The sequence below is a fragment of the Saccostrea echinata genome, unplaced genomic scaffold (genome assembly GCF_033153115.1).
Source record: "Saccostrea echinata isolate AGI-Se365-2 ecotype Australia unplaced genomic scaffold, CSIRO_AGI_Sech_v1 ptg000025l, whole genome shotgun sequence".
Lineage (NCBI taxonomy): Eukaryota > Metazoa > Mollusca > Bivalvia > Ostreida > Ostreidae > Saccostrea > Saccostrea echinata.
The window spans coordinates 10,976,711-11,120,889 of record NW_026889774.1 but is presented as its reverse complement, the minus strand read 5'-3'; the positions used below and the strand labels follow the sequence as shown (position 1 = coordinate 11,120,889).

The window sequence follows — 144,179 nt, the reverse complement described above, 5'->3', positions numbered from 1 at the left end:
TAAAAGTTGCATCCTAAAAAGTGCATATACATGTACTATATTGCACAGCTCTATTGTACAACTGATCTTCAATTCTCAGATTGTAAGGTTTTTTTTCACACAGTTTTAAGGGATGATACAGCAATTTTAAGCTGTTTTCTTTTTTAAATTTTTCTTTGTGTGACACTCAATGAAAGTATCTTATGAAATGTTCAAAACTTTTCAGAATCAGTTACACCAAGTTCATTGTATACTTAAGATGAACCTCTGTCTAAGACTGTTGTTCCTCCAAAACAATAAAAGGGTTTCAAAAACAAAATAAATTCAAAACAAAATTTACAACACAACATATGATGTAGTCAATTTATCATTGTTTCGTTCTTCAAAACAGTAAAAAGTGACAGGAACTATCTGTCTGACACAAACACAAAATAATTCTAGCCATTTAAGGTCAAGATCTAGTAAATGAAAAGAGCCTACAGATTTCTCAAAGTTGAGAAATAAATTCCTTTTATGATGCTTTATAACTATAGCTCGGTCAAATAAGGTGTATCGGGGCATAATTTGCAAGAAAACAAGATGAAAAACCATCTTGTAAACTGTCATTTTCAATGAAAAATTAAGAAAGCCAGTCACGAATATGGGAGTTTTTTTCCATATCAGATGAAGGAAATGTATTCAGATTGCCTACAGTCTCTCAGAAAACGGTAATTTGTATGTTCTTAGTCTCTTCTTTGAAACAATGTAAAATTGAATATAGGTATCGGGATTACTTTTCACATGATTTCAAATTGAATGCCATGAAAATACTTTATTTTCTACATAATTCTATTTGAGCTGTAAAGTACGGGAAAAGGAAAGTTTAAATTGATTATGACGTCATAATGGATCTAGCACCGAAAAGACGGTCTAAAGTCATTTACTAGATCTTGACCTTAAAAACAATATGGTGCATTTATATATTGCAGTGGAAAGGGGGGGGGGGGGATCTGGTATGTTATTTAACGTATTCTGTGTGATCAGAACTGTATGCTATTGTAATGGCCAATCTGATATCAATGTATATTTTTACTCACATGTCAACCATTACTTATTGACCAGTGGCCATCCATTCACACTACAACACCCATAAAAGACTCTAATCAACCCCCCACCAATATACATGTAGTACTGTGTGAAAGCAATAAACTGTTATTAGTCCAATGTGTAACCTTGTATGTTCCTGTCATTGGACTCCTCAATGAAACACAGGGACATACTTTGTATTATGCAGACTTGATGGCTTTTACTTGTCAATGTACACAAAGGTTAGCCCCCTGTGATTTGGCACCCGGTGACACAACACATTGAAACACCAAATTTAGTACCTATCTTACAGCTCACTTGACACTGTGGATTGGAGTTGATTCTTTTCATTTTGCAATTTTCTCCCTTTTTTGTAATTTCACCAAAGAATATCATAAATGACATATTTAAATAGAGAAATTGCATTGAATTTCTTTCCATATTAAATCTGATAATTCGACCTAATCTACGACTTTTACTCTTTTTTTGTACAGCCTTTTAGGCTTTGAAGATATTGAACCAACCTGATATTTTAACCCTTCTACGTTTAGTGGAAGATGTACCCTTGTACTTATAAAAACCATCGTATCGGTCAGAATTTTGCCTGCCCTGGAACCTCTCCACAAAACTTCTTTGCTTTTTCCCACAATTGTACCCTTTTGTTCCACTACTGTTTGAAACATCAGCACTGAAGTAAAACATTTGGCTACTCTTCCTCTTATTGTTGTTTCTATCTGTCCTTGTCAACTTCATCCGCAGATAACTTATCCATTTAGTGAAAAGCACACCAAACCAATTAAATAAAAATCCAGGACAAGCCATTGCATCCTCCTCCCATTTGTGTACCCCCCAAAAAATATGGAGCAGTTGAACTTCACAATTCAAAGTGTACAAGCCACGACCTGAAAATCTCCTTACTGCCAATTAAAAGTCTTTAATATCTTATGTCTAATCATTTTCATTATGCAATGGAACAAGAGAGTCTCACAGACATTTCTTTTGTCCTCATTTTGTTTGACTACTGTCAAATTCATTAGGGGTAGCATTGAGCTCTTTCAATAATAGAGACTGCCTTAATCCATTCATCCTGAGTAAAGTTTACAGGGTGTCTAGCACCAGAGCCTTCAGGGGGTAAAAAACATCCTTCTTAATTGGAATTCTTAATTGGAAATGAATTGTTGTGTCAACAAAAGAAATTGCATGTATATAAACACTAGTACTTGGAATTTGTCACAGTTTCAGCTTTCAAGCTAAAAGCTTCTCTCCCTCTTTCTCTCTCTCTCCTCCCATATGTTAACCAAAGCCCACCTTTATAGAATTTTCTTATTCTGTCAAGCTATATTATAGCTGAATGTGAACTTCAAAATTGTCAATTTTATTTCAGCTTTCTAGCTCAATATGGACCCCCCCCCTCTCTCTCTCTCTATAAGCCCAATATTTCTGTAAACTACATATCTTCCATAACAAATGATTTCACATCCAATAACATCTTTCTTAAACCTTCCTTTTCAAGTTACTAGCATTAATGGGTGGGTGATTTTAAAATTAATCCAGTGCCTTTGAAGTTTCTTATCACCAGAACATAGGTGTTTATAGTTTGAACACTGATAGCTGTACCTATGTATGTCAACTTAGAGCCCTGTTATGTCAAATAGCATTCAGTTTTTATCCTAGATACACCGATTAACACATTTTGGACAACTTTATACTACATCAACAAATTGGAATGTTTGATATATATAGCCAGCAGCCATGGCTTCTGTGAACCTTCCAAATCTTTTATGGCCTTTATCTTGTCACTTTCCATTACGGAAGATCAAAGTTAGAAAAAAATTGCAAGATTTATAAAATTGATTAAAGATGTGTTATTTTTCTTCGTAGTTGATCAAACAAATTAAAGGGAAAGTGAGATTATAGGCTCAGAAGAAAGCCAGAAACCTGCTTCTTTTCAATCTAAATTTGCCTTGTTTTTAACAAGACAAATTAATGAAGTAGTTTTAATTAAGTGTCAGGCCGTGCATTGGGGTGTCCTTTTAAATTTTACTACCTTGAATATTTTCTTTCTGACATAGTATCAAAACTTTCCCAAGTATGTTTAATAAAACCACAGATAAACTATTAATACAGACCACATGAAAGAAGACCTGTGTAAACTATTAAAGCGTCCAAAAAGAAAGATTATGTAACTGAAGAGTTGACAAATTCTTTCCTTTTTAAATCTGTCTCTCATGGGGGATTATAGCATCTGACTTTCCTTAATCCATTAAATACCTGTAATGACTATATATAGGTACATAAACTTCTCTGAAACACACACCCCCTTCCCCTAAGCAGTGAAATGTTGATGTGGGCGGTTTACTATAGCAAATACTACTGTCATAATATGACAGGTATAAAGGTAAACAACACCCAAAAACAACAAGACAACAAGATTAAAAGATAAATTTCCCCCATCAGGTGTGGTGGTAACATGTTCGACTCACTGGTCGGCTAGGTTTGGGTCAGGACGGGAGTCAAGGCACATCAAGTGACAGGCCACATGAGAGTAAATGTCTCTCTCATCTTCTGTATAAATATATAATAATCACTTAAAATTGTCATAAGACCTGGTACATGCTTGACAGCTGGTTAAAAAAAAAAGAATTACAGCAATTTTTGACACAAATAATTTGCACAGAACTCACTGAGGAAAAAGGTCTGTATAGATGAATAGAAAATATTATCATTATTATAAATTTATAATGCAGTGTAAAATGTGCATTTCCATAAAATAAATAAATAAATAAATAACCCTACATAATTAGGAGTCCACCAATAGGTGGAAAATATTTTTCATGCAGTTCTTTGTTAATAAGTGTTAATTAGGTATCCCTCACATAAATTTCATTCTTACAACATTTCTAATGAAATTACCAGTTTGGAAGACAGTTAAAAAGTACCAGGTAATCAAATAACATTTGAATAAAAAAATCTGTATAGGTCTAAAGAGGAAAATCTTAACACAAAATTTCCTTTGTATGGCCTGAAGTACATGATGACGTCTTCATTCCTTCATATAAGCTTGTCAGACATAAAGGCTTTTTTCCCCCATCATGGTGTAAATCCAGTCCACTTTCTGGGGTGAATTATGACCTCCAGCCAACAGGTAATGAGATGAGTAATTAGCATCATTAATTAAGACAAAGAAATAATTACCACCATGCCTGTCTTCTGTGCCTAGAGCAATAAACATCACACTATCTTGTGCTTTTATTTCTCATGTTCGACAATGAATTTTACACATATTGCAAAGAAGGTATAAAGCTAGTAGCCTGCATGATCAAAGGTCTTTCTTATTGAGTTTACTCAAAAAAAAAAATCATTTTCATAATGAATGATTGGAGGGGGAAAAAAAATACATTTCATTATCTTAGCTCAAAAGTCTTGCATTATCAGGTGCAGATCCAGGAATTGAAGTGGGGGGGGGGGGGACAAAAAGTAGGCATGGGGTCTTGGGGCTGCCTTGAGCTCCTGGATTCTGGAGATTTTGTAGGGTAAGAAGTAGACATTTTCACATTTTCTTGACAAAACTTTGATTTATGCTTACTTTGAAAATTGGGGGGGGGGGGGGGGGGTGCCAGGTGCGCCCCCTCCCTTAAATCCGCCACTGATAATGATATTCTGCATATAATTTTTCCATTTAAACATATCACTCATCTACGAAAAATTCCAAAGATCTAAGACCTAGCTATCAAAAGTAATATATATATAAAAGTCGACTTGTAATATTACGTAGCTTCTTTACAAGTCATTAACCCTAGGTACACAGTGTACCTGAGAGTTAAAATCTCCCGAGTTCAATGTTAGATTCAGTCAGTGACTACTATTGATTCTTGGCTCTCAGTGTTCAGTGATTAAATCATAAAGCATACAGAAATTCTGTATGAAACTGATGAAAAGATATCTGATATTTGTTTTATATCTAGCTTTATAATCACATAAAAAAAGAAGTTTTATTACATGTGGTTCAAATCATAAAATGGTACTAAAAAAAAATTCCCCCTCTTTAATGCATCATAAGAAAATTTTCCATGGTTACTTGACATAAAACTAGGACTAATAGTTCATATGTAATAGGAAGGGAGAAATTGCAATGGACTGGCAGAATTCAAACCTTGGGGTCCTCTACACTTTTACTCAGATGCTCTACCCACTGAGCTCAAACAAACCTGTCTCCCTCCCACCTGAAATATCATCACCCCCCAAAGACACCATCCCAGGCTTATTCCTGGTAGGTCTTTCATTTTTCCAGCATAATGGTACAACAAATGTAATGAGAAGGGGGAAAATGTGATGTTCCAAACATTAGGATCCAAACACAGAATCCCCCTGAATTTTAATAGGTGTTCTACCAACCGTGATAAATGAACCCTGCCTTACTGCAGAAATGGCATGCTCTTGGTGAAAATGACAAATGCAGCGATTGTGATGATTGAAGATCATATCATTTCATCACTTTTTTTTTTACATCAAAAAACTTTACAGTGATTACTTCGAACCCAGTAAGACTGCACTTAAATCTACTTAAGACTTTTTCAAAAAATAAATGTGAGGATCGATGTGTAGGGCCATAAAACGATGTCTTAATTTTCACCATTTCCTGTTCTAGTATCAAGAATCACGCTCTTACAAAATAAATGCTGAAATTGAGAAATACAAATGGTAGTGACAACTGATATTTTAATCATTGTAAGAATCAAAAGGAGGAGGGTCGCGATTAGGCACCAACATGTTTCCTTCATTTCTTTGACACAATGATCAACATTTATGAGCATTTCAAATAACAAAGCATCAGGGATCATATGGACTTTTTTTTCAGTAGTTGATATAATTTCATTGGTGTGTAGATAAAGTCATTAATCTAGAACTTCTTACAATTTCAAAAAGGGACGACATATTTGTAAATCATTTGCTGAAGTCTGCAACTTTAATAAACCATTGACCTAGCGAGTGCATATACATTTAAAATTCTGATGTTTCATGATTAAGATTTACAAATAAGTTACTTTGCACTCCAATATTAAAGTCATATCCACAAGTCATCAAGAGCTATTATGAGAAGATTTAGGCTCCTCCGAAATCAATTCAATCATATCCGCCAAGCTAATAAAGAAACCATGACCAAAGTTTGTCCAAATATAGACAAATCTAATTACATTGCTCATATCAACATTTGAACATCCTTGACACATTATTTAGCGAGTGTATGTATTTAATCTATGCCATGCTAGGAATGTACGCAATGTCTTCCACCTCTTTTATGCTAAAAGGAAACTCAATAGTTGTAGCATTCAGAAGCATGTAAATATCAACAGAGAGCCGGAGATTTACGGTTTTACAAATTTGCCGTCTTTGGATAAACCCGAGATGAACTCTTGAACTGTCACATAAAAGACACAAGGAACGAAGTCACTACACTTCAGTACCTCTCAGTGATTCCAAACATTCAAATGATTCTTATCGGGAGAAAAAAATATACGGAACTGAAAATCTCGTATGTTTCAAACTTATCACCACTGCCTGATGAGTTCACGGTACCCTAATAAAGAAAACTATCAGTGCTTGTCTAATTTGATTGAAATCTTTGAAGATCAAATGTCTGGGTGTCTTCAATTTGGGAAGCATCCAAAAATTTCAAGAACCCAATTTATTTTCTGATTTGAAAATATCCAATGACAGCAATGAATTTTAGAGATAAAATTTTTTTCTTCAAAAGTATATGATGAGACAGGAACATCTGTTATTCCAGTAAAATGCATTGTCATACAGAAATCAAAACATATGAATTAAGTGAAATACACATTTTGGAAATATTTTCCACAGACATTTGATGTCTTTTTTTCTGATCACAAAAAATAACCCATCTATTATGTAGGGGGTTGGTTTTTTTTCTTCAAATTTTGATAATTAAGAAAAAAGTATGACATCAAAGGCCCAGATATGACATTTTCATACAATAAACTTAACAACAGTTTTATTCATATCATAATGTCAAAAATATTATTGTAGCTTTTTTACTAATTACAGGTGAATGAATGAATGTTTTTCTCTCCTCAGAACTCCAACAAACAATTAATCCAGGTATTTATGACCTCGTTTCATATGATAATTATGTCAACTTTTTTGGCAGCTGAAACACCTTTGAAATTCCTCTCCAAAGAGATTCCAATTTTTATGGTGTTTTGATGTCACCCTTTTCCTTTAATGAACCATAAAACACTCTGCATTTCATTTTGTACTTGAGCGACTAGAAAAGATTTTTCCTTATGATGCAGAAAACTTTCAATTTTGAATCTGATACTTTGATTTTACTAGAGACCAGATAAAAGCTGATATACAATATGGGGATACTGCTGTCGAGATGCGGTTGTTCTGTGGTACGTATCGCCGGTTTTTGCACCATGTGTTCTACCACTTTGACCAGACATGAACTTATATTTACATATAACCATTCATCATGAAAAAAAAAAACCACCAGCAAGAGAACTTGATCGCAATGTCACTGCACCATCTTGTTATGGTTTTGATCATAACTTGGTCTAATAAAAACTCTCTAGATCATTACATCTGTCTGACAGAATCACAGATCATCACTTAACTGTTACAGAAACGTGTTACATATACCAACATTAAGTGAAATATCAATCATCAGCTCTTTAACTTTAGATGCTCTGAGGCCAAGAATAACTATTTATGAAATTAAAAAATGTATGAAAATTTTATGAATATTGATATGAAATCTATCAATTTTGAACAAATTATGGATTTCACAAGATTTTTGTTTTTTGTTAATCAAAATAAAGCAGACTGACAAAGCTTCGGAAGTTGATATGAAATATATTCATTTTGATTACCTTCTTTGCTTTGAAAGATTTCATTCTCATTCTCAAAATATTTTTTTTTCAAAATTGAATTCAAATAGGAGTGACAAAACTGCAGCAGTTGGTGAGAGACACGTTACTGCATGTATGGAATTTTCTCTTTGGTATAATTTAAAATCTTTCAAAATTAAAACCCCTGTCAATCAAAGTTCAAAACAATCTGATATAAAAACAAGGTCGACTTAATGATCCATGTAGTTTACCAAGATGGAAGAGAATGTCAAATTGCTCCAGATTTAAAATCCAATGGAATTTTGTTTATGTTATTGTTTTTGGTACACACCTACTTTGTTTAAATCTTAATTTATTCATAACTATGGACCACCTGCCATTAAAATGTTTACTTTTTTCAAAAATTAAAGTTTCAAAAAATAATATCAGCTGTGACAAAAACAAACAGAGGCTTTAATTATGTATCCAAGCAGGGAAGGGGAATGAATAAGAAAATATGAAACAAAATTCTCATGGAGAAATTTATGTCCAGGTGTTTGTGAGATTTTCTTTGATGTTCCTCAATGAAATTGCTCCTGACTATATTGAATAAATTTCGGAAATGTTAGTCACGCGGGTGAATAATTAATGCTGTTTTATAGCTTATTTTGGAACATCTAACCCATATATTGCTTCAAAAAATTTGCATTGATCTATTTCCACCTAATAAAATGAGATATATAAGATTATATGTGTGTGGTAATCTGTTTTATTTCATCGTAATGTAACACTTTCAATAATTTTCTTATATGGTCATTTCCCAACATCCAATATTGATATAATATTTTAATATCAACTAATACAATCAACCTTGTAAAACGTAAAAATACCATAAAAATTTCAATATCGTTATCTTTTTTACAATATAAGGCATTTTGCTACCTTTTTTTCCCATGGATTATTTAGACCCAGTTATACAATGCAACTAACTTCGTACATTAAACTAAAATGCATTTATTTTGGGGACTTAATTTGGAGAACTAAACAGGTCACTGCCCAGACCAAGCAACTGACCCCACAAAACTGGTTTGTTAATTACTTATGGACAATAAATAAAGAAAACAGCATCAACTACTCTGGTCACATGTTTGAGAAAACTTCAAGGTTACCATAACAATACATTCCTCTCAAGCATGCATACAAGGACACTTATAGAACATTTTTTTGCACTCCAGCAAATCTATTCTTGTCTTGAGAAAACCCTACACATACTTTGCAGCTATTCTTTGATATGCATGATGAACTTTGCAGTAAGTAAAATCTGTGACTATATACCCTATAATACAATTTAAGGTATCATGTCCCAATGGTCAAAGCATGCATTTGCATACATTTCATAGCCAAACACCTAAAGAAAGTCTTTGCTAGGGGATCCCTTGTACAGTAAAGAAATTCTTCAATAGAGAGAATACAAATTTTGATGACCACTGTTTTTTATATCTCTTGTAATTTTCCTAAGAAGACACATGATATCAAAAGTACTAGTACATGTATTATGAAAACTTATCAACTCGATGACAGCCTTAAAAATTTTGAGCAGTTTCGAAAGTTCATAAATATTTACGAGCTTACATAACTATACACTTAAACAGTCCTAAGCAACATCTGATGTCCACAGCAATGAGGTAAGAATTGGTCCATAAATCTAAACTTGATGCAAATCTTTATTTTCCTTAGCACCAATTCACCACTTTATAACTCGCCACTGTCAAATAGTCCCTCATTGAAAATTCAGATTTTATGACAGTATATATATTTTTATAACCTCTCGTCTGACTTATCGTACATTATCACTGCATATCAGTGATAATATTAGTTTCTATGTGTTAATGCAACTGATTCACCTTTTTCAATGTGCACTACATTAAGGACTAGATATAAAGATGGGCCTTATTCAAGTATTAACCCAGGTCTATACCCAACTGTATTAGTTCAAAGCACAATTGTAGGAATTAGGTATTTGATATCCTGAGAACCTAGCCCAGCCATCTGTTACTTTTGTTTTGTTCGTGGGATCAAAAATCAATACCTGACTCATACGACAAAATGGGGGTTCAATGATTGTAAGAAAAAAATTCAAATCCTCGCTGTGCAAGTCAATTTGTAAGCAAAATGGCCCCAAACTTACGACTGCATTCTGTTCCATGTAATTGTTGGACCAATGTAATTGTTGGACCAATCTATTTGCACAAAAAATTATCCGTTAGATTTAAGCATTCACAACTCGACATAAAATCTTAAAAGGTGTGTTATTGGAAAGATTGGCCCAAATCAATATTGTTATAGTGTTAATTTCATCATGTCTGAAGTACTATAATTAATAGCTCCAGGGAAAATTTGTAATGATCAACAGTTAAAATATATTCTTTAAAAATGCATTAACCAAGTTCTTTCATTTTTTTTAATTCACACTAAATCAATCAATATGTTATTAAATATACTAATATAGACTGTTAAATGTGCATATGCAATTCCAGAAATTCACTAGGTAATATGTTCTTTCTTTTTTTTTTCTTATTTGTAGATCCTTCCATGTTATATATGCAAATTGCAGAAATGTGCATTAAGCAAGTCCTTTCATTTTTTTCTAAAATTTCACCATAAATTTCTCCATGTAATTAAATACTAATTTAAAATGTTATATGCAAATTCTGTTGTCTAATTATAAATGCCAAAAATGAAAAGGGGAAAGAAAATAACAAGTATCAGTTCCTGACAGTTGTAAAAGAAAGATCATGCAGAAAAAACATGAAAAAAAAAGAAAATATCTCATTTTGCTCACAAATGAAGACAAATGAAATATTTTTTCTCCCCTTTGCCTTACACAATCCATTCAGTGTCTCTCCAGATTTCTATTATATTCAAACACAATTGGAGTTTCAGGTGATTGTCCAAAGGACCATTAACCAATTGTAATAGAGTGAAAACCATATAATGTAGGGGCCAGATTATCTTCACATCCCCCTTAGTCAAGAGATTTAATTTCTCCAGGAACATGGAATGATGTGACAATTTTCTTTCTTTAAAAAGAAATTGTACATTTAACCAAATTGACAAGAATGAAATGAACCAGCAATAATTAGCTTAACTTCTCCTATGATAAAATTTCAACACTTTTTTCAAAACCCTTTCTGAAACTTTTTAAAATTATATGTTTTTCCTTTTTTTCCCCCTCTTGAAGTAATCTTTTTTTTTTCACGTTACTTAGAATCAATCTATAAGAAAATATCTTCAATCATTACAAAGTGATATAATTATTCCAATTTTATGGCATTAACTGTATCAATCTTACCATTATCTAGTCCAATGAACCAGGAGGCATAGCCTTGTCCCTCCCGTTTCCCTCGAATCATGGTACAATAAGCGGAGTGGGTCCTCCAAAAACCCCAGTCACTTCACAATGAATTTTTTAAATCTTCAAAAATGAAGTTATCCCATGCCGAGGATTAATTTCAGTTGCAATTATTAACAAAAACATTGATATGTTCTTTAGATAACACAGATCACCTGAATATGAGTTGACACTCTCCTTAAATTTAAATTCAAATAAAATTTCACTAACTTTTAAAAAAAAGTTTGAATGTCTTCAGAAGGAAAAAAAAATTAAAAACAGGTCTTGCTCTCCCACAGAATTAACAATTCAGTAATGATAATTCCATTCAAAAGAGAAAATAGAAATGTTCTGAAGATTTCACTCAAGTGGAATAAGTATGCTTAGCATCCTAGGTTAGACAATGAATGACAGATGTGCATAACTTTCTCCATATTCCACAAATTCCTCATTCTTCTGAAATTATTCAACCACGGTCTACTGTCGACAAACCATAAACTTTCTATTCAACTAATTATCCTCCACGTAATATCTCTCCCATCCTCTTGTTTCAATTTTTATTTCACCTGTGTTATCTATTGCCACTACTAGGTTTATTAATATCTCTAGTCATGATTCAATGGCAGCAGATTTTTACCTGGATGACATCACTAGGGTTAAAGGTCACAGGTATTTAACACACTCCTGGGGCCCCAATACAAATAGATACAAGAAAGCCCATTAGGCTGTAGGGTGGTAAGGAAATGCTAAGATTATGTAAAAATATACAAGTTTATCACATATTACTTTCTATACACCAGATTACTGTAAACTGCTTGAGAATTAGATATTATATATATTTCCTAGTGAATGTAATTTGTAAATAAGAAATTAAACCATCTGCATTTATAATGCTATACACATCCCAAAAATACAATAAGCTGACTGATTTGCTTAAAAACTTTACTTTTATAAAAGTGTGGAAAAAATTGTACTATCGTAAGTATTATGAAATCTGAGATTACTTACATAATTTAGTGGAAACACTTTTTGTACAAAATGTTCCTTCTATATATCCAAATATTATTAATAAATTATCATTTTTTATAAAATTACTAAGAAATGCTTTTTTTGATTTAAGAATGAATTCTTTAAAAATTCCCATATTTATACTGTTGGGAAAAACTTTTATCAAATCTTTTTATTAAAATTGATGAAGTTATGAAAAGAGTTAATTCTCTTTGATTTTTTCTTTCATTTTACAGTAAGAGTTATCTTTTCCTTAAGTTCTGTTTTTATGCAGTAAAACTTAACAGAAAAATTATGAAAATGGGTCTGAAAACGCCACTGCTGTAAGTGGGAGAAAAGGCAGAGTGACGCACCCCGAGTGGTAACAGATCATGTCACCAACTGAGACATACTACCCATAGGCCTCTGCATCTCAACTGTACATAATGGTAGTGAATTCTGGAGGAAGTTTGAAACTTAGGCAATAACAATTTTATATTTGAATTTACTGGTAGTATGTTTGATCTAGCACTAGGCTTATGCAGATTTATAATGCTATACATTTCCAACTTAAAATACCCAAGAAGATCACTTCTCATATTGATCAAGATGCAACATTTTGTGTAAATCAGACATTCCTGTATATTGTGCAAAGCTTTGAATTCACAAATGGTTAATCCTCAAATTTCCTAATATTTTTTTTTACTTTTGTTCTGTTAAAAATTCATCTAGGTTTTTCATAGGTATTCTTCTAAATATATCCAACAAACAACGATATAAAATGTATTTTTCTCCAATTATAATTAAACTACATTACAGCAATACCAAAAAAAAAAATCAATAATGCGCATAATTATTTTATTGGTGAAGTGGTGGTTAATTTCAGCTTGCTGAATAATTAAGAGAATTAAAGCAAAACTTTTCAAAGAATGAGACCTTTTCACAATCATGCTATAACTCTCATCCATTCCTCCTTAGGCCTGTGGATAAATTAATCCAAAACCATTCTTGCAAAAGAATTAAGTTACTTCAATTCTGTGAAAATTTTCAAAAACCAAAGTCTACAACCATGTTAATTATAAAGGAGCAGACATTTCTTGTTGAATTATTATGTTTTACACATGATGAAGCATATCTCTCTTTACCGAAAGAAGTGAAATCTTACACTATGATCTGTGTAGGGGAAAAAAATGAACTGTCACATGCTTGGCACAAGACCTATAAAGAATGTGGATTTTTCGCCTAAAAGTGAACAAATCAGCTGTGTGCCCCTTTCATAACGGACATGTGACTTAAAAAATTTGTCATCATTCTTATATTTTTCGAGATAATTTCAGCCTTTTTTAAAATTCTGAAGGATGAATCATAACAGTAAATTTTCCTTCTCGCAAGAGATTTATGATAAAAGAGCTTGAAACAGCGATTTCTTTTTTTTCTTTTTCTTTTAAAGGATAGCTGACCAGGGCAATGGACTGAATCTATTATGCATACAATTGACTGTCCATGTATAACAGTAATTCAAATCAATGATCTATGGTCAAGAGAAAAATATTTTTAATAAAGATCTTTTTTTAAAACAAATTGGACCATTGCTGACCACTGACCTTTTTCCCCATCACTGTTGAGATTCAAGCTCTCCTCCTCTTCTCTTCTCCCATCCTCAGGGTCAGAAATTTCTCCAACCCCCCTACCCCCAGCCCTCAGAGAAGCCAGAAAGCTGGGGTCGTATCCTGTGTCACTTTCATTGTCAGCTGAAAGGAAAATTCAATATAACAGTGAACATATGCACCAATCTCAATTCAATATTGGAAAAAAATTACATTTTAAAAAGATTAATCTGCTGTAATCCAAAGTAATGCTCAATTTTTGTGCTTAAATTATTTTGTTGTAAAATTATTTCTCATAAAAGTAAAGGTCTTTTCATTAATAATGAGAATTTCTCTAACTAACTGATGTAATATGATTCACAAAAATTAAGACTGGTGTCATGAATAAATATACAGTCAAACATCATTATTTCGAACTTGATCTCTATGGTATTCGAGATATCTGTGTTCGAGATACTAAGGTTCAACTATAATACTAGTAATCTTTTTTTCATCAAAAATAGATATGAGAAATATGATTTTTTTTACTCGTAAGTTCTCTATCAATGATTGTAGTATGATACACAAAAATAAAACCTGTGTCATGAATAAATACAATAAATTTATTTCATAAAAACATAAAAATAATATGATTTTGACATCAAAAATATGATTTTCAGCAACACAGATAGAACTATAGTGCAAATTTTTACTTATAAACCCTAAAATTCTAAAAAGATTTGCAAACAATAAAATATTATTCATTGTATAATATATATCAATTGACTTGTCCTTTTTCAAACTCAAATGCACATGGCACTGTGCATGCGGCACAGTTTGATATTTTTTTTTTTCACTGGTATTTCAAGATTTTAATCTAGAAATTAAAAATTTAATAATTTAATTATGTGCTGTAACTAAGTACTTGTAAACTGTTTTGAAACTTCAAATTTTTGGTCTTGACACTATTGCATATTGGAAAAAAAAAACAACCAAAAAACAAAAAGCAAAGAAACTAAATGTGACACACACTTCGATTTCAACACTTACATTGTCAAGTGAATTTGAATTTTTTCACATTTTTTGTGAGAAAAGTATGGCAAAAAAATCTATATTTCTAAAATCTCAGGTAGGAAGGGAACAAACAGCAACTGAGGTAAACATGAGAAATTTAATTTCAACAGTGGCCCATAAAAAGGTGATTCAAAGTTAAATGTGCCAAACATTGCCCGATATCATCACAAAGTATATTTACCAAAAAGTCGCTTCCACAGGTTATATTCTGTAAGAACATCACCTGACATCGCAGCAGGCAAACACGAGAAATTAATAACATTCCATGTCAATTTCACACACAAGAAATATATCACTCCATGTCAATTTCACACACAAGGTATAGATCTCTAGATGTCTACCCAAACAGCTGTTTTTACAGGTGTGTCCATTGGGGAAAAAAGGCCTTTAACCTTATAACCCACAAAAATCAAACAGTGAATGAATCCATTACTTATCAATATAAGTGTGCAGCGAATTATTCCAACTAAATTGCATATTTATACCACTGTTTACATGTGAATGATCTTGAATAAAAGAAATTTTTTCTGCCATTGATTTCAAGTGTTCCCATTTTTTTTTTTAAATCCCTTGTCAGGTGATCAGAAAAGTTAGAATTCTCCAAGACAATTCAAAGCGAATAGGAGGATCCGAAACATATACATTATCCTAATGACAGTGATTCTGAAATAATTTTCACTTCACGGTGTGTGTACATTGGAAACATGACAGGCATACATAGTCAACCAAGGTCATCTTAGTAAACATCACATGCCTTGACAGTTTACATGTGAATATTCAAGGCTTCTTTTCAATTTTGAAATTCTTTGAAAATCATTAAAACAACTTCCACTTTTCAAAAAAAAAAAAAAAAAAAAAAAAATTAAAATTTAAAAAAATAAAAAATGAAGGGGTGAATAACATTTCTAATACTTAAAAACTGATCCACGTGTATAACATACACAACATTTAAGGATAAAAGAATTTACTGAAGAAATAATACTGCATTATACATTATATACATGCCCTATGAATATGCATTATTATGTAAAAGAAAAGCACATAAACATGATGATCACCTTCGACATTTATTAACTGACCTACATTATCTTTTTATGATTACTGATATTTACCTTGTAGTCATTTAATATGTAAAAATGAACTGAATTTATTCCTGCCCTATATATGGAGAGAAAAGGGTTGTTTAAAGGACAACTGTATTATCCAAGTTCAACTATTTTATTAAATATCTAACCTATGATTTCAATCAGAAAATTCCATTTCGCAAGATCTTTTGACAGCTTTCTAAAGAATCTTTAAAGAATGAATTAATGAACCTTAACTTATACTAGGCATTTATTTTTATAAATTTATTTTTTTATTTATTTTTTTTTTTTTTTTTTTTTGACTAAAAGATGAATGACTTGCATCTTATTTATATAATCTGAGAGTTACCGGTACTTTGCTGCACAAAAGATGTGCACTGAAATCTCTCTGCAGATTAAAAATAAATGCTACATATAGATCGAGTTATCTCCCTTCTGAGTTCTCATATATTACCCAAAGGAGTTGCCCCCAACCCCCTTTTTCTCTCTATACTCACTATGATAAGCTCGGCCTCTTGCTCCCCTCTGTTTGTATAAAGACCGCACTACCTTGGCACTCCCAAATCTTTTGAATTTGCTGCTGACATTGTTGTAAAACCATTCAAAAGACTTCAGCTTCAACTCCCTGCAAGAAATTATTTTTTTATTTGATATAGAGAATTTTGCATTTTTATGATCAAGTACAAAAAAAAAGATTACCGCAGCTACTTTGCTCTTGATTCTAATGATTACTCATCAAAATTTACTGGTAAATATTCAAAATATGGTGTATAGGTAAAAGTGAGATTTTTCTTGTAAAAAGTGTATCCCCTCCCAAAAAAAAAAACAAAACAAAACAAAACAAAAGCAACAACGACAAGAAAACCAAAACTGTCAGTTACATTTCTTACATTTTTAGCATGAACATGAAAAATACATCTAATATTGACCATCTTCAAGTCCATGATATACATGTATAAGTATAAATATATTAATCTGAAGGCATTTTGACACCTTAATGTCTCCTTACCCTTAGACAATTCACAAATAGATTGATCATCTTGATTACAGTCATTCTGGGATATGATTACATATAATGGCAGTAGTATCAATTGGGGTGAATATATAATTCTAAATTGAATTTAAATACATCCATTACACCCTTTTTTCAACTTTCAATCAAGAGAATTGAAAACATATACATGTATACATTACATTTCATACAATTTTTAATCCTATAATATGACATAATATAAATGAACCTTACCCAAAGTCAAGGAACCATATATTCCGATTTTGTTAATAGATATGGCAAACATTTCAATAAACCCACTCTTTTTAGGAATTGTAGAATCCTTTCATCCCAAAACCAAAAGTCTTAGAAACTAGAAAATGGACAGACATACAGGTCCTGTAGTAATCTGGAACTTTTTGACCTTGATCATTGAGAAAGTGGCCTCGGAATCTAACAATATCTCCTAATTGTGTAATGAATAGAAGTCTGCATGTTGAAATATAAATTTGTTGGTACCATATAAAAGTGTGTAATCATGTGAAAATAAACCATTTAGATCTCGACCCCTGAATGAAATCAACAGGTTCATCCTCTTACTATTGTTTAGGTATAAAATATTTTTTTAAGTGTAAAAAAAATTATCCAATTAAATTATTGCTTCACAATGGTTATTTTAAGAGTCTTGACCTTTGACTAGCTGATTCTGAAAGCTTAAGGTGAGTTTTCCAAACCAATCTCATCTATACACTACATATGAAGTCTAAATGTTACAAAATGTCCAAGTAATTGCATAATGATGGTCATATCAATAATCCCAATCACTGACCTTGACCTTTGACTAAGTGACCTCAAAATTTTAAGTGTCTTCCTCTTACAATTCTCCTCCATATGTAAAGTAAGAAGTCCATAGGATGAAAAATAGATGATAGCATCACATAAATGTGTTATAATAATGGTATCTAATTTGAACTTTTGACCTTGACCTTTGATCAAATGACCCCAAAAAGATCTAGTTGTCTCCCTCTAAATATCTTCCATTTACGTAGTGAATATAAAGTCTGTAAATTGATAGGTACTCATGTTATACATCATGTAACAGTGTTGATGGATGGACAGACAGATAGATGGACCAAGTGATATCTTAAGGTTCATCAATACTCTAATAAGAGAGATAACTCTAGACATAAATGTCTATTATTCCTATATAAATTTGACAAGTTGAAGTGTTTTTTTTTTTTTGTCCAATTTTGCCTTGCAAGCTATACTATAATTGTTTGTATTTTACTATAAAATACATTTCTTTTGGAAAGTCATAACGGTTAAAGCAAACTTTTATATGAATGAGCAGAGGGTTTATGAACCTTAAAGCAGGACCATAATAATAATTAGTAATCAACTGTTAGACATGATAGCAAGAAAAATTTAAATACCAAATGATAGCATCACCTAACAATTTAAGAACATGATAGTAAGGTTAGAGAAGATAAGGGCTTATTCCCCCCATCCCAAAAGAAAGTAGGCAATCTGCCTACTACGACTTTACAGAATAACAAAGCACCTCAGGAGATGAGACAGAGCATACCAATCAACCAATAGCGGCTTCCATGAAATGTGTAAATGAAGCAATAGAAGCTGACTGCCATAAGTGTACAAGCCATTGATTACGGCAAGAGAGAATTTGATTTTAAAAGGATCCAGTCCAATCTTTCCCCATGCATGAGCGAAAACAGCCCCCAGTAATTTTCTGCACAGAAAAAGGAGTTAATCACATTAGCCAGGGAAACATATATCAAACCTCTCCTGTTCCTCTAGTTTGGCTCTAGACGTATACAAATGATTTACAATAAGTATGTTTGTGGAGAAGTTTTTTTTTTTGAAGAAATTATGACATATGATTCTGAGTTGGTTTTTTTCTCCCTTTATATACTACCTTAGAAATTATGTGGGATTTTACGCTGAAATATGCTTTTCATAACTCACAGCCCAAAATTGGTATCATTATATTTTTTAATTTTTTATACTTAGTCTAATAATTTGCACTAAATGCATGCATTTCTGTACTTTTTTGGATTTCTTTTTGTTTCTTTGTTTCTTGATTTTTATAGAGATTAAAAAAATTTTACTTACAATTTTTTGTAATTAATCCACTAAATTATCAATCAAACAAAATATCAAAAGCTCCCCCCACCATCACCTACCCCTTTTTACTGTATGTTGTTCATATTCATCATTTCCAAAATTATTTTAAAAATATAAATCAATTTTAAAACAATTTTTACTGTACGTTCTTTTCATAATAATACAATTGAAAACTCAATTTCTGTATATGACTAAAATTTCTAATCAATAACAACCGATACCACTACAATATTGCAGTTATCAGATCTATTCACACATTCTAATCATTAATGTAGACAATGCAATCTAATAATACCTTTTATTACTGAAAAATAAAATTAATAATAGCATGCTTGAAAGTAGGACACAATAGTTGGAATGACAAGTAATGATAATAAAAAAAGAGAATTTTTACAAGTGATATTGGATATTGTGGTATGAAAAATAGATTTTTTTTTTTTTTAATATCAGTCCGTTTATTGAATTTCCTAGGGGAAATAATTGAAGTGATAACTTTCATAACACTTACATAGATCAACTAAAACCATCAGCTTATACTTTCAACACATTAACTTCCAAAATTAATCCCTCTTTTTTTCTAATTAAAAATAGTTAACAAACCAACAGAAAAAGCTTCTAAATATAGATAAAACCAGCGGTTTTGCACTTTTGCATTTCATGTAACACATGCCTGTAGTTTATATGAAACATTATCATGATTTATATGTTTTAATTCACAAGAAGTTAATTATCTAGAGCAGTTAAAAAATAAAAAAAAATCACCTTTCTTTGATGCAGGCATGGCAGGTGTAGCCCTTTTCATTGTCATTGTAGACGGCACAACGTTTGCAGACATAGTGTTTACAGGTAAGACACAGCTGCTTCCGATTGAAGATGATTCCAAACTTCTGACAGCATCGGACACAGACCTCCTCGTTTAGTTTGGTTTTGACTGCTATCACCTCAGTTTTTTCCTCTTCCTCTTTTAAACTTTCCTCAATTTTACTGAAATTGCAATAAAGTCTGAAATTACCAATTTCTCTACTGATGCCACATTGTCACATGGATAAAACAAAGCATTAAGTTGTTAATGTTAAAACTTTTATTCAAAGAAATAGTTTTATGCTTGTGAAATCCAAGATCAAACGGCATATTGTTTCTTGGTCAATCACTTTTACCTATCCACAACTTTAATCTTGTTCATAACTTTTAAAGTAAACAACTTGCAGGCTCCATTTTTTGGTCAAGTGGTACTAAGCTTAAGAGCAACAGTTTGTGTTGTAACCTTGAAGCAAGGCCATTTGAAAAAAGTCCTAGTCAAAGATGCTGGAAATGTACATTCTTGTTCCATCCATTACTTTGTACTGAGGAACATCAGAGGCTCATATTTGGCACTTAAGTAAAGTTAAGACTCTGCCATCAAGACAAAGTCAAGGTAAAGAAAGTGTCCAATATGAATTGAGATTACACTATTTTAGATATTTCCATAGAACAACATGTCACCCTAATGTCTTAACAATTGATTTTGGTCTATGACCTATCTGAACAAAATCTTCGGCTTCCCCAACATAAATGAGGGTGTTGGGTTGGGGAAAGGGGGGGGTATTGATCATATTAAACTGCTTCTTGTTAATTCCTCGTAAATATCATGATCAGTAGATTAAAAAAGTAAAAATTTGTGCAAAAAGAGGTCAAATTAAATTGTTCGCAACACAAATGCTTACTGCAGTCGTTCTCTCTCCTTGTCGCGAAGCTCGAAATCTTTCTGTAACACACGCAGGATCTTCTCGCATTCTTCATCGCTGAGATGCTCCAGGTTCATGTGTTTACTCAGAGCGGCTCGACTCATATTTCCCGAGTCTGTATGCATCCTTTACATCTACAATATAATTTCAGAGATCATACAGCCTGTCCCTATCTAAAAAAAAACCCTTTGTTATAGACAACTAATATCACATTTCATTTTTCAATTGTTTTGAAACCTGACTGATCAGTTATAATACCGGTTAATTAAAAGTTCACTTGCTCCCAAAGTTAAGCAAATATTCAATTATTCAAGAGGGCAGTATAAATGATTTAGTAAATAAAAAGATGTAAAAACTTACTATTACAAAGCTACCAAGCCAAGCCAGATCACATATATACACAGGTTAAAAAAGAGCTATTGATTTTTTACAGAGTTATGTGACCTGAATTGGTGTGATTTGTTGCCTTAGGCATACACTGCCAATTAAGTAATTAATGAACAATTGTCTGAGCAACAATTATAACTCAAGTAAGTTTACTTAGCTATAATTAACAAATGTTTCCATTAAAAAAAAATGTCCTTTGTCAAGTTGGCTGATAATTTTTTTTTAATGTAATTTTTATTTGAATCTTTTTAAGGACATACGCAACGTACCTTACCTACTGATAATTTTCAAGATAATCTTAATTTAAGATTATAGTGCCATCAAATGTTCGTAGACAAAAAGTCAGCATGCATTACCAGGGGTTTTGAAAAGATATCAATTGATGAAAATTCTTGTATAATTCAAAGAAAATTACACAAAAATTACTAAGCATATATTCTAGATATTTTGTTTATCTAAACTTGTTTTAGAAGAAGTATAGACATTAAAATGTAGCACACAATTCCTTTAAGTATTGGAACTCTTCAACTCCAGGGAAAAAGACAATAAAGTTCAAACTACGTTGTGTATGTCCTTAAGTATCTAATTTTCAAGATTGACTGCAATTAAAAATTTTAATCCCTCTCTTGAAAACTACACCAATGTCTATTTTTTGACATAAATTATGAATACATTTAGTTGATTTTGAACATCTTTATCCCACTTATTATTGACAGTACAATCTACAGAAATATTCAATAATTTGTGTAACTTTTAGCTGACATCATTACAGACACCTTCATAAGTCTAATTGTTCAGGCTCATGTTCTAATGCATAATTCTTCAAGTTACCATTTTGAATTTTCAATGACAATCAGAAAAATCAATGGACCTTGAATTTAAGAAATATTGTAGACACCACGAGAAAAGCATGGAGACTAAAAAATCCCATCATTTGGTAAAACACAGAGAATTTCTGGATTCTGAGCAGCAAGGCAAATATTGCACAGACGGCAATTATTGACAGAATATGAAATATTATTTGCTGTTGAAACTGATGCAGATCTCAATCTTTCCTGATCAAATACACAACCACATAACATAATTAAAAATTTGCTCATGATTAATATTTAGGAAGTAAGAATGTAATAATGGTACAAAAATAAATTTTCGGTCCCATTCTGAAAATGATGTCGATGCATGCAACTCAAATATCGAGTATATTTTTATCATTTGGTTCACAGAACTTTGGTATACATGAATAATTTTGTTGTTATTCTGACTTAATTATTTTAAGTTTCATATTAAAATAGTAATGAAGTTGAAATTACAGAAATAAAAATAGACCATTTAATAATATTCAGAATTTTACCAAAAGATATACTAGCTGTAGGCTTGTACAAGCATTATATTTTTTTAATCAAAAAAGGACATAAAAGATTTATATATAGATAGATACTTTTTTCCTGGAATGTTTTGTACAATATTATATTCTCTTTTTTTCCCTCCCCCATCTGTAACTGCTATGGACAAAAAATACTAACCTTTAATAGATTTTCCAAGCAGGCAGATTTCCAGAGCATAATTTCTGCATCAAAAATCTCCTCCAAATCTGCATCAGTGTAGCCTTTATAATGAAGCTCTCAATCAGCAGCATAAAATGTCCATCAGAGAATGCTCTTACACTGTAATGGAAAGCATTCAATAATTTATCAGTAAATGCATTGTGGACAGACAATCTTTTCTCTATCATCGTGTAAATCCCTTCCCGCCTGCTATTTTTCTGATTTGAGACTGTGACATTGTCAACAACCTTTTATTAGTGGCCGTAGCCCTCTATTTTTACCAAAAAAGCTAGTTAATTTGCAGATATATGGAATTGTGCTTGTGTTAACCATTCCAAACAAGTATAAAATCTAACGTATTGTCACCAATTCCATTTAATCTACTGGGAAAATTAAACAGAGAGTCCTGAACAGAATCTAGTGGCCATAGTTATTAACTGAACTTCATGCTGATGGTCACTGAGTGGCCAAAGTGAGCTTATTTATCATTTTCATGTTTCCTGGCCACAATGCCACCTACAAAGTACATGTATAACAATAAGCAGAAAATTCCCCATCATCCCCAGGTTATCTTGACATGGCGAAGAGGAAGAGAGAGAAAAATAGAGCAATGCATGCATTACCCTTTTACGAATCAAGTCCCATATCATCCAGTCTACAAGACAGACACTAAAATTGTGAAATTTGTAAAACTTACACAAACACAGTTGTTTGATTGTTCATAGTAGATTGAACACAGATATCCCACCCACCCCTGACTATTAGATATAGATAGGAACACATAACACGACCTTAAGGGGCTTAATTTTTATGCTCTGACTGTTTTCCCTGAATAGAAATAAAGATATATATACCAGCATATCAACAAACACTATAGTCTAGGTAACATGTGTTCTCTGTATGCTGATACATTGAATTCCAGAAAAAAATACCTTAATGTGGCAAGACAAAAAAAAACATGCCCCACATTTACTTCCTTAAATGGAAGAGGGTTGTAAGTTACAGGAGTGTCTTAATATTGATGATGATGATGATAACAATGACAGTGAAGAAAGACGATGATGAAATGAATCTTAAGTTCTAGCTCTCCTAGATTTTGCAAATTTTCTTTTATTTTTCTCTTTTTTTGAGATTTATGTGCACCTGTGACATGCTTTCATATGAATATGCCTATATTACGGTATTATACTTTCATACGCATACCTAATCAAAAAAGATAATCTCTACAGTTTCTGCTTGAATTCTGTTGAATACTCAAAAACAAAGTTTTAAAAACTTTTTAAAAAAAAAATCCCTACTCCTCATAATAGATATAATACGATACTACTGACAGAAGTTTTTTTTTTTTTTTCTCTTTTACACTTGTGTGAATTCAATATTAAACAATTTTTTTTTTTTATTTAAAATCATATATTGTGACAATTTAAGCTAGCATGGAAAGATTAAGTTTTTGGTTGATTGGAGAAACCATTCAGCAAATAAATTTTTCAGCAACTGATTTGCTAGGTTTCACCAGAAATTCCTGAGGGATGTCCACTTTGATTAGATTGAAAACAGATTATAATGAATCAACAATTCCCTGGGCTTAAAAGAATTTTAAAAAAAAAATCATGCACAATAAAATAAAATCAGTTGTTGGAGCAAATCCTAAGCATTCAAGACTTATATATATATATACTGCATGTGTGGATATTTACACAAATAAGTAACAAAAATCATACAAGTAGGGGTTAATTCTGCAATACCAATGTGCACTGTATTCTGTATTGTTAATACTGAATAAAAAATGTATGATATTAGTACACAGTGGGAGGGGGAATATTTCTTATTGCATACCTGTATTTAGTATACATTATCCTCATGCATGAATTTCCATGTTTACAATTCTGAATGAAGATTTACTCCAAAATGAAAAGAAAATTATCATTGTATCCATAATAACATTAAATTTTTTTGAAACTCTCAGGGGAAAAAATAAAGAAAAAATATTGCTAAAATTTCTTTAAAATCCATCATTGTTAATATATCAATACACTTTAAGTACTGCTGGTAAAAAACCACAAAAAAGTAAAATCTTTTTTTATCTGATCAATTAGATAATGAACATATCTGTTTCATTATTCACTCCCTTTTGTCCTTGCCCGCTCAGTAATGTTTAATCCGTCAACTTTTTCTTTTTGTCTAATCTTGTGCCATTGATTTTTTTACCCCATTAATAAGGTATTACAATGGATTAGTCTGAGAGAGGTCCTATAATGGACACATAACTCAGCTTTAATACTTACGATGCTGACACGTAAGAAAATTAATCTCTCTGCATCACAAGGAACAAAATTAGATTTAGTTGAAGAGACAACAATCAATAAACGGCTTAATTTCACTTCCTACAATAATATATCTGCTAGTTACTACTATCTTGTCGTTATATCGAAGATGCCAATATTGAATCTCATCATATCTTTTAGTTGACAATCAAGTCTTTGGAAAAAAAAAAAATCATTAGTATCTACCTAATGTTATGACACTGCAAATTACCAGTACTGTCTGATCTCAAAAAAGTTTTTTTTTCTCCCTTCTAATCAGTGGAGATGTAGGCAGACATATGATTATATTACAAGTAATTATCAGATGCTGTCTTCATAAAAAAAAAAAAATATTTGCATGAGATGAATTTCCAGAGGTAATGGCCAAATAATATTTTTCTGATGTACAGATCGCCATTTTGGAGGTATAAACTTGGTGTTATGATCGTTTTGGAATTATTGTCATAAAATTTTATTACACTTGATCATGCAGCAAGATAGCTGAAAGATGACATTTTTGCTTTGAAAAGAAAAACTAGCATCATAAAAAAGAAACCTGCCTTGAAACAAACAACTCTATCAATCATAATATTCTCCAAGACAGCAGCCTGATATAATTCTGATTATGCCTAAAAACACTCGAGATGGCCATGCAATGTAATCAAAAAGAAAATTCCAGAAAATCTATAAAATAAAGACAGTACAAATATTGGCACTGATTGAAAATTACTACTATGGGTTTTAATCTCAATATATCACTGACTGAAGCAAACTAATATAGATAAGATTTGGGTAGAAGTTGTCAAAACAGATTGAATATGATTACAGTAATTATTATGCTCTTTCATTGCAAATGTAAGACATATTTCATTAAAGATATCCACATGCTGCATCTAACATTGGCCATGTACTTGAAATGTTCTATGAATAAGTACTAGAATTAAATTAAGGCACACAGGACTTGAAGCTTATTTAAGAAAAAATATAACTTCTCCCAGTGACCTTGAACTGGTGTAAATGACCTTGTAAAAGGTTTAGAAAGACACCTTACATCCTAATCAATCTTTTGTAATTTTTAAGGCAGGAAGAGCTTGAAATATTTTTACGTCAGATACTGGAATTCCAAATATTTTCCCATAGTAATTCTGACTATGACCTTTTCTAAATGACCTTGAGTAAAAAATATCACTGGTCTAAACAACTTTGTCAAGTATGATGTTGAAATATTCTGTGGTTACAACAGTAACAGGATAGGAGAAAGCTGCAATGGACCAGACAAGGATTCAACCCCAGGCCCTCTGAATCTCCAGTCAGGTGCTCTACCGACCTGTGCTATCTGACCACTGGCGATCAAATCCATCTGACCGTCACATTTCTCCCTCCTTAAAGGTCTTCACCCCTGAAAACACCAACCAAGACTCTTCTCTGGCAGGTCTTTCACCTGTCACTTCCAGGGCATGGCACAGCACCAAAAGTAAGGGGAGAGGAGAAAGCTAAGAAAGACCAGACTGGAACTCAGACCCAGATCTCCTGAATCTCCAGTCAGGTGCTTCATCAACCTGAGCTATCTGGCTACTGGTGATCGAATCCGTCTGACCACCACACAGCCATTGACTGGTTACCACTTACAAACAGAGACAAACGAAGTAATTCTAACATAATGTCCAAAACTTTGCTTGTAGGGTTACTTTATATACCAGTAAACTTATGACTTAACATATTGAAAGACTAAAAGAATTTAGCAGCTTGTAGACCATGCTTGTGCTAGTTTAGAACACACTATAAATTCACAATATACATGATAGTAAACCTAAACTCGAAGCTTACTGGGAACAAATATTCAGGGCCATTACTGAATTCCCATTAGTGTTTTTTATTTACCACATTCAATATTAGAAATGCCTAAAGGGGAACTGTAATCCAAATGATTGAACTTCAAATGGCTCCATAAATAAAATATAAAAACAAGAATCATAGGTACTTCCCATTAGATATAGACAACATTGTTGTTGACTTCTTTCAAGTTATTAAAAGGGTTTTTGTAAACCCAAATTTTACATCACTAAAAATATCTAGTGTGATATCTCTAATGCACGGTTGTCATCAATGCCAACATTTTAGGATAATTCCAATTATTAAATCTTTCTTATGTGCCAAGTGATGTTAAAAATGCATCAGATACACATTATTGGTTTATATATCACTTTGTTCACTTGTGATAAGTTTGGGATGATCTAATTGATGTCTCTCTCTAATAGTCATAATCTCATTTAATGGTAAATAAAATGCAAGTCAGATGTAGCATCTTACTATCAGATGCATGCCTCTAGTAATCCAACCACCAAACAATTTTCTTCAAATGGAAAAGGGGAGGGGGGTTGAAATTGTAAAACAACTATTTAGAGTTACTAAGTGACTAAAAATGTTATTTATTGTCAATTCTGATCAAGCTGTTGAAAACTGAAATACATGTCTGCTGTTGAAAACTGAAAGACATGTCTACATAAACCTGCTTAAGTTACTATCTTGTCCTTACCATGAATAAATAGTCTCAGGACAAACTATCCCCTCCTCCTTTCCTTATGTTCCCAAACACTTTGGGTTAAGTATTGATCACTTCAGTTACTGATAAAAATGATAAAATTCTGATAAAACATGTTTTATTGTTAATTTTTATTGGATTTGTGGTAGAAACCTCTATATGCCTACTTGTCCAGCATGAATTGCAACACAAAAACATTTTGTTTTTTCAGGAAAAGAGATTTTAATAACTCAAAACTATAAATGTCAATCAAAGTAAAATTTACCTTCAGTCTCCAACCAGCATCCTTAAATCCAGTAGAACTAATCCTAATATGCACGTAATAATCACAAACTTGTGAAAAATTATCTATTTACCCATAAGGCTCGTTTAAAAATTACCATAAATCGGAGATAAACTATGCCTCTGCTCATTTGTAAGCTGTTAGGAATGGAAGCTAGATGCCACAATCACGCGACATTTACATTTTGCTTCACAACATACCATGCAAGTTTCAAATTGATTTTTTGTCAGCTGCAAATTTTTCTTTCTTTCAATATATCAATCAAATTAATATCACTTATACTTGCACAAGCCCAAATGAAAAACATTCCAATTTTCAACGATTGTAAAACTTACACCCAATCATCACATTTTTTTTAAAATTATTCATTAATCTTGCAAATTTCATTTCATGGTTTGCCCAATTTTTTTTTCTTTGCTTTTTTTATTTTTTTTTTTAATTTTGCACTAGAATTTGAAAACATATCTGTCCAGTAATTGGATGAAATAAAATTATACCAGAATAGAAGCTATCAAACCTCCTTGCCTTTTAGGTAAAACTACCAATGCAATATCTTAGGTAAGATCACTTCTTTTTTAGGAGAAAAATTTGAAAAGAAAACTATACCTCTTTTTCTTACTTTTTGAAATTACAGCACTTTTGGTTTTCAGAGAATCAATGTCTATACACATCCTAACAATTCAGATTACATTTTGAAAATCTTTGATTGGAATAAAATTGCTTCCTAAACAACAGATATGTTTTTACCTTGTAATTTAGTTTTTCCCAATACACATTCCCCATTTGCCACTGCTTTGAACATCAAAGACAGAATGGTTTAGAAGCTCCATAAATTGCTTTGGGATTACCTGTTCAATTTTGCTTCCTTTTCAAACCTTCCCATTTCTCTTTCATATGTCTTGGCAAAGCTTACTTGATGAACCAATGGCAAAAAATTAACTTATGATGTAAAATGTCTGCATGAAATTGACAATCTATTTTGTCATCACCTGCAATCAAATAGTTTTCCTCAAATCGAAATTCCCTACGGTCTACAATGATGTATAATCATACAATACAAATAACTTCACAAGTTTTTTTCTCCATTTTGAAGTGATATCATAATCAATATTAACTTAATGCCTCTCACATAATGTAGTTTGATGAAATATTTCAGATAATCAGTATTAAATGTTCCTGTCATGTTGATGGATGCTACAGTTTTCATGGATATCATTTAATAATTTCCTAATCAAAACTTAGTTCATTTTAATTTACGATTTTTCCATTTCTATTCTTTTTTTTTCCACTTTGCTATGGCTTCACTACTCTTGGAACTTTGCACTGCATCATTTTTCATGATTCTTTTGCTACAACACAATTTCAAAAGATTTCTACAACCCCACCCCTACCCCACCCCATTCAGACCCCACTTTCCTGAAATGCATAAACATTTGTCATTGATATTCACACTTAATAAAGGCTACGTGTTACAGCTTAAATTTCTAAAACCTTTATAGTGTAAATCAATTTTGACATCTGTAATTAAACCTCATATATTGATGTTGTAAACTTAAAGTTGTCTCACCTGAATTCAAAATTTTTGAAAATCCAACACAATTCTGGTACTTCATATTCCATAAATTTCGAAAGTCCTTCATTAAAATCACCATTCACAAGTCAAGTACAAATAATGTACACTGTAACTTGTCACTACAACAATGGCTGATGCAGATCGTTGATCATCTGCACTGCACACAGCTGTGACAGGTACTTGTTGATTGATTTTTACATTTTATTGGGATTTCATGACCAGGTGAGACAGCTAGCTAGCTTGAAAAAGTTAGTTTACTAGCACTGAAACTCCCCCTCAAAATTTTAATTTGCCTAAATAATACAAAATAGATTTAATTTTAATACTAAAATATAGTATACGATTGTGTGCTTATTATTTAAAGATCAGCAACATTTGCTACAAGCATAATAGCCTATAGTTAGATCAGTACAAAATCATATTTTGACAAAATTCATTAATTAGTGCTCAAAGGATTGCATCAAGGGTACCAAAATATCAATCTTCAAGTTAGTAAAATACCTATAGACAAAATAATTTTTTTTGTTAAGAAATTAAAAAAAACTTAAAAGAGACATTCAAATCAGCATTCACATAAAATTATACCTGAAAACTCATAATGCACCATAATACCTTCCATTAGACTGCATTACATCATAGAGCTAAAGCAAAGTCTATGGTTACATCTATTGCAGCTGGTAATACCTTAGGCATGCATGCTGAATTGACCTTACAAGAACCTTAAAAAAAAATCACCTTACTTTTCCTTACATTTATTCCACTTCATAACTGCATGGTATTTCAGTGCCAGGACAATGGTCTTAAATCCATAATAGGTCTGACTTGGAAAGGAAAAACATTTAAATACACAGAGAGACTTAAATTGTTGATATACAGGGTCAGGCAATGAAGATTGCTTTGTGATTAAGTTTGAAAGGTGTTTTTTAATGTACCTGGTTCACAGAACATATACACGTACTGTTTACTGGGGTGACGGGCACTACTATAGATGTATATTTCATACTCAAAGGTCACCTAGGAGGTCAAATGATGCTGTGGGATAAAGTATTTTGGGTAGCTTTAAGTCTTAAAACAACATTAAAAAAATCTTAATACATGTATCATTAAAATTTCTTTGAAACATGTTTTCAATTTAAACAGGAAAGCTATGTAAATCCGATAAAGAAATATTTACTTATGAAAAACCTATAGATTTAAAATAATGAGTGAATTTTGTGCCTCTTTTTTTAAAATAGATTTTATTTGTGAAAAAGATGCACCTAGGTATAATCAAAACACACTTAACTTTATCACATCCTTTAAGTAACACTAACATAATCCTGAGCAGGGAGCCCCTCATCCATCATCAGGCCTGTAGTACTAGAGGACACCTGTCCCCCTCCCCTCCACTTTTTTTTTAAAAGAACCCCCCACCAACTTTTTGTTTCAATATGTTGAACCCTCCCACATTTTTGAATCATTTTTTCTTTTTGACAGAAATATCCCCAATTGCCCTCCCTCCCCCTATCCTCTCCTTATTACACAGTGGTACATTGTACCCTGAAAAAGAATTTTACACTTCAGGAGCCTTTGACCTTGATCTTGTCAAAATGACCATAAGCATCTTTCAAGCCAATTATGAACATCATGTTTTCCATGTTATGGCTTGAACAGCATTTTTTTCCTCCTTTACAGAATCCTGGGATACTGATCTTGTCCAATGGTCTTGGTTCAGGGTAACAACACACCCTCTGGTCAAAAGCAACCTTTGTGCTAAGTATGTCATTCATGTGTTTCTCTGTTACACATATGGACCAGAAACAAAGTTGGACAGATTGATGGACATGATGATTTCTATACAGCCCCAAGTTTTGCTTGTTGAAATGGATGGAGGGGTGGGGCTAGGGGGTATAAAGATGGTTAAGGATACATGCACTCTGCTGGACAAATAAACAAATTAAGGTTTGTCAAAAATATCAAGCACCTTCAAAACTGTAACATAAGCCACAAATAAACAATAACTTATAACTTCTCTCATGTTCAAATGACATTTTCAAATCTTATCAATTTCTATAGGCAATATTCAAGAAGACCTATTAAATTATTTCAGATACACAATTGCACTGTGTAAGGTTCAACATTACCTTCCATTTCCATCACTTTGACCTATAAGATAGGCAGTATTTGCTTTCCCTTCATTCCTTGTACAATGTACACTAACCACTTTAGTGTCCAAACAGCTGATTTGAACTGATTTCCTTCTTCATATAGACATAAGCTGGTCAAGTCAATAGAGATCAGAAGTTCAATACACTGATTCATCCATACAGTGAACTTGTAGCTTTCAAAGAAATTATGAAATTATAAAAATTATACCAGATTCAATTACTTCATTGCATGATCCATATGTTGCACACAGTCATGTATTTCTTTGTACCGTGCCCACATACCATGGAACTCTCTCATTACACTGTACTGTAATTCCCTGGTCTATCACTGTGATTTTCATTATGAAACTGTCCTTCATTTTTATCATAGACATACAGGCATTAATTAAAACTTTTAAAAAGTTGTACTCATATTAATAAGCCATATATTTCACAAAACAAAAACACGGGTAATCAAAGACTATAAAGCTCACCTTAACAAATCTCTTTGAAAGAGCCATGCAGATAAAAAAAAATCCCACTCCAAATGAATGTTCTAATAGTGATGCAACATCCATGCAAATTTGGTCCAAGTTACTTGGGATTATAAACCGACTGCAAAAACTTAAATTCCTCCATCATCCTAAAAATGTCAGTCTAATGCAACCTTTGAAACAAGTTTTGTGGTGAGAATCTTAGAGCATCAACCCCTGCAATTTTGGTCTGGGTAACCTTACAGTTACTTAGGAATGGACATGCTCTAAAAACACTAACCCGTTCAATCATCCAAATATGTAACTCAGATCCAGCATCAGAAGCAAGAATGGTAGTGTTCAACCCTAGATGCATTGATCACTGAACAAGACAGGTTTATAGTTGCTTGGACATGGATTTGCTCTTAGAACATGACCAAGGATGCAAACATTGACTCTGAGTCATGGGGTTGTGACATAAGCTCAACTTGACTTAAAACCTTAGACTAAGAGTAATTTGTAAGCTCTTGGTTTTAAAATTCACAACATTGCAACAGCATATCTCCAAAATCAAGATTTTTACTTATTCAATTGATAGGATATTAACCATACAAGTAAATGTTTCCAAATTGAATCATTTTTTCTTAGGCTGTAAAAACCACATTGAAATGAATACACTTTTGCAACCAAAACCATTAAACAACATTTCCTAAATCAAAAATAGTGAAAATTGATTTCATAATTATAACTACATGTATATGTAAAAAATATGGGTGCAAGCATATATGATGGAATCCATTCCAAAGGTTATTTCCATATATTTCATTTTAGTGGAGAGAGAGAGAGAGAGACAGAAACTACCATGCTCACAAGATGTATTAAAAACAAGTTTATGAGAGATATTGCAGAATATAACATTATGCTTGATCATAGAAGCTCTCTTATCTAATACATGTAAATGAAAATCATCAATATTACTAAAGTATTGATAACTTTGATGTCTTCAAAGAAGAAAAGCTTATTTTTCCAGACTTTTGAAGATAAACCTTCTCACTTTCATTTTAAGAGATTAAAAATAATCAACCTACAATGCACTTTGACCAGAAAGCACTCAATTCTTAATCTGACTTAATTATTCTTTACCCAGACAGAGGGAGTTGTACACTGCCTACACAGTAAAACTGGGGACTTTCATCGTCAAAATGAAAAATTCAGAAAACTGTCTGGAAATTCCCCTTGTGATAAATTTTTCATTTAATTTTTATTTGACTCTTGCAATCTTCAAAGACAATGCTGCTGCATTTTGAAACTATATCAATAATGCAAACCTGGGCCTTCCCTCTAGGTAGTGCATGTACAAGAATTATCATTGATGTATGAAATCTTTTATTCCTCAAGAGGAGGACATGATTACCATTTCAAATTGAACAGGAAAACTGTTAGATGTTTGGTAGGACATTAAATTAACAGGCTGAAGAAATGCAATATTTTATGAACAGAAAGAAACCACTGAACCAATCATATGTAAAATCGAAACTTATTGAACAGGATATTCATTAAACGTACCTAGATATTTTCAGATAAACTAGACTATTGCAAATATTTTCTTCTATTTACTTTTACAAAATTATTGGGTCAGTTTTGAGATTATAATATCAAACATTTGCTTGCATGAATGTTTGTTTGTTTGTTTGTTTTTTATAATGACAAAGCTCTTTTTTGACAAGTGTTGAATTCACTGAAAAGCATTTCATGTTTCAGTTACTCTCCCTAATTATTACTTGAAAAATATATATAATCATGCCATACAATACTTTCTAGAAAAAAAAAAAAACACAACTCAGCATGGCTTACCTCTGTTTTCTATAGATACAGGAAATTTACAGCATGTCAGTTTCCTCATTGGAATCCAAAACACTGTACAATCTCAGTGCCCACCCTAATCACATGGAACCATACAATTCGTTCTGGACTCTGGTCAAAATGGCATATCACCAGAAGTTCCAATGGACACTTAATTTCTTTATTGATCTGTTAATGGACTTGTTCATTTTTCTTTCCAGGCTGTTAATTTCAGTTTCAGTCCAAATCATCAAACCACGACCTCCTCCCTGAATTAGAAGCACTGCCTGTTATGAATTCCTCATATACCCTGTATTTAAAATTCCACATGTACACATAATAATTGTGATCACTGGAGCATGGAAAAGTATAAACTGCTTACCAGGCCAAAAGAATTCATTAATGCACTAATTTCATTCAAGTAATCAAATGTATGTATTTCAGATGTTTATTTTTTCTTCTATATTGCTTCAAGGAAAGATGTACATGTATAGTCAATTTTGACCTGATAGGAAATATACTGGTAGGACTCCAATCTTATTGTGTCTTATGTGTTGTTTAGATCAAGCTATTGTCAATGGCCAAATCCCTGCATAAAAGGCATTACTCCCCAGTCAAGACCTTTAAATACCACTGTTCAATATCTACATATTTAAAAAAAGGGGAATTTAATTCTTATCACAGCTTTAAACAGTTTCCCTTTTTTTTTATTGTATCTCATTACTTTTGATCAACAGCTTCAGTTCATGTACATAGTATTTTGCAACGTGCTATTCAATGTTAGATAAAGAAACTTTGAATTATATTGTACTATATACTCTAGCTAACATTTAAGAGTATTTTGAAATCATGAAGATGCAATATGAACTGTAGTGACCTAGAAAACTTACAAAGATTCAAACAATCTTTTAAAAGCCATTGGTGTCATTTGTTAAATCTGTTATTAATATGAAAGACATCAAATCAACTATAACTGCGCTAAGAAGAACAATTTCCACATTCAACTCCACTTTTGAACACCAGTGACCTTGTAACACTGCTGGAAGTCTGAGGATGAATTTTCTATGTATCAAACTTTATATGTTTATTACATGTGAACAGAGACTTTCTTATACCTCAGATATTTTACATTTGCAATTCCAATGACCTTAACCCTTTCAAAGGACATTGGTAAGGATCCTTGCAAATTACTGTTACAGTAATACCGAAGTTTTTGTATACAAAATTTTTTGCAGATTTTTTGGTATATCTTGTCAAAGCCAAAAGAAGAGATCCATTAATTGTCCCCCTCTTCAAATTTTGATTGCAGTTGATGGATCGACATGCTTTTTTAACTCTCAAGCCTCAAGCCCCCCCCCCCCCCCCCCAAAAAAAAAGGGGGAGGATGTATAAGTAAAAGATTCTTAAAAAAAAAAATCTTACACAAATCTTGCATTGTGATTTTTTTTTTCTTTTTGATTAAGGTTGCCTCAGTAATCATCTGTTACATCTTTGAATTCCTACTGAGATGGCACCTGAAATTAAAATGTAATTAAAATTCTTTGTTGAGCTTGTAAACAGACAAATTTTAATCTTTACATTCATAAATTCAAAACTTAATTAAAGAGAGAAATTTAATGTATTTCAAATGGATGCTTAGGAGAGGATCCTCATCTCTCCTCCTCCTCACCTCTAGTCCCCCTCCTCATCCCCAGCCCCCCTCCTCAACCCTCAGTATACCAGAGGGCAATTGGTTAAACATTTTTATGTTAAATATCTGTTGAGTATGATCTTGATAAAATGTTTATCAATGCTATTTCAGGACATTTTCAAAGTACATACTACTGGTAGTAAATGTCTTAGAAGTAGAATCTGTGAAAAATAAGACTAGCAGTCCCTTGGTTAATTTGAGGGAAGGGAAGGAAGGGGGAAGGATTCTGTCCTCAAGCACCTGCATAAAATGTCATTCCAATGTCATCAAATACTGCATCCTCTTTGGAGAGTCTTTTTACTGAAGACAACTGAATCTGTAATTCTTTCATTCATAGGCTACATGTAAATCTTTTTAAGAGTGAAAAAGTATTAATATGGTATTTAATCCTCTTTTCTGTAGTGGAATATTACACTACTGACACTCTCTGGCAATTTGTATACATGTGGACTATAATGCAATAAGGAACCAGAGACCAACATACTAACACACTATTTCATCAAACAAAAAATAATTATTACATCTCCCTATTTTGAACTAACTATACAAATTTTATGGCTTAAATTAGCTTGATGTAGTACTATCTAAATAAATCTCTCTTTTATGGGGGGATGATAATTAAAAGATTTGCCAATTCCTGATAACAAGCTTCTTCAGAAAATTGTATATTTATGTACTATTTATAAAATGATCCAAAGAAATGATAATTAAGATAAACTTGTCCCTTTAACACACTTAATCCCCCCCCCCCCAATTTCTTTCTTTAATTAAGTACATGCATGTCCATTATGTGTATGGTACAGCAAAGATACATTTGTGATAACTTTGTAGTGCTATAAATAATATTACCTGATTATTAACAGTTGATAATTTTATTCACTGGCGGTCTTAGAGGGGGGTGTAGGGGCTGCAACCCCCTGCCCCCTAAAATTTCCAAAGATTAGGTTACATGTGAACTTAGAGATATACTTTATATTAAAGATAAAGAATAAAGGGATAAACTATCAGGATATATAAAATATGCATATCAAAATATGTTGGAAAAAATAAATGCCTTCATGCACTAACCTCAAAAATTGAATAAGAATGGTTTTATTTATAAAAATGGCAATCATCAATCTGTAAAAATTTAAAACTTGTTTCCGTGTCTGATGAATTAAGGTAACTTAATGAAATGTCTTTAAAAATTTTGGAATAAAATTCCTTGATCTATAGATTGATTTAGGAAATAAAAAATAAGCCTTTCTATAAAAAAAAAAGAGCATTTATTTTTAAATACATATCTTCATCATTTGCACAATAGAGAGTTTCTAACTCAAATTTTTTTTATATGCATGCAATTTTTTTGCTCAAATTTCCTGAAAATACATGCATTTGCTATGGAGGATAATTATAAAGTTGTATTTTACCCCAAGGCTTAAAATCTCTCAAATTCTGGAGCTTCCTCAGGCTTTTCCCCCTGGACTCCCACCACAGCTTGCCCTGGACCTACTGGGGCCCTCAGGCCTCTGAAAATATCCCCCTCCAACTGAAATTCCTGAATCCGCCCCTGTTATTGATAACGCATTTCATTATGCTTTTGTCCACAATTTGATGCAACTGTTTAATACTTCCATGCTGTAAATAGCTTTACATATGTTATGTTATGTAGAAAGCAAAAATTAAGTTCAATCTAATTAAAATTAGATGTTAGATCCGCTCGCATACTCGCTACACTAACAAGTATGCGAGCGGATCTAACATCTAATTTTAATTAGATTGAAATTAAGTTCTGTTGATTTGAGGATGCAGCTTTCCAAAGACGATCTCGTCTACTTCGTTGCTAATAGAAAATGTAAAAAGTTAGTCGTCTAAAATTTTGCAACACTTGTCTTTTTATAAAATAATGAATCGATATAAGTTTTTAATGATTCTAAACTATACAAACTCAAGAGATATTACAGTTACTGCAGCTGGAGTCAAATTTACCGGGTAAAGAGAGCACCGGATGTTCAATGAATGACATTTTGGCGGGAGTGTTTACGATATAGCCGAAAATTTCCCGGATTATTCTTTTTTTTTCTTACTACTCCGTTACGCTGCAGCTCTTCTTGGAAAAGGTGTATAGTCACCGATAAATGAAATTGTAAGCCAAGTTTAAAATTTTAAATCTAGCCAGAAAAAAGGAAATAGTAAACTTGTCAATATCAGAATGAGAAGGCATAGATACCAGGATTGTGAGTCTTGGTTTATAATTTATATGGGTATACGTACCTTGTGTAAACTTTTCACATATCAGCATGGTCAGTATGTATATATATTTAAAAACCAAGACCCAGGCAACTATGTAAAGGGACGTGTTAGAAAAGATGAGTTGGTCACACAGGCACTTGTTTCTGTAATAAATTTTTAACCCATAGTATGATAATAACACAAGGTATATCTAACTCCGAATTACACGGAGTACCCCCTCCCCCCAGAATCGCACTCATTTACACTTCAGAGGAAATACACTGACAAACTGTTTATACCTATGTTTTCTACGATAATTTATCTACACAACCATATATGGCATGCTTGTCTTTATTTTCTTTAGTCCCCGTAAACAGCGTCAAAACTCTGCTCGCCGTGTGGAAAAGCCGAATTCAACCATTTTCAACCATGAAATGGTATGTGCTAATCCCGCACACAGATTTTGATTGGCTAAAAATCTGTTTCTAAAATTACATCGGATAAACATCGTAATGTTTTCAGGGAAAATCAGACGTAAACAAGTTCTATTTACTTATGCAATATTTAAACACTGAAATTGAATTTTTAAACCCACTCATTTTTAATTTTGTTCTCTGTGCGGGATTAGCACATACCGTTCATGGTTGAATTCGACTTTTCCTCACGGCGAGCAGAGTTTTGACGCTGTTTACGGAGACTAAAGAAAATAAAGACAAGCATGCCATATATGGTTGTGTAGATAAATTATCGTAGAAAACATAGGTATAAACAGTTTGTCAGTGTATTTCCTCTGAAGTGTAAATGAGTGCGATTCTGGGGGGAGGGGGGTACTCCGTGTAATTCAGATACCTTGTGTTATTATTATACTATGGGTTAAAAATTTATTACAGAAACAAGTGCCTGTGGTTGGTCACTGGTAACTTAGATTATGATACGTTTAACTTTTGGTTTACACGAAATAAGTCTAGCCAGGGACGTCTGTGTATAAAGTCCCTGGTCTAACTTTACGAATATTCACAACCTTCATGAACAAAAAATAAGTCATGCTTCAACCAGGGACCTATATACTGTATATAGGTCCCTGCTTCAACATAACACTTTTAGATTTTAATTCAAAAAGATTTTAACACAATTTAATAGAGATAGAAAACGTGATATCATAAACTGATACAAGGATTTGAACCCAGCCCCCCCCCCCCCCCCAACACCTCTAACGAGCTATATTTGGCCGCCGGTAAATGAAATTGCTACCACATTCACTCCCCCTTCTCAAAAAACAACAGCCTAGGTTCATCCCTGACCATGCTGAGAGGGACTACCACCAGAGCTTAACTTGGCCACAGTCCACACTCTTAATTAGGAAACTTTAAAAAAAAATATTTGTTTGCCCTCTTCCGACTCAGGATGATAAAATTGGGTAGGTAGGTAGGTGTGATTTTTTTCCTTGAAAATTTCAACATCAAAGCTGAATTTTCAAAATCTATTTTCCTGAATGCATAAAAAAAATTATTGTTTCCTGGAGGTTAAAAAAAGTTTTATCCAGTCGGTCAGGAGAGGGCAACCAAACAATTATTTAAAGATAGCTTCAATGGGTTCATTTTTATGCTTTGCTTTGGTAGATACGAAACCTGCTAAACAGGGTATTGTCCTGTGCCATCACTGAATGATTTTAACAAATTGAACTTAAGTGTAAAGGTATGAATTACATCTGGCTAGCAATGCAGGGCCCTGGGTTTGGTGCCCAGGCTAGCATTAAATCTTCTCCCTCCCGTTACCAGGTTGGTCACCCTATTTATTTCACATCTCTCTATTCCTTCTATTGATTATTCATCATATATATGTAATTTTCACTGTTGTTGAATAATTTTTATGGTCTGATTTTTGAGAAAAAATAATATTGGTGGTATTAGATAATGATTAGAGAATGATGGCCTTGGCATTTCTTTGTGCAATAACAAGAGTAGAATATCTAGTAAATATGATATTGCTATTATTATTATTAGCCAATTTAAAGATAAGCATTTCAGGTGTAAAGAATATTATTTTAACAGCTGAATGCAAATGTACACAGCATATAATCTGTACAAATTGGTTGTTAAAGATATTTGACCATCTTTTTTTCAAAGTATTGTGTCTATGTCATAAAAAGGATTTTTGAAACTTGTATCCATTGTATAGAAGTAACTTGATAAAAACTGTCATATTGACAGTATCAAAGAATATAGGATTAAAATATCATTTGGATAATATCAGTTCAGATTATAGCATCTCAACATACAGGTACATTTCAATGTACTATGTACACTGAATAAAAAATAGACACAAAATTTTATTTTCACAATTTTTATTTTGAAAAAAAAAAAAATCAAAAGCATAAGGACTCTTGTACATATAATAACAACTTAAAAACAAACAAGTACATGATTCATAACAAAACTTCAAACACACAGCATAAATAATATACATGTACTATATAGTTTTGACAAACTTCATCATAACTTTTGATGTTACACACTAGGTCACTAAAACAGTGTTGTACAACTATCCGTGCCTGTGATTGGAAAGTTTTCTAAATTTTGTGATCATAAAAAAGAAAAAACAATCCGCTTACTGCTCTATTTGGGTTAAATAAGATTAACTTAGATGACATAAAAATTTGTTTTTCATCCACTGACGTTTTACATTCTCGTTTCATATTAAAGCAATAGCATAGATGTCAAGGTTACAAATTAAGGACAGACGATACGTTCCTCAATAATATATAATTTTTTCTAAAAATTTTTCATTGAAGTATTGCTACTTTAACATGTTTACTCACAAAAAATTGAGGTACCTTACCAGGCATTTGTGCAAGATACCAGAGGATGTTATTTCCTATAAAATCCATTAGGAAAAAACTTAATTTGCCAATATCACATTTTTTAGTGTTTCAATTTTTTTAAGACAATTAGAAACAAGTTTAGAAATCAGAAGGTAATTAAAATTTGGAATATTTTCCATACAATATGAAGATATACAAAACCGATATTTCAGGAACGTATCGTCTGACCTTAAAAAGCATTCAAGCCAATAGACTACCTTTCTCAAACTCTCCATTTAGACAAATAAGCAGTCATCCAAAGAAGAAACAATTCTGTTTTGAGCAAAATTCAAATTTTTAATAGTAAAGTTGCTATGAAATTTATTAAAGGAATTCTAATAATAAGCCATGAAATCACAGCCAGTCATAACTATTAAACAAATTAACTGACTTGTGTTTCTAGGTAGATATCAGTACATGTATTTCTGAAGCAATAAAAATTGCCAAATTATGATTCAAGATACATAATGTCTCTTACAGAGACAGCATGCAATTACAATTACCACAATCAATCACTTCTTGAAATATCAGTATATACATATAAGCATCAAATATTAATGCAATAAAACAATTCCTAACACAGAAATAAGTTTGTTTTATAAACCACTACAATACTGAAAACAGAAAACTAGCAATATCACTGCAAAATTTGTTATTCACCACATTTACATGGTGTTCATGTTAAGTTCATGTTTTAAAAAATAACTATTCAGTTAATAAATAATGACTAATGCTCTTTTTTTTTGATTAACCCTTTGGTTATCTATTACATGGTAAATTTTATTATAATCATGCCATTTCTAACGAAGTTAAAGACTTCATTAACAATACACTATGTATTTACAGATATATGAATTGTAGAAAAAAGGATCTTATTTAAATTTCAACATTGGGACATTAAATTGTATTGTCATTGCAATGAAAATGTGGGTTTTTATCTTTAAAAATGTGATAAAAAAATAAATGCAAGAAGAAAAAATGTCGAAGGTACTCAATACTATACATGTACATAAATTAAAGTGAAAATATTAGCTACTACTTACATCACTGTAAGAAAATAAAGCAATGAAATTAATTTAAAAATTAAAACAAACTGGCTACAATTTTGAAAATAAAATTAAAACAGACATACATGTATTTCCATTCGAAGATAATTAAGTTACACCTATCTGACTAACAGCTTTTTTTGTTTTGTTGTCCTGAATAACAATAATTTTGTCCATAATTTAAAGTTTTTATTTCTTTTCTTGCAGCATTAAACATTACAACCAACCATTTTTAAAACATAGTTAATAAAGACATTGCAAGACCATTTTATATGGACTAGAAAGCATCACCGAAGTTCAGACCAAACTCGAGTCAGAATCCACGATTTCTCCATCGGATTCCATACTGTAAATATCCTCGGAGTCATCACTAGCCTCTGGCGTATCGTCCACGAGGATTTCTCCAGTGAGAGCTACCCGAGCGTAGTCATCCGTGTCTATGGAACGACAGAAGTGGATGGCATATTTGAGCTTTTCCAGTAACACGGGTTTACAGGAATAACGAGGCATCTTTAGCAGGAAGAAACAGGTGTAGCTTTCTGGCAGGAAGTGATCCGGTGGGTTATATTTATCCAACACCTGTGGAAAATAAAGGTCCAAGTATCATTAAATTGTATCAACCTCTTGGTTTAAATTTACTTTAACTGGTATTTATTTTCAACATTTGATATACACTGTATACATGTACAATGAAGATTTGGAGCTCTTGGACCATTGATCAATGAAAACATATTACTAGGATTCTTCTTGAATTATTTCTTGAAAAAAAATATACAGTCAAACTTCATTATCTCGAAGTCGATGGGATGAAGAAAAAACTTTTTAAAAAATTTCCAGAGTATTCAAGATATTGAAATACATTTAAGAAAACATAGCCAGGACTTTCAATTAACTTTGAGATATCCATGCTATTTGAGATATTGTTGTTCAAAATATCAAAGTTCAACTGTATATGCATGAATGTAATTATGTGCAGTTTTACATCTTTTTCGTCCCATGATCCCATTTTTGGGTAATCTAACTAACAAAACTGACCTGCAGAACAAAGTCTCTCCCTCGGAAGTCTGCTATGGACCTGGGGAGTCGAGTCCTGCCCCACACAAACCTCAGGAAGAGGGACCTCTCATTATTAGAGAGCTCCTCCATCACCTCCCAGAACCAGGTCACCAGGGGGGCATTAGCGTCCACACCTTTGTATGTAGCCACAGACTTCAGTAAATACAAAGGTATGTCTGGACTACCACACACCTAAAATACGGAATTTCATGTAGTAAGATGAGCAAAATACTGTGAAGTCACTAATTTCTAAGGGTAGGGGTATTTTTATTGTTTTCGTGGTGTAAAGAGACCCCCCCCCTTCCCCCCAAAACACACAAACACAAAAATTCATGTCCACAAAATTGTAATATATTTTGTCTACCATATTTCTTCAATCATGAAATTAAAGTCCCAAAACCCATTATTTTTTCTAAAATCTAAAATATTTGTGCCCCAAAATACAAGTGATTTTACAGTCTAAAAAAATTAGCTTTCTGGAAACTGCTTTTCTTGCCTCTTGCCAAATTTTGTCACTCATAAAATCAATGCATTTTTATCAACTGCAAGCAAAAATGTGTTCTAAATGAATCTGAATGAATGTGATTTAATAAAGATTTCAATTACCATGGTTTCCAATTCCAGCCCAGTGAACAGTGACAGGAGAGGTACTGGGATGACCTTTGACATACCTTCTCTGACCCACCTGACCTGGTCATCAAATTCATGCAATCTGTGAAAAAATATAATTGGTTATAAGCCACTTTTTCTTCAGTAACCTGGAACTCTGTTGTTAAGAAATCCAATACACTGTACAAAAAGCAAGTTTTGATAAGACACCTGAGAATCAAAATATTTCCACACACTCTTTTAGTGACCCAAGTGACCTAACAAGAATATAGCAAAGTCCAGCAACTCCTTTATTGGGGACCTAAGAGCTGTTTAGCAAACTGCCAATACATACTAACATACATATACATTTAGTCCCATATAACTACATGTCCCCTCCAAATCCTGTACAAAGGGATAATATTACTCTTCCAAGAGAATCATTTTTTTTCTTATCACCAAGCACAATATCAATGCAGATTTAAAACTCTGACTACTGCCTATTTACAGATTCCAAAACATTTCAGGGTCATGCTTTTATTACCTGTAATTAATGGCCTGTTTGATGTACTCGACTTTATTTGCTGGAGTTATCTTGCTGTATTTGGCCGACAATTGTACCTCCTGCCCAGAAGAGCTGGGGATACTGAATGGCATTTCTACTGCCTGAAGTTTTTCATCCGTCAGATCTTTTATGCATATCAGACCTAAAAAAAGCCAAATCAACAAATCTTTTCAAGCATACCGACTTTTTCACCCATCACCTACTAATACCCAACAAAAGTCTTACTATAAAATAATTTGTAGCCCCTTGATATCCCCAAAGCTTTGTTCTAAAAGAAGTATCACAACTTTTTCTTTGCAGAGAGAATGAAACAATTTCATACTTTGAAATATTGACTAAATTCAACAATTAATGGTAGGTGAAAATATAAAATACCTGGCACACAGTCTTTATCAATCTCTGCCAGGTCTGATAAACTGAGAGGCATTCCAGCCACTTGTTTCCACACAGGCTCAGCAATGTTCAGACTAAGAGGACTTCCACTTCTAATTGCTATGCCAAATAACACACCTAGAAAATACAAGTAAAACACAGATAAAAAGCTTACCTGAACAGAAATATAACAATAACATCTTTTCTCTTTCTTTTAAGGAATCATCTTCGCTAGCCAAGGGTTTCTGATACGTTACTCTCCTCATAAGCCCTTGGCATACGGTGTTAAAAAAAGTTGGGATTTTTTTCTCAAGTTGTGATTGGAGTTGATCGACATCATTCGACCAATCAGCAATTGTTTTTTGTAAATGACGATATTTGCGTTCGGGATATATCTTGACTCTTTCATATCGGGAATGAAAAACGCGAGTAAACAACGATCCGTAAGATAACATGCCATTCTATGAATAGCTATATGGTGTCATCCGATATCTTAAGCTACGTGCAAAATATGTCATTAAGAATGTAGATTTGCATTTTAACATGTTTAAATAACAAATTAACATAACTCAATACATTCTTGTTAATTATTCTTTAAAAACATTATTTTTTCAAATATGCTTTTTATTTCTGTTGATGATGCAATCTGTGCGTAACCTGGTAAGAAGCGTGATCACGTGACGAAAACAATCCCGTCTTTTGTCAGCACCGTATGCCAAGGTTTATGAGGAGAGTAGCGTATCAGAAACCCTTGGCTAGCGAAGATGTTAAGGAATAAGAAGTTTAATTTTAAAGTGTAAGTTTCACGTCCAGGTAAATTGTCAGCTTCTTCCTTGTAGAGTTCAAATGTTGTGACAATTTTAATGTATAAGCAGGCTGACAACAACGTTTTGATCACAATCCAAAACCTAGGACATAATAAATAAAAAAAAAATCATACCCAGGAATTTGAACATGTTGACATGCACTGGAGATTTGGCCATGGGATTAAAGATAAAACAGTCTCTGTTTGCCCCCGACTCTCCCCGTCCATTGGGGGTAACAATGAGGAGAGGGAGGGATCCATTTTGTAACTCGTCACACATCTCAGCCACGGACTCACTGTATCCCCCTCCACAATCATCCACACTCTCTCCTAAAGGTCAGAGTTCAAAATTAGTCCTTTATTCTGTGCATCATTTAAATTTCTAAAAAGACTTCTAAATAAAACTCACCTGATAAGACTTGTGCTCAGTTTCCATGGTATTATTTACTTTTATTTAATAAAATAAGTTTCATTTTTTATGGAGGCAAGATCTGCTGTTTATATGAATATTATTTATTTAAAAAAATACTTGTAACTTTCATTCTTTATGGAGTCGAGACTAATACTAACCTACAAACTTGACCTTCCAAACTCTGTGTGGCAACATTAGACTGTCTGCTCCAAATGAGGATAGTTTACTGGCCATCTGACCAAACACAGACTTGGTGCCGTCCGGTCCAGCATACCCTCCCTTACTACGAGCCCTCTTCACCTGAAATCAAAGGAAAGTACTGAATCAGGTATATATATCTTATTCTACAGGTTTGTCTGGGACAGAGAAAATGAAATGAAATTTAAACTAAACAGTAACCAAACTCCATGCATAAGGGTTGAATAATTGCACTAAAGAGTGTTTGCTTGACTTAAGTTTTCCTCTCTCTCTCTCTCTTTAAGAATACTACGAATGCAAAAACCCTGGTACTTATAATCCAAAGGCAACTATGAATTCATCAGCAGGCAGGCACAAACAAGTATGACTAGTACATTAGGATCTATAAGGTACATTTCCATGTATTTCAATTTATAATATTTCAAGTGTACCTTGCCCTCTTTTTTACCTGTAGTCAATTTTTACTACACTACCCTCCCTTTTTGGAGCTGCCTCCTGTGTTACCTGCATGTTTATAATCAGGACCCTCCCTAATCAATAATATGTGTATACTCCCATACCTGTAGTCGATTAAGTTCCACCACTGGTCCATGCTGTTTGTCTCTCACCATGGTTGCTTGTACAACTTTTCTGAAGGCGGCCTCCTGACAAATCAAAACGTCACATAAAAATAAAGCAAAGTTAGCATCATACCATATTTTTGATCTCCAGAAATGGCATGCAGTCATAATGAATAGAAAGTCAAAAGTTGATAGCCGTTCAGTATGCACTGAGATAAAGCATTAGAAAGACATACTGTACTAAGTTGACATAGAATTACACATATCCTTCCACAAGAGTTGTACACATCACAAATATACCTTGACTGAGGACACAATCACTCCTCTTAGATTGTCCAGTCCAGTGATTATGTCATTCCTGACCTCTCCTTGACTTCTGTGCTGAAGGTCAAACATGGGAATGGATGGACAGAAGACATCAGAGAAATGGTGGAGCAGCATCAGGCGGTTCCTCAGGGCCGTGATTGGAATGCTCTGGAGGTGGTTGTACTCCATGGGGATGGCGGTGGGCAGTTTGCCAGCACTGACCGCTTTGTTAGTGGACCAGGCTAAGCTGTGGGCAGAGCCACAGGCCACACGATTGATCTTCTTACCTACATGCACATTGTTCAGATAAAAGTATCATAGAGAATTACACAGAAATAAAAGATATTAAATTGTGCCAATAATTCTACACATGAATCAATACAGTTGATAATGTAGAACAAGTTCTGACCAAAAAAGCTGCTGGCTACAAGTTTTTTAAAAAAAATTCTTGTTGAAGAAGAAAGTCGTACACACCTAGCAGTGACACCACCTGGCGGGGTCTCTGGATGGCATTGGTGGTTCCATCTCCTAACTGTCCTTCATCATTATCTCCCCAAGAGTATACTTCACCTAAAGACATGCAGAAAGTCAGTACATTTGTGTTATCAAAATTTCTTTTACCTAAAATTCTGATCACAATAGGTAAAAAAAAAAAAAACATGAGTTATTTTCATGAATGTTTGTTGTACAACAAAAATTCTCAAAATCTGGAGTACCGGTACATCAAATAAATTTAATAGAAACTTCATTACTAAATACAATTTTAGAAAGAAACTGCACAGTATACAGGTATATATTTTAAATTTATAATATTTTATACAGTCAAACCTGTATTAAGAGACCTTCCAATGGAGAAAGGAAAAAAGGTCACATATGACAGGTGGTCTCTTAATACAGGTTGCTTATTTTCCGCAGGGTTCAAATGTACACAATGCTGAAAATATTACATGTGTATGTGTATTTTATAACATATTGTAACGAAATCGAGGGTATAAGGTTATTACTTAATCAGTTAATCGTGGGCCGCTGTTGGTTACTGGTAACTGGTCAAGGTTGAAATGGTTGTTCACAAAGTTTATATACAATCGGAATAATGACCAATTTTTGGTCCACTGAATAATTGGCGAAATGACCAAATTTTAGTTCACTATAATATCTGCACTTGAACCGTGATGAATAACACGTTGTAAAGTTTATGATATTTATTAAGACGATCAAATGGTTCAGTTATAAGCACAATGATACACTTGGCTGGTACAACGTTATTTGGTTAATACAAAGATGACGAACCAATGGGCAATCCAGGACGTTTCTACTCTGAATGACTCTTCACTAATGATTTCGTATACATAGACTTGGTACTGTTTGTACATACCACTGTCTTACACCCGAAGTATACGGAGTCGCAACCCAATGCAGACTGACTTCTAAACACAAAACAGCTGTCTTTTATAGACAAAAGTTGTTATGATGACGTAGAAACGTCAGAAACCAATAACGTCACAAGTAATATCTGATTTGTAAGTTAGCGGGTTTTAACCACTAAAATTACTAAATAACGTTGTACCTATATAGAACATATACAACATAACGCTTTGTAATTACAATACATAAATCAAATTGATAAAGTTCAAATAATAAATCATTGTTCAATTCTTTCGTTCATTGTTCATTGACAAATATTTTAGTAGTTTATACACATCGGGTTCAGGGTCCGTTTATTCGGAACTTGTCAACAACAGTTAATCCGAATTTCACAGGTAAACTTATCGGAACGTAACAATATTCTGTTTATTTTCGCTTTTTAATAAGCACTGCTAAACTCTAAATGATTTTACATTATAGGTACAATTCAGTAATAAAATTTGCTTGATCCGCACATGAGTTTGATTATAGGGAAATATTGTGAACATCTGAAAATATTAATTTTTTTTATACAGTATAAAAAAGCTGCAAAGATTTTTTTCTAGTATTTTTTTTACATGATAGCCTATAATTTCATATGTTTTACACATTACTAAAAATTAAAACTGTATCATGATTTTTTTTATGCTCTTGGTAAAAAATTAAATTATATTTATGACTAAAATCTATTTAACCTAATTAACTTTTTTACTGAACTACCGCGCGTAATTGCCTGTTTGTCACCAGGTACTTAAATCACTTCAATTATCACCTGGCATGGGTGCTAGCTAGCGTGTGTTTACATACCCCGTTTGTGACACAATTCACTTAAATAGACATCTAGGATTTATTACTTGTTAATTAAAAGTTAAACAGGCAGGTTTATAGCTGAATATCCATTTGGCCCTTATAGCATGAAATGATATCGGGATCGACCTCGAACGTCTATTTTCAAAATGGCACTCGATCATTGGAGAGAAAAAACGTGAATGTTTATGTATTAGATTTTAATGTTTATTCAATAAATATCAAAACGTAAGTAAAAATATTTATTTTGAAATGTTGTTTTATTCGTAAAACTCGCATTATATAATTATTAAATAAAATAATTGCGTGTCTGTAGATGTTTTGAACCAAAAAACATAGCATGCTCGAGCGAAATCAAAAGTAGGAATTGGAAATTATAAAGTCGTTAAATCCAGGTAAAATTGCGTTGAAATTACAAAAAATGGTCAGGAAAATCACGGTCGCTGGTCGCGTTAGACAGGTGGTCGTTTAATACAGGTATAATATATAGGGAAAAGCGTTGGGAGGAATTCTTACGGTCACATATGACAGTGAGTCGCTTAATACAGTGGGTCGCTATGGCAGTTTTAACTGTATTTCTGATACCTGTCAGGTTTGCTATAAACAAGGGATAATCGATATGGATAACTGGGATAAATACAATAAATCATCATTTACAATATCATTAATTTACCAGTATCTGTACAGGCCACACAGTGGAGGGAACCACAAGCTACATCAATGACCTTCTTGGACTGGAGGGCTGAAACTCGACGGGGACGCCTGACGTGGTCATCAGATCCATGACCTAAACGATGGTAGTCTCCCTTACCCCTAAAGGTGAACAAGTCATTTAAAACATTTCAGACAATTTGATTCGGGAAAATTTACACAAGGTAGAGCCAAATATTGAGAGAAAAAAGTTAACTTGAAACTTTATAAAACTTGTTCACTTATTATTATGTATTACCCGGTATACATATATGTATATGCCATTCCAAATGCAGAAATAATTCAAACCAATGTAGCATTCATTCAATGAAAATTATTTTCCTTACCAAGTAAAGACGGCTCCACTTTTAGTCAGTGCTACAGAGAACTGAGATCCACACTCCACTTTAATGACCCCCTGACCCATCAATGTGTCGATTTTCATTGGCACTTTGCAACCATCACTTCCTCCTCGACCTATTAAAGATACACAAATCAGCAGTTTTAAAAGACAATGAAATCTTCTCCTGATTGATTACAGACTTTTGAACAAAATACAAATTTTCAAAAAAGGTCAACTACAGCTATGTCTTATACACATACATGTATATTGTATATGTCAGAGTGGTAAGAAATACACAATAGAAGAAGCGAGGACTTACCCAATTTTCCATAATCACCATCTCCCCAAGACCAGACATTGTCATCATCAGTGATACACAGAGTCTGGGCGTCGCCACTACCACATGCCACGTCAATTACGCGGTATGATTTCAGGGCCTCCACCTATGATCAAAATAGACATCAAAAATAACATTATTCCAAAGATAACTACATAACTCCTTATATCTGGGTGTCAAAGTTGGAAAATTTGTTAAACTAATATACAATTTTAAACAAAGTTCAAGAAATGTCTTTCTTTGAATAGAATGAAGATAAAATGCTTTCTTTAGTACATCTAGCCAATCGACTAAATGGTATCTTTCAGAATGAGAGCATATGCCAAGTTTCTATGCCAACCTACCAGTTTTGGGCGGGGCTGATCTTCACTGTCCCCATGACCCAGACGACCATAGCGTCCCTTGCCCCAGGTGTACAGTTCCCCGTTAGCTGTGATGCAGGCACTGTGCGCCCCTCCAGCTGCTATATCCACCACCTCTTTACCTCTCAGGGAATCTATCACCCTGGGTCTGTCACAGGGACTATAAAACAAAGAGAGAGATAATAAATTTACATAATGTGGGTGTAAGTTCAGAAGTCTAAATGAGAGTAGGCCTCTCATTTTGATAATTTTTTAGGAATATTACTTGAAGTGAAATCAAAATGAGATGCATAAATTTAGTGTAGTTCATCAACGGACAAACTAATTTACATACATTTTAAAAGATCCAATTTACTTAAAATGTAAATTGAAGTAAAGAATCACTTTTAATATATTTTGATAGAATGAAACTTAATTAAAAAGATTTACATGTACTATGTATGTCCCGCTTACCTTCTGTTACCATGACCTAGTTTCCCATCCTCTCCCTCTCCCCAGGAATACACCTCACCCTCTGCAGACAGAGCCAGGCAGTGCTTCCCTCCAGAGTTGACGGCCAACTTCTTAATAAACACATGCTGAATGGATTCCAATTGTGTGGGGTGGGAAACAGACTCTGTCCCTCCAACCCCTAGCCTCCCACCAGCCCCATATCCTGTAGCAAACACCTGTAGGAAAAAGACAGGAATCTAAGTCTTTTCTCATACTCAAGACTTTGTTCATTATCAACTTTATCCAGTATTTATTTCCTTGAGTCATTGTCAAATTAGATCTTAAACAAAAGCACAGTATTCTATGTGTGCATCCATTTTTGTTTTATATATGTGTAACGTATAAATACTTAGATTTGATATTGAGGTACAAAGTGATGTCATATCTGTGAGAGTGATTGGTGATCTTTCAACTGTTAATTGAAAAAACCCTGAGTGAAAGAAATGGCCCTGAACATCCAATATTACAAACCTTTCCTTCAGCTGTCACTGCAAACAGAGTTTGCTCCCCTCCTACCAACTGAATCGGCCTGGTGACCGCCAGGCCCTCACAGCTGACTGGCTGCTTGACCTTGGCACCATCCACTCCCCCAAGCTGCCCCCTGTGATTGTGTCCCCATCCCCAGATTTGACCACTTCCTCCCCAGGACAAGGTCCACTCCTCCGGTTTCCTGTTCAACCACAACAGTAATTGTTCATCCTGTTCTTGTTTGAAAATTTCATGATTTTCATGAGCATTTGTATCCTCTTCTTCATCACATGAAATGTCCAGAATCTTTTTACGGACCTCCTCCAGGAAAGAGACTGGCAGGGCGGTCCTTTGGACGATCCCTGTAGCGACTCGTGCTGCCATGCAGTAGCGACGGAACCAAGCCCACTTGTGTGCTTCACTGCAGCAGCTCAGTTTGTCCAGTTCAAGATCACAGGCTAAGGCCACTAGTACCTGGGAAGAAAACCAGCAAATTGTGGTTAATATGATGTACACTGTGTGTGCTTGAGGAGACTTTCAAGGTATAGAAAATGAACTAATTTTTAGAAACATTTTAAGAGTGATGAAATACATGTATTACTGTTCAACATAACCAGGTACTTAATTTATTCATCTAAATCAACAAAGATTCCATCTCTTTATCTTTATTGGTAAAAATCCATGCAAAATATAATATCTAAAATATATAAGTTTCATGCAAAATGATCTCCTGATAAATCTTGAAATAATATTATCCCTACTAGCATGTCTGCACACTAGTTCACACTGCACTATACCTTAAAGAATGGGCTGTGCATCAGGTGCTTCCCACTCCTCACAATAGGATCTTCATAGTCATACTGTCTCTGTAGGGCCTCAGGTAGACCCTTGACAAGGGAGGTCACTGAGGAACTGTTCAGAAGCTGTACAACAAGGAAACCCAATATATTGTTATTGATAATGCTTCTAATCCATTCAATTACTATATTCTTCTTTATCATGTTTCACACAATGCTTCTTAAACTTTAAGTACTGTAAATTCCTTATTTTACGCGAGTACTTAATATCGCGAAGAGGGCTCTTAGATGCCAAATCGCGAGAACAATAATTCGCGAATGGACGGTTTACAATGAGATTTATCATTAATTTCAACACCATAAAAATAAAAGCGAGTAATTTAATTTCGTGAGTGGTGCTCCTCGCGTAATTACGCGTTAATTAATTCCTCACGTATATTTAGGAATCTACAGTAGCATTTATCAAGTTAACAAGAATGGGGGCAAGAGATGACACCATCTTCCTCAGAATGCATGTGAATATCTGAGAGATAATATTATATACATGTACTTACTGCTGTAGAAGATCGAGATGACAGGTCAGGTTCTGATGTCTCTACAGTGGGACTGGCCAGTAATGTGTTGACATTGACGATCTGGTCTGAGGTGTCTGAGGTCATTAGTTTCCGTAGTTTCTGTAAAGCCCACATTCTCTGGCTGGACCCTTTAATGAACAGAAACTATCATTATATCATGACTCTAAGTAATTAATTTACTTAATAGACATATTCATCTCAACTCAGATATTGAAAATGACCATATATAATGTTCAAGCTAATAAACTGACCACCCAAAACATTTCATTCTTTTTTTTTTCAGGTAACCTTGTCCTTTTGTTAATAACTTTGGGCCACATTCAAGACACATCCTCAGGTTATAGATTAAATTTTTCTCAGGTACAAACTATCAAAGTACTTTTTCAATCACGTTCACATACTTTTTTTTGCCAGTGACTTTGAACTTGACTACCACTGCTGTGGGAGAAAAAATTTATTCACTGAAACCAACCTAGTGAACTCAGCTGGGCATTGGCAGCCAAAGTTGCAGCTAATCTGGTGACAATATTCCTGGCCAGATTTATGTCCAGTTTGAAGTCCAGAAGACAGGTGACAAGGTCTATGGAGGGACGTGACAGAACTGTTCTGTCAGAAAGCATGTCCATGGGAGCAGCGGCAGGCATGATGGGATAGACGGTGAAGTACCAGCCCCAGCCATTTACGGAGCCATCGCTGACAAACTTCCATCGCAGCTCATCTCCATCGATCCGGAGCTCCTGGGACCAATCAGACCATTCTCGCCCTTTAAAAAAAATTAGTTTACTGTAACTTTTTAAGAATCCCACAAATCTACTTAAAATGATCTACAAAACTGAAATAATCTTTTTAGTTTTTACACTATTACCTATAATTCAAGACTAAGCCATTTTTCATAAATCTTTCATTTATATGATTTAATACCAAACTTTATAATTTTCATAAATTTAATTCATAAAATATAGAGCTCTTTACCTGATTTGACAGCCAGGGTTCTACCAGAACTGTCAGAGATTGTTAAGGGATCATGTCTCCTCTCCGTAGAACATCTGCGATCAAACTCCACCCGCAAGGAATCAGCTCCTACAACATGAGTGTTATCAAAATGTGGTCTTACTTAATTCACATACAAGTACGATCAGATAAATGTCGACCTGATAGTTAATGAATTCTATCTATCTGCACCAAATTAATGTACTATCCATACACTTGGTTATTCTGGTGGCTTTTCTAGCTGCTTTCAGTGATTTCATGTCCTTTGCTGCTTTTTAACTGTGCCACTAAGTGATTATTTACCTGGGATTTTGACTGTGCCACTGAGGGAGGTATCATCACTGTAGGGGTGGGGACATTCCTGTACCACGGGTTGTGGTAGCCTCCCACAAACCCGATCTGAAGCCACATCCTCCAACTCTGTAACACACAGCTCCAACAACATCTCAGCCACCTTCGAATGAAAACAGTGAATTTAAGTAAAAAATAATTATTCCACAAAATAAAAGAGTGGATAGAGGTTTTAACTGCAGGAGTGATTGTATGAAGATCTACTACACATTGTCCAGTTCTCCAAGGTATTTAATATTTGTCTGCAACATCTTAGATTTCAAAGATAAAATGTATGAAATGACAGCTCAAAGCTATAACAAAACTTTTACAAACATTGTGGCTTAAAAGCTTGATTTCAAGGACATGAATGAAAATTGTAAGAATATGAATTCTATCGTCAGCTGATGACCCTGCCCAATGCAACAGAACTTCAAGTGACGAGAGAGCACATCACATACATGACTCATTCAATAAAACAAAATGGGAGACCTACCTGAGGATATGCCTTGGCCAGTCGAGTGAGAATGTCTGACAGACCCTCTTTGGCCAAATCTCCCATTCTGGATGCCACAGCAAGCTTCAGAAGTTCAACCAAATTACGAGCATCGTTAACAGTCATTCGAGCAGTGAAGTCATCCAGACCTGATGGGAAATTTGTTGGGCCAGTTTCCATAGTACTCATGACCTCATCTGCAGAGGTCAAGGTCTCTGCTATGATGCTTGTTTCCATGGGAACTAAAGCTGCCAGACTTTGCATGCTTGTGTATGAGGAAATTTCTGAGTGCATCTAAAATTATCAAAACAAAACTGCCATTATTTTGAACGTTTCATGACTTTCCCAAAGAGAATCTGTTTAGGAACTTTTCGGTCACAAGTGAGTAGAACAAGAGGCCCATGGGCCACATCGCTCACCTGAGCACATTGGCTAGGAAAAAAGCAAAAATCAGTTCAGTATTGAAAAGTTTACAGGGAGGGGGGTGTTGAATTTTAAACTACCGGTACCTGATGATACTTTCATATCAATATAACAAATGGCTTTGCTGCTCTTGAGCAGCAGATTTTTTCCCATATATTCATTTGTAAAAATTTGATTCCCCATTGTGGCCCCACCCTACCCCTGGGGGCCCTCATTTGAACAAATTTCATTCTACACTACCCATGGATGCCTCCATATCAATTTGACAGAGAAAAAGATTTTTTCCTATATATTTCTCTGTAAACTTTGATCACCCATTGTGGCCCCACCCTACCCCCGGGGGTCATGATTTGAACAAACTTGAATCTACACTACCTGAGAATGCTTCCAAATAAATATGACCAATCATGGCTTTGCTGTTCTTAAGAAGAAGATCTTTAAAGATATTTTCCTATATATTTCTATGTAAAACTTTGATCCCCCATTGTGCCCCACCCTACCCCCGGGGGTCATGATTTGAACAAACTTGAATCTACACTACCCAAGGATGCTTCCACATAAGTTTCATCTTTCCTGGCCCAGTGGTTCTTGAGAAGAAGATTTTTAAATGATGCCATTATTTTTTCACTAATTCCTAATTATCTCCCCTTGAAAGAGGGTGTGTCCCTTCATTTGAACAAACTTGAATCCCCTTCACCCAAGGATGCTTTGTGGCAAGTTTGGTTGAATTTGGCCCAGTGGTTCTTGAGAAGAAGTCAAAAATGTGAAAAGTTTACAGACAGACAGACGGACAGACAGATGGACAGACAGACAGACAGACGGACGCTGGACAAAATGTGATCAGAAAAGCTCACTTGAGCCTTCTGCTCAGGTGAGCTAAAAATGTGTGCAATGAATTCTAAGCATCTTGTGAGACAGGAATCCATAAGGTATTTCAAAAGTCCGCTTTGTAAAACCATTTTATGTCTACATGGTATTTATTAATTTTGTATAAAACTTACCCCACTGACAGCTTCTGTGACAGTCTCCCCCACAGTCAGCTGTATGTCGGCATGATCCAGCACCTCATCTGTCACCCCCTCCTCCCTGTCCATGGGAAGCTCGTCAGTACTGGCTGCCGGGGAACCTGTCATACCCAGTGGTTTCATTTCTGGAGAAACTGGCACAGGCTGGCCATCTGTCTCCAATGACTTAACTATGGCATCTCTGTAAAACATGAAAATTAAGTCTTGTGAATGAAAACAATGCTATTGTTGACAGAAATAGTGTCTTATTAAATACTTACTTGTAAGTAAATTACATTTACATCTTGTAAACAAACTCCCCCCCCCCCTTCCCCCATGATTTACTTCCTTTTTTACACAAGGCTAATTAGCCAATAAATTCAGAGAAACTGGGATGCTTTTACCTGGAGTACAGAATCTGTAGAGCAGTCAGAATGTAACCCAGGGCCTGTTGTTTACTGGTGTCAGTGTCCTGTGAGAGAATGATTTTGGCCAGTGATGGACGTGCAGCTTTGGATGTTGGGCTTTGTGAGGCAGCGGTAGATACAGAGTTCTCATCAGCATTGCTCTCATTCACACCTTTTTGAATCAATGGGAAAACAACATTACTGCTGAATGTTAAAAATGAAATGCTTAAGAAATTAGTATATTCCACCTAGATTGGCCCACATTTTCTGCCTTCCCCCCAATATCAGTCAAATCTTCATACAATAGGAATTTACAATCCTAATCCTTACCCAGAAGTGTTGCCCCCAAAGGATCCCTAGAGGTAGAGAACAGTACTGGTTCATGAGTGGTGGGAACAGACATGTCGGTGGTGGCCCAGGCAATGCTGTGGGAGGAACCACAGGCTACCTTACTGATCTTGTATCCCTCCAGCACCACCAAGGCTGGCTTTCTATTGACTGTGGTGGTTCCATTTCCTTGTTGTCCGTGGTCATTATCTCCCCATGCATAGACCTAGTCATCAAGTCATAGTGAGAAAATTTGAGAAATTCAAATCCTTCAATCTATGCAATTCAAAATGTTAAAACTACCGGTATTAGGGCAGTATACTTCCATCTGTCTAATCCTGGTTCTTGAGACTGATTGACTTACATATGTGTACTTAAGCTTGTGATACACAAGCTGTGGGTATATGTTTACTCCTCCTAAAACCAAAACCTTTACAATATATAGATATCTGCCCTAGACCAGTGATCTCTAGACAAAGAATGCATCCACTGATATCCCCCCCATCCCTTGAATCCCCCTCCCAAATACCAAGTATATTTATAAATGCTTGTCCTATGTATGTGATAACTGCAACACAATGGAATATGAAATTAATAACTCCCCCCTTCTTTGACGTATTCCTTTTGCTCACCAATCCCACATCAGCAACAGCCAGGATTGCCTCATATGCTACTCACTCATCTGGCATTCATTTTTATTGTTAATGAATGATTTACCATTCCGGTGCCAGGGACAGCCAGTGAAATTCCTCATCATTTTACCTCATTTTGGACCCCTGCCCTTTGTTTCTAAATGACATACCTGTCCCGTGTCAGTGACAGCCAGACAGTGGAGTGCCCCCACTGCTACATGGACAATTTTCTTCCCTTTCAGTCCCTCCACAATCTGTGGCTTTCTTACATGAGCATCTGTTCCATGGCCCAGTCGAAAATAGTCACCTTTGCCCCTGAAACAGAAATTCAAGTGCATCAGTATATCACATTTTTATCACTCCTCCTCATTTTCTGTATCCTATTAAGTTTTAAAATTAAGTTTCAGGTTGCTGCAAATTCTATTTACCGGCAGGTATGATTACTTTGACAAATTGGTTGTAAGAGGGCAATGGAATCATTTCATGTACTCTTTATTGAGCACAGACACATGCAACCCAAAGGGAGTCCATCTCTAGTACATACTGTATTTAGTATGGAACAAATACTCACCATGTCCACACTTGTCCAGACTTGGTCAGAGCTAATGAGAACTGGGCACCACATTCAATCTGCCACACCTTCTGATCCCTCAATCTCTCCACTTCATGAGGAACATTACAACCCTCACTCCCCCCTCGACCCAGTTTTCCAAAGTCCCCATCCCCCCAGGAGTAGACAATGCCCTCGTCTGTGAGGGCCAGGGTCTGGGCATCCCGACTCCCACATGCCACCTGTACCACTCGCTGATGGGCTAAGGCTTTGACCTACAATAAGAAAGTGTCCAGAATAAAGCAATCTCTCCAAAAACAGACTGAAAAATTTTCTTCAAATGTGGATAACAAAATGCAATAAAAATTCTAACTTCATTTTGATTAGTCCCACCAATAAAATACTGTAAACCAACTTTTATTCGCGTGCGAGGATATCTGCGACTTTTGCCACCTATGTTAACTCGCAAATAATAATTGCCGCTAACTATTTATTTTGCTTTGTATTTGTAGAGAATGATTCCTCAGTCGCAGAAATTAATCGTTGCAGATTGATTTCAAACTGACGAATCGCAAATAAAAGATGATGCGAATAATAGTATCCCCAAAGCCTAACCTGTTTGGGTTTCAGCTGTGTTGTATTGTCTCCATGCCCAAGTCTTCCATACTCCCCTAGGCCCCAGGTGTACAGATCCCCATTAGAAGTAATGGCAGCACTATGGGAACTCCCACAGGCAATGTCTCTCACACGCTTTGATTTCAGGGCCTCTATCAGTCTCGGTTTATCACAGTTCCAGCGGCTGAAATGTCCCAGTTTCCCATCATCCCCTTCTCCCCATGAGAAGACCTTTCCGTCAGTTGTTAAGGCCAGTGAGTGTCGGCCACCTATTCCAAGTAAACAGGCACATTGTGAGTGTCAAGAATATTCCCTATCTTTCATTTCAACAAAAATCAAAGAATTTTATAGCTTTTTTTAAGCATTTGGTTTAAGGTTACCTGTAGAAATATATTTTTTTCTATTTGCCATAAAATGATTGAATTGACATTTTTGTGTATGATATGATGACATATGCTTGTTGTTACCTGAATGGACTGCTACTTTTTTCACAACATATTGACTCAGAGAAGTGATTTGCCGTGGAACAGAGACAGTCCCTGTGCTGATCCCCAGACCTAATCTCCCATTGGTGGCCTCACCACAGGCATAAACTTTTCCTTCTTGGGTCACTGTAAATTGAGATAAAAAAAATCCCTACTATGAAACCTAGAAATATCAACAAATGCCTTTGACTTACCATGCAATAATTATAAAAATCCTATCTAAATGTTCAATACTGGTCTGTTAATCATATTTGTTAAACTGATTTTACAAAACTTAAACCATTTTCTTGCATATTCCATCTATAGATAAAATATCCTTATGCTTTCATAACATTGATAGTATAGGGTCTGCATTTCTTTTTTCAATTATTTCTTCAAAATCCATCTCCATGAAATAGTACTAATCATTCTAAAATTAACTGCTATGCAATCTTTTATCTGTGCTAAATGACTCAAACCTTACCACAGAATAAACTTTTGGATCCACCCACAATCTGCACACATCTCAGAGCTGACAGATTGTCATTCAAAGTTGGAAGTTTAATCTGCATGAAAATTGGCTTCATGACATTTAATTTTAGATAGAACAAAAATTGTGCTGGTTGCAGAAATCTGACTTGCTGACTTACCAGTGCCAGCTAGAAATGCTTTTTACTCATACAATATGTCATATAAGTACATTTTATAGATGAAATGGGATTATTAATGAATTGCTCTTGTTTGTTATTTTACAGACCTTTGATCCTTTAGGCCCGCCCAGTTGATCTTTGTCATTCAGCCCCCAGCAGAATACATTAGTCTGGATTTCCTTAGTTGTTGATTTCTTCTTCTTTTTGACCGATGCACTATTGACCTTTTCCTCTTCTTCCTCCTCCCTGTCTGATGCCAGGAATGAAAAGTTAGCGGCTGCATCATCCTCATCTGACCTTAACCTCCCCAGAATTGTCAGACCGTGAACTTTACAGTCAATGCCACTGCTGCGACATTGTTTGATGCCAATCTCAATGAAGCGAAAGTACTGCAAAAGAAAGAGATATCATTACACCAACAAAAAAAGGAAAGTGATTTACTTACACCAAACTGATTATAATTTAGCCATACTTGTACTCGCCTTGATGTACAAATCTCATTACAAACAATCAGTTTCACCAGTCAATTAATTAATACTTAAAATAGTATGGGATTTTAAATATATCCTTGAATTTTATTTATTTATTTTTTGTCTTTTGTCAAAAAAACTTTTTTGTACTGGGGCAAAGGATGAGCAAATAATGTCTGAAATATATAGAGTAATGAAACTCAGACTCACATCATTCAGGTCCTGTAGAAGTGTAACGATAGACTCAGATGATGTGATATTGACTGCACGGATCTCTTTCATGGAGTTTAATGTATCTCCAGCACTAATAACCACCAAACTTGGCATGTAGCTGGAGTCAGAAGGTTCCACCTTCATATACAGTCTATGTAAAAGGATGTCTGTCTGCATCTCCAGTCGGATCCAGTGCTAACACAGAGGAAATGAATCACTGTTTTATATGTACACGTATCTGCTTTTAGATGAGGAATTAATTTCAGAATCATTTATAAATTAATGTTTTAAATTATAAATTTGAAATTTGTTTTAAACTTTGCTGGTATTCCGAAATTGAACTCATTGCCTTTGGCAAAACTACATGTACAGTATTTTTGGCTAACCTGCATGAATGTACATGTACAACAAAACATCTAGAGTGCAGTTAGTGCATCACCATGAAGAAAGAAACACCTCTTTTTAGCATCATGTTCACATTTCTTTCACACCTAACCCTGTAACCTCTCGCCTTGCCCTGTGAACCTGAACTAAGCCAATATCCATTGTTTCCATTCATTGATGAGTCTGTGACCCTGACGTAACCCTGTAACCTCTTAACTTGTCCTGTGAGCCTGAACTCTGCCACTAGCCATTGTTTCCATTGAGGAGTCTGTGACCCTGCCTAACCCTGTAACCTCTTACCTTGCCCTGTGACCCTGAACTTTGGCAATAGCCATTGTTTTCATTGATGAGTCTGTGACCCTGACCTAACTCTGTATCCTCTCACCTTGCCTTGTGACCCTGAACTCTGCCAATAGCCATTGTTTCCATTGATGAGTCTGTGAGCCTGATTTTCTCGTGAAGATACCGTGACGGCCTTGACACATGAATGCCAATCATCGATAATGGATCTCGAGGACAGGACACCAAACTTCCGCCTCTGTTTGCCAGCCTTACCAGCAAAAGAGGGCTCACAATCTACAGAAAAGAAAATTCAGAAAATAACTTCAAGTTTTGATCCAATCAGCAACCTGTGCAGCTCACATGAGAAACTCTGCTATCTTGTTTTGCTACTTGAATTAAAACTGATCTCAAATTGAAACAAAATACATGTAATGGATCACAGCTTTAAATTTTGCTAATCTTTTTCAAAAATATTTCGTCCATTCAATCTCAAGAGAAAAAAAAGTTTCTGAAAAAAGCAGAGTATTTTTTCCAAAAAGATCCATTAAAATATGCTTCTTAATAAAATATCTTTAGTTACTTGTGCTAGAAGTCTTCCATTATTCAAAAATTGTTACCTGGTTCTGATATTTTGATGAAGGCATGACTGTGTTTGTGTTTCTTGATTCGGAAGCAGTTTTCACACATGTCATAACTGGGACATTTCTGACATTTGTATCTGGGGCCCACTATGGGGAACAGTTCACATTCATCACACCTAAAACACAATTCCAAAGAACTTCTCCAGTATTTCAAAATTAGTAGTACAAATTGATCATCAATCACAGAAACATAACTCTCAGGATTTGGAATTAAATTTTTATTTCTTTTTCTTTTCTTAAATAAAATTTTGCAATACAGTCAACATAACTTGTTTGAAAGAGTTAGGTAAATGTATTATACCCTACTCCAGGATGAGAACTTGGTACAATTTCCATTTCATCAATAACCCCTGTCCAGTGAGATTGCTGTGGAAAGTCTACTGTAAGATCTCGACCATTGGCATTGATAGCTGAAATAAACATACAATAAAAGTCAATCAAGTACAAGGACTTTATTTCAAGGGGTGTGTGACTCCAAATCAATGTTTGTGCATTCAAAGTACAGTACTAGAGATTCAAGGGAAGAGGGGATGAGTGTGATTTTTCATTAATTTTTACTCCAAAATATGTATATATGACATTCTGTTAACTAATTAAAGACAAAAAATATATAAACAAAGTGAAGTCAGTCTAAATGAAATAGCAGAATGTTGCAACACACTTCATGGACAGTGTCCACTGAAAGTGCTGAAACTCGTCCAATAAATTGAAATCCAGCAATTTAGTACAATACCTGTAACAGTTCCAATGCAGTTATGAGACACGGACCCCCACTTGTAGGTGGGCGTGACCACGTTGGGTTTGACATGAACTTTGTCTCCCACTGAGATTTTCTGAGTGGAACCAGTCTCGTTTCCCATGAATCCCAGAATCTCCACATGAATATATCGGACCCAGTATGTTCCACCTTTCCTCTGCCAGTCAGCTTGGATGTTCAAGTCATGAAGACCATCTCTGTCAAGCTAGAATATCAGAAGTATTTCACATTAACAATTCAAAATTGAAAAGGTTTGAAAAACTTATTTCATAATGGCTCACATTATCCCTTTTTTGCAAATAATGTCTCTATTTTTTTTTTACCTTAACAACTTTTCCAATATCCCCCTCGTGAACCTCTTCATAAGTGCGGCAACACCTAACACTCATGTTGGGTTGAATGGTGTCTCTGACATACATGGCATACTCATCATTACTCAGGAAATCGGCCCGTTTCTTGTACGTCTGTTGTGTGGGAGCCGCTGGTGGAACTATTCCTGCTGCTTCATTATTCAAACTCTGAAATTATAACAAAAATGTAAATCGGAGACAGATTCTTCTAGTGCCAGATATTCCTAACCCCAGATATTCTTAACTCCTCACTGATTCACCAAAAAATTTTGAATCCCAATCACATAAATGTATATTGGCATACAGATTAAATTTTCTAATTCATATTTCATCTAAGACATTTAATAAATTACCCCATATGTCACAACCTCTGTGTTAATGTCAAAGGAGTTCTCTTCCTCCAAATCTTCGGATGTGGCATCAGAATCCGTGGAATATTCCTCCGAATCACTATCGCTGTCCTCCACATCATGGACGTTAATCTGAGGGTGTTCAATCAGCCACCCTACCAGGGCCTCAATACTGGGCTGGTCAGGATTAGGGACCAAGGATGAGCCCCCTTAAAGCAAAAAATCATTTATTTTTTTAAATTTCAAGAAATTTACCATAAATTTTATACTTAATGCCAATATGATGATGATCTCATCTTATACATGTACTTGAAAGATCATGTCAGGAATTACCAGAATTTAGAACCTTTCAAAACATTGCACCTGCACTTAAAGTTTTAATAATTTCCCAAATTTTTATTCCTCAAAACTCCTGGAAATCTTGATGCAATATGATATTTTTTTTGCAAGTTGTGTACATTTATTTGAATTAACTTGAATCAGAACTTCTTTCTCTCATTATTTGGAGAATTACATTTACAGGTAATTTAATCAAACAACACCAATTTGACCAAGGATCACTCACCAATAGCCTTCATTGCCAGCTTGACATTTTTCTTTGGAAATCCCATTTCCATGAGCTGTGTCACCACTGGACTAACCTCTGGTTGAGGTTCCTGGTTTCTGGCTTTCTTCGGTTTATGAGGCCGGTTCGTGTTATTGGGCACCTCAACAGGAGGTCTGATGGGAGGAGCCTGCTCGTTCTCACTCTCAGAATCTGACGATTCAGAATCATCAATTTCCAGCTGGCTTGTGGCAGTCAAGTACTGAGCAACTGCCAAGGCAGCACCCTGTGAAATGAAGAAATATTTAACATTAGAAATTCTAACTTAAATCCCTTTCTGCATAACTGTGTGTCCATTTCACTGATGAATTTCTCAGTCATCCTTCTTAAGAAATATGATAATTGAAAATCTACAATCTACACACACACATTTCTGATTGCTTTCAAAACAGATTTTGATTGCTTCCCTGGGTATTTGGAGAATGACTGCATACACTTAATTGTCTGATAAACATATCTTTCAATTTGTAAAGCCTTGTTAATCATTATCTCACCTCCAGTTCTTCTCTGGAGAAGACGGCTTTGATGGGAGAAGGCTGGGTAGCCACACTCATTAACTGCTGTAATATGGTATTCAAAGAAGATGATTCACTCTCTGGATCCTCATCACTGATCTCTTCCACCCCAGCTTCCACCTCTGATAATCCTTGATCCACCACTGAAATTCCACTGAGGATCTGTCGGAGATGTGACTGACAAGACAACAGGACTCTGGAGGCTCTGAGCAGCCCCAGCTTTAGTTGCTGTTTTCGAAGTTCTCTCACATCTACACCACTGGCTGCTACATATACAAAAAGTACATGTACATTACTTATTAAAATTCTGCTGTATAAAATATGGCATTTTATTACATATTTATACTAAATATAATATCTTATTATCTTATTATCTCAACTGATACAAAACACAACAGATTTCTACAGTTGAATTCTCTTCAAAGTACGTCATTGTATTACTTGTTGTTTGATTTTTTTCGTGCATATATTAACTATAAAGTTTTTTTTCATCTCAACTACAGAGAAAAATGTGAACTATTCTTTGCATGAACCCTGAATATAATATATCAAACAATATTGTTATACACATTATATACCCACACTGCATGTCTCATATTGCAGGATACTTATATTGTGCACATACTAGATGTAGTTATTTTCACATTTTCAAAATTAAAAAAAATTGCTCTATTCTAAAATTGTGATATATCCTTATCTCTAAGTATTTACTATCTAGTAAACATCTTGAAAAGTTGATTTATAGCAGAGTTAATTCATAATTAAGACCTTGATCTACTTAATTAACTTACAGGTACGTTCCGATTCTATACTGGCAGTGCTAGAAGCCAGAGGTCTGTCTTTGGGGAAATCCTTCTCCATCTTCAATCCTGTTCCTGTGTAACCAACAATGGCTGACCACATTTTGATGACATCTGGTGTCATCTCCAGCTTACTCACACAAAAGTCCTGATTCACAGCCTGTAAACATATACACGTAATTAAAAAATTCTTAATTTTAATTTTAAATTTAACAAAGAACATACATATAACCTCAATGTACAACTAACATTGTGGGGAAAATAATTGAAAATCTGAAGATTTCTCAAAGTCCAAGAATAAGAGCCATTCTCTTACCACAGCTAATTCAGTCAATCTACAAGCTCGCAAGCTTCCGTCATTAAATTGCACATGGATTTTTCCTTTTGAAGTGATCTTGGCAATAGTACCACTGCCATAGTCTTCATGTTCCACCCTTCCACCTAACCTTGCCCTGTTATCAATTCCACCAATCACGGCTAGGCAAGCCAGAACAATTGGCAAACGATCTACCAACACAGTGTCCTCAGAGAGAAGCTCCTAAAAATAACATGAGGTTTCTAAGAAATATTTATTTTCTTGATAAAATAAACAGTTAACCTTGGTCATCATTAGAAAATAAGTGATCAGAGAAATAATTGCAAGAGTTTTCTAACAAACTTCAGTTACTGGAATGATCAAATGTTAACAAAACTTTCATTCCCTTTATTTGAATGCTGTATACTAGCTGAAAATTTGTCTCCAATTATATTTTTGCCTTGAAACAAGTAGGCAAATTTAAAACAGGGCGAATTCAACACAGAAAGTTTTAGCTTTTAAAACAGCTGTCTTGGCCAATTTAAAATGGGACAAAATTGATTGCAAGTATAATAGGGTGAAAATAACACATGGGCAAAAATAATCCTGTATACAGTATTTCCAGTGAATTTCTATAGTTTGGGAAAAAAAGACAGAATACAACAAAATCAGGAATGGCTAAAAACATTCCTACAAGCTAGTAGGTACATGTATTTATATTCAAAGTAATTCATAAACAGATAAAATCCCAGATTTGGCCAGTCAGAAATAAGCTCTTTTACCTGTGATGGACAGACTTTTTCCACCATCATGTCTCCAATGTTTACAAGCTGATCAGTAATGAAGGTGTTGATGTGAGAGTTCCAACACTCACTGACATGGAGGGTTCGTATCAGACACACCAACTCCTCCCCCAACGTACTGGTGTAGGAGGCGGTCAGGGAGACTGAAACACATGGCTTGTGCCCCTTCCTAAGAACATCATCTAGAAGACAAAAAACACCAGCATTTGTTCAGAAATTATATGGGGTCTGTCATAAAAGAAAACTCCAGCCATAAAAAAATCACAGAAAACCGTAGATCTAGCTACATAGGTTTTGAAGATATTTTATACATGTAACTGTTCTTACTCTGTGAGAATAGCGTAGGATCTGCAGAACATCCCATGATGACTTTGCCCAGGAGATTAAACAGCCTCTGTACGATTGTCTTCACTCGTGTTTCATCTGTATTCTTACTCCAGTGAGGCAATACTGACTCCAAAAACCTCAGAATCAGAATCTACAGTTATACAATGTTCAATGTTAATAAAGTCAAATCTAATAAATTATTACAGTAATGTTCATTGTTTTCTATTTGTTTCAATGCTTCCTATTCTGACCTCTTCAGAAACAACAGGGCCACCTCTTGATAAGTAAATTAATAAAACTGAACTTAACTGAGGTTTATTTAGTGAATACTTGTCAACTGAAGGCTTATTAATGGTCATCCTCAGGAATTATTCTGATCATTAGCCATTACAAAATAAGAAAATTTGCTGCATATCTTAAGTTTGTACAACAGCATCAAAATCAGTGATTTTGAGGCATTTCTGAATACTGTTTCTTTACTTAATCTTGTTAATTTCAAGATTATAATTTCGTCCAACCTGCTTAATGATATTTTTGGTGGGTTGGGATGGCTTTTCATCCTCCAGTATTTTTAGTAACAGATCGATCCACTTCTGTGAACTGAGGGCTTCACAGATGACTGGACTTGTCGCAATTGACCGAACAAAGCCAAGCGTACACCAGCTGTAGTGCTGTTCACTAGCTATCTGTGTAGGGATGTAGTTTGAATCTGAAATAATCATTTCAATCACTGTCCATTGCATCAAATATCACAATTTGAAAACATTTTTGCCCGCATTAACACCACTATTGTTTGATAAGACACAGAACATTCTTTTACAACTGTAACAAATTGTTATACTGCAATCTCTTAACAGACTTAATTTTACACATACTAATTCCATAATTGCATCCTGCATCCAATATTTTCCTCATTAGGCCACACAATGCACTGATAGCCTCTTTCTGAGCTTGCTCTGCATATATTCCACATGACAGCGAGAGATTGCGCAATAGATAAAGAGTTGATCGTCGTATTACAGCTGTTGGATGCCTACTCTCTGCTTTCACAGGGTCTGCATAAAGTAAAAGGAAAAAGACTGGTTTAGCAAATAAATGCACATTCAAGCGAATTACTGTAAATGTTAAAATGTTTGGGTGTTAATGATTAACCCTTTGGAGGGGATAGAATGTAAGCATTTGATTTCTGTCTTGCCTACACTAAAAGATATACAATGTACTATACATAATATGATTTCTAGAAAAATACACATTAATTTTCCTATTTAGAGATACAGTAAATGTATTTTTTCCACAGGATAAAATTCCCCAGAATCATAATTTCTGTTCAATCCACCGGTAGAAAATTCTGCAGATTTCTTAGATTGCCACTATTTGTCATAACTCTGGGACAAATTCCCATGGAAAATCTTGCTTTTGTCAGAAAATAGCATTATCATATCTGTTGTCGGCACACAGAGAAATAATAAAATATTGTGGCATGATCCTAGTTAAGACCAAATTTTGATATTGAACTGGCATGATGTTAGTTAAGACCAAATTTTGATATTGAACAGCTATATCAGGAGAGCAGTAAAGAAATTCAATGCATGCCTGTCAAAGATTGGTTTATTGGTGTATTTGAAAAGTGCATTAAATGTCATGAAAAGTGTATTGCTAACAACGTTAACAGCCATTTCCTTGAAAAAAAAAATAATGCTGATATTACATATTAATGCCCCATGAAACTATCTTATATTAATATTTTCTTCAATTATTCCTTTACTAAAAGAGATATTGTCATGATAATTCATTTTTAAAAAAATAAAGAAGTTGATTGTTGACATAAACCTAAATAACTCTTTTTTTCTAAACAAAATAAACAAGGATGTTTACAAATAGATTTATCTGGGATAACCTGTGTTGATTTTACCTGTTTCCAGTTCCTCATCTTCATTATCATCATTATCTGGCATTTCTGGAGGTTCGGCTAATTTGAGGTCATATTTCCCCTCCTTGCCCATCCTGTAACTGTTAGTGCTTCCAGTATCCCAGTGAATTCGGATCCACCCATCATCTCCCAACTCCCCAATCACTCTTCCCAGACTGGGGGGAGGACCATCCTAAAAAAAAAATTATCACTCCTGTATCTGACTTTGCCTTTATATGCTTACTTTCTAAATAAATATTCATTGTCCTCTGATCTGTTTCCCCTGACCTTTCTCTGTTTGAACTTACCTGATCCCCCCATTTCCAATCCACGCCCCTCATAACACGAGTCCCAATCTTCATCATGGCCGCCAGCTCTGGGCCTGAGATGGGGACGGGAGCTGATTGTTTCTTGTGTTTCTGTTCCTCTAACACAGCACACATGGATACCATGTTATCCTGGAGAACTCTGTCAGGATCTGGTCCTTAAATAAAGGAAAACAGCTATATGTATTTGCAAGGAGTACTTATGCAAGGGCCACAAACAGAAGTAGAGTAGTTACATCATTGCCACAATTACATGTAAAATAAAGTCATCTAATAAATCTGGATTGGACAAGAGTCAAAATAGTTTCACTTTTTTTCAAATTTCTTTCCCATTGATAATTCTCTTGATTATTACAATCTTGTAGATTTTGTCTAGAGTATATTCCTTCAATAAATTAATAACACAGAAATATACTCACTTTCATACATATTCTGTATTTACATAATTTACAGAACATTCTGTTCTCCATTACTTTGATGAATCATGCCATAGCTTCTCTGTGACTTACCAACAAGTCTCATCAAAGTCTGCGACAATCCAAGAACCCCAGAATTGAGCAGCAAACTAAGGCTGCTTGACTGGTGCTCTGATACCAGAATTCCCAGCATGGCCAATATAAAGCGGGACTGAGGCAGTGCTCCTAAACTTAGTCTCTCCTGAATAAAACAGCCAATGAATTAACATCAAGTGCTACTACTAATTACAATCAATATTCTATTTATTTTTTTTTTAAGTTATCAATTACAAAAAATTCTATCAGTAAATTATTTGAAATTGGATGGAAAAAGTTTAAAGAATTCTTAAATATTTCAAGAAAATCTCAGCACTACTATATACATGTATCAAATGAAAATACAACAATATAACTTCAAACATATTTTTTAAAGAGTAAATCTGTACCTTGCTGACGTCAACTGGAGGAATAGCAGGATTTATCCCCCTTGATTTGAACTTCATGTCGGCCTGAATCACTGCTGCCCTCAATTCTTTGATAGCCCATTTGTAGAGATCAGAATATGTCATCTCTAAGAGGATTCTGTCACAGGGGGGTATCAGCTGAACCCCTGACAGACAGTGAGGTACAGGGGGACTGAAAAAATTTAATAGAAATTCAATGATGAATTACAGTACTGTCCAGATATACTGCTTATTTTCACTTTAGAAATTTGTAAATGTTAGTCACAAAAACATGTCACCTTTTTTAACTAGCTTAATAAGAGTATTTATCCAAACATTTTAATAATAATTAATTCATATTTTTTTTAATTTTTTTGTTTTTACAACAATGGTATTTAACACCAAATCTCACACATGACAAAAAAAGTGAAATAAAGTGATGCAGATCAATACTTTAACCTCACTGTAACATGTCCAAACCAGAAACCTTTTTTATACTACATGTACATCTGTTTTAGAGCCATTGAAATATGGCTCATTATTCCTTACCAGACTCGTTGTCCAATGGTAAGCAGGCCCTGCCATCCACACAGTATGGCATATTTACAGGAAGCCAACAAATAGTCACGATGTATGAGGGACAGCATAGTCTGGATCCCGCTCAGTCGCATCTGAGCCCTCTCCACCTTAAAAAAAAAATACAACCATTGCTAGATAAGGTGTAATGATGTCTGAAAATCAGTATATCTCAGGACTTATTAAGGTCCAGTTTTATTGTATGGACTTGTGTAACACGTGTTTTTTGCCTTTGTCAGTTTATAGTAAAACAAGAATTTATTTATCCAATTATTACTATGAAATTAAAGTATGCTGTAATACTACTTTTAGTCCTGAAGATTTTACAGAAGAAAATTTCAAATCTTCCTTTTCCCTTGAAAAACCAGTTTTCACAGAACAGTTACCTGATGGTGCAGAGATCGCCTAAGTTTTTCAATGTCAATAGGATGTTCATACAACACAAACTCTATAATCTTATTCAACAGTGGCATGTCTGTTATGTGTCCAGTCATTCTTTGTCTCAACCAGCGGAACTTCTGGGCACTTGTAACAGTACTGGCAATATCTTTCCAGGAATCTTGCTGTAAAACACATCAATAACTTCAATAAATTTCAAAGAAGTTGCATTACAAATAAATTTTCCACTATTTAAGCTGACCTTGAATCAGAAAGATTATGAAAGAATAGCTACAAACCCTCCTAGTTCTGTGAACTTTGACCTTGTGATCCACCACAGTGGCTTCTCCTTCTGGTTCATCCATCTTTTTCGGAGCCCCCCCTTTAGGATAGACTATGACCTCAAATTCATCCTCCTCTGATGGTTTGCTTATCTCTGCTACATCCACATCAGCTGGAACTTTATCCTCTTTACCAGTTCTTTCTCCACTTTCTGCTCCTGGTGCCACCACTTCATTCTCCACTTTGACATCAACTGGCTCCTCCTCTCCTGTCACAAACTCCACTCCAAAATCACAGGCCACTAAATGATATTACAATAAATCTTAAATCTCTATTCTATTTCTTACATATTAGTCTAAGAGCATTTTTTCAAGGACTTATTCATGATATGTCCTGTTGAGGAGTTCTATGCTAAAATTTACCATTGTCTTCTTTTTTAATATCTACTATTAAAACATAATAAACCTTAATGCAATTACAGATTTAAAACTCTTTGACACAGAAGAATGAAGGCAATCTGTATTTGCATACACATGCCTTTGCATCATGTTTAACGAACTATCATTTTGGTGGCAATCATGAAATAGAACCTTAACAAGCAATATATGAATCCCACTAAGTCCAGAAACAGTACCTTTGGTCCTTTTGGACCGTCTCTTGTCTTCCATCATTTTCAAGGACACCTGTTTCCATCGAGGTATACTTTTAAGTAGACAGGATCGACTCATAGCGTTGACCTCGTTACCTATGGCCGGCCTCAACTCATTGAAGAGAAACCTACATCTTTCTATGACGGGGGCACACACTTCTTTGTAGGACCGCCCTTGTTCTTGGTGAATCTACAGTTAAGCATTTCTTTTTAAATATTCCAAGTAAAAATACAGGGGCACACACATCTCCTTGTATGACAACCCTTGTTCTTGAGGAATCTGTAGCTAAACATTTAAAAAAAAATCATCTCTTAATGCATTTTTCATGATGATTAAAATTAATTTTCTATTTATTTAACTATATATTTCATTCAAAGAATATACTTTAATTAATGACATTACATAACCTGGTGTGAAATTTTTAAAAAAAAAAATCAGCACACATTAACAAGAAAACTGTTAAGCAATCCAAAGCAACTTTCAGTTTCATAGTTAATACAAAGTTACAAACCAATTTCATTTTTAAACTTCATAGATACATTGAGGGAAGATCAAAGGAAACAAACATTTCTAAACAAGAGGCCCAAGGGCCTTGAATTGCTCTTCTGATAAACTGTACAACCTAGCACTTCTATTTGAAGCCTCTAAGTATCCTGTATATTTAGATAAACCCTTGGAAATCCAAAGGTAGGTCATCATGACCTACATTTTAGATGAAACACTCTGAGAACCCAAGATGATTCCAAGCCAATCAGTACCTGAGAGTTGGTCATGGTGACCTACTTATCACTTGTCACTCTCTGAGGACCCAAGATGCATCAACTAAATTGGATGATTCTAAGCCAATTAATACCTAAAATATTTTTAAAATTATAACCGCAAAATTTCAAAAGTAGGTCACAGTGACCTACTGACATACTTTGAGGACCCAAGATGCATCAACTGACAAAGTTTGATCATTTTTAGCCAATTAGTACCCGAAATATTTAATTATAGTCATATAAATTGAAAAGTAGGTCATGGTGATCTACTTTTCAGTCGACCTCCTCCGAGGACCCAAGATATATCAACTGACAAATTTTGATGATTCTAAGCCTAATAGTACCCGAAAATATTAAATACAGCCATAAATTTCAAAAATAGGTCACAGTGACCTCCTTTTCAGTCAATTAACTCTGCAGACCCAAGATGCATCAACTGACAAAGTTTGATGATTCTAAGCCAATTAGAACCTGAAATATTTAATTAAAGCCATAAATTTTCAAAAGTAGGTCAAGGTGACCTACTTTTCAGTCGACCTACTCCGAAGACCCAAGATGCATCAACTGACGAAGTTTGATGATTTTTAGCCAATTAGTACCCAAAATATTTAATTATAGTCATATAAAGTGAAAAGTACGTCACGGTGACCTACTTTTCAGTTGACATTTTTTGAGGGCCCAAGATGCATCAACTTACAAAGCTTTATGATCATTGGCCTTAAAATGTCCAAATTATGCCTCTTAAACGCTTTGAATTCGAATGACTGCAAAGTTCAAAAAGTAGGTCACTGTGACCTACTTTTAAATAAACATGTTTTATGGCCCCAAGATGCATCATCTTACAAGATTAAACGATTCTTACCCTCTCAGTACTTGAATTAATGACCTTAATTGTTTTAAGAAAGATTACCCATAAAATTCAAAAAGTAGGTCAAGGTGATTTTTAATCGACGTACTTTGAGGACCCAAGATACATCAACTGACAAAGTTTGATGATCATAAGCCTTAAATTGTTCAAAATATGCCTCTAAATCATTTTGAAAAAGAATGGCCGCAAAATTTAAAAAGTAGGTCACCGTGACCTACTTTTGAGTCAACATGATATGAGGTCCTTAGATGCATCAACTGACAAGATTTGATGATCATAGTCCTTATAGTAAGCAAATATCAACATTTTAATAAAATGTAATTTTTGGTCATTTTTGAAGTGACCATGAGACCACGCCCTTTGCCCCAGGGTAAATCCCCGTGCAAGTTTTAATCTACAGCATATCCTCATCCTTTTGTGTAAGTTTGGTGATAATCTGCCCAGTGGTTCTTGAGAAGAAAATTTTTCAGCAACCAGTACTTTTGTTTCTATTTTCCTAATTATCTCCCCTTGTTTAAGGGTCACAACCCTAGTTTTATAACTAACAGGAGCCCTTGGGCCAAGGATACCCTGTGACAAATTTAACAATAATTGGCCCTGGGGTTCTTGAGTTATGGCTCATATTCTAAAAAGTTTACGGACACCGCACAAATGGCCATAGCATTAGCTCTTTGAGCCTTTGGCTCAGAAGAGCTAAAAATCCTCTGTACCTGAATCAGACTTCGCTTTGTCTTGCTGACCACTTTGAAGAGTTCAGATATTGACTTTGGAATGGAATGTTTGGTGTGCTCTTCTTGTTCAACTATTGCTATTGCTGCATGTCCTAAGTCATGGTGCTTTAGAAGAACTGCCAAAAGGATCCTGAAAATAAAAGTGAATGAGAAATGGACTCAGAAAATGTCTTTTCATACCTAACTGCACCTTGTTAAAAGGCTTTCCATAAAATTTAGTAACAATTAAGCATTTTTTAAAGACCTGTGAACACATTTAGAGATTCTTAGTTGTATTTTTTGTATTTATCTGTAAGTTTACACCCAGAGACCAGTCTATAATCTTCACCCAGTGCATGTGTCAAAGTAAGCTTTTAGTAATTAAGGATAAATGAACCCTCTGCCAAGAGAGATGACTCTTAACATTTATAATACAGTATATTAATATAAATTCTTGTAAAATTTCGACTCTTCCAACACATATAGAACTCAAATTTTGTCCAGTATGGTATTACAGAAAAAAACATTTTAATGAGCAATGGGTTGTTTCTCCTTGGTGCTGAATGTCAAATCTGATTCCTAAAATAAAACAAGAGGTACTGTGAGCACTGAGCTAACAAAATGATACTCCCAACTCCCATAAGAGTATAATGATAAAGTGCATTTCTTGGCAGTATGTGAATGGTATTCTGTGAAAGTTCCAAAGAATTTCATTCTGGGCTTTACGGGGAGTTGTATTAACAAAATAGATACCTCTTTATTGAGTATAATGGCAAAGTCCATGTTTTGCTATGAGAAACTCCAAATATATGGCCAATCACAACATAAAATAAAAAGGTGCACAACGGAACTTTGCAATAAAGATTCTGTGAAAGTCAAATTAAATTTTGTTCAATGTTATAGGAGGAGTTGTGGATAAGAGATGGGTACCCCAATATTGTAGAATGAATAGCAGTATCTATGTTTTGCAATGTGAAACCCCAAATAAGTGTCCGATCAAAACATAAAATGAAATCTGCACAATGCCATTATGTAAATGTATGATTTTGTGAAGTTTCATTAAATTGCATTCAGTGGTGTAATTAAAGTTGCAGATAAAGTATGGCTACCCCAAGTGTTACAGATATATGGATGGAAGGACATACAGACAGACACCTCCATCACTATATACTTCCATTTTTCAAGCAGAGTGTATAATAACTTTTACTACGTACCTGCTGACCTCCTCCAGGGGGTGATCTAGAGGAAATTCCAGTGCGAACAGATGATGATGCTTCTGGTACTTCTCCATCACAGATAGGAATGTTTTGACCGCAGTGTCTTGGACACGGCCCTCTGCCAAGGATGCTAGGAAGGGGCGGGATGTATCAGCCTGTGATGCCTGTCTGTCAAACAGCTTCTCCTTCTCTGATAGGCCAGGCACATGTCTGACCTCAGAAGTGGGTGTGGCTCCTGTGATTTTTGAAAGATGAATAGATATTTGTACAAAAACACTTGTAAGATAATTATGTCTATGACACAGCCTGCACATCAAAGGAACCATAATTCCTCAGACTGTTCTTACCAGGAGTTGTTCCCCCAGAAGCAGAACCTCTACTCTCTCCCTTCTCCTCTTCAAACTGATTTTTGGGTTGTAAAACTTGTAGTCCCCCAGCAAAGAACTCTGATTTCAGCCAGTCATGATACTCCTCTTCTTCAGCTGACCAGGGCGTTCCCCTGGCCTGGTACGCTGCCTGAAGGCCAAGAAGCACCCCCAGGGTTCGTTGAGTGTCTGCCAGTGGGGACGAAGCAGTGCTTGTGTCAGAAGTTTGGACAATGTCTTTCTTTGGCTGTTGATTAAGAAAAACCTTGACTTCTTATCAGAGTTTCAGAGTATTATATATATGGCTATTTCAAAGTAGGGGATGATGGTTCAATTTCAACCGATGATATTTTTGTACTGAAGATTTGTTCAAGTATGTCATAGTCTGTTATGCTACAGCTTTTAATGGATCATATTTCCTTCGGAAAACCTTTTTTATTCAGATTACATTGTTTTTATATGTATTATTTGTCATAATAAGAAATAAATACGTTCGATTTACAAGATACAGTATGTGTGTTGGGTAACTTTGACCATGCACTGGGTAATTTCAACTGCTGCGCCAATATAAACGGAATAATTTGCCTCACCCCTAATATAACAAAAAAAATATATAAATTCAAATTATTCTTTTGTAAAACATAAAAGACTGATGTAAAAATACTAACAAAAAGAGACGACAATTCTCAAAATGTGACTAATTTGTAGACACCGAATGCACCTATCGACGCTTTTTACTGATTGCTACGAATGTACATGCACACATAGACATCTAATCTGCATGTAAACTGAACAGACTAGTTTTCACTGTTGTAGAACTAGTTTCTACTGTGTATACGTATACATAATACTTTTCTTAACTTTTTTTTTATATGGCCAGGAATTCTTTTTGGTAAAAGTCATATTGCAGCAGATTGTATTGCGTCATTTTTCATTGGTCGAAGTTACCGGTACCCATGCAGGGGTAACTTCGGCTGATTTCTGTTCAGCCTATTTGCATTTTAATTTGTAAAAAATAAATACTTGAAATCAAAAAGGCATGCATTTCAGTTGCAAAAATATATCCGTTAAAAGTCACGTAAGGGATATCCATTAATTAACTTTCTATACAGATTTTCAGCAATAAAGATTTCATATATTGGCTAATAAATATGTGAAATACTCATCTGTAATTCAAAGCCTCTTCTTGGATATTTTAATATTCAACTTAACTTAATTACGCTCATGGAAATAAAATTATTATTGACACAATACTTTAAAAATACATTTTGTTTCTGCATAAAATAGATGTATGTACACAAGAATAGGCTATAAACAAAATATATTTTGGTATTTATGAATGGTCGAAATTACCCCGGTGGTCGAAGTACACCACCCAACCCTAGTAGAGCATTGTCTTGCATTGTGTAATACATGTACTACCATAATAAGCATCTCTATCTCAAAATGGGAAAAATTACGGAAATATTTAGGGTAGTAGTTAGGACCTTTTCATCAAACTGACTTATAATAACTTTGAATACACCCTTTTGAGAAATTATAATTGCAGCTAAAATGAATGCTCTTCAATAAATTTTTTTCCCCTCTTAAATCCCTTACATCAAGGTACTGTCCCACATAGAAGGACTTCATCAGTTCTCTGGCTTCATCTGAATGATGTTCCAACTCAAAAGCTTCTGTTGCATCTTCGGCTGAAAACACATTTGAAATACAGTTTAATAAATACTTTATACAGTCATTCTACCCAAATAATTGAACTTTTTTTAAAGTAAAAATGAACATGTTATTGTTCGACAGGGCAAATTACCTGCAAACTGAAGCAGTTTCTCACTCCCACATGGAGCCTGGGCTTTAAATTCCTGTATGTCGTACACTTTGCCATGGATCACTACCCATAATCCTCCATCTTTGTTTTGATTCTCCAGGTCAGGTTGACGAATGATATTTATGTCCTCGCTTGATTTCTGTGTGTATTTCTCCAAAGTGTAGCCTTAACAGACAGGAAAAAGAAACTACTTAAATTGATCACAAATTCATTCTTTTTCAATGTATCATTCTTTCTCATACATTTCAGCTGGATATTTCTGTATCCTGTATGAGGCATATTTTCCATTGTATCTGATTTCAACAGCTCATCTTGTCTTTTACTTGTCACCCTAGTTTTGAGTAAAAGACATCTCTCTCTCCACCAGGGTTAAGAGTAGAAGACAAGATCAGTTGTGGGTATATTTTCATCCTTTTAAATTTCTTGAAAACACTTATCTAAATTAATCCTCTTTATAGGTCAACTTACTCCACACCCCTGGCCAGGCTAGATCCTCCTTGTCATCTCGGTCTAGTCCTGGGGCCAGTTTGTTGTAGGTGTCCAGAATGTCCAGTATTTCCTCCAGCACAGGCACTGACCGAGAGGACTGAATGACCCCAGGGGCCTTCAGCTGGAGCAACACCATGGAGGTCACCATCTCAGGTAGCAGGACACCTGGACAGGAGAAATAATTAATTCTTCATGAAAAAAAAAGAGAATTTTTTTTTATTATGGAACTGGATCAAATCTCTAATAATTCTTTTACAACATTTTTAAAAAATTGTGAATATATATGATCCAATATGACCCTGAACAAGTCATCACCTGAACAAGTCTTTGAAAAGGGGTTGGAACACCAAATAGTTCCAGATAATTTCTTACACTAGATATGAATTTCTCTCTCACACGCATGTGTGTTCAAACAAGACAAGAAGGCCCACTGGCCAAAACATGCACCCCAATCACCTCTCTATCCATAGAAATATGATTAATTGAAATATATATGAAATCCCTTTTCATAGCCAACAACTCAGAATCCAAAGTTTTAAGAATTTCAAGTTTCAATTACTAGTAACAGTATACTGAGGTTTGATGTCAAAACAATGTACAAGTTAACATTGTTATGTTTTTAAAATTAATATCTTGTTTTGTTTTCTTAAATCTATGAATAGTGTGTGTAAAACTTTGATTATAGAATATAACTGCAGTCCCATTCTAACCTATAATGATTTTGGAGAAATGTGTTATTTTAGAATTGTAACCGTTATTTCACACAAAAAAGTACATATATGTCCAAATATGTATACAGTTAAACTTCGGTATCTCGAAACGGATATTTCGAATACCATGGATATAAGTCATTTTGAAGTCCCAACTACATATTCCTTGAGTATTTTACCCTGGATATCTCGAATCCTCGGCTATCTTGAAATATTTTCTCCTTCGAGGTTGAGATAACGAGGTTAATTGACTGTGTATATTTTTTTTTTTTATATGTTTTTTAATATTTTTACAATAAAAAAAATTGAGAATTCAAATATTCAAATGACTCAATTATTATAGTGCTTATTGGTATACAACATATGACCATACATATGTACCTATAACCTCATTACACAAGGCACATTGAATTAAGGTAGACGTTTCTATGTGTTCTTACTAGTATAACTTTAAACATATACTGATACACTATAAATTGTCTATTCTGGCACCTGTGCAATTTGTTTCTCTGTAAATTCAGACCTTTATTTTCTTTTCATTTTTTACACTGTGCAATCCGACACCCTCATCTATTCCGACACAAAATTTGTCTCCCAGTGTATGCTGGATTCGACAGGTTTTCCTGTACATTTGTTCAAATTATTTTAATTGTTGTCATGGTCTGTTGCCTTCATTTTGCTTCTGCTTCCAGCACCTTCTAAATGGTTATCTTTCATAGGGTAACTTTCAACTCTATTTCCACAACCCCAGCATCTTTATTTTCAAGTTTTCTGTGGAATTTTTATCAATAGGTACAAAAATTTCACGTTTGTTTGATAAGGTTTTAAGTGATAAGTATTTCTTGTTCCTACAATTTATTCATCTATCTGTTTAAAGAACTTGCAAGACCTTCTTCCCTTTCCACTCTTTGCACTGTCTCTAGCTGTGCATAAGTGTGCAAACCTTGCATTGAACTGCTGTTATTTTGTACCCTTTTCCATCCATTTCAACAGCAGTACTGTATACAGGGTTATTTTCGCCCCGTTTTACACTTGGAAATGATTCTGCTTTGTTTAAAATTCGCCCAATCAGAGTTCTGTTTAAGAAATTGTACTGTATTTCATGATTTCGCTGCATTTTAAATTTGCCTACCTGTGAGTAGGGCTAAAGGGGTGAAAATTTCCCTGTATACAGGATATGTATTACTTGTTTTGGTGTTTTTTGACTTTTTTAACTCGATCCATGTACTTTCCCATCACTCTGCATTGCAGTTCCCCTCTCCTTGCCATTTTTATTCAGATGTTACTTAAAATGCTATTTGAACTTCATGACAGTAGATCACTGCTATAGCCCCCTCTGGTTTCATTGGTAGGGGACTAGTAATATTTGAACTTAATGACACAGTGAGTTATATGGAACATGATGCAATTTTTAAGGACACTGTATATAGGAAAATGATGCAATGCTTATAAACAATGGCAATATAGACACTGAATTGTCAACAGATTTTTCTGTAATTTATTGATCATGACAAGGAGCACACGATGGGTGTGACCGGTCAGCTTACTCCTCCATGGCACCTGATCCCACCTCTGTTTTTGGAGGTCCATGTTTGCTCTGCTCCCAATTTGTATTGTTTTAATAGACTTTGAGCTTGGATATTGTTCGTTATCTCCATATTTCATACAAATGTGTGTTGATTTTGTTTCAGATTCACATGGCTTAAAATACATCTTGAGTAAATTTACTCTATTTTAATTGAACCTAATTGTGTCCATCTGTGTAAATTTTGCACTAATAGTAAAAATTTTCACACGCAAATCTTGCTTACCCTGCTTTCAAAAATAAACTTGGGTGCAAAATTTGTGCATATGTAAAATTTGCAGACCTTGATGATTATGTTGACAGCACATGAATGGAGTTATGGTCCTGCTATTCTTGATAAGATTTTAATTTTTTTCCCCCTATATACATGATGTATATTCTTATGTTAAACTGAACTTTTTATTTATATCTGCAGACATGATGATGCATCTGCATAGTTCATTGTTTCAAAATGATTTTTATTTCATTTGCATTCATGTTCAAGTTTGCTCTGCCCCCTGTGGCTGGAAGAGGTCAACAATATGGATTTTGATGTTCATAGCATAATATCATCGATCATGTTACAGTTTTGAATGATAAATGGCAATATTTCATGAAAAGAACAACCCTAACTTTTTTTTTAAAGTGTGATAAAAGACTCTTTTAAATTTTTATCCTATATGATTCTTCTTAATTGTTTAATGACAGCCTGAAAGGACAAACCCAGAGTTGCATATCAGAACTGTTGAACTTTTTATCTGCTTTTGAAATACAATATGACCTGATGATGCAATCTAGGAGCAACTAAAACTTGACAAAATATTTCATCATACTATGATGGATCCGACACAACAACACACATATTTGTAAAATTTAACCCTCCCAAATTGTTTGTAGAGGGTCAAAATGACCCAGAAATTTCTAATTTTACAAAAACAATGAAATCAGGCAGTCCTCTCTGACCTTATATGAACCTTTATTTTTAGACATTATCCTGAGCGGTAACTATCAATGAAAACAAACAGATGTCTGTATTTGATTAAAGATAACAAGGTGTATAAAAGTCAAACATTTCATGTCTAAATCAAATCATCAAAATGCATCACACTACTACAAGCAGTTTTGGATTTCTTTTGATATTTCTGAGTACAAGTCCTTTCTTCTTCCATGGAACACAAACCATTGCCACAGCAACCTCTAGTGGACAAGTGGATTCTAAAGTTCAACAACGGCTTCTTCATCTGGAATCAGTTTTAGAATCAGCAATAAAAGAGCTGACAGCCGTCAAACAAGAAAATCAACTGCTTCAACAAAAGCAGAAAATGGCTGAACTCAAACAAAAAGTCCATGATCAGCAGATTCAGAAGTTACAACAATGGAACCAAACAGTCCAAATGAAGATAACTTCCCTGGAGAATTCCCTTAGAACTGTGCAAAGAGAAAACAAAATGATGAAAGTTGAACTTGATCGTTTGAACACTACCTTGCCTCTCTTACCACAAGACACCATACCCATGGATAAACTGCACAGCCTCAATTCAACATCCATTTTCTTATTAAAACAAAATGCCTTCATGAAAGACCAACTGGAAAGTCTGAATTCTAGCTTCATACACTCAAGTCTTGATGCAACAAGATTGGAAAGCACACTCACTGAGAAATTTATTCGAAGAGTCAAAGATGGTGAACAAGAAATGTTGAACAACATGTCTGCAATCAAAAATGATTTAAAAGTCCAGGAGCAAAATTTATCCCTTTCACTCTCGGACGTAAAAAACAAAATGGCCACAAAGCTAAGCTCCATACTTCAGCAACAACTAACACAGGCAGAGCAACAGAAACTTACAGAGTCAAAGATCAAGGATGTCACACAGTCTCTTCTGCACCTGCAGAACAACAGAGCTGCACCAGCAGGTATGTATGCACAACTGACCTTCTTCAAATATTTAAATTAGGGATGTCAACCAGGGATCGAAATTAACTTTTTTGACCACTAGCTAGCAAATTTTAGCTAGTGGAATTTTTATTTACTAGCAATGTTGAACTTTCACTAGCATTTTTTTTTTCTTCACATAGTATAATTAACATAGGAATTATATGAATAATTTCAAAGAAAACTAATTTACACCTTGTGAATTAATTTAGGTCGTTTTATACAATATGAAATCTTAACGGATACAGGGGTGTGCCATTTAAAAAATTCAAGCACTAGCCCACAGACTACCATCTTCACAATGTTAAGGCTTTGTGATTTCGGAACTGGAGTTCCGAAATCACAAAGCCTTGACATTGTGTGGATAACAGACTAGTAGCAGCAATAAAATCACTTACCCCAAGTAAAAAGTTACTAGCTCAAATGTAGGGAAAAAAACTAACAATGAAAGAAAAATAGTTTATCATTGAAAAAGTCAGGGTCTTAAGGTCATTCTTTAAAATTTTTTCTGGTCATTGCACTAGCTCATTTAAATTGAACCGAAAATCTTTTTTTTTTCATCTTAAATCATTTATTACTGGAAATATATTTTTTGAAAATCACCTAACACTTTTCCTCTAATTGATTAAGTGATCGTAAAATGGGATATCTACATATATGTATTTACCATAAAGAAAGAAATGGAGGAAATTCGGATTTGGAAAAAAGCGATCGTTTTTGGAAGTAAATAAGTCAGGTAGTACTGCAAAATGGATAAGATTATGGAGATAAATTTATGAACTATAGGAGCATGCTACCTTGATATTTTTCATTGTTTTTCTCATATTTCAAAGTGCATATTTTTATTAAAAAATTATCAAAAAATGTAATTTGAATATTCATCGCCCATGTCTATACAGTAATAAACGTCACCTACACAAGTTAATACCCGTTATCGCCTGTGGCCGTGTACATGTGTATACAGTAATTACCGTGACCAATCTCTGGACATTGTACACAGCTGTTCTCATCTCTAGTGACCCTAATTTTTAAATGGCTTTAATTATTTGTTTTTAATGAACATCTTTTAATTATGATCTATCAATTATCCTTAGATCAATTAATAAGCATACAGTAGCAAAATTGGATATACATAGAAATATCGCTACCGATTCAAAAGTGAAGAAATATTTAAAAATAACCGAGGAATCAAGATTTAAAAAACTTTAAAAGTCAGCTGTGTATAGTAAATAAACGTTATCGGGGGGAAACAACCATATACCGGGTATTTAAGGAATTGCTGTCTAGTTTGTTGGGTATCAACGGCAGTTGAAAACATGGGATAATTTATGCATAACGGGTCAAGTTGTAAATCAACATTCTTAACTTTCTGGGTTATCAAGAAAAAAAATTAAAAATGTAAAAAATATATATGTACGACTCGCGATCACGACAATGTCCATTCCCAAGGATATTCTCTTTCATTAGTCTAATCATTACAAAGTTGCTTCCTTCTCTTCCGTTGATCAAATTGTCTTCCTAAACAAGAACTGTAAAGCATTTGTATACGTAATTATTGGTGTATTAATTGATCATGTCTTTTGTGTTTTGTTTGATATATAAATTAAGTACAAAAAAATCATTTTTGTTGGGCTTGATCTTTATGTACATGCATTATAAACGAAAGAAAACACTGATGGGATAAACAGGTCTCGATAAAATCATCAAACTTTTACATGTATACCACTTTTTCCGAGTACCCGGGTACTCGATCAGAAAATCGCCCGAGTAACCGATTATCAAATATTGACCGATTTGACATCCCTAATTTAAATGATCATAAATTCTAAAAACATTTGCTCATCATAACTATACATTTAGTTTGTTGGCTTAATATGCAGGATCAGAGAAGATTTTCAAAGAAATAATACATTTTCATTAGTATATAATCAGTAGACCCCCCCCCCCCCAAACACCAGAACTCCTTACCCTGGAGCCACAAATTTCACAATTCTGAAAGAGGCATCCTTGCTCATAATAACCATGCACATAGAGTTTATCTGCTTGATATACAGGGGAAGAGAAGAAGATTTTGAAAGAATTTGTGCATTTTCACTATATGATCATTAGAGCCTACCCAACCCCCCACCCCCCACCCCTAACTTCAGAGCACTTGACCCTAGGGCCATGAAATTCACAATTTTGGTAGAGGGCTCACTGCTAATATTACAGTCATGCCAACAGTTTGACTGCTTGATGTCCAGGAGCAAAGAAGAAGATTTTAAAGATAGCACTAATTTTGATTTTTTAGCCCCAATCCCTCAGGCCCCAGGGAGGCAGGGACTATGAAATACACAATTTTTGTACACCTTCACCCATTGATGCTATATGCCAAAATTGGTTGAAATTGGTTTGGCAGTTCTTGAGAAGAACCTGAAAATTTCAAAAATTTACAACGGACATGCCACGAGAGACAGACAATGACAGACAAATCATAGCAATAGGTCACCTAAGTGACTCAGGTGACCTAAAATAACTAAAAACAATTGCACAGATTATCCTTTTCTTCAGGTGTTACTCACAACGTAGCTTTTACGGCTGGAATAATGTGCTGTGGTGACAACACTACATTTGCAATAGGAGAAAAGATTATATTCCCGGAAATCGTATACCAGGTGGGAGGAGGATATAACCCCAAAACAGGCGTGTTTACTGCCCCAAAGACCGGACTCTACATCATATCCTCTACCATGGTAGCAGACAACCATCAACAATTAACTACAAAAATCATGATCAATGGTGACCTAAAGGCTAGACTAATCGCCTGGTTTAATTATTCGACTGAATTCCAGGTTTACATGTCCGGCTCCAACGTTGTTGCCTACCGGTTAAAAGCAGGGGACCAGGTCTGGACAGAAGTGTATTATGGGGGTCACCTGTACTCTTATAATCTAGATTCAACATTTTCTGTAATCATGATCAATGGATCAGCCTAGGGGCTGAAATTTTATTCAAATATACTTGCTAAATTCAATACTGAATGTTATTATCTTAAATATTATTTAAACAACTGCATGCTAAATAGAAGAAATGTTTGTTAACATAAATGTCCACAAGTCTGGCCATTACTAATGATAAACAGACTCAGATTATACTCTTTCTTCTGCCAGTAAACTTGAACTTTACCAAATGACATTGGGTCAAGGTCTCAATACATTCTCAGGTCAGAAGAAATTCTTGTGCTAAGAATGAACTAGTCCAATGTTTCTCTATTACAATATATGGCTTGGACAGGAATTCTATATTTTTCTAATAAAGACCTTGAATTTGCAAAAATTACCTTTGTTTAAAGTCAGGTCAAAAGTAATCGTCATGTGAAGTATCAGCTATCACTAATTTTCTATTAGAGAGTTATATATTATTCTGAAAGTAACCCTGAATTAGAACAAATGTCCTTGGGTCAAGATCAAGAACACCCTCCTGTGTCAAGCATTTTCTTCCATGAAAGATCTTGGTTCAACATCACAACATACTCTCAGGTCATAAGCAAACTTTGTGTCAGGTATGAGCTTTCAAAGTTTCTCCATTACAAGACATGGCCAGGAGAGAATTTTACATTTTTTAAGTGACGATAATCTTGACCATATGACCTTAGGCAAGGTCAAGACATACCCTTTGTTCATATGTAACTTTTGTACGAAATATAAAATTCCGATGTTTCTTTTCATTAGAAAGTTATGGATTATACAAGAATTTTACACTGCATTGCCAGTGACCTTCCCAAATGACCTTGAGTTAAGGTCAAAACACATTCCAAGTCATAAGCAATCTCTGTGAACACACTTTCTTGTTTTGCCTATGCACTTCATTTGTTTCATGTATGCTTCTGAGTCTTTTTACTTAAGAATTTTTTTTGGACATTGAGAAAATTATTAAGTACAAACTACAGAGCTTCAAATACTAAGTTTATCGATTTCATTTTTTTACCTGGTAAACAATGGGTTCCAGCCATTTACCATAACAAAAAAAAATTCAAAGACAATGAAGTATTGATAAACGGAAATCCTTGTTGCTTACTTAAATTGGGAAAATACATGCAAAATAGTGTTCAATAGATATATCTTGGTCCACATCTTCACTAGCCAATAGTTTCTGATCTGCTACTCTCCTCACAAACCCTTGGCAAATCCTGCTATCTCACAAACTCTTGGCAAATCCTGCTATCAAAAGTTCGGATTTTTTTTCTTGAGTTATGATTGGAGTTTATTGATATCATTTGACCAATTAGCGAGTGCTATTGTAAATGACAAAATTTCCATTCAGGATGTATTTTGACTCAGGTAAACTTTGAACTGTAAGATATTAGTAACATACCATTCTATAAATAGTTATGTGTCATCCAACTTAAAGTTGATGAGCACATAATCTAATCTGGAATATAGATTTGCACCCTAAATTACGAATAAACATCACTCAATACATGCTTGTTAATTATTCTTTAAAAACTTGATTTTTTAAAAATGCTTTTTTCTGTCAATGACGCAAGCTGTGCATATGAGGGAAGATTCAAGATCATGTGACGTAAACAAACCCAACTTTTCTAGCATGATAGGCTAAGGATTTGTGAGGAGAGTGGCAGATCACAAACCCTTGGCTAGCGAAGATGCTTGGTCCGATGCAATGTTATACAATTATTTCTGTTTTTGAGGTCAATACGAAGATTTAGCTACCTGAGGAGTACAATATTGTACAGTCAAAACTGTCCTAGCGGTACTTGGAATCAATGGCCACCCACGACCTGTGGCCACTTTCAATTCCCCCCGATGATTTTTTCCTAAATATATTTTAACTGAAATAAATGGCCACCAGTGTAACATGGCCAGCAGTCACTCAAATCCTCACCCTCAGTGCTATTTACACTGTAATAGGTGGCCATTTCATCCATTGCTGAGATTCTATAACGTTTTTTAAACACATTTGCTTGGATAATTATATACTTGTTGGTCTACCTTAACCTATTAAAACAAATAAACAAATAAGATTCGCCAAACTCTGTTTTCATTGTATTTTGTTCAATATTGATTGTGTTAAATAAATGGCTAAAAATACACCAGGAATAAATTTACTCATGCATATGTAAAACGTAATTTGCAGTCTGACTAGATTTAAATTTTGCACTATGAGTAAAAATACTCACATGCAAATCTTGCTCCCCTCCCCTCCCCCTCCGGCACAGGAAAGTGTTCTTCATTTTTAGTATAAAAATATACACTCAAACTTAACTACATTGAACTTTCTTTATTTGAAAAATTGGTTAGTTTGAAATGAATTTGGTTTCCCCTAAAAAAAACTAGTATAGTTTCTTTGTAATAAATACCCGTTTAGATTGAAATCGGTTAAATTGAAAAAATCTGTTAATTTGAAGTGAATTTGGGTCCTCTGAACACAAAGCTTGTTGTTTTGATAACGGTTGCATTAAAGTTGCCGATTGCGACGCCTGGACACAGGTGACTGATTATATACGAAGTCTAGCAAGTGTAAATTTTTCACACATGTGATTCGATGTTGGTGGACTTGTAAAAATTTTTTAAATTATAATGATGTCTTTATGAATAAAACAATTGAGCATTTCTCACCAGAACTTATTACTGGTAGGTGTCTTTCTTATTTTCTAACTATGGCATTAAGACTGACATGGCTTAAATACGCAGGGGTGTCGTGTGTAAATTGGTATGCGGAGAAAGTACTGGAGTAAAAATTTCCACTGTAATTAAGCTATAATTGAAAAATAAACTCCTTGATTTGAATCGACGTATATGAAGTATATGTTTGCAGTGCTGATGAGACAGGCTTGTGCTATAGATGTGAACCTGACAAATAATTTTATCTACCTGGCAATGTTCAAGACAAACTTTTTTTGTGTGTCAATCATCTTCAGTTGATAATTTTTTAACAGGAATCAACAAAGAACAATAAAAAAATTAAGGACTTCTCTGAAAAATAGAGACACATATATTTCTACAACACTGCATGTAATATTATGTAAAAAATAATAAATTCTCGCACGTATATTTTTTTTTACCGTATCTATATTTTATATGTAACTCATGGCACATGGATATAATGAAATTCTATTAATCTGAAATAAATCTCAAGGTCCCTTAAATTTCAATGTAAACGAGTTTGACTGTACTTACAACAAAATCCCCAAAGATGACATCAGATGATAAACTAAATATGGAAAACTCATTACAGATCAAATGCTAGAAATAGGCAATTTTTATGCAATTTTTCATTTTTCTACTCCACATAATTTTTGCTAAAATTATCTTCTTTATTTACTAATGTTGCTTAATGTTTATGGTCCTGCTGATTTTGATAAAATCATTGAGATAACAACAGATTATCTTTATCTGACAAAATGAATGATAGAATTTAAAGCAGTTGTCAAGAAGCTCAATCCTAAGAATGAACTGGATTAATTGTGCCGTGTTTTTGCTGTGTGGATTTCTGAATATTAACGCTTTGTTATTCCATGGATCAAAAAACAATGCCACACCGTCCACCTCTAGTGGACAACTGGACTCTAATGACCATCAACGACTTCTTCATCTGGAAACAGTTCTGGATTTGGTAATAAAAGAGTTAACCTCTGTGAATCAGGAAAATCAACTACTTCAGCTAAAGCAGACTACTTTAGAGAGAGAAGTTCAGACAATAAAGCAATGGAACCAAACTGTGGAGATGAAGTTACAAGCTGCCGAGACAAAGATAACCATCTTAGAGGATTCTCTAAAGGCTGTAATAAGTGAAAACAAACTCTTAAAAGACAGAGTAGACATTTTAAATTCTTCATCTATTTCATCACAACTCCATATCAGCTTTAAAGAACAACTGGATAGTCTGAATTCGACATCTACTTTTCTACAACAAGAAAACATAAATTTGAAAAGAGAGGTGAACATTTTAAACTCTTCTTTTACAATGATACAACAAAATATGTCTACTGGGGAAGATATGATAAGATTAGAGAACATCTTAACCTTTGAAATAGAGCAGACAGTCAGAGACAGTGAACAAAAAATGATGAAAAACATGTCTTCCACCATCACAGACCTGAAACTACGAGACAGATATTTATCACTTTCTCTGCTGGATGTACACAGCAACATGACCATGCTTAACCACACACTTTCCAAGCTCAAGCAACAGCAGAAAACACACGAAGAGCAACAGAGTATGACAATACAGCATTTAAGACACTCTCTGCAGAACAACACTGTCAAATTGAGCAACATTCTTTCCGAGCTTAAAACAAGTACGAGTACTTTTTTCTTAAGATATTTAATGTTCCTACATGTAACTAAAACAAAGTTGCATAAAGCAAACAAGAATTATGCTATCAAAAGTGGCAAATACTTCACAATCAACATTTCTTGCTTCACAATACACAAGCTGCTGGATGCTAGAACAAGTTAGCACAGAATTTTATCTTGAAAATTTGTCAGGAAGATAATTATATATAGTTTTTGTGTTTGTACATATTTTTTTGCATATAAAACATTTTCAATTCGATATGTCCTCTTATACTGAAAATTACATTCATCTGCGATACATTTTTCTTTCAGGAGTTGCTTTCACAGCTGGGGTAGCATACTATGATAAATGTTCCTTTGCCCCTTCAGAGACAATTACATTCCCACAAGTCATATACCAGGTGGGAGGGGGATACAACCCCAAGACAGGAGTCTTTACTGCCCCCAAGACTGGACTGTACTTCATATTTAGTACCGCAGTGTCACAGAGATTTAACAGAATCAGAACAACATTTGTCATCAATGGTTCAGTGAAGACAGGAGCCATGGCTCAGATGGACAACCCTGACTTTGAACATTACCTGTCAACCTCCAACCTTGTTGTCCACCAGTTACAGGTGGGGGATAGAGTCTGGATACAAATGTATCAGGGGAATCTTGTTTATGCTGGTTATGGAGAGACATCATTTTCTGTAGTCATGATTAATGGATCAATCTAATCCGAGTGTATTGTATGACTTTATAAGAAAATCTCAGAAATCCTTGCTGACTTAAATACAATTTTTTCAAAACAAATACAAAATTACTTGTATATTCAGGTGAAAACAAATCAAGATTTACTTTGACTGTCTGCTAATAATGCAAAATGACACATATTATCTTCAATAAGGAGGTAATCCCACCTAAAACCATAATTCCTGAAAATTATCCTCACTAGAGAGGTTCCATGGATTTGAAATACCCATCACATTTTGCATATTCAATCCATTGAATACTTTTGAAGAGTAACTACTTAAAGCAAATGTACATGATGTACTGTAATCTAATAAAAGTAAGTCAAACAGATGGCCAGTCAAGGACATGAAATCTGGAATAGCTACCATGTACATGTAAAAAGATATTTCAGAAACCATGTTTGACAGTGTTGCTGAATGTAGAATACAGAAGTATGACGCCAAGGTCAAACAGGTAGAGATGGTCATAAAAGTGATAAAATAAGGATGTGATTTGTGGTGTTTGAGAGACTTATCTCAATGCAAAATCAAAAAGACTAAAGTCAACTAGATGACTATCACTGTGTTTAGATATTAAAACGGTCAAATTTTATTTACCATTAAGTAAAGAAGTTCAGCTTTATCATCTGTGTGTGAATAATTGCTTGTTTACAACTTAGTCACTGAAGATTGGTTTTTAAAATGTAACTTAGAAATACACAAGTAACACTCCACTTTTCTAAGAATTAGTGACCTTTGATAAGCACCAAGCATTCTTTAACCTCAAAACCACATTCTGCTATAATATCTAAAACATCTACAGATTAAATAAACTGATGCCTGCTAACCTTGACCTTTCTATAAATAACTGACCTGTGACATCCTTTGTGAGGACCCTGGAGACCACAGAGAAGTGTTTGCTGCTGATACAGGCGAGGCTGGTGGCCTGGGGGAGGATCACAGAGATATGGTTACACAGAAGGAGGATATACTTCCTCAGCAGGGACCCTGCCCCTAGGAACTGTAACTCTGTAATGAAAATCATTCTTTACTTCAGAGTTTCTTGATTTTACTGTAACACATTTCAGAACTTAATTCCTAAAAATGTGCCTTTGATTTTTTCAAAAGGGCCTTTTTTACATAGCAGCAACAACAAAAAAAATTCAGAATATGCCTCTGTAAGAGATTTGACAGTATAAATACACATATTATTATATACAGGGAAATTTTCAGCCCGTTTTATTTTTATTATGGTTAATAAAATAAGGATAATCCCTCAAATTAATAGAGACGTTTAACACATCAAGGGTATGGTAAGACTTCTATCCTAATACAATACATCATTAAATTATTGCTGAGCCTCTCTACACTGTTTGACTGCTTCTTTACCTTTTTCTGTTCCAGTGGTCAGCAATGGCCCCTCCCCATCCAGAGGGAATATTCGGGAGACTAGTAACCTCTGCACTTGGAGGAGGAGGTCCAGGGAGGGGGAGGTCTCACGAACGTCCCACTCCTCCGTCTTCAGGAAGTGGTCCTTGGAAATGTCCTCCAAGTGGGACAGAGAATAGGAGGCAGAATTCCTGCATTAGGAGTTGACAAGTTTATTACAAAATATCCTCGGAATAAGTTTACGTCTTAGTAGATGATATGTAAATATAGAGTTTTTTTATGTGTATCTTCCAGCACATATTCATACATACATGTATGATACTTACCTTGCAATGAAAAAATCTTGTTTACATTGCCCAAGATTTTAAAAAGGAATGTATGAACAGTAATTATATTCACTTAAAGGATTCAAAAATCTGGACAAAAATTTCTTTATCTATTCACATGCATGTGAGAGTATACCTTAGCAGCTGTTGAATCAGTTGGAGGAGAGGAATGGTTGCTCCATTTTCATCACTTTCCCTGGGGTAAGGATCAAGTGGCTCTGCCTCAATGTCTCCTGATTTCTCACAGGTCAGCAACTCATGTGATTCTTCCCTGTCCTGCAAAAAAACATTTCAATTAACAAGGGCATTTGCAAGCAGGTACAATTGGCACTTTGTTATGCATCATATCATTAATTACAAGTGTGATGTACATATTAGTAGAGGGTATTTTGAAAAAGGTATGGTTTAACCTCATTTAAAGTCACCCAATATCCAGAACATGTGCTTACATTTACTTAAAAGCTGCTGTCAATGACTCACCTTTTTGCCTTCAATCTCTGTGATCTCGTTTTTAATGGCAGCCTCCAGAGCTGACTCCAATCCCCCATCAGCCATCAGACTACTGACCAGGAGATCGGTCATAAATCTCTGTCCAGGACTCATAATGCTGGCATCATGGCTGACCACTGACAAAATAACAACTCAACTAATATCACGTTTAGAAGAAGTAATATCATTTTCAATTGTACCTTTATGATGAAATATAATCAAATAATTATTTACATGCATTATGTTCATGTAAGTTTATGCATTATCTAAAGTACACTGTACTCTAAAGATAATACATTATTTTAAAAAAAAAGATTTTGTTTTTAACACTTGAAATTCCAAAAATTTGTATATAAATGTACATGTGCATTCACAAGTGCAAGGACAGATGTTTATCAAGATTATTTTAATTCAAGTACCAAAGGTAATCTTATTCTAAAATCAAAGTTACACAAAACCTTATTCTAAAATTGATGACAAATTGCAATGTTACCTTCAGTAGACAAAAGAGTTGACAAGGTTCTTGCCCGCTCCTCAGCAGTGGGCAATAGGATGGACCAGCCACTCTGAAGGGCATTCTGGGCTGCTAACTGGACTGTATTAATGACACCCACATTACTGGCAAGGGAGACTACTCTTTGCTTTAGACTGGTCACCAGCGGACTTCCTGGACCCAGGCCCAGGATATCTGTGCTCTCAGACTGACATATGGTGGCATAAAACTGAAAATGTGATGCAACAACTTTATAATGTAGTTTAGATGTAATTTTTTTTATAATTTGTACTGTCTTATAAAGTACCCTGGTAGAAAGAAGATGAAATTACATTGAAACAAATTTTATGAATTGTAAGGGTACTTTATTTAATGCAAAAAACAATACACCACATCCTACTTCTTAATAACAATTTTAGGCATATATTAAACAAGCTTAAGACTTGATACACTTAAACACATTATCTTGTGATTCCAGATATTCACCTCAGCCAATAATCTCAAAACTATTTACCCCCAACCCCCTCCCCACCCCCAACACCACCACCACCAATTTTGATTAGAGATGCTAATCAAGGCAGACCTCCCAAAAATTATTTTACCTGAAGATTGAGGAGGTTGAGCCCTGCTACAGCCAGGCATTCTTTGTCCTGTGGGGGTGGCCAATCTGACTGACCATCCATTCCCACGCAGACCTCAGCTAGCAGTTCATCCAGCTGTTCAAAAGTGCTCTTACACACATCCACAATAAACGGTACTCTACTCCCAACTATCCACTGTCCTCCACTAGTCCAGGCAAATGTCTGGGGGAAAAAAATTAAATATCCGTATTTATATAACAATGGCATATGCATATATTTTGATGTCAGATGTAGAGGAAGAAAAGAAAGTTGATAGAAATTCTCAAGAGCTAAAATGGGCTGTGTCCCATAGCTCTTACACTGCTGTAAATTGTCCTTCTTTTATTGAATGACCAGAAGAAAAGCTTTACAGCTTTACAGCTAATCAGATAAAAATATAATCTATAGCTTATTAATTATAGCTGCAATATTCAATATGCTTTCATATCTTCTTCTTTGTTACAATCAAAACATTTATTGTGAAACCTAGGAATGATTTTCAATAAACTCATACTGTATATGTAGCTTTGCCACAATCCTTCTCACCTGATTTGGGCCACAGGCCACTCCAATGATGTTTTTCCCCTCCATCCCAGAAATGAGGGTGGGTTCTGTGAAATTACTAATGGAGGGGTTTCCTAGCTGTCCCTGTTCATTACGGCCCCACCCATACAGCTCCCCATCCTCTGTGACAGCCATACAATGGAGAGATCCAATGGCAATGTCCTTGACCTTTTTAGAAGAGAGAGCCTCTATCTGTTTGGGATGCCTGACATGATCCTCTGTACCGTGTCCAAGTCTGAAGTTATCTCCCTTACCCCTACAATTCAAAACAATGTCAAGGTCTAATTCTGTTAAAATTTGTGACATAAAGCCATAATCCTGACACATGTGATCAATTAAAATTGCTCAAATTTATTCTATCTTGTGTTACAAAAATGAGACTTTTCAATATAATTAGGGTTTTCAGTCATACTGCCAAGTAAAGTAAAAGTTATAAAATTAATGATATCAACATTCACCTTATAAGAGAGCTATAGTCACTGATGCACATTCAAAGAAAGTAAAGCAAATAGTCACACATACACACACAGGCCAACAAACAAAGAAGAAAACTGCTTCAATCCTGGTTCATAATTGGACTTACCAGGAATACACAGCCCCTGATTTGGTAAGTGCCAGACTGCACTGCGTGCCACAATAAACCCTGACCACATCCTGACCCATCAGCTTCTCAATGACCTTGGGGGTCTTACAGCCATCATTTCCCCCTCTTCCCAACTTGCCGTAATCACCATCTCCCCAAGAATAAACAGCACCTTAACATAAAATTTAATAACTAAAAAAAATCCCTCATTTGCAATACAAAATGATCATTTTGATAAATCTCATTTGTAAACTAAAAGAAATAAGTAGATCACCAATAAATTGTGAGAATGTACAAGTAAATCTCAGGCAATGGGATTGACTCTCTGGTATACAGGATAAGTGATATTAAAATGGAAAATCAAACTTAAAAAGAAACCTGAGTCAGTAACAGCAAGAGTCTGAGCATCTCCACTTCCACATGCTATGTCAAGGATGCGATGACCCTTAAAGAATTTGAGGAGAATGGGTGTGGTTTGATCCTCACTGCTACCATGACCCAGCCGACCGAAATTTCCCTTTCCCCAGGAGTACACCTCTCCATTCGCTGTCATGGCAACACTGTATGAGCTCCCACAGCAGATTTTGGTCACCTGCTTTCCTGAGAGAGTAGTAATCAGGGCAGGCTCCTCACGATGTCTGAGGTCAGGGAAAAAACAATCTTATTTCATTTCAATCAACAAATAAACTTCTGAATCTAAAATATCACACTTTTTTTTTTTAATTCTGTATTGATGATTCATACCCGTAATCCTAGTGCTGACCTTAAACTGTCTGACCTGAGTCAATTCAATTCCTATTATCCAGAGATTTGGGGCAATGAAGTACACAAGTCAGTACCAGTAATTTTTGCCATTCAAATAAAAGCTTTCAGTACATGAACAGTTTAAACACTTCTCTTTAATTATAAGAATAACCTTTCTCTATCAAAATTTCTACAATAATACTTACATATAGTCCCCATGACCCAGTTTCCCTCCATCCCCATTGCCCCAGGAGAACACCTCCCCATCACTGGTCAGTCCCATATAGTGTTTCCCGTCTGGATGAGCTGCTATCTTGACGACTTCTCTGTCTCCAAAACCATTCAACTGCTGCAAGGTCTAAAATGACAAAACAATGAAGTTTGAACCTCCCTTTATGATAATGTACAGTAAGAGGGGTGCTGACTTTTTGTCAATATTCTGTAGCTGTCCCAAGACTTGTAAAATCTATTGTTTCCATATCAACAGCTATAGCTTCAGATAAAAGCAGATCTGCATGTACAAGTAGCTAGGACTAAAACCATACACAATAAAATGAGTCTGACTCTTTCATCTCTACAGAGTTAAAAATTACACTAACAAATATCTATTTTTTTAAAATGAATTTTAAGATTTTCTGACATACATACTGGCGACAGGCTTGTGTAATACAGCATGTAGACTTTTCCAGCCTTTGACAAGATCAGACAGCACCTCTCAGAACAAGCTATCTGCTGTACACCCCCAATGTCAGCAAAGAAGTCCATTAGAAATGGCCCTATAGCCCCACCCTCTGCTGCCCATGCCAGCCAGCCTAGTCCAAGAACTTCTTGTGAACTGCCTTGTTTCATAGCCTGAAAAAAAATCAGTTATCAATATCTGCAATATTTTTTAAATACAAGTACATGCATCTGCCAGGATATTTTTTTCTTAATTAAGCATCAGCCTTTGATAGTGATGAATTGGAGGTGTAGAGATTTTTTAGCTTACCTTTTGAGCACTGAATGGGTGGAGATAGGGAGCTGTTAGTCGGTCTAGGTGGGACATGATGACCACCGCTGACATTCGGAGATCTATTAAGGTGTTGGGGTCCTCAGGGTAGGTCAGATAATTCAAAAAAATCTCGGTGGGACTGGCTATTTGTACCTCAGACTGAAGAATCAAAGCAATGTGTATGTCTTAAATACATGTATCTCCCAAAAGCTTCAGCATTTATAAAAGTGAACACGTGGTAGCTGAATATGTGTAGTTAAGTTCAAAATTGTAGGACTGATGAATGCTTCTAAACAGCATCAAAATATAGTTCAGAAAAAGTGAAGGGAGTTTGTTGGATTTTAGAATAGAGCTGCAGGATTTACAGATGTACTCGTATTTTTCACCATCCTTCCAAGACAGCATTGAAATATAGTTCAGAAAAAAAAAAACTGCTACAAAAACAGAAGTACAGCATACATAGGTTAAACAGAAAATTTGATAGACAATAAAGAGAAAAAAATCCAACCTCTTCTAATTTCCTCTGTTCCCAATAGACTCTGGATTTAGAGCCTTTGATGGATTGAAATCTCTCCAGGAGTCGGATCAGGGGAGCACAGTTCAATCCGCTGCTGATCCGGTTGTCAGATTCCTGACAGCTGTTGTTCCAGAGATTGAGCAATAACAGCACTGAGCTGAGAACATGACTGAGTGAGCCCCTCTGTACAGACAGCTCCAGCAGAAGACACAGTGCCGTCTGCTGATCCTGGACAGGAATCTTCCCTGGGCTTGCTGACTGAATAGAGGTCCTGCCAAATTCATTGTAAAATTTCAGAATCAGAATCCTGGAGTTCTTAAAAATCATTAAAATGCCTTAATTGCTCAAATGACTTTGATTTATAAACCTACCCTCTAACAACTCCTTGTAGAAAACTAGAAGCCCTATCCACCACTTCTAACCATACACTTGACACCCTGCTTTCTTCAAAGAGTGTGGCCTCTGGCAGGGACTGTAGAGCTTCCAATGACTCATGTAGCAGTTCACTGCACAGATCAGAGTCCTCACCAGAACGCCAGGCTCTACGCAAGAAGGCAAAGGCAAAACTGAGAGCTGCTCTGGATCCCACCCTTGCCAATCCCACTGTTGCCTTCTCAGCTGGCTTCATCGAGCTTTGAAAAGTAAAATTTCATGGATGTAAGTAAAGAGACAAGAATACATTGATAAAATGAATTTCAACATGTTAATATTTCATACATTATAAAAATATACAAGACTGGTTACCTATAAATATATTTCATATAAGCTTGATAATCCATAACATGATGTTATAGGAATGATTTTAGTGCAACTCATTCTTTCTCAGTGTATTCAATGATAATAAGCACATATACAGTATGTACATGTATTTCTTGCTCAGAACAAATGCTGAAATACGAAATTGCAATGTACTTCCTCCAATGCCTTAATTTTCCTTCTATCTAAGAGCTACAGAAAAGTATACTTCAGATGGGTGTATAATTGCTGTCTCTGTTTTAAATAACAACTGGAAGACTGCCTTCATCCTTACCTTTTTTGTTTGTTAAGATTTGTCTGATCTGCTTGACTTTTCTTGGAGGGTTGTCTCCCCTCGTTGGGGGACTGTCTCCCGAGGGCAATGAAGTAGCGCTGAAGGATGGCCAACCTCTGCTGCAGTCGTGTAATGGAGGCAGAGGTACATGAGGCCTCAGTACACAACTTCTGGTGTTCATAGAGTATGGACTTCAAGCACTGCTTTAACTGACTAGAATCTGAAAGGAAGAAATACACGAATTGCAATAGGGTGAATTAAAAAAAAAATGACCAAACGCATATTTATCAACCCACACTAAAAATACAGGCAATGAAAATAGATTTCTATGTCTCAGCATATGTCTTTAGATAGTGTCTAAATACCTGCCAAATATCTCATTGATATCTCTATTAACAAAAAAGTTATGCCTGAAAATGATGCTAAAATTGTCAGGAGTGCAACACCTTTTTGTGACATTTTGAAATTTCAATATTTTTTGGAGATCTGTGAAATAAAAAATAATGCTTCACGTTGAAAATAAAGACTTTCCTGATAATATTCAAAGTATTGAGCTTTAAATGTGGACTGTCATAACTTTCGTTTAATCAAGTTGTGGTCATGGCTGATGTTTCAAAAAATGTTATACCATGTCAGGAGTGCAACAGAAAAAATGCAGTGTTACCAAAAAAACATCAATTGTAAAATTCTGATAGAAAATTAAGACAAAAAAGAATTTTGGAAGTGTAAAATAATAACTGATATACATTTTAAAACTTAAAAATGTTATATAAATCACAAGCAGCATTAATGAGAGTCAAGTATATGAGCACACCCAAAAATGTCAGGAGTGCAACATTTGATGTTTTGCTCCCAAGCATGAAAAAACTATTATCATTACATGATTTTCTGATTTTTATTTTGGAAAATAAAGACACAAAGAACATTTTTATCAAATAGATTTATCAATTACAGGATCTGTCCGTGCTTCAGATCCATATTTCTATGGTCAGGAGTGCAACACATTTTTTTAAAGATTCAAGTTGTGTGACGAAAAGACTTCTATTCATGCTTAGAAGAATTCATTAATTAATAATGATCTTTTGTATAATTTAATGCTAAATTATTGACAGTTTTATTATTAAAATCCTTCCTTTTTCAATTTTATCCATTCAGATGTGTTTTTATCTTTTTTGTGATTTTTTTAATGAACATTAAAAATAAACACACTAAAACATTGTCATAAAATTCAAGTAATTCCTCCTCAACTTCACTGAAACAACAGAACAAGTTCTTGTGTAATTTTCACTTCACAATTCTACTTTAAAGGCCCCAATGCTTTTGGTCAGGAGTGCAACAAATATGTTAGAATTATAAATCATCCAATAAGAATAAAAATAAAGAAAAAATGATGAGTAGAATTTTTCTGGTGGGTTACTGTGATTGTCTTCTAAAGGAAAATATGCTTTAAAATATATTTTATCTTCTAAATATACATTTAAGCTAGTTTTTTTGGCATAAAATGGGGTATAATTCCAGATAAAATGCAAATTTAAATACTTTCATCTGTTTTAATTATGAAGTATTGGACTATAAGTATTGCACAATTTCATTACCACTTGATGTTTCCAACACTTTATGAATGTTTGTGTTCTATGGTTTTAATTTTAAACTTTACTGCAGTCAGGAGTGCAACAAAACTGCTTCATAATTACCGATGCTTTTTAACTATCTTTACTAAAAAATAAGTTGAAAAAAACTGCTTGATACTATTTGATGTTCAAAACACTATGTCTATCAACAAATTACAGAAATTTTACAGTCAATTCTGGGAATAAATTTCATCATTTCACATATATTTTAAATACAATTTATATATATTACACTTTGCAAATAATCATGTTTTAAGGTCTTCAAAATATGAAAAACCTGCTGTAAACGATGAAAAATATCAACACAACAAATTGATTTACAAAGTAAGAATGGGTTATTGTGTGTTATCATTTTCAAAGTGACACTGTGACGGACAAACGGGAAAATTTGACAACAGTATAATTTTTGCATGACACATGCAAATTTTGTTCAGTTCTTGAAGATATTAGGTTTCAGAAAATTACAGGTTTCAGAACCTAGAAAATCTAATTTAATGGAGAAAAATAAAAGTAAAAAAAATCTTTGTATAACCCATCACAAAAATATTGCTTCACTTCTTCCTCTTTATTGTACGCATGCGCTGAAAAGTTGAAGAATTTACCATGGTGACAATTCCATAGATATAAATGTCGGATGACTGAGAATTTTGATACAATCTTCAAAAAAGATGATCATAACGTATTCTTTACTTCTGCTTGCCCCAGTTCAATGCTGTATAAACAAGTCTCACGCTAAAAACAAAGGACATGTGACCTTGACATTGTTGACATTGACGATAAAAACAAAGCGATAGATACAACATTTATTTTTCCGGCACTTATATTTCGCAGTTTTTTTCTTGTTTTACAGTGCAGTTGAGTTGTCAAAACTTCGCTATATTCATATTTCACAGAAATCTTTTGTTTTGTGATACAATTTTCTTAAAAGAAACACATGGTTTTGACTCATTATGTAACTTTAAAACAATGTTAAATAAAATACATATCAGATGTCAGGAGTGCAACACAATAATGTAACATAGGGTCACTTCAAAATCTAGTATTTTTTGTAAGAGACCTCGTATATAACAATTCTTTTTTGGCTTAGATTTAAAGAATTGACTGGAACGGACAAAAAAGTGAATTTTGGGGAATTTTATTGCTTTATATTTTTTTCATATTAAAACTTTTCAAACCAGAATTGAAAAAATAATGTAAAATAACAATCAAAAAGCCAATTTTTTGTCACATGTACAAGAGAAGATACTCATTTAAGGTCTAGATTTAATCATTTATACACCTTTTACCATTTTGAAGCATAAAAAACTATAATTTCTTGTGATTATGTATATTAGAAAGTCTTTTAAGGTGTAATGATATTTTCTTTTTTCAAAAGAAATTTTACTAATAAAAATTCTGAAACTTTTTAATCCAACTGTCTATTCTATTGCCACTTCAGGATTTTAAACTAGAATGCATTTGCAATATGATGATGTAAGTGAAAAATATGTAATAAGTAGTTGAATTTTGCCAAAAAAATTCAGTTTGGTGGTCATTTTTTTTATTCACCCAATAATGAATTTGTGTATTAACAGAATTAAGATTTCATGCAGCTTGACTCAAAACCCCCGAAATAAAAACTGATTTGCACTTCATGGAATCCAATCTAACAGGGATAAAACACTGCTTTATAATACTACTGGGCCATGATAATTTTATGAAACAGTTATGCGATGAATTTTCAAAGAACTATAAACTTCACATCTGGCTGTCCAAGAATTGGACACCACAGTGTAATTTGTGCATTCCAGTTTTGAGTGGAAAGGCGACATATTGTCCCAAATACACTACCTGGTTGCTCCCCCCAAGTCCAAGAGTTGATGATGGGCTGGGAATGTTTGGGGTTAGAGAGATCCTCCTTGTGCTGCTGTGCTTCCTCCTGGTCTAATTTCTGACAGGGGAGACAATTACAGCCATTATTGGGTCCACAGTGTCCATCGCAGCAGCTACAGGACAGGACCTTCATTCCACAGTAATACTTCCCCGTCTCTCCTGAAAATAAAATATTCCAGAATAAACAGGCTAAAAAATAGGTATTTCAAATTTGTCCTGGGAATTTACTGTCAAAATGCATTTGATGATACTTTCCCTTAAACATTTTCTTTTATTGTTAATTACATCCCATTTACAGTAGATTGATTGTGCAATTAAAATTCACAATACTTTGTACTTCTTTAAAGAAATAAAAATGAACTTTCAAAAATATACATGTAGCTAAATAACTTAAAAATCAGGAGTTTTATTAGAATTCCAATTTTCGGTGCTCATTTCTTTATTCTTATGAGCAGGAATTATGACATAAGCAAAATAGTATTTATTTTATATTCAAATATACAGTGAAACTTAGACTCCTCCCTCCTTGTCAATCATCAAACTTGGAAAATGTCCTATACCATAAGTATTACAAGCCATCATTATTTGCAATAAAGGGTGCAAAGGATAAACAAAGATATACTAGTAAGTTACCCACAATGCATGGAGAGCACTTTTTTTGCATGTAAATAACAGGATTATACTTAATGCTTTAAAGTATGCTTTAAAGTATGTTGAGAGTTACACTTTGAATTTTCTGACCTTTTCTGGCCAGTACGCCTGCACTGTTGATGAGTCCATCGTTATGGCTGACCGAGATCTCTCCCTCCTTGACCAGTTCATTCCACAGCGAGCTGAGCTCGTCTCGGTTGAAGACACCCTACAAGCAAAACATCTTTTTAAGATGTGGCACAGACTCTAAAATAAGCTAATGAACACAATAGCAATAATCACACAAAATCAACAGAGCTTTCAATATTAACATAACAGACAAAAACTAGATGCTGTCAAAAGACAGTACTACCCGCAGGTAAGTGTAAGCCTCTAAATGTACTCTCCTTTGTACCTGGGTAACTAAAGAAAAAGTCACAAAAATTATTCTATAATTTACATAATACATGTAAAGCATCAAGTGAGCATGTGGCCCATGGGCCTCTTTTGCTTGTATTTCATATAATAAATTCAATACCAGTCTGAAAATTAAGAATTTAATGAAGCTTAACTTTCTTTTTACAAGAAGTTTGGAAAATAGGTTGATTCTTTGGATGAAAATGAATTTTCACATCTACAAGACACCACCAATCAAATTCCAACAGGTGATTTGGCTACTGCAATATAATGGAAGTTCTAGGAATATGATCTATGCAGGAAAAAGTCCCTTCCAGTGCCCAATCAGCCTCTTGCATGAAAATTCCTAAACCTTATTGCACAACTACAGACACCATCAATCATAATCCAAAATTGTGTAAAATGTTAAAGGAGTTTTAGGAAGCAGATTTTTGGAGAAAGCCTTTTTTTAACCCCCACCCAATTGGCCTCCTGGATGAACATTCATTAACTTTATATCTACAGACACATTAATCATATTCCAAAAGATGATTTGTAAAGTGTAAGAGGAGTCCTGGGAACCAAGTTTTGTAGAAATACATCATTTTTCTACTTCCAATTGGGCATGATGATGAAATAAAAATTCTAAAATTTTATAATGGTACATCTACTGGGCAGCACCAACCTTATTTCAGAAGATGATTTGGCTACTGTGTAAAATATAACAAGGAATTCTGGGAACCAGGTTTTTTTAGAAAGACATCATATGTCAACCCCCAATAGGCCCCCAGAATGAATTGAAAATAAAGACTCCAAATCCTTAAATCATATCTACAGCTAGGACACCACAATCATTATTCCAAGGAATTCTAAAAACAACTTAAACATAACAGGAGTTTGGGAAATAAAATAGCGCAACAGACAGACAGACCAAGATAACAATAATAAACTCAAACTTTCTTCAGAAAATACCATTGTAAAAAATTATACATGTTCATTTCAAGATCCTTCATTTTTAATGACATTATACATTATGACATGCAAAATTTCATTTCTTGTAGAAATCAACAAATTAGAATGTAGTGACACCTTTTCATTTTAAAATCATTATTAAAATGTTGGAGAAGATTGTATAATTTAATAGTATGCAAAATACCTGTAGATTTGTTTTAGCCCATCTCTTGTCCAGTCGTTGCTGGGGTCTTAGTTTGGTGTCCACTGACCAACTCATTTCTATTTAATCATACTAAGAAAAAAACAAAATTGAATCTTGACTTTTATTACTGTACATTGTTCCTCTCAAGACCTGACACATTTTATTATACATGGTGAACCAAAACAATGGAGAAGGAAGTTGTTGATATTTATGTACTGTAATATCACTTATTTTTGTCAATGATTTGTAGATTTAGGGAAAAAAACAATTGTTCATTTGAATTCGATTTTGTGGTTGAAAAAGTATAGAGTACCAGCAGTTATAAATATGAAATAACATTTCTTAGAGGACATGAATTTGGGGGACTCTTCATACCATGAAAACAAATGAAAGTAATACTCCCATGAAACTTAGTGATTTCACAAAATATTATTGGAGCTAGTTCATTTTCTATTAATAACATTGCTTTCAATCCCCACCCTACCACATCCTACCCCCAATTCACTTTAAAAGCTTGGAAAACATATTTTTCCATCTACAGAGTAGAACTTTATATTTAGTTATGACAATTTTTCAATTTTTCTTCTGAGATAGTTAAAACTAACACAAAACAACAAGATGTGTAATGTGCTGTACATTGAATACTCTGTATCCACTGAAGATTAACAAATAAATATTTGTCACATTTAGAAATGCTTATCGCATGTAAACACTTACAAAATAAAAGAAAAAGATTATTACAGATAAAACTAATTTCAAACACCTCTTGAGTGATCTCATAATTTCATGACAATTTTAGCTCAAAGTGAGCAAAATGCATGTAACATGAAGTACCATTCCCCTCCAAATTTGGTATGAAAGGATAATAATAAGATAGTCCTCAACTCTGTGCCATTGTCTCTATTTTCAGATATTTACCTGTTGTTTGCGAAATATTACGAAATCTGCTGTTTTTTTCCTATCCCATTGACCTGGATAAAGAGTGAATTAAAGTTAAAAAGAACCAAAATCAACATTACATCAACTGTTGATGAAAGAAAATGTACATCTATTATCTTTAATGCAATTACAAATAAAACTTGCTTCATTATGTACACTGACATTCTTCTAGTAAGAAATACGAAATTGATATCTCATATTAATGAAGGAGGGATCTATATTAATGAAAAAATGTATGGCCTGGTAGAACTTCTTATCATTTTCATTTACATTTAGATTAAAAAATATAACAGCTAAATATTTCTGCTCATTTTCTCCACCAATGCATTGCAGTGCATTAATTAGCATATAACATATTATACATCATTAAGATAGTGATGTTAAAATTACATGATGACCTGAGACCATGTATCACTATGGAATACATCACGTTATCTTTTGTTACAAGGAGGTCCTGGAGCTATGTGATATATTCCATACATGACCAAATTCATGTAACTACTTATTCCAATGGTGTCTTCAATATTTTCCTAGCAGTTTTGCACAGTCTGTGTATATTTACCAATGGGTCACATTTGTTCAAACAATTCTGCAGCACTTTTCAGAACATATGCATTAATTAGAGGATGCTAGATCGTGTCTTTTATACATGAACAACATGTTTCAGTGCTTGCTGACAAATTTATGATCCCTGTAACTTGTATGAACATGTATGAATAGTTCCTGTGGAATTGTATTCATTTATATTCTCGAAAGCCCAGTAGTCATCCTCTTAAGAGAGTATCTGTGCTATGTATAATTTAAATGAAAACTGTGCTTATTTCATCTAATGTTTAACTTACCCTGTTATTGTCTAATTTTCTTTTTATTCAAAATATTTTAAAGCACTTTATTAAATTCATTATCAAGGCACAAAGCAAGTGAGGTTTACTCAACCATATTTGTTTTGGACCAGTAGTCGTGCACTCCGATGTAGCAGCAAATATGAGGCCAATAAAAATAAAAACAGAATTAAAACAAATTCCTTGTGCCTAAAATTCTATTCTTCATGGATCAATTCAATCATTCCGGAATTTTATTTGGTTTACTCATGTTTACGATTGGTTTTTCTAAAATAAGTCATAATTCTTTCTTCACTCTTTCTATACATGAATTTCTACATAATAATTACGTCTTACAGTATAAGGACTATACAATTTTAATCGGGTCATCTTTTATAATGCTTGACCAAAGTAAACAATTGAAATACCCAGCAATCATCACGTATGATTATGCTAATTAGCCATGTGCTCGTCATGTCCATAGGTGGCGCTTCCATGCAGTTAAAGTATATATTAAGAAACTGTAAAAAGAGTATTAACAAAATGGCGGTTTTTATTGATGACTATGTTTATTTCATTAATTTATAGCGAGCGCAGCGAGCTCAATAGACTAACGTGTAAGAACAGAGAAAATTCGGAATGAAATCTGTACATACGTCAGGCAAATTTTCTGGGGCAACATTCCCAGAATTCCTTCGCTACCAGGGTTCCATGCGAAATTCTTACAAAACATATAAAAGACCAAGGATAATTATTCATTACCGAGAGATACGTTTACTTTTCTTTCTTTGCAGAGAGCTTAAAAGAAACAAAAAATAATTACATCAACTCTACAACGTATTTCATTTATTATTGCTCAAGAGCTTTAGTCTCGTTGAACCAGACGCTCGGCTGTCTCCGTAAAGGCTGACGTCTTGTGACGTCACAGTCTAGACTGTGTCTCGTGCGGTGTGACGTTTGAAGAGGCGGATCTTAAAAGTGTAAGCTGCTATAGCTTTTTGATGGTACAACTGCGCTCGCCCCAACGGTCACACCGTAAAACATATTAATGTTTCCCCCGCATATTTAACTTTCTGTTATAGTGTAGGCACTTCCTTCTCTAATCTTTGAAAATTAATCGTTTATAACGTAATATCATAGCACTTGACCAATGTACGACAAAAACAAAATGATGCACAACTACTGGGCATGCACGACTATAGGACCCTGGACCAGAACACTGAGAAGACAGGACATCATAAAATATGACAATTACACTCATGTTACTTCTTTGTATGTTTGACTCGTAAGTTGATGCGTGGGTAAAAAAAAAATGGGTCAAATTGTGCATTTATAAGGTTAACATAGTTAAGTAGTCAGGGCTATTTATTCACAGATATAACAAATGGATAACCAGGGTCACCACTGTATGCCACATACCTGTGAAACGTCAAAGGAAAACTCACAACTCCATTGGACTATATTGAATTTCTAGAAAACAGTGGAAAAGACCAGCGTGCTGTGCACATGCAGGTAGCACGGTTGTTTTATAATGAAAGTCCCGAATGCAACATTAATGCCTGGTACCAATTTGTACAGAAATATCCTCGAACATTTTTGTTTTATGATTTGATCTAAAAAATACGTTACCTGCCTTGAATTGTTAATAAATAAGAATAGGTTACAAATGGAAGAACCAAAGTTGTCAAAAATTCTGGGTTTACTATTTCGTAAATTTCGAGCCCGATCTTTTATGTACAAAAATGCCTTTCATTATCTCCGAGTAACAAGTGCATGCAGACAAAAAAAAAAATAAATAAATAACCACTTCAAGACCTTATAAATTTTGCCTTACATTCCTTTTTCTTATTTCAGAATAAAATGTCCTTCTGATTCTTGGATTACCATGCTTATTTAGAGTCTCGATTGAACACTACTTATAGATCATGTAGATAGCATCGATTAAAAGAAGATGGGCGAACAAGGAAAGCGAAATGCCCATGAAGGTGAAAATTAAATCTCAATTATTGCAAAATTTTCTTTTATAGTACATCTAACATTAAAGTATACTTTATGTAAAATCTCCACAATTTGCAAACATCTCACAAAGATTGGAATTATTTGCCTATGAAGTTGCATACACACACACCATGCACACTAAAGAGGTCTAAAGGGATCATTTTCTCGTACTATAACACAATTTTTTGATATGAGCGGGTCTTCGCTCCATTTATTTTGAGAGTTTATCCTCAAAGTTTGCGTAAAAATATACATTATTTTGTTAACAACAGGCCCGTAGGAAGCAATTTCAGTTGGGGGGGGGGGGGGCACAGCCATACATTTTCAGTTGAGGGGGCACTATCAACTACCAAAAATTTCTTGACAAGTATCTGTGTTTTCTATTGTAATCTACATATCGGCAACATTTTGCCCCCCCCCCCCCGGTTCCTACGGCCATGAACAAAAACATGGAGCGAAGACCCACCATACCTTAAAAATATACTTTTTTGACACAACATTCGCACCTTTCCGAGAAATTAGTCAAGGGTCATATTAAAAACATGATTTATATGCCAGGAGTTGTGTAGCGTAATGGTTAGCGTGTTAGTCTCAAAGGAAAATGATACTCAGGATTTTTATTTCTAAGGTTGGAACCCCACGAATCCCACATCATTTTTAATAACAGAATAATTTTTGCCGAGAAAATTTTCCTCAGAAAAGTTTTTGTTTGTCATAATTTCACAAATTTCAATAATGAGAACGCTACTCCAAATAATAAATTCACAAACTGAATAAGATTTTTATATATCTGAAGCTGTAGGCATTCTGCACGCCATGTTCACCTTAAAAAATTGTTTGGTTGCCCTCTCCCGACCGACTGGCTAAAAATGACTCGACTCAAAACATTTTTTTAACCTCCAGGAAGCAACAACAAAAAATGCATTCAGAATAATATATTTCAAAGCTATATATGGTGTATTTGAGCTAAAAAATAAAAATACGAGATTGAGTGTAGATAAACATGATATATATTATTTACATTCAAATTAAAATTTTACCAATTTTGAACTTGAATAACTTCATGTTTCCACAGTTAAATTGAGTTTAAACTGTGTCTGTATTAAATGCGGAATCGGTAAATAAATCAGTTGTTTTAAATTTCTAATATCTTTGAGACGTGATTTATTTAATTTGTGTAATTTACAGGAAAGTCCTACCTTTATATAAAGTAATAAAACAACTAGAAAGATCTTTTTTTAATTTTAGTTAGTCTAAACTTATTTAAAAAATACGCCATACATTGAATTTAAAAAATTCAGCGTTGATCTTGAAAATTTCTTGGATTTTTTTTTTTTACCTACCTACTGACCCAAATTTTCTCATTCTGAGTCGGGAGAGGGCAAACAAACATTACTTTAAAGTTGGTCTTGGGGTTAAAGTTGGCCTTAGGGTTTAGGTGGGCCGACAATAAGGGGTCAGATTTTCACATGCAATAAATAGGAAACAAATATGTAAAATCCTTTTCAAAGCAGCAATGCAAAATTACTCATATTAATATACAAGCATCCCAGTTGTGTTGCCTATAAACGATATTAGATCCGATCGTATTACAAGACGGTATGTTATATGTATATGGAAAAGAAACACTTACGCTAATTCTCGACCCCCGCCTACGTTTTACACCCATCATATAACTGGCAGTTTGGCCATTAAATCTTGATTGAATTCAAAGAAGAGTTCATTATTAATAGATTAATAATTTTAAAACCAGTGTCAAAAACTTAATTGCTCCTATTTACGACTCTTTTCAAAAGGGGGGGGGGGGGGGTTGAATTAACATTTTATCCATTGAAATCAGGTTTTAAAAATTGCTGGATTTACAAAAACGCATTGAAATGGATAAATGATCCTTAAAACTTTCCGAATGTTTAACTTGTGTAAAATTCGACATAAAAGATTGATAAAGGACCTTATTTTATTTGTAATTTCATTTGAAATTGATGATAAAATGACCATTTTTGTAGTTTTTTGTCTGTAAACATAATCCCCCCCCCCCACCCGTGAAACAACAAAAAGCTTTGGCATGAATTTGTCAAATAACAATTCATAAAATTCCTGTTCCACGGGGGGGGGGGGGGGGGAGGGGGAGGGGGTAAAAATATGTTCCGTTTTCCGTTGATTTCTATAGTGAAAAACGCAATTTTTACCAAAATTAAAGAGTTATCTCTCTTAGTTTTCCCAAATAAGTTATGTTATCTCTCTCTTGTGTGTGTGTGTGTGTGTGTGTTTTCTAAAAAAAAAAAAATGAATACTAGCATTTGAATATTAATTTATCATTCGAATATCAACTCATTGGATGAATTTTCGAATATTTGTTGACATCCTAATACTAATCAATCAAAAGTTCATCTGATCACATAAGGTCAACTTAATACCTGTATATCAATATCATCTCGACATGGGGATCGCGGACGCGGGTCCAGGATTTTTTTTTGCTAGGGGGAGGGGGGCATCCCAATCCCAAAATAAATCCAGCCCAGAAATTTGTTGACAAGCAAGGAAAAAAACGTAAACTCTTCTTTCCCAAACGTCAAAAACGTATTTCGTGTGTGTTTGTGTGTGTGTGGGGGGGGGCTTTCCTACTCTCTTGCGTCATGCATGTACGACTCGATCTACCAACATAACAGGGGTTGGCGTTTTCTTAAGAGGGGGGGGGGTTACAAAGTCATTGTAATAGCTACTTTATTATGAATATTTCCTTTGCACGTTGTACCTTTACAATCATGTAAAACAAAGAAAAGTTTGGGGTAATCATGGAAACGAAAATCTATATCTACTGGTCTAGTTTAACAGTATTTTAGTTTGTGATGACCTTTCTGCCATTATTTTTTTCCTGAGGAATAGGAGTCAGAAGTCGATAAACAGCAAAGGGAAAAAAATGTGTTAAGTTTCTGATATTTTGAGATTTATGAAAACTTTATGCAGGTTAACGAAAGACGGACAGGCATCCACATCTGCACGTACCCTTTCAGGTGCTTTAAGGTTTGAAGATTTTTGGGACAAGTGCAAATATGCCCCTCCCCCCTTTCTTTAAATTTAATAATGATGTTCGAATGGAATACATACGGAGTGGGGGTGGGGTTCAATATAAATGTTTTATTAAATGTAGAAACTACTTAAAAAGCTAGCGTAACATTTAAAATTCGAAAAAAAAATTAGGAGCGGTTATCATATACATGTACTGTGATTTAGATAATACTGCAAAAGAGGACGAGTGTCTTTTTTTACGTCATCATGACTGGATTATAAAGTCAAGAGGCCCATTGGCCATAATGCTCACTCAAGTATACTTAGCCCTGTATGTCCTTTCATGAGAAGATTTAAAAAAAAAAAATCACATGTCCTTTCATCAGAAAATTTTTAAAAAATCCTATCTTTATTCCCATGAACAAAATTGACTCTATATTGCGGGCCAATCCTAGGTGAGCTAAAGCTCATATTTTAAATCAAACAATATCGTATAATAAATTAATGGGAAAAAAAGCTTGTCAATAATAAATCAAAGGCATGATTAAAAGGTATTGATGACCCCCCCCCTTCCCATTAAGGTCATAGGGCAAGTCAAGGTCAGAAAAAAATTGAATAGCTCTCCTCAGTTTGTATCTTTGTTTGAAGTTTGATGAAAATATCATAATTTTTGAAAATTTAAATTAAATGCAAAATAGGGAATTAGTGCTGTCAAGGTTATAATTAAGGGAGATAGATGTCAGGAATTTATGAGCATTTATAGTAAACTCACATTGGCCTCTCCAGGTACTTGAAGAACATTTAATGCACAATGACAATGTTTTTTCTTATTTTTATTTATCTTTTATTTACAAGTCTTCCTGACCATTAAAACTACGAAAGTATTTTTTTTTTTTAAATTATACATTAAAAATTCTTATATAATTCTTTTCAATTGACCTATCAGATACATTATTTACAGTGATTAATTATCATAGGTGAATAACAGAAGGGGAATAACTTCTATCAGTTGAATACAAATTTCACTATAAGATCAACAAAGCCCTGCCCAGCACCAGAACACTTGAGCAACTTGTCCAGAATTTCATAAATCTCATAAAACACCCTTGCTCATTACAATTTTGTACTCCATAGTACAATTTTCTCTCCTAGATGCCCAGTAGCACAGAAGAGGATTTTTAAAATATTAATGCATTTTCACTGTATAATCAATAGTCCAACCCTAACACCAGGACCCCTAACCCAGGGGCCATGAATTTCACAATTTGGAAGAGGCGCCCTTGTTCATCATAACAATGCACCTAGTTTATCTGATAAATATCTAGAAGCAGAAAAGAAGATTATCAAAGAATTAATGCATTTTCACTATATAAATACATGTAGAGCCTAACACCAGAGCCCCTGACACAGAGGCCATGATATTCACAATTTTATAAGAGGCACTATTGCTCATCATAACCATACACTTAGTATGTTTGCTTAATACTCAGGGCATAGAAGATTTTCAAAGAAACAATGCAATTTCACTATATAATCAATAGAGCCCCACCCTAACACCAGAACTCTGTACCAAAGGACCATGAATTTCAATTTTAAAAGAGGCACCCTTGCTCATCATAACATTGCACATAGTTTATCTGCTAAATATCAAAGAACAGAGAAGCATTTTCAAAGCATCAATGCATTTTCACTACCAGTATATTACCAATAGAGCCCAGCCCTTACAACCAAACCCCTGACCCAGGGCATAAAATTCAAAATTTTGGAAGAGGCATCCTTGCTCATCATAACCATGCACTAACTTTTATTTGCTTAATACCCAGGAGCAGAGAAGATTTTTAAAGAATTAGGGTGAATTCACCATGCTTCGGACACTCTTGCACTCCAACAAGTTCTAGCGATATCGCTACCGACCGAACATTATCAAAATGGAACTTAACATGTAGTATGTGGTTAAAATATAAATTTTTGACACAATCGTGCCCTATTTATTGAGAAAATATTATTAGAAACCGATTTTTTCGAAATAAGTCAGAATTCACCATGGATCAGACAATATTCACCATGCATCGGACATACGATATTTAAACCAGAAAAATATCATACCTTGATCTCGGTGCTTTAAAATTAGAGATATCGAAACATTTTTATCTTTTATTTAAAAATTAACTTTCTAATTAAATTTTAATGACTATTTCGATCCACAAATATGAAGAGATTTTAGTTGCATCACATCGCCTTAGAAAGGCTTTACAATGCTAGTAATATGGCAACTCGCGCCTTTGTCTCGTGGGTTATAATCATCTAGTTTAAAGAAATAAATTGAGTCCACCTCTAGTAGTCATATATCGATAATTTGTATTTTCACTGAAAATTTAGAGTTTCTATTTTCTATTTCCGTAAACAACAGCTATCATTTGGGTTTTACATGAAAATGAAAGTGATTACCATGCATCGGAAAGTGTCCGATGCATGGTTAATTTGTGTCCGATGTAAGGTGAAATAAACATACTAGTTAAAAACAACTCTAAAATATATTATACAAACATTGAAGTAAAATTTTTGAAAAAAAAACTGTAATATTATCAATCACTGACAATTTTTACCAAGGTCCGACCCGTTCCGTTGACGTCTATTTAAAAGAACGACAACTCTAAAAATTGCAAAATCGTAAAATTCTGGTTACTCCCCTTTGATGATGCAAAATATGACGTAATTTCAAGGCCATTCTTGTGGTATTTTTATCACAACATGAAAATAAAAATCGGCATCATTAAAAAGTTTAAATCTTCACCTTTAAGACAGAAACAAGTAAAAACACGGGGAGACTCGGGTTCATTGAAAGTTTATTGCTTAAAGTTGTCCGAAGCAAGGTATGTGTCCGATGCATGGTTAACTCACCCTAATGCATTTTCACTACATAATCAATGGAACCCTGCCCTAACACCAGAATCCCTGACCCAGTGTCCATGAATTTCACAATTTTGGAAGAAGCATCCTTGCTCATCATAACCATGCACTTAGTTTGTGTGCTAAATATATGGGGGAAAGAAGAAGGTTTTCAAAGAATCAATGCATTTTCACTATGATCAGTAGAGTCCCACCCTACTCTAGAACCCCTGAACCTTGGGCAATTAATTTCACAATTTTGGTAAAAGACTCCTTGCTTGTTATAACCATGCTAACAGTTTGACTGCTTGATGTCCAGGAGTAAAAATGAAGATTTTTTGAAAATTGCATTAAATTTGATGGCTTGGCTCCCATCCCTCAGGCCCCAGGGGGGGGCAGGGACCATGAAATTCACAATATTTGCCCCCCACCCCCCACCCACCCCCCTTGCCCACAGATACTCTAAACCAAAACTGGTTGAAATTGGTTCAGTGGTTTATGACAAAATGCTGAAAATGTTCAAAAGTTTACGACTGGTGATGGACAAAAACAGACAGCAATAGGTCACCTGAGGTGACTTAAAAAAATTATTGTGAACAGTTACTTTGAAACTGAGCAAAACATGAAATAGGAAATGGTGATGCCAAGGTTACAGGGAAGGTCAGTCAGAAAATTATGTCTCATTTGAAAAGCCCTCTTCAATATTTATCAGCAAACTGTGTATGAAATTTGGTTAAAATATCCCGAACAGTTTCTTTAAAACTGAGTAAAATGCAAAGTGTGACAGATGGACAGACAGAAGGATGGAAGGATGGACAGATAGATGGACATGAAAAACTCTGTATGTACCTGCCATATTTATGGTGGGGCATAAAATTTTAGAACTTAAGGAACTACATCTGTGTGTGCCCAGGAATCCACTATAAGCAAGGTTTACTCTACATTGTGTCATCACTTGCTAAACAATATTTTATGACGTTTTATTTATTTTTTTTTTTTTCATTTCAAATATGACTGGACATGACATATAAGTTTATACATGTATACACACAGAATAATGTAATTCAATTTAATTTGAAATTCTTTTTTAAATCAATAATCTTGGCAGTTCATATTCCAAATGTGTTTACTTAAAGTTCAAGCAATGAATGAACTTTTCAAGAAATAGCACTCAAAACTCTCATTTCTTATCACACAGCTGTTTGTCATATGAACTTAAATATCCATCGCTTTATAATTTTAAAATCGAGAACAATTCCAGTCGTATAGGGTTTCACCATATTTTTTGGGACCTGGTCCTGAAAAAAAGAAAGAAAAAAAGTTATAAAAATTAATGAAAGAAAAGAAAGGCCCATAAGCCTGAATGGTCATCTAAATATCCTCTAGGAAAACTTTCTAGGAAATTCTCTGCACAGCTCTCTGTATCCTACATTTCAAGCTCTCCAAGTATACCTGATACAAATTGTTGACATAGACAAAATTTCATCATTTCCCCCCATATATCAAAACGAGTTGATCCTCATCTACTGGATATGTATTTTATCAAACTTCAGAGAAGGACTCATTGCTTAATCATGAAAATGATGAATTTGCTAAATGGCACAGGGAATAAAGAAAGATTTTAAAAGAAGATTATGGTAAATGTATTTTCAAATGAAGCCCCCACCCTTATAAAAGAAAGATGGACCCAGATGACATGCAATTTTAATTATAGTAGACAAACTAATTAATTAACAATTATTTAAAAAAATTAATTTCCCAGTATACCAAAGTTGCTTGAAATTGTTTCAGCCACATGGGAAGAAACAACACTGTTTAAAAGATTCACTATGCACAACAATGAATGGGAACAAATAGCAATAGATCTCTAAAAAAAAAAAAAAGGAGTCATATCTTTGCTAGTTTGTTTTTCATCCTTAAACAATAATCTTTCTACCAAAAAGGATACTTTAACAGGGTTTGAAATGATAAGTATTGTAAATCAATGATACAGGTAGCACCTATGAGTAGCCTTGAAAAAAAATTAATAAAAGTGTACAATTATTTCTAATACTTAGTTATAAGTGCAGCTATTCACTGGCTTGGACCAGTTTGGAAGCTAGGCCATATTAAAACTTATCGACTTACCTACATGTGGAAAATCCTCTCTATGTTGTTCAAAGTACAACTCAACCAGTTTATGTCGCCTTGTGTATCTCTTGTAATTCCATGTCCTCCATGATTCCAAAAGAAACATGACTAAACATGCTTTTCCAACACCTACTGTTGCCATTCCTGTGAAACATAATGAAATCCACTGAATTTAAGCTTAAACTTACTTAATTTTTAAGATAATGTAATGTTCACTTCAGGTTCATTGTCCCTCTACTCAGTCACTCATATGAAAATTTCCAAAAGAAATCTAAATTATAATTGAAATGCAAACATTTTGTGGGTTTCATGTCTACAGGCTAAAATGAGCCTGTGGGAGAAAAAGTTAATTTCGATTCTTGACGGCCCCATTTTATTGTTTGTGTTTCTTCATCATCTTAGAAGAGATTATAGCAAGCTCTTAGTAAGCGATTAGAAACATTGGACTGCTGCACGTTGAACCAAATGTCAGATTTTTTCCACACTGTTAACCAGGACCAGCACAATCTCTTGATTTAGCTATATAGCTTGAATTAGCTATATAGCTTTATTAAGCTATAAAGCTATTTATATGTAGTTTTTCACAAAAATGTTTTTTGTGTAAAATAGATAAAAAAGTCGCAAGTATTTGACTTTTCATAATATAATTATGTACTATGGACTATTAAATAAAACAACCCATATCAAAGAGTGTTCTAATATTGCAGCATTATTTACTTTTAAGCAAAAGATTTATTTCCATTGTTTGGATAACTGTACACCACCTTGTGTTTGGTGAGGCATGAATAATAGGGCTGTGTACTTAGCAAAAAAATCTGACACGGTACGATACAACATTTTTTAATGCGATATCTGATATATAGGATTCTTTAACAAGTATATCAAAAAAGTTTTCCAAGTTCTTGTCTCACTGTCATTACAAATTACACTTCAAATTCAAACTTTTAACGACTGTGAAATCAACATGTTAAAATAAAGTTGTCTATGTATTTTGTAATATTTATCTATGATGTGCTATCTTCCTAATGACTATATCATTACTGATCAATTTTAATTCAAAACAGTGAAAATATAACCTTTGGTGATGGAAATTCCCAACTATTTCACAGAATTATAAGAAAATCTGCCTGTCTGATACATATTGGAAGTTATTTTTTCGATACGATACATTCTTAAATATTGATACGTATCAATATATCGATATATTGATACAGCCCTAGTGAATAAGTATGATTGCTTCACAATGTGCTGACTTATTACCGATCAATTATCTTGTTGACCAGAATTGACCTCCTTTATAACTTCATTTAACCCCAGTCTCATCATTTTTCTGCAATTTGACGCAAGTTTTCTGCAAAAAAAATCCTGCTTTCCCGTGACAAGTTTTACTGCTTTTCAGCGATTATAGTTTTTAGCTTTTCCGCAACTTCTTTATCGTATCTCTTCCGTTAGCCAGGTAAAAACCTTTTGCCCCCCACTTACTACGGGGAGGTGAAAATAGGATTTTAAGTAGTAGGATCTCATTACTGAGGTGTTTGTGAGTATTTTTTGTATTCACCATGGCAATTCCTTTAGCATCAGTTGTAATCGTGGCTTTGCAGATTTATCAACACTGCATCGGTATGACAAATCCCCATTCTTGAAAACATTTACTTTTCTGTATGTTAATCCATTTGTTCCCCCAATTTGTTTCTGTATGAACAATTTCCATATTGTTTAAAACATCTGAAACCTATCACCGACCAGTGTGAACTGAGAGATTCATTAAATTTTTATCACTACCAAGTACCGGTAGAATGCTTTGGGGAAATACAGGTATATATTGGCAACTGTTTGATGTTAAGCTGAGCTGGACCATTTAAAAATTGCGGAATGGAAGTATCAGAAAAGGATATAATACATAACATATAGTACAAGAGGCCCATGGGCCACATTGCTCACCTGAGCACATTGGCTAGACACAAATCAGTTCAGTATTGAAAAGATTACCGGGGGTTGGGGGGGTTGAATTTTAAACTACCTGATGATGCTTCCATGTCAATATAACAAATGGCTTTGTTGTACTTGAGAAGATTTTAAAATTTTTTTCCCATATATTCCTTTGTAAAATTTTGATCCCCCATTGTGGCTCCTCCCTATCCCAGAGGTCATCATTTGAACAAACTTGAATCTACACTACCGGAGGATGCTTCCATATCAATATGACTAAACATAGCTTTTCTGTTCTTGAGAAGAAATATTTTTTCTATGTGTTCTTACATAAAACTTTCGATCCCCATTGGGCCCCACCCTACCCCTGGGGGTTATCATTTGAAAAAAAAAATTGAATTTACACTACCTGAGGATGCTTCCATATCAAAATGACTAAACATGATTTTCATTTCTTGAGAAGAAGATATTTTCCAATATGTTCCTATGTAAAAAAATTTTGATCCCCCATTGTGGCCCATCCCTATCCCTGGGGTCATCATTTTAACAAACTTGAATCTACACTACCTGAGGATGCTTCCATATAAATATGACCAATTAGGGCTTTGCTGTTCTTGAGAAGAAGATACCTTCCTATATATTTTTATTTCAGGCATTGATCCTCCATTGTGGCCCCGCCCTACCCCCGGGGATCATGATTTGAACAAATTTAAATCTACACTACCTGAAGATACTTCCACATAAATATGATCAATCAGGGCTTTGCTGTACCTGAGAAGATTTTTAAAGATTTTTCCTTTATATTTCTATTTAAAACTTTGATCCTCCATTGTGGCCCCAACCTACCCCCGGGGGGTCATGATTTGAACAAACTTGAATCTACACTACCTGAGGATGCTTCCATATAAATATGACCAATTAGGGCTTTGCTGTTCTTGAGAAGAAGATTTTTAAAGATTTTTCCTATATATTTCTATGTAAAACTTTGATCCTCCATTGTGGCCCCACCCTACCCCCAGGGGTCATGATTTGAACAAACTTGAATCTACACTACCTGAGGATGCTTCCATATAAATATGACTCATCATGGCTTTGCTGTTCTTGAGAAGAAGATTTTTAAAGGTTTTTCCTATATATTTCTATGTTAAACTTAGATCCTCCATTGTGGCCCCACCCTACCCCCGGGGGTCATGATTTGAACAAACTTGAATCTCCACTACCTAAGGAATGCTTCCATATAAATATGACTTATCATGGCTTTGCTGTTCTTGAGAAGAAGATTTTTAAAGGTTTTTCCTATATATTTCTATGTAAAACTTTGATCCTCCATTGTGGCCCCGCCCTACCCCCGGGGTCATGATTTGAACAAATTTAAATCTACACTACCTGAGGATGCTTCCACATGAGTTTCAATTTCCCTGGCTTTGTGGTTCTTGAGAAGAAGATTTTTAAAGGATGCTATTAATTTTTCACTAATTCTTTATTATCTCCCCTTGAAAGAGGGCATGGCCCTTCATTTGAACAAACTTGAATCCTCTTCACCCAAGGATACTTTGTGGCAAGTTTGGTTGAAATTGGCCCAGTGGTTCTTGAGAAGAAGTTGAAAATGTGAAAAGTTTACAGACGGACAGACAGACAGACAGACGGACAGATGGACTACAGACAAAATGTGATCAGAAAAGCTCACTTGAGCCTTTGGCTCAGGTGAGCTAAAAAACCAATTGCAGAAAAGCAGTATAGAGTAGTCACGGAAATGCAACAAGGTTAAAAAAAAATTGCAGAAAAGCAGGTCAGACCATTCAACAAGTAACTGTGAGGTTCCAAATCAATTGCCTTATATAGCCCCAAAACTTTTAGAACTTTGTGTACAAATTCCTGAAGGAAATGCAATTTGATGAGCGATTTTTACAGGCATTCTTTTCAGAAGAGTTCAAGGTTGATTACTACCACTGCACCAAGGTATGACTTTTATTAATCTCGGTGGAGATTCGGCTGGGCTAGATATTTGGACTGACGCCCACCAAATCTCGGGACAGTCCTTCATAATTCATGTCTGGGAATTCAGCCCCAATTTCGGCCGGCTATATCAAGAATTATTCATCTAGGCGACACTGGTGTTCGCTTCAATTAAGTCATTTAGTTGTTTAATTAACTCTCTGTCACTATTCTCCACCGAGATTATAGACTTTTATGTACATTTGTACCAGAAAAAGTGTGATAAACTAGCTAAATCAAGCTATTTTGTATAGCTTAATAAAGCTATATAGCTAAATTCAAGCTATATAGCTAAATCAAAAGATTGTGCTGGACCTGCATGTTAACATATTTATGAGTCTATCTGTTAATGATTAATATGGTGAAGAAACCGTCAGCTGACCGTATCTGAAAAATGCATACCACTCTATATTAAATGTTTGTAAGTAACAATAGTATGTCTTTGCTTTGTTCGACTTACTCGTATAATAAGGAACTTTCCTTTGAGCATTCTGAAGAGCATGACTGAACAGTGCCAAGGCTCCAATAATTGGTGTCAGAAGGCCAACTTCTCTTTTCATAGCGGAATTATGTCCGATGTTCTTATCAAAATCAAACACCCCTGCATACTCCTCTTCCTTTTCAAAATCGCCTTGTTCGATGTTACTCATGTTTATTTTTTATTTGTCTCTCTCTCTCTCTATCAGAATTTCGTTTCTCCTCCAAAATGTCCTACAACGTCTTAGTAGGTCGTTCGACAAGTTGGTTAGGATTAGACGTATTGTGTTAATGAATTTGGATAATTTTGCCTAGAAAAAGTTTTTTTTTTTAATTATTCCCAACATATAAGTCTGTGTTATATCATGAAATTTGTTTTAAAAAATACAAATCCATAAATGATAAAATACGAAGCATTTTGGTGCGACTATCTTACTTTCTCTTTTGTTTTAACACTTGAAAACAAAAATGAGCACAAGGACATCAAAAATCGCAAATATTTCCCTGAAAAACGCAAAATCTTGTTGCAATAATGGTAATTTTGGAAGATCATTTGCTCATTATTTATTATATTTGAAATTAGCACCAGAAAAGACGGATGATGTATTGATAGATTTCGTGTTTGTGATGAGAAATTGGACTGAACAACTCGAAAGAGAAAATAGGATAGAAGATCTCTTCCGTTGCTACGAACAAGCGTGTGAAATTATACCAGACTGTGAAGTCGTACTGAATAATATTGGTGCTCAACTATTTCGGTAAATATCTGTTCGTAATACATCTACATGTTTAGAGAAGCATATCGATCCAAGATTAAAGTTACATGAATTGTGGAATAATCTAAAGGTGATTTCGTTCTTTCATTGTTTTAAAGGTTTGTCCACCTTGTTGACATTTAGAACTCTCTGAATTATTCATAGTATATGCATAGATTAGAATTATCTGCATGTACATGTACCCCAAATTCATTTTATGAGCTCTCCGAATACATGCTACGAGAATCCCATACTTAAGCATGTGAAGAGTAGTGTTCAATTTTTTAGTTTGAAATCTAGCCATGACTACCCATTTTTGCAGCTGAAGAATTATTCTATTTATTAAACAATAAAATTCGCAGTTTGCAGCTATAAATATTTGCTAGGAAAAGAAGATTTCAAAACATGCAAAACTCACAGATACTTCTCACACACAAATAGAATTTGGTTCACAGTAAATGTCACAATGTATGCTTAGATCATCTCTTATATTCTGTAAGGTCATGCGGGGTTAGTTTTAATTAGCTTACATTTCTAGGTAGGATGTTTGAAATATAGCGAAAGTAAGTCACAAAAGTGAAGCAATTAATTTTAAAAAAAAGTGTTCCTTACTTATCTAATGCTTACATTAATATGGTTCAGATGACCAGATTATGGTAATAATGAGATCCAGAATTAATGTGTGAAGTAATACCTACATCCTTTGATCATGTTGATCATTTATATTGGTGAGTGCATCATGGATTTTTATAATAAAAGAACACTTGGTAGCAGAAACATGTAGGCCTGAGTATTGCAAGCTACCAAACAATACAATACATATCATGATACGGTCATGCGATACAACATGTATCATGATACAGCTGTCAACAATACGTTCTATTTCCATTAGTGAACTCTTCAAAATTAGAGGCGCGTTTGGTCGTCTGACTGGGACAGCATGGCGTTGCGGATAATACAAAATATGCCAATCTCAATCCAATTTTAAATGTTAAATGTATTTGTCATTCCAATTAATGAATAGAAGAACTAAAAGACATATGTAAAAGAGCGAGAACCCCAAATTTCGCATCCATTAATAAAAAATATGACATTTCCGAGGCATGTGCATTGTATTTAGATGTGCCATACATTAAATAGATACATACGATCAACAATAGATATAAATTGATATTGTTGTCATTCCTACTCTTGATGTTTATCAAGTCCACAATAAAATATTTCATTTGCATTTTCTTAAGAATTGTTCATCGACATTCAACATATTGTTTACATGTTTATGTTACGTTTGTCCAAGAAATCCCACGATATTTGTACATTTTCCAACTTTTTCACAAAAGAGCACACTAAGAAGTATAACTCTTCCATAGTGGAAATAGAACGTATTGAATTAACCGTTATCTTAACATATACCCGGTAGTTCTTTGCTAACCTCCATAGTTTTAGAAAATATAAAAAGAATATCTTGATACCCCTGACCAAAGTTAATAAAAGGTGTATTTATAGTCTTGACATATTTTTTCTTGCTACCCTTTTTTCAGCCATTTTAAACATTAAAATTTGTTAGGTTGCATGTAGAAATTTCAAACAAAACAATGGAAATTATCTTTACTGTATCATGATACATACATGGCGATACGATACACGTTTCGTGAGCCCTTGCGATCAATGCGATTGATGTATTGCTGTATCGTTACACCTCTAAAAACATGATATTGTAAGATGGCATTTTCAAATTCTAATAGCATTGGATACTTAGAAGAGGCAGCTGCCTATGTTCGCAAGTCCCTGGAGATAAATCCCGATTACTCAGCAGCTAGAGAAAATTTGGACAACATTTGCTGCCATCTTGTTGAGCGCTGGCATTTCAGGATGTTGAATGATGTTAAAAGAAATACTGCCTACCTGTCTGCAATTCAAACAGTTTCAAAACTTGGTCACACTAGCATTTTAGACATGGGAGCTGGAACTGGGATATTAAGGTTTGTGTGTGATCTACCATTTCTTTATAGTAGCATAGCATTACTAGTACCTCTATCATAAGAAATCTGGTGTCAGTAACATTTTTATGAAAAATGTTACATACAATAACAAGCATAGTTCATTTCATTTCATTAGGCATTATGAGTAGAGCAATTGAAATTCTTCTGCTAAGGCCAATAGCATAATGTAAAATGCACAGATAAATATTCAGCCTTAGACTGGTAAAATTACTCTCAGGCTTGAGGAAATTTAACATTTACAAGCACAATGGACTTGTGAAATATGTTGCTGGGGAATAAATAAATTTCAGGCATATTAAGAATTACTAAAGAAACAATTAAAGCTGATATTGAAGTAGTGTAATCATGTAACTTTCTACAAGTTATGGAATAATTGACATGATAAGTATTCACTTATTAATACATGCATATTAAAATTAATTGCAAAGTTGAAAAAAAAATTGTTGGCATGTAAAATGTCATCCTCACAGTGTTAAGGTTTTGTGATTTCGGAACTCCACACAAACCCTTGACATAAGTCGCTATTTCAATGTTGGGCTAGAAAGCTACTACAGTGTACTTCATTTGTTCCTGGTCTAGGACTGGAACCAATCAGAAAAACAGAAAAACAGCTTTTATTGTAGGTAAATTTTGTAAACAGATATGACTCATCTTTAAAATGGGAAGTGTCGATATTGGAGGATTTGTGACTAGTTACATTAAATGAAACATGGTTTTGGAAGATCGTCATCCTAACAGTATAACAAAAGATATGCTCTGGAGTTGGGCCATTTGTAAACAATGGATTTGAAAGATACATTCTCATTGGTTAGTTTATAAACACCCATTATGTCATGTGTAACCAGAAACCCAACTTTTAAATACTCATTAGCGACTTATGTCCAGGGTTTGTGTGGAGTTCCGAAATCACAAAACCTTGACATTGTGAGGATGGTAAAATGTGAAATGAAACCACCAATTGATATTAATTTTTAGATTTTGTATGTTTATTTTAGCATGTTTGCTAGAGAAGCCAAATTTAAGAACATCTATGCATGTGAACAATCGAGAACAATGTGTGACTTGATTGGGAAAATTCTTGCTGCAAATAAATGTGAGGATGAGGTCACACTAATTGGCAAAAATTCCACGGAGCTAATTCTAGGCATGGACTTTCCAGAAAGGTAATGTTTCAAATCTTAAACACCACTTCTTGATTTTAAATTTTGTCAAGTAACAGCTGCCATGTGAGTAATAAATATTTCTATGCTAAATTTTTAACTGTAAAAAAAGAACATTAGTTTAAAAAGGATAATGTATAAGAATCCTCTTGTCCATCTGTCTGTCTGTCCATCTATCTGTCTGATTGTGTCTAGACCATCACTTTGCAATGGAGAAACATTGGAAATTCATACTTGACAAAGGATGTTTTGTGACTTTACCAAGGTCATTTGTGCAGTTCAAGATCACTGTCAGAAAAAGTGTATTAATTCATTCTCAGTTAATTACTCCGTATTGGAGAAATGTTGAAAGTTGATACTTAAAATAAAGATTACTTATGAGGCGAAGATATGTCATGTGCTAGATCCAAAATCATTTGTACAAGTGCAAGGTCACATGTAGAAGAATGTGTAATACCTGTCCTGGCCATATCTTATAATGAAGCAGCATTGGCAGTTCATACTTCACATAAGGTTAACTGTTTGCTTATGCCCTCAGGGTCTATCATGACATTGACAAGGGGTTTGGTGAAGTTGACAGGTTAAGGTCACTGGGAGGAAAAAGTGTGTGAAATTAAATTGTGTTTAGTCCATAACTCTCTAATGGAGAAATACTGGAAGTTGATTGATACTTCACAAAGAGATTACTTATGAGGTAAGGGTGTGTTATAATCTTTGATGCAAGGCCATTGGGCAAGTTCAAGGTCACAGGTTGAAAAATATTTCTAATGGAGAAACATTAGAAGCTCATGCTTCAGATAGAGATTACATATGACTTGAAGTTGTGTCATGATTTTGAACAAAGGTCATTTTTATAAGGTCAAGGTCACTATAGAAAAATGTAATAAATCTTGTCTTTGACATAGCCTGAATTGGAGAAACACTGGAAGATCATTCTTGACACAAAACTTACTTACATTTGATGTTTCTTGACCTTTACCCTGGTCATTTGGCTAAGTTGAAGGTCACTGGCAAAAAAAAGTCAAATTCATGTCCAGTCCATAACTATTTTGAAAATTGTTGGAAGCTTATACTTCAGATAAAGATTACTTATGACTTGAGGGTTTGTCATGACCTTAAACCATGGGCAAATTGAGGTCACTTTCAGAAATTGTATACCTCCTGTCCTGTCTAATTAAGAAACATTGGAAGCTTATGAATACTTGGCACAAAGATTACTTACGACTTAAGATTGTTGTATGACATTGACCCAAGTCATTTTGAACATGTCTAAGGTCACTGAGAGAAAAAAGTGAGTAAACTGAGTCTGGTCTATAGCTTTCTAAAAGAAACTTTTGATGCTATGAAAGCTGTAATGAGGGATATAATTTTGTGAGAGTTACCACAGTACATCTAGTTTATTGAAAGGGATGTGAAAGAAAATTATCATAAATTTGTGTGGTCTCTTTTTTTAATTAGATTAGACTTGCTTGTAACTGAAACTTTTGATGCTGCATTATTTGGAGAGCATGTGATTCCATCCCTTATCCATGCTTGGGATAACATACTTAATCAGGTATGAATGATTTGATACAATTGAAAAATAAAATACTAACCTTAGCAAATGCTAACCTATGTAAAAGTGTAAAGTTTGTGACAGTTATTAAATCTGAAGTGAAAATGGAGGAAACTTGTACATGTAGATTTGAGTGAAAAATTAATTTCACTGATTTAATTTTCTGTCTAATTACAGGAATCTGGCAAAGTGATACCAGAGAGAGCAACTGTTTATGTGTGTGCAATAGAGTGTGAAAAACTAAGGCTTCAGAACAGGTAATATACAGGTGGATGAAAACTCAGGTACAACTAACTTTTAGCCTCTGCAGTATTTGTTTTGCTGTGTGCATAATTTGATCTATTCAATTTATATTTATTAAGAGAATATACCCTGATAGTTGAGGGATTTTGTTGGCAAATAGAAATCCAGCCTGAAAGGCGAGGTTTTTACTTGCCAACAAAATCTCGAGACTGAGGGGTATATTCTCCAACATATCCGACGACGAGGGAATTATTTCTATTCTGCTACAGCAGAGGAAATATTTAAACTTCTCTATAGAGAAATGCAGAAGCTAGATTTGGACATTATCATATGTGTCTTATCACTCTTATGATGTCACAATTGAATGCTATCCTTGTTCATTTGTAACTCAAGGATTAGAAAAAGTACAATGTAATCCGAACCCATAGTTATTTTTTCCCACCAATTTGCATCACAATCAAAAGATACCTCTATCCTTTACCTAGTGAAGGCAGTCAAAATTAGAGGAAACCGATTTAAAATTATCGATAATTTATTGATGACGCTTGTGATTTATTGGAGAATAATGGCCGTGGCATCTCTTTGATCTTTGCAATAACCACAGTAGAATACATAGTATTTCTTTCTCATGTCTGTATTTTGATACATACCATTTTTGACTAATTATTGAGTGTAACTTGGTTACAAAATCTCAATTCAATTTGAGCAGGTATGTACTATCAGGTAAGCATAACATTCTTCAATTAAAAACAACCAGAATGGAAATACTGCTGTTGAGCTTTGTAGTACACTTTCTAATTTGTCCAGTGGTATCTGTGGCATAAAAAATCCAAAATTTTTATACATGTATATTTTTAGTAGGCAGTTTTTGAGGATAGAAGCATATCAGAAATATCTGTAGTTACTGAGGATGATGCTCATAAACATGTCATCTGTTTGCAGGATTATATTATGTACTGAGCAGCTAGCCCTGTACCAAAATTGTGAAATTAAATGGCTACGTGTATAAGTCTGCTATTGTTCCCTTTTTTGCCACTTTACTCTCCCACCCAACTTCCATGCAAAATATATTTGTACAAGAAATCAATTGCTATATTTTAACAGGTTTTTGTATCCTGGGCTACAGAATCTAGATTTCAACAACATCCACATTATATGTAACACATCGCATTCCCAGGATGAACCTTATTCAACAGAAAACCTTCACAACATGAGCGGACATTTCAAGTTCCTGTCTGACCCTACCAAACTGTCAGTCATTGATTTCAATGATGTACAGGTATTGATTTTAATAAGCTTAAGCTATAAATTTCTCTTACAGTAGAAGTACTTTTTTCTGTGTGGTATAAATTTATGGTATGTACACAGTCACAAATTTTCTGCGGAAATTTGTCCTATATACTTAAAGTACTTTTAAGGCGAATGTGGCAATCAAAGAAATTCCCATAATTTTCTTCCTGCGGATTGAACAGAAATTATGATTATGCAGAATTTAGACCTCAAGGAAAGAAGAACGTTTACAATATTTAAACTGTAGATTTATGAAAAGTCAGTTTTGGATACTGTAAATGTGGATATAATTACGCAATTCAGTAGGAAAAAGACATCCCCATTGAGGTTATTTTTGAAGTGCCTGAATAATGTATTTTTTAATACTGAAAAACATAGACTACTTAAAAAGGCATTGGTACAATATGGGAAATATTTGCAAGAATGATTTCTTAGTCTGTATTTTGATGAATTACCTATGCAAGTAAATGCCTTTAATTCAGAATTGATGCAAAAAAATTTTAACCCTTAGGTGAAAGAAATGTTAATTCTAAATTATAATTATGATTCACAGAGGAAATAGCACTGGTATAATCATTCTAAATCACTGTAAAAATTACATGTATTATAAACTGAAATCAATCTAATTAAAATTAAATGTTCTGAATCTACTACCGCTTCCCAAGAAATGGTAGCACATTCAGAACATCTAATTTTAATTACTGTAAATGTACTTTTTTACATGGGATCAAAATTCCATGGAATCACAATTTCTGGTCAATCCCCAGGTAAAAAATTACATGAATTTCTGAGAATGCCTTTATGCCTTGAATGCAACTTAAGAACACAGTGACAAATTTCCAAGGAAAACATGACTGCACAAATACATGTAGCATAAATTAATCGTGGAAAAAAAGTATGTCAGCAATAGATTGAACTGAAATATATTTTCTAGATGCTGAAAACACTCCAGGAGGGAGTTAACTTTGAGGTGAAAATTTCCATCAAATCCCCAGGCAAGCTTGATGCCTTGGCTGTTTGGTTTGATCTTCATCTGTTTCAAGACATCTCCATAACAACCAGTCCATCTGTCCCAAACTGCTGGGAACAAGCAATTTTTCCTGTAATACCCTCCAAATCACCAAATTCAAATACAGGTATCCTCTTTATGACTCCCTTGCAACATTGAAATGGGATCTGCAATTTTTCTTATGTTTTTTTTCTTTGAGTTTAATACAGTAAAATTCAGTTATAGCAAAGACCTGGAGACCCTCAAATTTACTTTGCTATATCCGTAATTCGTTATATCCGTATAACTGATTTGTTAATTAATAAAGTATGTATAGTGAATTCACAATATAAATGTACATCGTTTTCCTTTAAGTATGACTACCAAATATATTTTTGGGAAGTTTCATATACAAATTTACCTATAGTTTTTGGGTGAATTGATTTCAAATATAAATACTTACAAAAAATAATGTCAGTTCAATATTTAAATTTTGAGGTCTTTTAAAATTTGTAATAAATGATGTAAATTTCATTATTTTCAATCTCCACAGGACACAAAATCAGTTTGCTATATTCGTAAATTTGCTATATCAAATTTTAATTGTTATAACCATACAATTTTACAAGAATATTGTTAAGAATTTTGCTTGGGATCCCAGTAAACTTATCTGTTTTTCTATAGCCATGTTCATACTAAATAAGTTTTACTGTATTGTAATTCCTTCTTGGCAAATTTTGATGTTGCTTATAATCATAATCATTTAATGTGTATTGTACGATATCTCAAAAGCATTCAACTCAAATAGTGAAATGAAATTACATCCTATTCTCCACGGTTTGAAATATATAATCTGTGTTTATCAAACACATCTTGTTGATCTATTATCTCAATGATACATAAATTGGATAAAAATCTACATAAACTATTAATTGAGAACTGATCGTGAAAGATTATAATTGTCACTGAACTTTGTGTTCTTTTGTAAACCATTTACAGATGAAAAGGGGAGTATTAATCAGAAAGAAGGAGACAGGATCATCTCAGTCTTCAGCCTCAACCAGAATCATCTGCATCTCAAATCATGGCAGAAGAGAGAAATTGCCAACAGTCCAGCAACCGAGGAAAATAAATGCCAAAACTGCAGCAGAGAAGAAAAGGTGTTCTACATGGACAGATATGAACTTTACAGATTAAATAATCTGCATTTGAACAGAATGTTATGTAAAGCTTTGGCTCAAATTAAAACTCAGTGCACTGAAAGAAATTTGACTCTTTTGGACTTCTCTTCCACATTTTCTCCCATCAGCCTTCAGATGGGTCGTCATGGTTACCAATCTGGAACAGTAGTTATGAAGTCTGAATTTCATGAATTGTATCAGACTCTTTTGAATACAAATGAGTTGACAGATTTGAATTATGATGTTTTGGATGTGAGTGAATGGCCAGACTTAACAAGAAAACATGACATTATTCTTTGTGATCCTGTAGAACTGTGTGGAGCATTAAGGCAGCAGATTTTTGAAGATTTGGACTTACTGAAGTAATGTCATTTTCTTTGAGATTTGAATCTTTAAATTTTTTTTTTATTTTGTATTTGCATATTTAAAAAAATTAAAAATAATAACCCCTCCAAAAAAATACAATTTTTAAAAATGTTATTATTAGGACCTAACTCTTTCATGAAATTCAGTGAAATATTTTGATACATACATGTTTATGTGTTGAATTTGAATCTGTTGATTTTTAAATTGAATCACTTGTTAAATTTTTTGTTAACCTTTTTGTTTTGATACCAGCAACTCACATTACAAAGTTATAAATATAAAATGCTCCTTTTTTCATCTGTAGATTGACTTGTTTAGAAGCAGATGGACAAATTGTTCCAGGGATCATTAGAATCAATGCCATGTGTATAGAGTCAGAAAGCTTGTTGTCAGATAGTGCTGTACTTGGAGATGATGTAACCTTAGGACTTCGCATTGCTGAATTTATCAATGGGTATCAGGTAATTTAATGATGAAATATTGTACTTTCCCCTTAGAATATAAAAGAAAAAGAGAAGATTTTAACTTTGCATTTTAAATTCAACAGCACTACAGCAGAATCATTTCATTTTTATCAGTATGATAATAATTATCACAGGGAAAAATTGAGGTTGCAAGGATATTCATAATGTGCTCTTTTTTTGCAGAGGAAAAGTTCCAAATTTCACAAGATACAGATATATTATGCAAATGTGAATTTTTACCAAGTTTACAGCAATATGCAATAACAATTTTGCCCAAATTTAAGTTTTATTTTCAAGCAAGAATTTCACTTTTTTGCTATTCTTTTATCTTTTTTGGAAATTCACTCTGAAATGTATGATAATAAATCATTATTAAAATTTCCCAGTTCATTACATGTATAGCACTTTGTGCCTCTTTTGTACAGTGTGTATTAATTAAGAAACTTTTCCTATAACATTAGGCAGCCACACACCTGGATGTTGATTTACTTCACCTGGATCATGTCCGGCTCACAGGTCCATTTCAACTTTTCCAAATTGACTTGAATGAAAAGTGTACAGATAAGCCCTCATCTTTTCTGGACTTAAAAACAAGCATCAGTGTAACAGCTTCAGATACAGGTCATGTGACTGCGGTTATTTACTGGTTTGAATTTGAACTTTGTGAAGGAATAACTCTGTCAACTTTAGAGTCAGTGTTGCCATGGAATCAAGCAGCTGTGATGATGAAATCATGTGACCTTGACCTTGTTTGTGGTCAACAGGTGAAAGTTCATGCAACATTGAAAAACAGTTGTATAGGAATAACAATTGATGATGAATTCATGGAGGGGAGTTAGCAAATTGTTACTATATTCAATTTTAAATCTAAATACTGTATACAAGGAAATTTTTGCCCCCCCCCCTTTTGTTTTGGCCCTCAATGCAAGAGGCTTATTTAAAACAAGGCAAATTCAAAGAAGAGAGACTTATTTCTTTAAATCAACTTTGTCTGGGGCAAATTTTAAGATGGGGCAAAATCATTTGCAAGTTAAAGAGGGTTGAAATAGCCCGTATACAGTAGTATTTTTTAACAGGTCTGGACGATTTCCAAATATGGAAGTCAAGAACGATAACTGAAAGTTGCTATAAATATACATCATATACACGTAAATATTTTTCTGCCCAATCAGACAACAGCATTTTTTCACACCCCAAAACATATTTCAGAGGAACAATAGGAGAACATGTGCTTTTGTTTTTTTCCTCAAAAAGATTTTTTTGGCAAAAAATCATTAGAAGTAGGATGAAAAGTTCGGAAGAATAAGGTATTCCCCACATATTTACCGTGAACAAACTTGACATTTTCATCTCGGAAAAGAAAAAAAATAATGCATGTAACTATGCGATCGTTTATGGAGGAATAGATCACATCGTCAAGCTATTATCAAGCACAGTTATAACATTACCAGAACATACTCTGTGCTGGTATATATAATTTTGCTTAGCCGTCCGATTTTCATCGATAACGCAAGGTTTCCATACGTATAGATCTACTGCACACAAGTATTTATCGTATAGACTACATGTAGTTTTAAAATAACACGGGTTTCATGAGCGCCGAATACCATGTTATATACACTTTAAATGGACAAAAGGAAAGGTGAAAAACATGGAGAAAAGGGAACGTACATGGATTCTTTTTATCACCATATATATGCAAATCTTACCTCGCATTCCAGAAACTGCATGGACGATTTTGTAATAAGCACTCATGAAACAATTAAGACTGTTATATTCCAATACGTAAACATTTTCATGTTAGGCTCTAAAAACTGAAAATCTGTCGTATATATAGCGAATCTCTTAATACAAGTTAAACTTTTGGGGTTGCTACCTCGTAGTGACAGATTTTAATCCCACTTAGAATTTATTCTAAGCTTTCAAGTCGTGTTTGTTCACGGTAGAATTGTCATATATACTATATCATTCTTAAATGTGCATAAATTTTACAAAAAGTTTGTTCTAAAAAAATTTTTTGATCAAAAAACTCTAAAACCACGTGTTTTATTTATTTTCTCATCGGTATGTCTAAATGCCGTTATTTGATTGGTCAGAAGGATTAGCACCTTGTTCATTCTGTGTATTTATAGCAATTCATGGTTATCGTTCTTGACTTCCATATTTGGAAATCGTCCAGACCTGTTTAATGAATTGAATTTAAATAAACATGAATTAAATTCTGCTATTTGTATTAATTTTTTTATTTACTGGTACTTGCATAGTCTTTCGGACTGTCTTGCTACACTATGCTTGACTTTCTTGAACATAAGGCATATTGATTTTGCCACAACTGCCCATCCCTCAGTCTTTCTGGGCCATTACTTTTGAATGCCGTTTCCCTTGTGCAAGTTAAAGTTGTGATCTTGAATGATTCTGGTTATGATAGAGGATCGGATATCAAATTCTGTGCAGGCTGATATCATGCAATCTTTCCTTAGCGCTCTACGTTTGAACAATTTCTAAAATGAGGCTAGCTATTGACAAACAAGTTGATGAAACAAGGATATCAACAGTCTTGTTTGAAGTTATCATTTTTAAGCTTAATGGTCGATACAATGATCTTGTCAGCAATTACAACCTATTGTTTAGTCAAATGCTGACTGACGTTTTTTCATACTAATTGTTAGGCCATTATTTACACACTGAATTGTCTACAGATTTTTAGCTCTTCTGAGCCAAAGGCTCAAAGAGCTAATGCTATGACATTTGTGCGGTGTGCGTAAACTTTTTAGAATATGGGCCATAACTCAAGAACCTTTTGACCAATTATTGTCAAATTCGTCACAGGGTATCCTTGGCCCAAGGGTTCTCATTTATACTAAAACTAGGGTTGTGACTCTTAAACAAGGGGAGATAATTAGGAAAATAGAAACAAACGTACTGGTTGCTAAAAAATCTTCTCAAGAACCACTGGGCAGATTATCACCAGACTTATATAAAAGGATGAGGATATGTTGTAGATTAAAATTTGCACGGGGAATCGCCATGGGGCATGGTCTCAAGGTCATTTCAAAGTTGACCAAAAATTACATTTTATTAAAATGTTGATATTTTGCTTACTATAAGGACTAGGATCATCAAATTTGTCAAATGATGCATCTAAGGACCTCGTATCATGTTGACTCAAAAGGAGGTTACAGTGACCTACTTTTTAAATTTTGCACCCATTCTTTTTCAAAATGATTTAGAGGCATATTTTGAAGAATTTAAGGCCTATGATCATCAAACTTTGTCAGGTGATGTATCTTGATCCTCGGAGTACACCAACTAAAAAGTAGGTCACTTTGACCTACTTTTTGAATTTTATGGCTAATCTTTTTCAAAAAATTCAAGTCATTAATTTGAAAACCGAGGGTTTAGAATCATCAAATCTTATAAGATGATGCATCTTGGGGCCATAAAACATATTTATTAAAAAGTAGGTCACAGTGACCTACTTTTTGAACTTTGCAGGCATTCAAGTTCAAAGCGTTTTAGAGGTATAATTTGGACATTTTAAGACCTATGATCATAAAACTTTGTAGGTTGATGCATCTTGGGTCCTTGAAAAATCTTGGGTCCCTGAAAAGCGTCAACTGAAAAGTAGGTAACCGTGACCTACTTTTGAAATTTTATGGCTATATTTAAATATTTAGGGTACTATTTGGCTTAGAGTCATCAAACTTTGTCAGTTGATGCATCTTGGGTCTTCGGAGTAGGTCGACTGAAAAGTAGGTCACCATGACCTACTTTTAAAATTTATGGCTTTAATTAAATATTTCAGGTACTAATTGGCTTAAATCATTAAACTTTGTCAGTTGATGCATCGTGGGTCTTCGGAGTAGGTCAACTGAAAAGTAGGTAACCGTGACCTAGTTTTGAAAATTTATGGCTTTAATTAAACATTTCAGGTACTAATTGGCTTAGAATCATCAAAATTTGTCAGTTGATGTATCTTGGGTCCTCGGAGTAGGTTGACTGAAAAGTAGGTCACCATGACCTACTTTTTTCCAATTTTTATGGCTATAATGAAATATTTCAGGTACAAATTAGCTAAGAATCATCATACTTTGTCAGTTGATGTATCTTGGGTCCACGGAGTAAGTTGACTGAAATGTAGGTCACTGTGACCTACTTTTGAAACTTTATTGCTTTATTTAAATTTTTTAGGTACTAATTGGCTTAGAATCACCAAACTCTGTCAGTTGATGCATCTTGTTTTCTCGGAGTAGGTTGACTGAAAAGGAGGTCACTGTGACCTATTTTTGAAATTTTATGGCTTTATTTAAATATATCAGGTACTTACTGGCTTAGAATCATCAAACTTTGTCAGTAAATGCATCTTTGGTCCTCAAAGTACTTTCAATAAATAGTATAGCATATGTGATATTTTTCATATATTCTGAAAAGTAGGTCACTGTGACCTACTTTTGAAATTTATTTTTATAATTTTAAAAGTATTTTAGGTACTAATTGGCTTAGAATCATCTTGGGTTTTCAGAGTGTTTCATCTAAAATATAGGCCATGATGACATACCTTTGAAATTTCAAGGCTTTATCTAAATATACAGGATACTTAGAGGCTTCTAATAGAAGTGATAGGTTGTACAGTTTATCAGAAGAGCGATTCAAGGTCCTTTGGCCTCTTGTTCCGTTTTTCTCGATCATGACAAGGAGCACATGGCGGATGTGACCAGTAAGCAGGTGATGCCCACTCCTCCGTGGCACCTGATCCCACTTCTGATGTTTTTGGAGGTCCGTTTTTGCTCTGCTCCCAATTTGTACTGTTTAAATGGACTTTGAGCTTGAATACTGTTTATTATCTCCATATTTCATAGGTATATATGTAACGTGTCGAGCGGAATGTTAGCTTCTATCGGGGGTCGTACCTTGTCATTTCAAGGTTTTGGGGATGACTTCGATATAACAATTTTTCTTAATAAATGATTGGCAAATGATTGACAACAAAGGCCTGCAAATATATACAAATAATATGGCCTAACCTTATCTAGGTTAATAATCACGACAATATGAAATAGGTAATCAACTAGTTACAAATGATTGTGTAAATGCAGTGGGTAAACTATCAGCCTTACACTGGCCAACCTCGGACTGACGCTTGTGCTGCAGCCTTATTCAGGACACAGTCAGTACAAGCGACAGCCCTTCAACTGCTGTGCACACTGCTAGCCTTATTCAGGCAGACACACTGCACACAACAGCCTGGTCGCCAGACAGGTCAACAAGACGAATTACAGGTGGCTAACCTCCCTTTCTGGTTAGCCTCTGAGTGGCTTGCCACTCCAAAACACAACAGCCTTTTAATAACTATCCTTTCTTTTCTCAAAATGACAACCTCTCCTGTAAGCTGACTTTATCGTCTCACTTACAAGTACCGCTGTTCACACACGTCTTGTACTTCGCACAGCTTGCACTGGAAAGGACTGTCTGTACCGGGATTCAGCCTTTATATACCTTTTAACACGGAAGTTTACATCTGCAACATTATAGCTAAACCCGAATGGTCATACTATAAATTTCCGGAATATTACATATACATTTCTGACTTAAATGGTATAGTACAAAGTGTGTTTATTACAAACCAATATAACCTCCATAATCTGAGTAAATAAACCTCCATAATCTGTCTGTCAATTTGTCCACAAAAAAATTAAACCTGTTACAACCTTTGAATGGTTGGTGGTAGGGCTTTCATATTTCATATGTGTAGTCCTTGTGACGAATTTTCTATGGGCATCAACATTTTTACCTTGTGACCTTGACCTTAATGTTTATTTATTTTCATATTGCCTGCAGAACAGAGCAACACTTTACCTGATGATTGTGTGTCTGTTTGTCTGTCCATCCATCTGTCACACCTTATATCCTGAGAACTGTAAGAGGTATGGATTTGATATTTTGGTCATGTATTGCTTGGCACTATGGACTTTGTAAAATTTCATGGTTACTGACCTGCTGACTTTTCAACTTGACCTTTGACCTAGTTTTCAAAATAGTTCATATTCCTGATATACAGCATATTTTTGGACATTTTAGAGGCAAGTCTATGAGGCGCCGTTTTGGTATTTACTGCCAAAAAGTGATATCACCTATTCGAATAGGTGATATCACCTATTCAATTGGTGATATCACCTATTCGAATAAGTGATATCACCTATTCAGCTTCTGAATAGGTGATATCACCTATTCGAATAGGTGATATCACCTATTCGAATAAGTGATATCACCTATTCGAATAGGTGATATCACCTATTCGATTTGAATTGGTGATATCACCTATTCGAATAGGTGATATCACTTATTCGAATAGGTGATATCACTTATTCGAATAGGTGATATCACTTATTCGAATAGGTGATATCACTTATTCCTTTTGAATAGGTGATATCACTTATTCGAATAGGTGATATCACCTATTCAAATCAAATAGGTGATATCACCTATTCGAATAGGTGATATCACCTATTCGAATAGGTGATATCACTTAATCATTTTGAATAGGTGATATCACTTATTCGAATAGGTGATATCACCTATTCAAATTATTTATGAAATAACAACTGCTCCCAAGACTATAGCTTTAATTCTCATTTACTTTCACTTTCGTTTTATAACTTACCATTCTTGCAGACAATAGATTACAGCTTCGCATTTAGTTTTAAGCACCCCAGTAGAATTTGTTGTTTGTTTTGCTCACAAATTATATTTATTACACTTATCTATCATGTATACTATAGGAAAATTCAAAGGGTCTGTAAGTCTCGTTGACTTTCACTTTCGTTTTATAACTCCCGGGTACCTGAGCGTTCTTGGAGACAATGGATTACTTAAGTTGTAAGCATCGCAGTGGAATTATTAAACTTGCAGTTTGTTTTGATCCCCGATTGTTGCAAAGAAGAGGAGAAAGTGGATTGATAGATGCAGGTAAATAGCGTTTAATTGCTTTATTTTTTCATTACATAACGTAAACACAAGCTATTCCGAGGGGGCCAAGATTAGCCAACATACTTAAGCAAAAAGGGAAAATTAAATCGTTTTTTTTCTAAAATCGTCTGTATTCAAAAGGTACGCTTATCTACAGATTGGTTTCATAAATTTAAAGCATTGACTTAGCTTACAGTGGTATAATTTGGAGTATTGGACAGGTATACATGAGTTTGGGATATTGAATGCGATGTCATTGAAAGCAAATAAAAAAATAGATGTACCCAAATGCATCGACCATGGGAATACAAAGTTGAATACCACGTCTATAACATATGATCTTTGTAGAAAACACATTTTTTTTTTTTTAATTACAACAATAAAAATGGTCAGCTCATTCTGTAGGCTATTAAGCTACCCTGTCTATTCGGAAATAAAAATGGTCACAAACACTCAAAAAATAATCATTTTTTATTCTACAAAGAAGAAGGCATTTTTCATTTACACATACAAACTGGATTAACCGCCAAGTTTCATGACCCCCCCCCCCCCCCTTGCCAATACTCCTACAATTATGAGACAGACTTTTTTTTCTTGAAATAGGCATTTTTCTCCATTTGTCATTATATATTACAGGGCTGCACAAGGTACTGAAAAAGGGACAGTGCTTTGAGTGAATGTGTTATCCATGTATCTGCAAATGAAGCAGATCCCCCAGTTATTATACTCATGATGAGTGTGACAACTTCCAACTTCCAAGTTGTTAATGACGGAACTCCATTTAAATCAGGTACAAGTTAAAGTTTAGGCTGCACAGTTCTTTTTTACAATATCAAAACTTAATAATTCAGGATGAAGTTCACACAAGCTCACATTCCATGGTTACTTACAGCACCATTATGCTAGATAAATTTGTTATGATACACTTTCATGTTAAATAGTCAAATTTGATTGGTTTAAAAAAATTTGTTAACAAGTACTATTACCATACTGTATGCCAAACATTACATCCCAATGGTTGAAAATGCATGACTACAGGTAACAGTATATACAGTAATAAAAAATGTTAACTGTGCAGAATGTTTGCACATTCGTTTCACCTTGATGTTTTCTTTAAAATGCATTTTATGACAAGAAAAATATTACCTGTTTATTTTGGGTGATGTAAAATTCTTACCCCTTAAAAACCATTGCTGACCGAGGCGAGGTCAGCGATGGTTTTTGTGGTATAACAATTTCACGTTATCCTACTAAACATGTAATATTTTTATGTTATGTGTACTTCTATTTGTAAATGTTAATGACTGTGAAAAACATAAATATTTATTAATTAGTAAAATCAATTTAATACACTATAAATACACAAAAGGACAAATTTGTACATAATTCTCTATGATTAGGTTAATTAGTTTATATAAAGGATGTAAATGGGCATGATATATCATTGTTAATATTCAAGAAAGTGTTAACTGTTTTTCTTGTAGATGCTCCTTTCCATCTGATGTTTTCCAGGTTTTTGTGAAAAGTTTTCTTAAAAATGGCACCATTCAACCACAAATACTATGCCAGTGGAACTGTGATATCAATCAACTGCTTATGACACTGTTAATTGGCAGAGAAATTATTTTTTTTTTATTTCAAACATTTTATGCCTGCAAATTGGTACATGTACTTCATGAAATGCTTGAAGGATGCTAAAGGCTACTGAAATTCCAAGCCAGATGAAATTCAAAAGGATTGATACAAAAGTCATTTGAAGTTTTCTATTCTTAGTGATGAGTGTTTTTCAGGATGCCCTCTGATATCATAGCTACAACTGGTCACTGTCCTTTGTTAGTTACACATGCAGACATCTTATTAAGGCAGTGATATAAGTAGCTCGAAGTGGATGCTTTATTGTTTTCCTCAGATTTATAACCTGGATTGATCTCTGATACAGTAATTTAAAGCCATGTCTTTTCACTGTCACAAAGTACTGAAATAAAAATAATTTTGATTAAAATATTTTCTTTAATTCATATCATTAAATTTTTAAGCTACAGAAATTCAAATTAATTACCTATTAGTAAATAGATATCTTTAATTGATTAGCAAGCCTTTGCATTGTCAGATCCTTTTCTGAAAGGACCATTTACCTTTAACAATGTCAGGACAGGTGAGGCAACTGGCTGGTCTTCATGCTGGAAGTGTGTGTTAACTCTGTAATCTTTTTAAACAAAACCATCCAGTGATGTCCTAAGATTGCCAGATGAGCAGACATATACCTGTATTTAAGAAAGATTCTGTAACATGACATAGAATTTTTGCACAGCTTGACACACAACTGATGGTAACTTAGGTGCCTGCAAAATAATAAATCTGGCACATATTTATTTGATACAAATCAGAACAAAATTTGTTCTTTTACAGAACAAATTATTTTCATTATAAAGAAAAGAGAAATGCATATGTACTGTGTTAATACATATAACCTGTATTATTGGATATTTTCACCCCATTCTAATTTTTAAAATATTCACTCTTTCACCCTTGAAAACAATTTTGCCCTTTTCAAATTTGATCAGACACATTTGTGTTTAAAAGATATATGCTGCCTTCTTCGAATTTGTCCCGTTTTAAATTCACCTACTTGTAAGGAGGGCAGAATGAGAAAAATAAAACTGGGGCGAAAAATTTCCAGAACAAAGTACCATTACTTGCCTGCCTGTTGTACTATAACTCCTCCAGCCTTACAATATTCTATAATCATTGCTTTCATGCGATACCCCCCAGTGGATTGATGGTCTCTTTTCCAAATTATATGCACTTTCTAAAAAGAATGAATTTGTCAATTTATAAAATTTAGTATTACAAGTTAATAAAGACAGTAAAACAATGTTATCAACATTTATATGCAAATGAACCTCTGTATAAATCACTAATAAATGACTGACAACTTGTATGGAATATATCGAATACCCTTAATTTTGCATTTGGAAACTCAGCATTAAGGCCAAACAAAAAAATATGTGTGGTTCCGGTTACACCTCCAAAAAAATAGGGTAGGTAGGGATTTTTTTTTTTTTTTTTTTTTTTTGTACAAAATGATTTTCTAAATTTTTCTAAATAATACCTATTTCTTTTCGTTAGCATAAGTGAACTATTTTTTGTGCAGATTGTTAGATATGTTTTCTCTTAAGCATATGGATTAGATATGTGCTTTAATGTGTGAATAAAATGTCTTGGGTATTTAAACAGTTGTTTGCTGATTCTATTCATTCGAGTTCATACTCATCTAGAAAATACAATGTTTGAAGAAAATCAGCATGAGCAAATTGAATTATTTAACAGTTATTTGGATATTATATTTTCTTTTTTTAGAATGTTAAGTGTTTACGAAGATGATATGTGCTATCCTTGTTTTTAAAGGATGATATTAATTTCAGAATTGTATATTATAAGTAAAATTAATGGATATCTTAAGCATTATACATTAAATCTTAAATATAGATCATGATTTCTCTACCGGAATCTGCTGCGGAAGTCTTTATACAGGTATATAAAATCTAAAATTGTACATTATAGAATGCAAAAAAACAGAAATATTTTGTGAAGAGCTGAGTATATAACTCATAACTAATAAATGTTTTGTTTATTTTGAATTCAGTCTTTTCCAACTATGGTTCAGAAAAGAAATGTTTTATTTGTGGATGAACAGAGTGAAGGAGAAAATAAGTGGCATTTCGATGTGGCGTTAAAAATACTAGTCAACATTGGCAGGGGGCACCCTAGTTATGAATATGAAACAAATATTTTTAAATCAAAAATAATGAAAACACAATCTTTTCTTTTTGTAAAAAATAAAGTCCAAAGTGAACATCCTTTTTTTAAAATCAGTGTTTATAAATGAAATTAATTAATTACTTTTATCCAGAACAGTTCTTATTTTACTTAATAATAAATTCTGAACTATAAACTAGAAAACAGACTTGAGAGTTCTGCTAAGAGCTGTCGGAGGAAAAGAATGTGACACCTACACTTTGTACAGTAATGTTTAAAACAAAATAAATCACCTAAGCAAGATGACATAGAATCATTCAAATTTGTCAGAATTACAAATATTTAATATTATTAAAATTTTAAATCCTATCATGAAACCTTTTTGCCTCATTGAAGACTTCATACTTCCAAGCTCATTTCTCATATATATTGGTGTTTTGCAAGTTGACTTTATTCATGTAAAATCAGCAGTCTTCTTTTTCACTTTTCCTCATGAACTGTTTTTTTTTTCTACTTTCGGTTTAAAAGAAATGATCCTGATATAAATTAGTTAATAGTTTACAAGTTAATCTATCTTACACATTGGGCTAATTCTTGCGTAATCAATGCAATCAAATAAATGTTTTCTCATGTTATCTTCCCCCTAACTCCAAAAAACATTACCTGGCCAGCTGCCTGTGTGCTTTCAAGCGAGAAGTGATTTCCTATCCTGACTTCACACCTTTGCGTGCATTAAATAATAAAGGGGCTAATCAGCATGCACTTGTTATAAACCAGCTGTAAACAGAGCAACTAACTGAATCTCGCCACTCTTGGGCATATTTATTTAATTTTGGCAACCAAAAAACAAACAAACAAAAAAACATGGCGCTGGAAAATGGTATACTGCCACGCCATGCTAGCTTGCTTTAGATTTAACACCATCAAACACTTGCACTACGTGTTGAAACCATTTTTGCATGGAGGCCGCCATTGCTGGAACTAAAACTAATACCGAAGTGGATGACGGAAATCGCGGAAAATTCCGGAAAATAAATATGAATATTGCCGAAAAAAAGTTTAGGGTTGGGGATCTAAAATAGGGACGGTCAGGTAATGGGAACCACACATATTTTTTTATTTGGCCTAATAATATTCCATACATGATTGAGCTGTCACCTGATGAACCTTTAATTCTTTTCTATTTTTATTTTTATATGCTTTATATGTATATGAATTATAAGAGTAAATGTAAGTCCAAAAACTTATTTTGTGACATCAATTTCATACCTGTATTTGAGTTGCCTTTTTGAGGATATACCGGGTAGATTATTCAAAGTCGATGTACATGTAGTCTTAGATGCTGCAGTTCTCTTGTACTTTAGCTATAAAATAAATCTTAATGTATACAATTGTGTAAGATGAAAGAATATTACAAACACTGCATGAAACAGACCAAAACTTTAACCAAAATATCCTCTATAATATGCTCTCTAAACTGAAGAATATGGTCATATAATTGCAGTCATATGAATTTTGTTCAATGATAAATGCAGAGAGAATTTGCAGAATATATAAAGAAAGTCTTATCGTTGGGATTGGGAAATAAGCAGGTCTAGTACAATCTCTTAATTTAGCTATATAGCTTGAAATAGCTATTTAGCTTTATTAAGCTATTCAAAATAGCTTGATTTAGCTATGTATATGCAGTTTTTCACAAAAATTATTTTGGTAAGAAATACTGACAAAAAGTTGCATGTATTTGACTATTGAAATTCATATATGTGCTATGGGCTATCGAAACAACAAGCAAAATCAAAGATAGCTCCAACTTTGCAACTTTTGATTACTTTTAAGCAAAAGATAAATTTCTATTATTTGAGTAACTGTCCACTACCTTGTGTGCATTGAGGCATGGATAAGTATGATTGCTTCTCATTGAATGTACTGAATTAATCAATTATCTTGTTGACCATAATTGCATGGCCTCCTTTATAAATTCATTGAAGAAGTAACTTATCAATTGCATATGTAGCCCAAAAACTCTTAGAACTTTGAGTACAAAGTCTCTTTTGTTTCTATTTTCCTAATTATCTCCCCTTGTTTAAGGGTCACAACCCTAGTTTTAGTGTAAACGGAAGCTCTTGGCCCAAGGATACCCTGTGACAAATTTGACAATAATTGGCCAAAGGGTTCTTGAGTTATGGCCCATATTCTAAAAAGTTTACGCACACCGCACAAATGGCCATAGCATTAGCTCTTTGGGCCTTTGGCTCAGAAGAGCTTAAAAAATGAACCTCTTACATTGATTTTTGGTCAATATTTTTTACAGTTTTTTGTATAGTTTTTTGATGAACAATATGTACAGTATTTTCACCCAAATTCCTGTATTTTGAGGACTGCTGTACAGTATTTGGGCCTAAAAATTATCACATGTATGATGTATGCAAGGAGATTTTAATGAGTGAGTTTTAAATGCATCAATTTCAGATGAGTTCAAGGACTTGAAGGTTGAGTATCATCACTGCACCAAGGTGCGACTTTTTGTGCATGCTGAGAAAAGTATAAATTTAAGAAAAAGTGTGATAAAATAGCTAAATTAAGCTATTCTGAACAGCTTAATAAAGCTATATATATAGTAAAATCAAAAGATTCACAGTACTGGACCTGATAAGTGCTTTCAAACATTGAATACTTAAAAAACTAGACCTACTGACATGCAACAGCTAAATTTTTGTTGATAAATGAAGCGTATTCTGAACAAATTATTTACCCAAACAAAGGTGATGCTGTCACAAGATGACGTTCGTACCCATCTGACACTTACACTACTCCTCCTTAATCAGCTGGTAATAACATCATTATCCTCGAATTCAAGAAAAATCTGTTAATAAATTAGTTGGAATGATGATAACAAAACTATTCTAATCAGATACAAATGTATAATATAAGACTTCTATTTCACCCAACAATACCCAAGAAGCAGGTGACATTCTCTGACTTGTTTACCTGTACTTCGATCGAAATTCTCCTCCTACTTGCTCGCACCCAAGCTTTTATGACCCTCAATTTATCCATCGTAAGTCGGAGAATCCTTCGGCTTTGTACAACTGCTTAAACTTTCCTTATACGCTTTGTGTAAACCATAAACATGCATAACCCAATACACATCTCCATGTGTGAGGTACCTGGAACTTAATATTATCGAAAAATCTCGCGAGTCACGTGACGAGACTTACAGACCCTAACGCAGCCCGAATTTGCTTGGTTCCAATGAAAATCTAGATAATCTTGAGGAAGGGAGCATTCATTATTTGTTGTTGTAAGAAATGCGAATAGGTGATATCACCTATTCGAATAGGTGATATCACTCATTCAAATTGAATAGGTGATATCACTTATTCGAATAGGTGATATCACTTATTCGAATAGGTGATATCACCTATTCAGCACGAATAGGTGATATCACCTATTCGAATAGGTGATATCACCTATTCATTTCGAATAGGTGATATCACCTATTCGAATAAGTGATAACACCCATTCGAATAAGTGATATCACCTATTCGAATAGGTGATATCACCTATTCGAATAGGTGATATCACCTATTCAATTTGAATGAGTGATATCACCTATTCGAATAGGTGATATCACCTATTCGAATAGGTGATATCACTTATTCGAATAGGTGATATCACTTTTTGGCAGTAAATACCAAAACGGCGCCTCATACAAGTCTGTGCTATTTAGCATATGCACTGTTTGTCTTAAGACATAACAAATACCAGTGTTAAAGTTCACTTGACCTTTG

The 144,179-nt window shown here is 34.2% G+C and overlaps 4 protein-coding genes and 3 long non-coding RNA genes across 12 annotated transcripts in view; 2 read left to right on the top strand and 5 right to left on the bottom strand.

The window, feature by feature from the left end:
• The window catches only part of LOC133191984 (uncharacterized), a 40,941-nt gene extending 18,068 nt beyond the window's left edge, over window positions 1-22,873 (bottom strand). For 4 of the 5 annotated variants that reach the window (XM_061327785.1, XM_061327786.1, XM_061327787.1 and 1 more), the window contains exons 1-5: window positions 22,786-22,873; window positions 20,855-21,009; window positions 19,914-20,135; window positions 16,516-16,643; window positions 13,878-14,024 (exon numbers count right to left, since the gene is read on the bottom strand). In XM_061327785.1, coding sequence (XP_061183769.1) covers window positions 13,878-14,024; window positions 16,516-16,643; window positions 19,914-20,135; window positions 20,855-21,000 — 643 coding nt within the window. In that variant the 5' untranslated portion in view covers window positions 21,001-21,009; window positions 22,786-22,873. Of the gene's footprint in view, window positions 1-11,247; window positions 11,357-13,877; window positions 14,025-16,515; window positions 16,644-19,913; window positions 20,136-20,854; window positions 21,010-22,785 lie in introns of those variants that run through there. The other variant, XM_061327789.1, reaches the window with a different exon arrangement.
• Window positions 22,874-40,176: 17,303 nt separating this feature from the next.
• LOC133191983 (E3 ubiquitin-protein ligase HERC2-like) lies at window positions 40,177-103,563 on the bottom strand. Of its 2 annotated transcripts, none has more exons than XM_061327781.1 (78): window positions 103,472-103,563; window positions 102,031-102,148; window positions 101,248-101,448; window positions 97,787-98,006; window positions 97,128-97,388; window positions 96,748-97,027; window positions 96,237-96,398; window positions 95,897-96,100; window positions 95,455-95,606; window positions 94,883-95,142; window positions 94,505-94,676; window positions 93,904-94,177; window positions 93,340-93,540; window positions 92,738-92,966; window positions 92,236-92,381; window positions 91,892-92,031; window positions 91,430-91,620; window positions 90,914-91,069; window positions 77,805-77,990; window positions 77,319-77,501; window positions 77,111-77,202; window positions 75,494-75,758; window positions 75,144-75,381; window positions 73,930-74,080; window positions 71,575-71,779; window positions 70,958-71,241; window positions 70,667-70,843; window positions 70,254-70,390; window positions 69,708-69,897; window positions 69,316-69,463; window positions 68,789-68,964; window positions 68,484-68,673; window positions 67,447-67,626; window positions 67,090-67,280; window positions 66,572-66,722; window positions 66,224-66,426; window positions 65,463-65,684; window positions 65,138-65,306; window positions 64,326-64,612; window positions 63,793-64,057; window positions 63,231-63,436; window positions 62,851-63,045; window positions 62,504-62,732; window positions 62,072-62,180; window positions 61,747-61,886; window positions 61,233-61,423; window positions 60,461-60,658; window positions 59,888-60,169; window positions 59,615-59,696; window positions 59,134-59,277; window positions 58,667-58,935; window positions 58,073-58,326; window positions 57,672-57,816; window positions 56,873-57,095; window positions 56,540-56,714; window positions 56,133-56,337; window positions 54,709-55,002; window positions 54,186-54,336; window positions 53,865-53,972; window positions 53,365-53,655; window positions 52,872-53,020; window positions 52,318-52,443; window positions 51,524-51,994; window positions 51,014-51,228; window positions 50,543-50,720; window positions 50,181-50,304; window positions 49,866-49,995; window positions 49,502-49,641; window positions 47,092-47,187; window positions 46,612-46,904; window positions 46,312-46,395; window positions 45,712-45,853; window positions 45,277-45,471; window positions 44,340-44,474; window positions 43,944-44,106; window positions 43,418-43,523; window positions 42,791-43,003; window positions 40,177-42,334 (listed from the first exon to the last, which is right to left on the bottom strand). In XM_061327781.1, the coding sequence occupies exons 1-78, from the start codon at window positions 103,544-103,546 to the stop codon at window positions 42,053-42,055; spliced, it is 14,865 nt and encodes a 4,954-aa protein (XP_061183765.1). In that variant the 5' UTR covers window positions 103,547-103,563; the 3' UTR covers window positions 40,177-42,052. The 2 variants fall into 2 exon arrangements, with proteins under 2 accessions (XP_061183765.1, XP_061183766.1); XM_061327782.1 differs by having other exon boundaries at window positions 56,142-56,337.
• A 10,619-nt stretch (window positions 103,564-114,182) lies between these two features.
• On the bottom strand, window positions 114,183-119,874 carry LOC133192613 (uncharacterized). The gene is made up of 3 exons (XM_061328608.1): window positions 119,642-119,874; window positions 115,255-115,401; window positions 114,183-114,425 (listed from the first exon to the last, which is right to left on the bottom strand). The coding sequence occupies exons 1-3, from the start codon at window positions 119,829-119,831 to the stop codon at window positions 114,367-114,369; spliced, it is 396 nt and encodes a 131-aa protein (XP_061184592.1). The 5' UTR covers window positions 119,832-119,874; the 3' UTR covers window positions 114,183-114,366.
• Window positions 119,875-120,119: 245 nt separating this feature from the next.
• Window positions 120,120-131,885, top strand: LOC133191982 (protein arginine N-methyltransferase 9-like). The gene is made up of 10 exons (XM_061327780.1): window positions 120,120-120,416; window positions 122,159-122,395; window positions 123,412-123,579; window positions 125,035-125,131; window positions 125,309-125,388; window positions 126,479-126,653; window positions 127,599-127,800; window positions 128,652-129,195; window positions 129,504-129,660; window positions 130,125-131,885. Exons 1-10 carry the CDS (start codon window positions 120,127-120,129, stop codon window positions 130,500-130,502), a joined length of 2,328 nt encoding a protein of 775 aa, XP_061183764.1. The 5' UTR covers window positions 120,120-120,126; the 3' UTR covers window positions 130,503-131,885.
• Window positions 131,886-136,554: 4,669 nt separating this feature from the next.
• LOC133191980 (uncharacterized) lies at window positions 136,555-138,663 on the top strand. Its single transcript, XR_009721767.1, has 3 exons — window positions 136,555-136,629; window positions 137,266-137,419; window positions 138,114-138,663. It is a non-coding gene; the product is annotated as an uncharacterized LOC133191980 (long non-coding RNA).
• LOC133191979 (uncharacterized) lies at window positions 137,952-138,893 on the bottom strand. Its single transcript, XR_009721766.1, has 2 exons — window positions 138,765-138,893; window positions 137,952-138,604 (listed from the first exon to the last, which is right to left on the bottom strand). It is a non-coding gene; the product is annotated as an uncharacterized LOC133191979 (long non-coding RNA).
• Window positions 138,894-139,332: 439 nt separating this feature from the next.
• On the bottom strand, window positions 139,333-143,746 carry LOC133192612 (uncharacterized). The gene is made up of 4 exons (XR_009721837.1): window positions 143,377-143,746; window positions 143,141-143,251; window positions 141,658-141,752; window positions 139,333-139,438 (listed from the first exon to the last, which is right to left on the bottom strand). It is a non-coding gene; the product is annotated as an uncharacterized LOC133192612 (long non-coding RNA).
• Window positions 143,747-144,179: the final 433 nt, after the last annotated feature.

Excerpts from the sequence above, each read along its gene's own strand:
- LOC133191982 (XM_061327780.1), top strand. The coding sequence starts at position 120,127 with ATGAGCACAAGGACATCAAAAATCGCAAATATTTCCCTGAAAAACGCA. Across the intron at positions 123,580-125,034 it reads GGCATGGACTTTCCAGAAAG|ATTAGACTTGCTTGTAACTG; the intron begins GTAATGTTTCAA and ends TTTTTTAATTAG. Across the intron at positions 126,654-127,598 it reads TTGATTTCAATGATGTACAG|ATGCTGAAAACACTCCAGGA; the intron begins GTATTGATTTTA and ends TATATTTTCTAG.
- LOC133191983 (XM_061327781.1), bottom strand. The coding sequence starts at position 103,546 with ATGAGTTGGTCAGTGGACACCAAACTAAGACCCCAGCAACGACTGGAC. Across the intron at positions 63,437-63,792 it reads GCTGGCAATGAAGGCTATTG|GGGGCTCATCCTTGGTCCCT; the intron begins GTGAGTGATCCT and ends TTTTGCTTTAAG. Across the intron at positions 44,475-45,276 it reads CAACATGTTCAAATTCCTGG|GTGTGTTATTTGGCATAGCA; the intron begins GTATGATTTTTT and ends TGTATTTTCTAG.
- LOC133192613 (XM_061328608.1), bottom strand. The coding sequence starts at position 119,831 with ATGAGTAACATCGAACAAGGCGATTTTGAAAAGGAAGAGGAGTATGCA. Across the intron at positions 115,402-119,641 it reads GAAAGTTCCTTATTATACGA|GAATGGCAACAGTAGGTGTT; the intron begins GTAAGTCGAACA and ends TATGTTTCACAG. Across the intron at positions 114,426-115,254 it reads AGAGGATTTTCCACATGTAG|GACCAGGTCCCAAAAAATAT; the intron begins GTAAGTCGATAA and ends TCTTTTTTTCAG.